Genomic DNA, 144,179 nt, shown 5'->3' with positions numbered 1-144,179 from the left:
CCCTCAACCTGTTCCAGCACTCTGATCATCCGCACTGCCATAGCATCTCGACCTGTTCCAGCACTCTGATCATCTGCACTGCCACACCCCCTCAACCTGTTCCAGCACTCTGATCATCTGCACTGCCACACCTCCTCAACCTGTTCCAGCACTCTGATCATCTGCACTGCCACAGCATCTCAACCTGTTCCAGCACTCTGATCATCTGCACTGCCACAGCATCTCAACCTGTTCCAGCACTCTGATCATCTGCACTGCCACACCCCCTCAACCTGTTCCAGCACTCTGATCATCTGTACTGCCACAGTATCTCGACCTGTTCCAGCACTCTGATCATCTGCACTGCCACAGCATCTCGACCTATTCCAACACTCTGATCATCTGCACTGCCACAGCATCTCGACCTGTTCCAGCACTCTGATCATCTGCACTGCCACAGCATCTCAACCTGTTCCAGCACTCTGATCATCTGTACTGCCACACCCCCTCAACCTGTTCCAACACTCTGATCATCTGCACTGCCACAGCATCTCAACCTGTTCCAGCACTCTGATCATCTGTACTGACACAGCATCTCAACCTGTTCCAGCACTCTGATCATCTGTACTGCCACACCCCCTCAACCTGTTCCAGCACTCTGATCATCTGTACTGACACAGCATCTCAACCTGTTCCAGCACTCTGATCATCTGCACTGACACAGCATCTCAACCTGTTCCAGCACTCTGATCATCTTCACTGCCATAGCATCTCAACCTGTTCCAGCACTCTGATCATCTGCACTGACACAGCATCTCAACCTGTTCCAGCACTCTGATCATCTGCACTGCCATAGCATCTCAACCTGTTCCAGCACTCTGATCATCTGCACTGCCACACCCCCTCAACCTGTTCCAGCACTCTGATCATCTGTACTGCCACACCCCCTCAACCTGTTCCAGCACTCTGATCATCTGTACTGCCACACCCCCTCAACCTGTTCCAGCACTCTGATCATCTGTACTGCCACAGCATCTCAACCTGTTCCAGCACTCTGATCATCTGCACTGACACAGCATCTCAACCTGTTCCAGTACTCTGATCATCTGCACTGCCATAGCATCTCAACCTTTTCCAGCACTCTGATCATCTGCACTGCCACAGCATCTCAACCTGTTCCAGCACTCTGATCATCTGCACTGCCACACCCCCTCAACGTGTTCCAGTATTTTTATTAAGCTTTTAAAGTTACAATTCCCTAACCCAATACATAATTTGTTTATAATTAACTGTTCTGTGAATTCCTCTAATCATGTATTTTTTCTGTTACTCTTTGGCCTCTGTGATAAATAAACTCAACATGATTAGTCACTGAACACTTACAGTATTATAAGATCATTTGATATGCATACAGGCGTGTGAAGGTGAAAGTGTACATTGTACATAAAGTGTGGGGGGAGTCTGACAGCATTACAAATACGTTTAGGCAAAACCCATGCAAATGATCTCGATCACATTCCTAGTGCATCGCTGTGTGTCCTTGACTGTTTTTTTGTTCTTGTTATTATTATTATTTATTTCTTAGCAGACGCCCTTATCCAGGGCGACTTACAATCGTAAGCAAAAACATTTCAAGCGTTACAATACAAGTAATACAATAAGAGCAAGAAATACAATAAAACAAGTAAAGTACAAGTTTGACAAACCACAATTCAATAATACAGCAGGTAATAGTGATAGTTACATCAGGATATGATTAAATAGTGATAGTTACATCAGGATGTGATTAAATACAAAGTACTACAGGTTAAAAACTTGGCAGATTACAGTATTCTGAAGTACAGGATTAAATGCAGTAAAATAGGGGCTGATAAGAGCAAAATAAAGCACATTTACATGAAGGGTGATAGTGTCCCAGGATACAAACAGAGGAGTTCTACAGGTGCTGTTTGAAGAGGTGAGTCTTAAGGAGGCGCCGGAATGTGGTCAGGGACTGGGCAGTCCTGACATCTGTAGGAAGGTCATTCCACCACTGCGGAGCAAGGGTGGAGAAGGAGCGGGCTTTGGAGGCAGGGGAGCGTAGCGGTGGTAGAGCTAGTCTTCTAGTGCAGGCGGAGCGGAGAGGTCGAGTGGGGGTGTAGGGAGAGATGAGGGTCTGGAGGTAGCTGGGTGCAGACTGGTCAAGGCATCTGTAGGCTAGTACAAGAGTCTTGAACTGGATGCGAGCGGTGATCGGGAGCCAGTGGAGCGAGCGGAGTAGTGGAGTAGCGTGGGCGAAGCGAGGCAGAGAGAACACTAGGCGGGCAGCAGAGTTCTGGATGAGCTGGAGCGGACGGGTGGCGGACGCAGGGAGGCCAGCCAGGAGGGAGTTGCAGTAGTCTAGGCGGGAGAGTACCAGGGCCTGGACCAGGAGCTGGGTAGCATAGTTGGTGAGGAAGGGTCGGATTCTTCGGATGTTGCTCAGGAAGAATCGGCAAGTGCGTGCCAGAGTGGAGATGTGCTGGGAATAAGAGAGGCAGGGGTCCAGGGTGACTCCAAGGTTCTTAGCTGAGGAAGAGGGAGAGAGTGTGGTAGATTCCAGAGGAACAGAGATGGAGAGATCAGAGGAGGGGGAGGAGGAGGGAAAGAAAAGGAGGTCAGATTTAGAGAGGTTGAGTTTGAGGTGATGCGAGTGCATCCAGGAGGAAATAGCAGACAGACAGGTAGAGATACGGGAGGAGATGGTGGAGTCAGAGGTGGGGAAGGAGAGGAAAATCTGAGCATCATCAGCATAGAAATGGTATGAGAAACCATAGGATGCGATGAGGGGGCCCAGGGAGCGGGTGTAGAGAGAGAACAGGAGAGGACCCAAGACTGACCCTTGGGGGACTCCAGTTAAGAGAGGGTGAGGTGTGGAGGTTGCTCCACGCCAGGTTACCTGGTAAGTGCGGTTGGAGAGGTAGGAGGAGAACCAGGCCAGAGCAGTGCCAGAGATCCCCAGGTCAGCAAGAGATGATAGTAGAATAGAGTGATCAACAGTGTCAAAGGCAGCAGAGAGGTCGAGGAGAATTAGGACAGAGGAGAGAGAGGCAGCTCGGGCACATTTAAGTGAGTTGGTGACAGACAGGAGGGCGGTTTCAGTAGAGTGAGCAGAGCGGAAGCCAGATTGGAGAGGGTCAAGCAGAGAGTGGTTGGACAGGAAAGGAGAGAGCTGGCGGTGTACAGTCCGCTCGAGGGTTTTGGAGAGGAAGGGTAGGAGGGAGACAGGACGGTAGCTCTGGAGGGAGGTGGGGTCGAGGGTAGGTTTTTTGAGGAGGGGAGTGATCGAGGCTTTTTTGAAGGCAGAGGGGAAGATACCAGAAAGTAGAGAGGTGTTGAGGAGGGAGGAGATGAAGGGGAGTAGAGCAGGAGCAGCAGCTTGAAAGAGGTGAGTGGGTAGGGGGTCCAAGGCACACGTGGTGGGTTTGTGACCCTGGAGCAGGGAGGAGAGGTCAGAGTCTGAGAGGGGCAAGAAGGTGGAGAAGGAGGGTGAGTTAGTAGGGGTTGCAGTGGGTGTAGGAGTTGGAGCGGGAGGGGGTGCGGGGGAGGGAGAGGTGTTAAAGAGTTTGCGGATATCTGAAATTTTAGAAGAGAAGAAGGAGGCAAAGTCATCAGGGGAGATAGAGGAGGGAGGAGGAGGGGGGGGAGGGTTAAGGAGGGAGGAGAAGGTAGAGAATAGTTTACGTGGGTTGTTAGTGGAGGCTTGGATTACAGATTGGAAATAAGCACATTTAGCAGAGGAGAGAGTAGAGGTGAAGGAGGAGAGGAGAGTGCGGTAAAGGTCTAGGGCAGCAGGGAGTTTGGTTCTCTTCCATTTCTTTTCAGCAGATCGCAGTGCGATTCTTGCCGAGCGGAGCGCAGAGGAGAGCCAGGGATGGGGAGGGGAGGGGCGAGCAGGACGGGAGGTGAGGGGACAGAGGGAGTCGAGGGAGGAGGTGAGTGAGGAGAAGAGGGTGGAGGTAGCAGAGTCTACGGAGAGTTGTGAAAAGGAGTCAATAGGAGGGAGGTGAGAGAGAGCAGTGGAGGCAAGGACAGAGGGGGAGAGAGAGCGGAGGTTACGGCGAGAGGTGACAGTGGGGGTGGGAGGAGCAGGGAGAGGGGGGAGAGACAGAGAAAAAGAGATGAAATAGTGATCAGAGAGGTCCAGGGGGGTGACAGAGAGGGTGGAGGGGCAGCAGGCCCTGGAGAAGGTGAGGTCCAGTTGACGGCCAGCTTTGTGGGTAGGAGGGGACGGAGAGAGACAGAAGTCGAAGGAGTGCAGGAGAGGGAGGAATCCAGCAGAGTGGCTGGGGTTGGAGAGATGGATGTTGAAGTCACCCAACAGGACAGTCGGGGTAGACAGGGAGGGGAGGGAGGAGAGTAGATAGTCGAGTTCATCCAGAAAATGAGTGAGAGGCCCAGGGGGGCGGTACAGAACAATGAGCAGGAGTTGACAGGGAGAGGTTAGTTGGACTGCATGAAATTCAAAGGTACTGACAGAGAGTGAGATGAGATCGGAGGGGACAGAAAAGAGTAAGGAGGGAGAGAGGAGAAGACCCGTCCCACCTCCCCGTCCAGTGAGACGCGGGGTATGGGACAGGACGTAGAGAGAGGACAGGGCAGCAGGAGTAACAGTGTTATCAGGGGACAGCCAGGTTTCAGTGAGAGCAAGGAAATCGAGCGAGAGGTGGGAGGCAAAGGCAGAGATGAAATCAGCTTTGTTAGCAGAAGAGTGACAGTTCCAGAGTGCACCAGAGAGTGTGCGGGAGGGGGGGAGAGGCAGAGAAATGAGGTTAGAGGGGTTAGAGGAGCAGTAGCGGAGGGAGGGCAGAGGACGAGGACGGGAGGACAGAACAGGGATGTGAGAGACAGTCATAGCAGGACAAAAGGCACAGTGGAAGCAGTAGGGTGGAGGGTACAGACCTGACTAGTAGAGAGCTTCTTCTAGAGCCCCGTTAGGTTAGGATCTATTGGAGCAGCGTCTCAGTGCAGGCCTCCCCTCGCTGGACTCCCACAGCTAGACTCCCGGCTCTTTTGTTGAGGCTCTTCGGTTGGCTGGCGCGTCTGGCTGGCGCTGGTACTAATCACACACACCAACTCAGCTAATTCAAACACCACCTTACAGAGTTACCAAATGTAGTTAATTAAAGATTACTTGAAGCAGGAGCTAGCCTATCTGCCTCAGTGTGGATGATACAGGTGTTAAAAGCAAATCCGCAATCACCTAAGGAAACTTTATTGTAATAGCTAATATGCCGTTTCTTATACCAAGATTTCAGTTGTATAATTCAAATAAAATCTACAGTAGATGTCAGCTGCCTTATAATGTACATATGCAGATTTCTTGGTAGTAACATTACACTGGGTGCAAATAACTGTATATATCGCCCTTATCCATGGCAACTTACAATTGTCACAAGATATCACATTATTTTTACATACAATTACATTCTTTTTTACACATTATTTTTACATACAATTACCCATTTATACAGTTGGGTTTTTACTGGAGCAATCTAGGTTAAGTACCTTGCTCAAGGGTACAGCAGCAGTGCCCCCCCCCCACCTGGGATTGAACCCACAACCCTTTGGTCAAGAGTCCAGAGCCCTAACCACTACTCCACACTGTAGCAATACAACAAACATTCTGTAAGGTTACAAATGATTAAAATAAGTGAATAAATCTAATTCATAACCACAAGTATAGAAAAGGCTAAAATATTTTCATAAATACAAATATTGAATTAATTATCGAGGTAGTCTGTATGGAATTAACCCTGGTCCTGTACACTCTCTCTGTATCGTCAGCGTCACAGCCGCGGTCTGTTAAATGATGACAATTAACACAGATTTGCTTTTAAATTCCCACGCAACCAAAAGAAATACTCTCCAGAAGCCCTGCTCATTAAGATATTAATATTATTTCGTAAATCAACATAATTTTGGAAATCTCATTTGGACGATTATTTGAAAATCCTGCCCTATGTGTCTACAGATAAATTAAAAAGCAAACCAGCATATTTGAAATGGAGATATTTCATCATCAATTCTTGGAGCTACGATATACAGTACTCCCAGTCAAGCCACGAGATATAATAATGTGGGTTTAAAGAACAGTAATGAAAAACTCTCAGTAAGTGCACATTCTGTTACACTACTAAGACATCAAGCCTTATTAAGAAGGACATTGATTTCAATAACTGGTTGTGTATAAAGTTACCGGTTAATGTACAGAGCATATTAAACGCTGGTATGTTGGGTTTGATTCATATGTCAAATGATGGTTCTGCTCACACTGAAGATGACTTTTATTTCTCTCAAATCTTTCATTTCACTTTTAACATGTGAATGTGAGCCAGGAGGAATCTGCAAGGTTCCTGTGTTTATTTATTGTGTCACTGATGGGCATTTTTTCAAATGCAAAGCAAATCACGTTTTTTAAACAAAATGTGCTTGCATTGTTTATGCTGTATTTTTATTTTACTCCCAGCAAAATGAATCCTAGTTACTGTATGTAGATGCGTTTAAGTAGAAAGCACACTTGCTCAGTGCTGAGATTGAATAGATGAATTAACCTGGATCTCCTGTAAGAGAGAGGCTTAGTGTGCAGACAATAAAGCCAGCAGACCAAATGGTCATGTAATCATATTGATCAATTCTCTTTATGACAAACTAATGGGTACCTGTGATGGGGAGCCCTGCCTCTATGAATATGTGTGCACTGTTTATTATGATTTATTGTATTATGATTTATTGTATTATATATGACGGTGGAAAGCCTGTATTATTTGCGGCGCGGACGAAAAGCCGCCACCATTATTGTTATTGTTTTGTGTTGTGTAACTCTCGTGAGAACACGTGGTTGATCAGCTAACTGATTATTGAATTAGCTGACAACTTCCACTTCCTCTGCTTCCTCCCATGCAGCTGTCCATGGTTCTGATCCTGCTTCCTCTTTCTCCCATGCAGCTGTCTATGGTTCTGATCCTGCTTCCACTTCCTCCCATGCAGCTGTCCATGGTTCTGATCTTGCTACCCGTTCCTCTGCTTCCTCCCGTGCATCTGTCCATATTTCTGATCCCTCTTCCGCTTCCTCCCATGCAGCTGTCCATGGTTCTGATCCTGCTTCCACTTCCTCCCATGCAGCTGTCCATGGTTCTGATCCTGCTTCCACTTCCTCCCATGCAGCTGTCCATGGTTCTGATCCTGCTTCCACTTCCTCCCATGCAGCTGTCCATGGTTCTGATCCTGCTTCCACTTCCTCCCATGCAGCTGTCCATGGTTCTGATCCTGCTACCACTTCCTCCGCTTCCTCCCATGCAGCTGTCCATGGTTCTGAACCTGCCTCCACTTCCTCCGCTTCCTCCCATGCAGCTGTCCATGGTTCTGAACCTGCCTCCACTTCCTCTGCTTCCTCCCATGCAGTTGTAATGGGTTCTAAATTCTCAGCTGTTACAGATTCTAGACTTGCTATCCTGAATCTTCAACTCTCCAGTGACATTTAGCTTTTTTTTTGCTGACTGGCTGTCTGGATTCCCTTCAAGCCCAGCAGCTAGTCTACTCTAGTAGAGCATACATGGATATAAAAAAGCAAATCCATTCTCCTTTTAATTTTCATTCAACATGCAACACTAAAACTATCAGATATTTAGCATTTTCTTATTTGCAAAATGCCTGAATGCCTTTTTGGTTGGAAGATGATAACTGCTAGTAAAATACCTCCCCTCCCCCATCTTTTTACTTATGGTGAATAAAAAAATGTGATTTTATTTTGGTGAATTCCTAACTTGTTTTATTCAGATATAGTCTGTAACTTTACAAAAAGGTCAGTTCTTAACGTTTTTCTGGTATTCTTAAATAACAGACATAGAAAATGTGCACTGAGGAGATAAAGAAGCCAAGAGCCAGAAGCCTAATGCTGCACTGCAACAGTTCCTGCATTCTTACCTGTCAGGGAGGGTAATAGAAACGTGAAATAATAAGAGCCACCTGATAACCCAGTAAGCCACTGACATCAAACATGTAATATTACATCACCTCCCTTTTAGGTATGGTGCTTTATTTTTCATCCAAGAAATCCCAGAGGAAAGAGCATCACAATATATCTGTTTGTTTTACTTGGCTGACTGATTGCTGAAGACGGCAGGCATGTTGTGTTATACAGACAATGTTCTGGTCTAATGATATCCTGACTGCCTTAATGCCAATACTGTAGAAATTAGGCAGCTTCATTGGACTTGGCTGCTGTGAGTTCATGAAGTTATTCGGCTGGTAAATTTCATCAAAGTTACCACAGGCTGGTGTCAGTGCAGTGTACCCTGATATAATGTGTGCACACACACTCTTATTTCAGATCACAGCTGTAAACCTCACTCATAGCCTAAAGCTCTAACTCTGACTCCCGCGCACAGTGGAAAGATGTTCTGCGTTGAGAGATGACATTGTGCTATTCCTGTCTACCCATTCGTCTTTAAGTGTGAAAGTTTTTTTTTTAATTTTATGCGTGATGAGCAGCAGATGAAAATGGCTGCTTTTCTTGTGGATATCTATGGACATATCAGAAGACATTCAGTGGGCAGGCACCTTTCATTTCCCCACTTTGAAGACTGTTATCACACAGTCTTTGGGGGAAGAATACAGCCTTTCTATGGTATTTCTATGTAAGCTTACCATCGGATTCAGTGAGCGCTTTCACGAATTTAGGGCAACTGAAGATATTTTTTTGTTGTTGGGATATTTTTCCCTGGGTAGATAGAGGATGAGTTCAGATGGAGCTGTGTGATCTGGGTGTCAGTGCTCTGACATATTTTGAGTTGACTGCAGTGATCGTGAGAAATTCTCAACCCTGAGGCGACTGGCAGCCCTGCATCCTGGGTGAATAATTCCTGTAAGTAACTGGGTGTTAATCCATTCAGGGCCTTATACATTTAAGGCTAAAATCTTAAAATCAATTCTAAACCACACAGGAAGCTAGTGCAAAGAGGCCAAACAGGGGTACTATGTTCACTTTCTCTGGTTGTAATCAGAATTCTAGTTACAGTGTTCTGAATAAGCTGTAAGCGAGATACACACATGTTTTGGTAAACCAGAGAAAAGTGCATTACAATAATCAATTCTAGATGAAACAAAGGCATGCATTAGTCTTTCAGCATCAGATACAGAAATAATAGGTCTAAGTTTAGCTATATTTCTCAAATGATAAAAGGATACTTTAGTATCTTTCCTAATATGTGTCTTGTGTTACAGATCAAAGATGACACCCACGTTTCTCATTTCTAGTTTTAGTTCTGATGTGAGACTGGTAAAATCTAACTCAAGAAAACCGAAAAATTACAGCTGGTTCTAGAGTCCACTAGCATAACCTCTTTCATCAAAATTCAACATTAAAAAGTTTTGAGACATGCTACACTTGATGTCAGCAGAAGTATTTCCTGGCTTTAAAGCCACAGTGTTGTCGAGGGTATATGCAGGTAAACAGCGTTTACACACTTCTCATATAAGGGATACAGCGTTTACCAACTTCTACTATCCTGTGATATGCAAAACTTGAGTTAAAGACAAGATATTTTAACAGTGAGTGTCTCTCTGTCGCCCTGCTGCGCGCAAGACTGACAGCTGAGCTTTCAGTCAGAACTGTAGCGCGAGCAGGGGGGCGTGGCCACTGGACTGCGTGTTCTGTTTGTGTGTGTGTTCGAGTGTTCTGTGATTGGTTGTTTATGTTCTGTTAATGTTCTGTTTAGGGCTGTCAATTAATCGCAGTTAACTTCTGCGATAATGAGTTCATATTTTTAGATTCATTTTTTGTAATCGCCCTGCCCTCTGTCTTGATCCTCTCAGCATACTGTAATTAATTTCTCGCAGCACTATTTTAATATAATCGTGCATGCCAATGCAATAAGTGCAGTTTGAATAGAGTGACAGAAATGCATGTTAATGGCTTCCATTTTTGCCCGATGTCCTCCAAACACAGAGGTGAAAGTAAGCCGGTATCGTCCGGTACTCCGTACCAGTAAAAACATTTTGTCAAGGTCATTTTATATTTCGAGTTACCAAAGTGATTGTTTAGGCTACATAATTTTTTCTTTGTGTTTTAAGTCTTTTCCCGCCTCCCGGCTTCTTCTTGGTTGTCTAGTTACTACTGATGTTGAAGCAAAAGAACTCAGTCACTCAGGTACTGTTCACGTGACTTAGGATGACAGAGTGGTGATCGCCATGGTAACCGTCGCTCTTGCAGCGAGCAACGCTGACTGCAAAAGGGGGTTCAGCACACCTGTCAACACTGAGTTTACAAAATAAGGGAGCTTTTGTAAGCTGAAATCTTAGTGGCCTGAATTAAAGTGAATACCTTCTAAGACAAAAGCATACAACTATGCCACTATTACTTGGTAGAATGATAGACTGTGATACACTGCTCCTTAATTGCTTTTAAAAAGGAAAAATGTCAGACAGAAAAACAACCATGATGCTTCACAATCGAAACCTATACAAGGTAACCTGACTCGGAAGTAAACATTTTGCACTTAGTTTAGTTCATATTCTGAGGAAACAAGTAGAACAAAAACAGCCTTCATTTTTTGTCCTAGTCAGAAACAGTAAAATTACTAATTACTGCATTGTGTTCTCAGCAAGATAACAGCAGAGTAGGCCTAATTTATTAGGTTGTGTTAGCACCATTCAAAAATAAAATAAACAATCTTATGGATTATTTGTTTAATCATTCTGATTCTGCCTGGCCTCGAGCACCAAACAGGGGAGTATACCCACTTTTTTTTTTACCACTACACCACTGCTTTAAAGATGCTGTAAATTTAAAACAAGGCCCACATTTTCTGTTGGTTTAGTAAATCATTCTATTCAAATGTATTCTGACTAATTGTGGCAACCTTCTCATTACAGTCCCTCAATTCATTGTAATGAATAGGCCAGTTGCAAGATTAGCAGAGTCTGCCTGCCCTCTGTTAGTCAGGTAGGGTGAACTATTATTCAAGGGTATTTGAAAGAGATGGAATTACAACACAGGGCAATAAGGGTTAGATAATTATTTTTAAAGTGATTTGATGGATGGTGGCTAGTGAGGATGCAATAAATTGAAGACAAAAGAGAGGAAATTGTTTTATTTTGTAATTACCGATCGATCAGGCCCGTTTCCGTGGGGACGCTGCAGGGAGACATGGCGCTATGACAGCTTGCAGTAGTGGAATGGGGAAGGAATGATTATTTTTATAATTTAATTTCACTTAATGGAGTGCAGTGTCCTAGATATAATAACAGCATGTTGTTAGCACAGAGGCCTGGAACTAATGATTATGTAGCTTTACTACCTACTGTATTACACTTGAGAAGAATATATTTTACTTATAGTTATATTTTTTAATAATTATGTGTCTATGTAATTCTTTTTAAATTAATAAAACATATTTGGTAACATTACATCGCCAGCGCCTAAACTGGAAAGCTTGATAGTTTAATGCAGTGAAACATTGAAGTCTTTTGCATAAATTTAAAGAGTAGTCACTTAACAACAGTAGTTACGGGAGGGTGGTGTGTGTGTGTGTGTAAATGTATGTTTTCATCTCTCACAGTAGTTACGGGAGGGTGGTGTGTGTGTGTGTGTAAATGTATGTTTTCATCTCTCACAGTAGTTATGGGAGGGTGGTGTGTGTGTGTGTGTAAATGTATGTTTTCCATCTCTCACAGTAGTTATGGGAGGGTGGTGTGTGTGTGTGTGTGTAAATGTATGTTTTTCATCTCTCACAGTAGTTATGGGAGGGTGGTGTGTGTGTGTGTGTGTAAATGTATGTTTTCCATCTCTCACAGTAGTTACGGGAGGGTGGTGTGTGTGTGTGTGTAAATGTATGTTTTTCATCTCTCACAGTAGTTCTGGGAGGGTGGTGTGTGTGTGTGTGTGTAAATGTATGTTTTTCATCTCTCACAGTAGTTACGGAAGGGTGGTGTGTGTGTGTGTGTAAATGTATGTTTTTCATCTCTCACAGTAGTTCTGGGAGGGTGGTGTGTGTGTGTGTGTAAATGTATGTTTTTCATCTCTCACAGTAGTTATGGGAGGGTGGTGTGTGTGTGTGTGTGTGTGTAAATGTATGTTTTTCATCTCTCACAGTAGTTACGGGAGGGTGGTGTGTGTGTGTGTGTAAATGTATGTTTTTCATCTCTCACAGTAGTTACGGGAGGGTGGTGTGTGTGTGTGTGTGTAAATGTATGTTTTTCATCTCTCACAGTAGTTACGGGAGGGTGGTGTGTGTGTGTGTGTGTGTAAATGTATGTTTTCATCTCTCACAGTAGTTATGGGAGGGTGGTGTGTGTGTGTGTGTGTAAATGTATGTTTTCATCTCTCACAGTAGTTCTGGGAGGGTGGTGTGTGTGTGTGTGTAAATGTATGTTTTCCATCTCTCACAGTAGTTACGGGAGGGTGGTGTGTGTGTGTGTGTAAATGTATGTTTTTCATCTCTCACAGTAGTTACGGGAGGGTGGTGTGTGTGTGTGTGTAAATGTATGTTTTCATCTCTCACAGTAGTTATGGGAGGGTGGTGTGTGTGTGTGTGTGTAAATGTATGTTTTCATCTCTCACAGTAGTTCTGGGAGGGTGGTGTGTGTGTGTGTGTAAATGTATGTTTTTCATCTCTCACAGTAGTTATGGGAGGGTGGTGTGTGTGTGTGTGTAAATGTATGTTTTCATCTCTCACAGTAGTTATGGGAGGGTGGTGTGTGTGTGTGTGTAAATGTATGTTTTCCATCTCTCACAGTAGTTATGGGAGGGTGGTGTGTGTGTGTGTGTGTAAATGTATGTTTTTCATCTCTCACAGTAGTTATGGGAGGGTGGTGTGTGTGTGTGTGTGTAAATGTATGTTTTTCATCTCTCACAGTAGTTACGGGAGGGTGGTGTGTGTGTGTGTAAATGTATGTTTTTCATCTCTCACAGTAGTTCTGGGAGGGTGGTGTGTGTGTGTAAATGTATGTTTTTCATCTCTCACATTGTTCCTCACTTTCTTGTAAAGTACTTTGTGATGATTATCCACTATGAAAGACGCTATATAAAATAAATATTGATTGAATATTGATAGTTATGAGAGGGTGGTGTGTGTGTGTATAAATGTATGTTTTTTGCATAGTTAGTATACAATGCAAAAGTCAGAGGATAAAATAGATTGATTAATAGCTTTAGATAATGGAGATAAATGATCACCAGTTTAGCTTGTGGAAGCTAATTTCCTCTACACTTAATTAATCTGTCATAATGCACTGCTAACTAAGTAGTAAACTCATTTAATAGAATCTGACATGTAATTAAGGTATAATTAGGTTTTAGATATGGAGTAACTTGATCAGTTATATTGGTAACACTGCAGGGAAATTATGATCCTTCCGGCTAGCTAGAGAAATTCATTCTTGCCAAGTTTATTAAATGCTGATTCACAAGGTACAAACCTCTGCTCCAGTATCTATGAATATAAAAACAGTAAACTACAGATAATAACAATTGTGCTTTGTAGAACCCTGGTGTATTTCAGGGGCTGAAGCTGGGACTCCCCTGTGTCATCCCGCTAAAATATCTATCAGTCAACCTTTAATTACTTGCCTGTCACCCAATTTAATCCGTAGCCAGATTCCTAATTCTCGTCTTGCTTTTCAGTTTGCGGTTACCATGCAGACCCAATCTTAAAACAAACCTTGTTTTCAATCAGTTTTAAATGACTACTCACCCGAGGCAGCTTTCGTTTTCATTTGACTCAGATGAAGATTTTTTCTTTCCTTCTGGCTGTCTTCCTTCAACAAATAATGCACCGGAAAAACTTTCAAAGAAATCCCCCCGTCCTGCTTCTCTGCCATCTGACAATGCTACTGCTTCAGCCTCTGTTCATCCAGCTGTGCCCACTGCCATTCCTCTTCATCGCTCTAAACGCATCCAACCTCAGGGTGATGCTCCAGCTCAACTTTTTTTTCCAAAGATTGGCCCATCGACAAACTCATGAATGGTCTTTTCAAAAAAGGATTGCCCATTGAAGCAGGGAGCATCGCGCTAATTTATTTGTTTCATATTGCAAATCCATAGCTGCCGAGTCTGTCTTTCCTACTCAAAAGTCTAAGCAGAGATCCAAACTAGTCATTCACGCTCTGCCCCTGCAGTCCAGGCTCCACTCGCTTCTGATCCAGCTACCACAACCCCTCAGTTTTCAATTTCTTCTGATCCTTCCGTCAATTTGCGGTATCAGATTTTTAAAAATATCAAGCAACTCATTCATCCTCTTTACACCTCCATTTCTATAGTATCTGATCACCTTGAAGCGCTTGATAACAGAATCACTCGCTTGGAACCAGAAGCAGCGCTCGCCTCTCCCGCTGCTTCAGCCACGCCCACACCTGTTCTCGAGATGCCAATCTTCACTCTAGCGACTGCCTCTAGTTCAGCATCCTTTTTTGCTTCAGTAGTTCATTGCCACTCTCTCTCGCTCCTCAACTGAGAAGCAATATCATTGAAGGTAAAGATGTTAATTTAGTTTCAATACTTATTGCAATTTCAGAATTTCAGGATCACAGGGTATCTCAGGATCCTCGGTTGTGTAAAAAACTCACTCTTGGAGAATTTGTGCTTGCATGTTCTGTTTTTTGCGATGTCCTTTGTGAAGTTTATGCTCACCGACAACAAGAACTGGACTCATATTTATTTATCATTGTTGATCTCTCGGTCAGATATGGTGGTACCATTTTTTATGAGTATCATAAAGCTTTTTCAGCCAAAGCAGCATCTCGGTTAGCATTGGACAATACACTGATTGACTGGTCTCAACCTGATCCTGATCTCTTTAATAGATTCTTCAGTGGTCTCTGTGCTAACGCTTGTGGAGTTTGTGCTTCCACCGCCCATTCTACCTCTCCTTGTCCAAAACCAGCCTCTTCTTCAGTCTCCTCTTCAGCCTCAGACTATTGTCCCCGGCTCTCAACAACACTCCTTTTCTTTAGGAATCGTGCGTCTGCAGTTTCTCCTGTTCATTCTTCAGCTCCGCCTGCTTCTTCATGGATTCCCATCAGGTATTCCGGCGGCAGTCAGCTGTGCAATAATTTCAATTCCTCATTCTGCATTTCCAAAGGATGCCGTTTTTCACATCTGTGCAGTTTCTGTGGCGATGCTCATTCACATTCCATCTGCCCTCTTTCATCTAAATGACAGCCCCTCAAGCTGAGGCACTCCTAGAAGTCAGCTATTTTGTATTTTAATCAGATGTGTGTTGTTATGTGTCCCACGGCACCCCCACACCCTCCCCCATTTATGACGCTCTTCGGTTACAACACTCATATTGTGTTTCCCCCAAGACCCGCGTTATAGCGAGGGAGCACTGTGTGTGTGTGTGTGTATATATATATATATATATATATATATATATATATATATATATATATATATATATATATATATACACATATTAATAATACGGCTTGGAAAAATAACAACCTCTGATTATACAAAACGAAGGAATTGATGGCTGCCAGGTCCAGCAGAGATAACAACAGGCTTGTATATACAAAAAGAAAATTGAATATTGTAGGTTATATTCAAAATAAAAACATGTATTGTAAAAGGCAGTCAAAATGGCTGCTCTGGCGGTTCTAGGTGGGCAGGATTATAACTTCCTTATTTTCGTAATCCTGCCTTTCATACATGTATTTAGGAAAAGTCATAAACGGACATCTGCATACCTTTCAGACACACAGACACACATAATGACTGCTGTGGCGGTTCTAGTGTTAATATATATATATAAAAAATGGAAAATAAAACTATTCTAAACTTATTTACAAAAATATAGTAAAACAGTATCCAGCTGTACCACACATATAAAATCCAGCTGTACCATACATATAAAATCCAGCTGTACCACACATATAAAATCCAGCTGTACCACACATATAAAATCCAGCTGTACCACACATATAAAATCCAGCTGTACCACACATATAAAATCCAGCTGTACCACACATATAAAATCCAGCTGTACCACACATATAAAATCCAGCTGTACCATACATATAAAATCCAGCTGTACCACACATATAAAATCCAGCTGTACCACACATATAAAATCCAGCTGTACCACACATATAAAATCCAGCTGTACCACACATATAAAATCCAGCTGTACCACACATATAAAATCCAGCTGTACCACACATATAAAATCCAGCTGTACCACACATATAAAATCCAGCTGTACCACACATATAAAATCCAGCTGTACCATACATATAAAATCCAGCTGTACCATACATATAAAATACAGCTGTACCTGTGGCAAAGTGCCCGCCCCTGTGTGTATTTTGTGTGTTATGTGTTGTATGTATGGTGCGTATGTTAATGTTGGTGTATAGATTGGTACACGGGATATAAACGGGTCTGTGTTTCACCTGTATTTAAAAAGTGTAGATTTGTATTTAGGCACGAGGAGGGCACAAATCACTTCACGTGCTGGTTAAATGTAATATGTGAGCACGGGGTTGCACAGAATTAATTCACGTGCTGGGATTCAAGTGAATAATTAATTAGTAATTGAATCCCAGCACAACAGTATAAATAGGCACATTTTTAGTCACTCGTGGTTAGGTGTTCAGAGAGTGGAGAACGGGAGAGAGAGAGGAGAGTTAAAATCAGCGTAATTATAAATATAATAAGTGTATTCTCACCGTGTTTGTTCGTCTCCGTTTCACCTGTGTGTTAGTGTCTAGTCGTTTTGTCTGTCTGTTTATTTTGGCGTCAAGTGCCGTGTCCTGTTTTGTGTACCGTTTAAAACCTTTTTATTTGTTAATAAACGCTGAGTGCCACCATTGCACTCGGCTCATCACAACAACCGTCTGTGTTTGAATTCCTTTCTGGTCTGACGCAACCCACTCTGGCCGTCTTTGTGACATGTGGTGTCATCGTGGGATAGCCGCGCCTCCAAGCGTCAGACCAGGAGGGGTTTTGTTTAAAAAAAAATATATATATATATATATAATGGCAGAAGACGCCACAAAATGGCGGGACTGGTTCCTGGAGAATGCTGGGCTGGAGGCCCAGTCTCTGCCCATAGTTGTCCGGGCCCTGTGGATGATGGACAGTGAGAGATGGGAGGCCTATCAGCAGGAACACACCCCAAACACCTTGGAGGAAGGTGTGGAGTTTCTCCTCAGCTACCTGGAGGCAACGATAAACGGAACAGCAGCCCAGGTAGCAGGACCACCAGCAGAGGAGTACCTGCTGTCCCCATCTCCACCAGCAGAGGGTGAATGCCTGCTGGTTTTGCCTCCACAGCCCAAGCGGGAGGCAGAGACAGATAAAGAGGTGAAGGACAGGGAGGAGGAGTGCCGCCTAAGGGCCAGACATCCACGGCGATGTAACAAGCCATCGCCGGGGTGCCTCCTCTGCGACCAGGATCACCTGTTCGCCCACTGTCCCTTCCGCAGTTATGGGGAGGAGCCTGAGCGTCCACAGCCCAAGCGGGAGGAGCCTGAGCGTCCACAGCCCAAGCGGGAGGAGCCTGAGCGTCCACAGCCCAAGCGGGAGGAGCCTGAGCATCCACAGCCCAAGCGGGAGGAGCCTGAGCGTCCACAGCCCAAGCGAGAGGAGCCTGAGCGTCCACAGCCCGAGCGGGAGGAGCCTGAGCGTCCACAGCCCAAATGGGAGGAGCCTGAGCGTCCACAGCCCAAATGGGAGGAGCCTAAGCGTCCACAGCCCAAATGGGAGGAGCCTGAGCGTCCACAGCCCAAACGGGAGGAGCCTGAGCGTCCACAGCCCAAGCGGAAGGAGCCTGAACGTCCTACGCCTGAGTGGAAGGAGCCCGAACATCCTACGCCTGAGTGGGAGGAGCCCGAACGTCCTACGCCTGAGTGGGAGGAGCCCGAACGTCCTACGCCTGAGTGGGGGGAGCCCGAACGTCCACAGCCCAAGAGGGGGGAGTCGGTGCGTCCACAGCCCAAAAGGGAGGAGTTGGTGCGTCCACAGCCCAAAAGGGAGGAGTCGGTGCGTCCACAGCCCAAAAGGGAGGAGTCGGTGCGTCCACAGCCCAAAGGGAGGCAAGTCGGGGCTTCCACAGCCCTGGGACCCAAGCCACCAGCAGAGGGAAAATGCCTGCTGGTTCAGCCCCAAGAGCCGGAAGGGGAGGAGTTACAGGCTCAACCCCCTGAAAATTTTTTGGGGGGAGAGGGGCAGGAGGCTGGTGTCCCCCAGCAGCCTCTATTCATGCTGCTGAGGGCAGCGCGGCACGCACCAGCCCAACCGCCAGGAGCAGAGGAGCTGGAGCTGCCTCTGCCTCCACCATCGCCAGGAGCAGAGGAGCTGGAGCTGCCTCTGCCTCCACCACCGCCAGGAGCAGAGGAGCTGGAGTTGCCTCTGCCTCCACCACCACCAGGAGCAGAGGAGCTGGAGCTGCCTCTGCTTCCGCCACCGCCCGGAGCAGAGGAGCAGGAGCTGCCTCTGCTGCCCGTACCTCCACAGGGAGTACGGTGGCCGGAGCCCCAGAAAGGGGAGCTGCCGGCCACGAAGAAGGGGGACGAGGTCTGGAGACCACTTTCCCCAGCAGCAGTTTCGCTGCAGGAGTTCTTGTGGCCGGAGCCCCACAGGAGGGAGCTGCCGGCTACGAAGAAGGGGGAGGTCGGGGGACCACCTGCCCCCGCAGCTTTTTCGCTGCAGGACGGGACCAGCATGCTGTCAGCCGTGCCACTACCGGCAGGGGAGCTGACAGCATTTCCAGCCATGGACCCACTGAAGCCTCCCTTCCCAGCCCGAGACTTTGGCCTGGACTGCTGGGTATTTAAGGGGGGAGGTGGCCGTTGAGGCCATGTGTGCTTTGCACAGGGGGGGGGGTATATGTGGCAAAGTGCCCGCCCCTGTGTGTATTTTGTGTGTTATGTGTTGTATGTATGGTGCGTATGTTAATGTTGGTGTATAGATTGGTACACGGGATATAAACGGGTCTGTGTTTCACGTGTATTTAAAAAGTGTAGATTTGTATTTAGGCACAAGGAGGGCACAAATCACTTCACGTGCTGGTTAAATGTAATATGTGAGCACGGGGTTGCACAGAATTAATTCACGTGCTGGGATTCAAGTGAATAATTAATTAGTAATTGAATCCCAGCACAACAGTATAAATAGGCACAGTTTTAGTCACTCGTGGTTAGGTGTTCAGAGAGTGGAGAACGGGAGAGAGAGAGGAGAGTTAAAATCAGCGTAATTATAAATATAATAAGTGTATTCTCACAGTGTTTGTTCATCTCCGTTTCACCTGTGTGTTAGTGTCTAGTCGTTTTGTCTGTCTGTTTATTTTGGCGTCAAGTGCCGTGTCCTGTTTTGTGTACCGTTTAAAACCTTTTTATTTGTTAATAAACGCTGAGTGCCACCATTGCACTCGGCTCATCACAACAACCGTCTGTGTTTGAATTCCTTTCTGGTCTGACGCAACCCCCTCTGGCCGTCTTTGTGACAACCATACATGCAACTGTGGCTCTGGTTGCGCTCGTGCAGCTTCTTTTTTTTAAAGGGTACCCGTAGTGATAGTGAATATAGAATAAATTCAATAGGAAACAAGTGGCTGAAATTTTTGACACTGTTTAAAGCCGCTGCTCGGCCAATTTACGATATCAAAGCATTAAAACAACATTAAGCTTCTAAGCATTGGGTCTCTCATGTGTCACACAGGATATGATGTTGGGTCGTTGATTCTCCTATTTCCGAACACTCGGTGCGTTCTTGTAGCACAGATTTCCGCAGTTCTGCACAGATCTGCACAGTTCTGCTCAGAATCCCGCTCTGGGACGTCACAAAGCTCCACCCTCAAAAATCTGTGCAGATCCAGCATAGCCTAGCGCAGCTTTGAACAGTAGCTGTGGGAGGCTGGCTGCGGCTGTGGACCACGGAAACTATGCAGAGATCACGAATCACCTGTAGAGCATGAAACAAATAACCACTAAAACTGCTGCTGCCCCCATGTCAGCGGAGGCCAATGACATATAACTAGCCATTTATCATTACACAATAAAGCAGGGAACAGCCGTTTAAAACAGGGTATTTCAGAAATCAATCAATAAATGACATGTTAACAATAATAATGTACTACATTCATGCTAATATATTGTAGCGACGGCTGTATGCGCTCAATGAAGAGACTGACATTGACGGGTATTGATGAAAGCAGTGACAACTGCTGTTTTATTTATCAATCGGTTTTCGCGGTTTCATTCAAAGGTAACTTTTTCTCTCTCTCCTTGCCTCGCTCACTTGCTACTCTCGATTGGCGTGAAACAGGCCCTTATATGGACGCCGACTCCGCCCACTCATCATCCATTGGCCAATCAGTATCCTCTCGCACACACACACACACATGCACACACACACACATACACACACACCCACACACACACACACACAAACACTACCACACACACACTTCAAGGTTGCTTACAGAATTCAGTTACACAGAGCTTGCATTCAAAGCAACAAAGCCAGTGAATCAGAAGAGAACTGCTCTATCTATTTTCTCCATTGATTGCACCTTATTCTAGTCAGTGCATTTGGGCTTGCATTCTACCAATTTCTCTGCAGAGCACAGCCAGTTATGCTGCGGAAGCAGTTTTAACCTCCTTACTAAGTGTTCTTGTTTGAGCGATGCCCAATAAGGCAGTAAATGTTTAATTAGTCACTCGTTGCTAGCTCTGGGAGTGGAAAGTCATTTATTAAAGAGATAAATATCTATAGACTCTTTTTTTAACCGCAGCAAATATTAATTGTTAATGGTTTCCTGTTGGGTTTTTATTAATGATGGGTGATGTACTGTCAGGGAGCAAGGAATGTAGAGATTCTCTGCAGAATGTAATTAAAACAGATTGCGCAACACTTAAATGCTTTAATTTACTGCCCTGCCAGAGTGTGGTTGCCAGGGAGTTACTATTGGAATCAGGAGGCTTTCATTCACATTTCTAAGAGCAGAACCTTCTGCTCAAGGGCAGAGACCTGGCCAGAGTCACATGGGTAGAGCAGCTCCTGTTTCTTACCTTGTAGTTTGGGTGCGAGCCAAATTGCTGCAAGTGACTAAGGGGTTGATCCCTGCATAACTGTATCTGTACTTACAATTTACTAGTATAATTACTACATAGTATGAGATATGCTGAGTAACGAGTATGAACGAGTATCCATAACAAATATTGCTTTTTTTTTTTTTTTTTGTCACAAATGTGTTTTTATGACACTTCCAGTTTTAGCCCAGCCGTGTAAAGTACCTACATGAGTAATGGCGTAAAATAATTTGCACCAATTTACTGTTAAGTGAATTTCTATTATAAGAAGTAATTTACAATACAATTACAATTACAATTTGGCTGTGACCATGTTAAAAATACTCAGCATCAGGAATTTGTGTAATCCAAGGGACTTTTCTGCCCCCTCCGATCTCTCCTCACTCTCTGTTAATACCTTTGAATTTCATGCAGTCCAACTAACCTCTCCCAGTCAACTCCTGCTAATTGTACTGTACCGTCCCCCTGGCCTCTCGCTCACTTTCTAGATGAACTCGACTATCTACTCTCCTCCCTCCCCTCTCTGTTTACCCCAACTGTCCTGTTAGGTGACTTCAATATCCATCTCTCCAACTCCAGCCACTCTGCTGGATTGCTCCCTCTCCTTCACTCCTTCGACTTCTGTCTCTCTTCATCCCCTCCTACCCACAAAGCTGGCCGTCAACTGGACCTCACCTTCTCCAGGGCCTGCTGCCCCTCCACCCTCTCTGTCACCCCCTGGACCTCTCTGATCACTATTTCATCTCTTTTTCTCTGTCTCTCCCCTCTCTCCCTGCTCTTCCTACCCCCACTGTCACCTCTCGCCGTAACCTCCGCTCTCTCTCCCCCTCTGTCCTTGCCTCCACTGCTCTCTCTCACCTCCCTCCTATCGGCTCCTTTTCACAACTCTCTGTAGACTCTGCTACCTCCACCCTCTTCTCCTCCCTCACCTCCTCCCTCGACTCCCTCTGTCCCCTCACCTCCCGACCTGCTCGCCCCTCCCCTCCCCAACCCTGGCTCTCCTCTGCGCTCCGCTCAGCAAGAATCACACTGCGATCTGCTGAAAAGAAATGGAAGAGAACCAAACTCCCTGCTGCCTTAGACCTTTACCGCACTCTCCTCTCCTCCTTCTCCTCTACTCTCTCCTCTGCTAAATGTACTTATTTCCAATCTGTAATTAGCCTCCACTAACAACCCACGTAAACTATTCTCTACCTTCTCCTCCCTCCTAAACCCTCCCCCCTCCTCCTCCCTCCTCTATCTCCCCTGATGACTTTGCCTCCTTCTTCTCTTCTAAAATCTCAGATATCCGCAAACTCTTTAACACCTCTCCCTCCCCCGCACCCCCTCCTGCTCCAACCCCTACACCCACTGCATCCCCTACTAACTCACCCTCCTTCTCCACTTCTCGCCCCTCTCAGACTCTGACCTCTCCTCCCTGCTCCAGGATCACAAACCCACCACGTGTGCCCTGGACCCCCTCCCCACTCACCTCTTTCAAGCTGCTGCTCCTGCTCTACTTCCCTTCATCTCCTTCCTTCTCAACACCTCTCTCCTTTCTGGTCTGTTTCCCTCTTCCTTCAAACAAGCCTCTATCACTCCCCTCCTCAAAAAACCTACCCTCGACCCCACCTCCCTCCAGAGCTACAGTCCTGTCTCCCTCCTACCCTTCCTCTCCAAAACCCTTGAGCGTACTGTACACTGCCAGCTCTCTGCTTTCCTGTCCAACCACTCTCTGCTCGACCCTCTCCAATCTGGCTTCCGCTCTGCTCACTCCACTGAAACCGCCCTCCTGTCTGTCACCAACTCACTAAAGTCTGCCCGAGGTGCCTCTCTCCTCTGTCCTAATTCTCCTCGACCTCTCTGCTGCCTTTGACACTGTCGATCACTCTATTCTACTATCATCTCTTGCTGACCTGGGGATCTCTGGCACTGCTCTGGCCTGGTTCTCCTCCTACCTCTCCAACCGCACTTACCGGGTAACCTGGCGTGGAGCAACCTCCACACCTCGCCCTCTCTTAACAGGAGTCCCCCAAGGGTCAGTCTTGGGTCCTCTCCTGTTCTCTCTCTACACCCGCTCCCTGGGCCCCCTCATCGCATCCTATGGTTTCTCATATCATTTCTATGCTGATGATGCTCAGATTTTCTTCTCCTTCCCCACCTCTGACTCCACCATCCCCTCCTGTATCTCTACCTGTCTGTCTGCTATTTCCTCCTGGATGCACTCGCATCACCTCAAACTCAACCTCTCTACATCTGACCTCCTTTTCTTTCCCTCCTCCTCCTCCCCCTCCTCTGATCTCTCTATCTCTGTTCCTCTGGAATCTACCACACTCTCTCCCTCTTCCTCCGCTAAGAACCTCGGAGTCACCCTGGACCCCTGCCTCTCTTATTCCCAGCACATCTCCACTCTGGCACGCACTTGCCGATTCTTCCTGAGCAACATCCGAAGAATCCGCCCCTTCGTCACCAACTACGCCACCCAGCTCCTGGTCCAGGCCTTGGTACTCTCCCGCCTAGACTTGGTACTCTTCCCTCCTGGCTGGCCTCCCTGCGTCCGCCACCCATCCGCTCCAGCTCATCCAGAACTCCGCTGCCCACCTGGTGTTCTCTCTGCCTCACATCTCCCATGCAACTCCACTACTCCGCTCACTCCACTGGCTCCCGATCACCGCTCGCATCCAGTTCAAGACTCTTGTACTAGCCTACAGATGCCTTGACCAGACTGCACCCAGCTACCTCCAGACCCTCATCTCTCCCTACACCCCCACTCGACCTCTCCGCTCGTCCTGCACTAGAAGACTGGCTCTACCTCCTCTACGCTCCCCTGCCTCCAGAGACCGCCCTTTCTCCACCCTCGCTCCACAGTGGTGGAATGACCTTCCTACAGATGTCAGGACTGCCCAGTTCCTGACCACATTCCGGCGCCTCCTTAAGACTCACCTCTTCAGACAGCACCTGTAGAACTCCTCTGTTTTTCCCCTGGGACACTTATCACCCTTCCTTAAATGCGCTTTACTTGCTCTTATCTGCCCCTATTTTACTGCATTTAATCCTGTACTTCCGAATACTGTAATCTGCCAAGTGTTTAATCTGTAGTATTTTGTATTTAATCATATCCTGATGTAACTATCACTGACACTGTTATCTGCTGTATTATTGAATTGTATTTTGTCACACTTGTACTTGCTTGAACCAAAGTCATTGTATTTATCTTGCTCTTAATTGTATTAATACTTGTACTGTGATACTTGAAATGTATTTGCTTACGATTGTAAGTCGCCCTGGATAAGGGCGTCTGCTAAGAAATAAATAATAATAATAATAATAATAATATTCAGTTTTTTCTGATGTTTGTTGGTTTCCCTAAGAGCTTGGAGTGCAGTCACACATCACATTTATAGATTGGTAGGTATATATGCCAATTTTAGTCACATACTCATTCTACACTGTAGAAGATATTCTTGAAGGAGCAGGAATACAAAACAGGCTTCAATGGAAACCAAGCCGTACAATCAGACACCATCTGGTCAGTGCAATGCAATCCAATCCAATCAACTGGAAAACCATCAGAGCGGCACAAAGTGGAGGAGAAGAAGCAACACATTTTCTACAGGCCTCCCCACCTTTCATCTTTTTATTTCTTTTTTTATTTATATTGTGTACCAGCTTTTCTAATTGTCACGCCTTTTCATGGTATTTATCTCTATTTATTTTCTTTGTATAATTAGCACACACCCATGTGACCATTAAGAGACCATTCAAACTTCTATCAATCTGGGTTGGGTCCACCCTCTGAAATAGTATATATAGTGAGATCTCTAATCATTCCAAAATTTGAAGACATTGAAAGAGACTACTAGTTGAATAATGTGCCATTGAACTTTAGTTTTTAGTATTTTTTGATTCAGAACTGTTGGGTGTTTACTAGTTATGGATAATCATAAGCATAGCTAAACAGTGCCTATTGCACATGTATACACACTCAGCTAAAAGGCTGTGAAAGTCGGTTTATGAATAATGGTTGAAGTTTCCTTGAAAGTCCTTTTAGCCAGACGCACTTCACTCCACTTTGTACTTGTGCAACTCTTAGCCTAAAGTTAAAACATTTTTGTGACATTGCCCTTTGATCTTTCAGTTGATTCATTCTGCTAATCGTCTAACTAAAAGTGGCTGTGAGGCTTTATCATTGATTTGTTCTGAATACTTTACACCCTCCCCAGCACATTCCTATTGGAGACTTTAAAACGAGATTACAATCAGGAATGGAGGAAACAGCTCCCGGATAGTTAAGCCGTCTAACAATGACAAATACAATTATTAATAGACAGACAAAACAAAACAAAAAACACTCACAGTTAAATCACAGCTCCTTTTCAGGTCCTATCCTGACCATAACAAAAGAAACAGATTGCTTCACCACATCCCCTGATATACCCCAGTCACGCCCCCTTCGGTAGCGAGTGCAATCCCCAATCTTCCAATCCATGACTGAAACATCACGTACCGCATTAAGGACTTCTGGTATTGTGACTCCATCCCCTTTCTGGATGGCCGACTTCCGACTGACCCTGGAATGAAGCATCCAGTCCGGGGCGCACTGTTCCTGTTACACAGCGCCCTCACAGGTCGGGAGGGAGATTGTTGACTAGAATTCATTCGCTCTCTGTCACACCCCGAAAAAATCTGATTTACATGAAACACAAATAGCTAAAAATAAGCACTGAAAAATGAAATTAATAAAAAACAAAAAACAGAAGCCCTAATTATAGTATTACACATTTCAAATGTAACACTTAGAAAAGGGCTTGCGATTTCAGTTTAACATTTCATATTCTTAAAGAAAAGTAATACAGTTTTCATAATTACAGATTCACTTCCACATAAACACCCCTCAGGAACAACAGCAATTTCATCATCATTTCATCTCCATCAATTACGTGGGTGCTAGATGTAAACTCAGCTTTTGCATTGATTTGTTTTACCATTGCTTAAACAAGCTTACAGCCCACTTACATTTTGCCAGAGTACTTCTCAAAAACTGGCAATTAGCTTCGGCAAAACGATTGATAACTTTACTTTCCGTTCCTGGTTCATATTCCTTTGTTTTTTTAATTTATTTTTTTTCTAATGCCACTTTCATGTTTTACATCTAAAACAAAGTCCTCACTACTATCTTCACTTACAACAGACAATTTTATCTGTGGAAGTGACATCTTAAACCCACACTCCGAGGAACTAATGACAGAATTCCCACAATGTGAGAGAGAAACATTTTAAGTGTTTGAAGCGTAACAAAAGGCAAGAAACAAATCAAATTTCCAAATTAACAAGCAATTGAATCACATTATCTAACAAGTATCAGTGAGGAAGAAGTGCTTCATAAACAAGTATCAATGAGGAAGAAGTGCTTCATAAACAAGTATCAATGAGGAAGAAGTGCTTCATAAACAAGTATCAATGAGGAAGAAGTGCTTCATAAACAAGTATCAATGAGGAAGAAGTGCTTCATAAACAAGTATCAATGAGGAAGAAGTGCTTCATAAACAAGTATCAATGAGGGGGAAGTGCTTCATAAACAAGTATCAGTGAGGAAGAAGTGCTTCATAAACAAGTATCAATGAAGAAGAAGTGCTTCATAAACAAGTATCAATGAGGGGGAAATGCTTCATAAACAAGTAGCAATGAGGGGGAAGTGCTTAATAAACAAGTATCAGTGAGGAAGAAGTGCTTCATAAACAAGTATCAATGAGGAAGAAGTGCTTCATAAACAAGTATCAGTGAGGGGGAAGTGCTTCATAAACAAGTATCAGTGAGGAAGAAGTGCTTCATAAACAAGTATCAATGAGGGCGAAGTGCTTCATAAACAAGTATCAACCAGTGTTGGTACCCTAGTGGCGGCCACCTACTATTGCAACTGCCTTTGTGATCCTTAATAAAACCTGGACGCCTGAGCTGCGTTTTCAATCGCAAATCCTCTGTGTCTCTCATCTCTCAGTGGATACCCACACAGTAACAGAACACCCCTGTTCAACAGCGCATAGTCTTTATATGTCTGCTATAGGCCTGCTGTGGCCAATAACAAGAGGGTTTTGCCATGTACGTCACATCTGTGTGTCTCAGAGTATGAATGAACAGTGAGGGGCAAGGCCAAGTTTCATCCTGATAATGTGTAGGGCTGATATTGAATATGACTGTCAATTTAAATAAAATAAAATCACCCTTGACTTGGCCAACAAGGAGAGAATGCTGTGAAGCAGTGTGTATACTTTCGACCACTTCATATGCAGTTTGTTCTATTGATTTTAATCATATTAAGTTACGTATGTAGTGCAAGCAGTGTTCTTGTCATTATGTGGTGTGCAGAACCTGTGAGATTAAATCTTTGCTGTTAAATGCATATTATCCTATAAAGTAACCTCAGACACTACACAGCTTGAACTTGTAAATAAAATCCCAGGGTATTTCTGGAACTCACAATTCGATTAATATTCTACCCTCGTGCTCTGAGTAAGGAGGACTGTGCAAAGTCTGGGTGATGGGAATTGACAGCACAAGTATTTTGGCAATGGCCAATTTATATCTGCTTTCCTTAGCTTAGTTAATGGGCTGTACAGATCATTTTCATTTTCTGTGTTAATTTGTGCTTTATTCTTCAAGGTTAAGTATTAATGAATGAGATGTGACTTCAGCTTTGATGTTCTTTTAATTTCATTGTCATGGTAATTATGAGTATTTCTTAATGTTTTATTAACCCATATACCGGTACACTATTTCTCTACACCACGGGCCACTGTGTTTAATGAGGCGAATGGGGAGATCCTTCAGAGTATTAATTCAGGAAATCACAAAAGCATGGAAACAGATTTTGGACATTATTTTTACTTTTTCTTTTAAATGAAATAGATTTTCCCTTTGACTCATCATGCATTCAGATTTTCAAACATGTCTTATTTCCACAGATTTATATAAAAAATGTAAGTAGTCACAATATCAGTGAATTTCACAACCCTGTAACTATGCTTATTACTGTACTAGGTGCATGTGCGTGTGTATTGTTACCAGCAAGGCACATGATTCCACTAGGCATGCATCCCTTTGTGGTGCTGTTGCCAGGGTTTGAATGATATTTTAATTGATTTTGTGGTAAGCGAAAACTAAAGAATAAAAACATACCTAACACCTGACCAGCATGTGTGGAAGTGGGGCAGTGTTTGATTATTTTGTCTGCATGGTGTGTTCTTTTGAATTTTTGTATTGCTGCTAATTTTACACTGCTACGTATTATTGCCCAGCTATTACCATTGTTGGTACCCCCGCCCTGTCACAAAATCAACCCTTCTGTGTCCTTCCTGTCTGTCAGTGGATAACCTCCCCGCCCTGTCACAAAATCAACCCTTCTGTGTCCTCCCTGTCTGTCAGTGGATAACACCCCCCCGCCCTGTCACAAAATCAACCCTTCTGTGTCCTCCCTGTCTGTCAGTGGATAACACCCCCCGCCCTGTCACAAAATCAACCCTTCTGTGTCCTCCCTGTCTGTCAGTGGATAACACCCCCGTCCTGTCACAAAATCAACCCTTCTGTGTCCTCCCTGTCTGTCAGTGGATAACCTCCCTGCCCTGTCACAAAATCAACCCTTCTGTGTCCTTCCTGTCTGTCAGTGGATAACCTCCCCGCCCTGTCACAAAATCAACCCTTCTGTGTCCTTCCTGTCTGTCAGTGGATAACCTCCCCGCCCTGTCACAAAATCAACCCTTCTGTGTCCTCCCTGTCTGTCAGTGGATAACACCCCCCCCGCCCTGTCACAAAATCAACCCTTCTGTGTCCTCCCTGTCTGTCAGTGGATAACCCCCCCCCCGCCCTGTCACAAAATCAACCCTTCTGTGTCCTCCCTGTCTGTCAGTGGATAACCCCCCCCCCGCCCTGTCACAAAATCAACCCTTCTCTGTCCTCCCTGTCTGTCAGTGGATAACACCCCCGCCCTGTCACAGCCCTAATAAAAGTTTACCACAGCATTTTTGCTCAACATTTTTGCGCTTTTCCCACACTTTTCCATGGTTATACTACGCATTCACCATAGTTTGCTGTTTTTATATACCTATTCATAACATGGGCTTTACAATGCCTATCTGTGCTTTACCCTTCTTTCATATGCTTTATTAGACTTTGTTATGTTTTTACAATGGTACATATTAACAGTATAAGGGAGGCTAGATCTTCCAAAGTAACAGCATCACCATCTAGTGATTAGCAACACTGGATCAAGTTTCCTTTTGCAGATATGCTGGTAAACATTAACACAGCGCACGTACTGTACTATATTCGTTTGTGTTGTATTGTATTCTCAGTTATGTAACTTACCATCCTACATATCTACCCAGCCATTTACAGCTGGGAACTTGAAGTGCATGACATGACAGACTCCAGGGTTAGATAATAATTGCGCACGACACGACCCCAGGGTTGCTCTTGTCTGCTACAGGATTTGCTCCTTCATTTATGTTTGTCTGCCTTCATTTGTATCTTCTTCTGTCTAGCTACCAGAGGTAATTGAGTCCAGGGCCCTGTAAAGGAGCCTTGCTGCAGCTGTTATGAATAGCAGATGACGATGAGTCCCCACTGTTAACAGGAAACAAGCATTCCTTTATGTTTATAGTGTTGAGGTCATTATGAAACAATGAGTGCAGTGTGGGAGGTAATTGGTTTGAGTAACTCAGTGGTTAGAGAGCTGGACTGCAGTGTGGAAGGCAGTGTGTTTGAGTAACTCAGTGGTTAGAGTGCTGGGCTGCAGTGTAGAAATAGCAGGTTTAAGTAGCTGAGTGGTTAGTGCTGCAGCGTGGAAGAAGCTGGCTGAGCCAGTCTTAGGGGTGCTGGGCTCACTGGAGTATGACCTGTGGCAGTGAGGAAGGTGCTTGTTTCAGGAAGTGATGATGATACAACTGGCTGCAGGATGAAAGTACTTGGTTCGAAGATTAGCTCCGCATTTAGAAGTATTTGCTGCAGTATATGTGCAATTTCCATGGAAAGCCCACAGTTAGAAAGCTCAGGGAATGACACAGCATAGCAATTATAAACCAATGATAAATGTTTGAGTTAAGGATCACCAAACACTTTATTTTCACAGAATGCAACATCTGTTACTTAAAATGAATATCAATGAAGGCAGATGCAAGGGAAATGTTAGATTAGATTACAAGCCATTCTTCATATTGCCAGGAGCTTCTGAACCAATTTAAATTGTTCAAGGCAGGACGGAGCAGTCTGTTAATGCAACTCCCTTTTACAAGACCTCACTGCTGAGCAAGAGCCTGGGGGTTCAGTGACCCATCTCTGTGCTTCACCTCAGGACTACAGGGAGCTGCATCTCAAGGTGAGGGAGTTTCTTAGCTACACAGGGCCATTCGTATTTTAAAAAACAATCCTGACTGGACCTAGGCAGCTAATAACCCCAGTTATCCAAGGCATAGATTATGTGCAAATAACTGTAGTACAACACTAAAGTTTTCATAGTCACAATTATGGAGTAGAAGAGATTATCTGCTTTGGACAGGTAATAACTAAAAGGATTCAGCTGTTTCTGCCATTATGTCATCATAAGTTTCATCGACAGATGGCAGGTGTCTCCTGAAAAACAAGAAAAAAGCACGTTTCTTTCAGAATAACAGCGGGCCTCAGATTTCCTTTCACATTTCTATTCAGGGAGGCTTGCCAACATGTTGTCAGACAAGACAAGAACATCAAGCAAGAAAAAAAAACACACCGAACAAATAAAACAGGTAAGAACATGAATGTATTAAAATAAAAGCCTCTCAAGAAAAATAGAGTTGCTGGAAAACATATTGTCCATGTTGTTTCATGACATCGGTGTTGCCAGTGGCTCCAGTGCTTGTACTAGTCTTGCAGAAGCACTAGATTGAAACAAGATTGAAACAAAAGCGTATCAGCAGGCAACCACAAAGGGCATCAATCACTTTGGAATTTCAACTGGATTTGTACCATTGTGTCAGACAGTGTCAGCAACATAGAATTAGCTTACCCGAACATTACATTTCAATTTTCAATTTATGAAAATAAAATTGAAAATTGTATATATATATATATATATATATATATATATATATATATATATATATATATATATATACTGTATACACACACACACACACACAGTATATAAACAGTATATCTGCAACAAAGAGCATCTGCACTCAGGATTTGTTCACAGAAATATGTGTAACTTTTATTTGTGCAATATCAAAATGCTCTTTTTCTAAAACAAGAAGAATGGCTTCCTAGCATCTGCTCTGGATGGAGCTAATATTTCCCCTTTCTCCTCCATCAAACACATACAACCCAGCCTGTACTACTGGCCAAAGCTTATGGTTTACAAATACAAATGTCTACACTGGTTTTATTTATTTTAAAATATGTGGCAGTGTGGAAGCCCTGCCAGTGCATGGTTATGTGTGTGTGTGTGCGTGTGAGTGTGTGTGTGGGCAGGTATTACTATCAATGTGCGGACAAAATTTGAGAAAATGTCCCCACAAAAAACAATGTTGTGGGGACATCCCCACTTTGTAAAACACCTTTTTAAGAACTAAATATGCCTTAAGAAAAAAAGTGCCAAAATATTTAGTGTGTTGTTGACTTTCACCCTGTGTGGAGTTTTGTTTGACTGGAGTTAGAAATAGTAAATAAAAATATAGTGAGAGTCAATGAGAATTCCCCACAACTATAGGAATTCAAACATTTGTGTGTGTGTGTGTGTGGGAGGGGGTGGGTGGGTGTTGGTTCTGGTGTTAATGCTGGTGCTGGTGTTGGTGCTGGTGTTGGTTCTGGTGTTGGTGCTGGTGTTGGTGTGGGTGCTGATGTTGGTTCTGGTGTTGGTGCTGGTGTTGGTTCTGGTGTTGGTGCTGGTGTTGGTGTTGGTGTTGGTGCTGGTGCAGGTGTTGGTGTCGGTGCTGGTGTTGGTGTCGGTGCTGGTGTCAGTGCTGGTGTCGGTTCTGGTGTTGGTTCTGGTGTTGGTGCTGGTGTTGGTGCTGGTGTTGGTGTTGGTGCTTGTGTTTTGGTCCTGCTGTTGGTGTTGGTGTTGGTATTGGTTCTGGTGTTGGTGCTGCTGTTGGTGTTGGTGTTGGTTCTGGTGTTGGTGGTGTTGGTGCTGGTGTTGGTGCTGCTGTTGGTGTTGGTGCTGGTGTTGGTTCTGGTGTTGGTGGTGCTGGTGTTGGTGCTGGTGCTGGTGTTGGTGTTGGTGCTTGTGTTTTGGTCCTGCTGTTGGTGTTGGTGTTGGTATTGGTTCTGGTGTTGGTGCTGCTGTTGGTGTTGGTGCTGGTGTTGGTTCTGGTGTTGGTGGTGTTGGTGTTGGTGCTGGTGCTGGTGTTGGTTCTGGTGTTGGTGGTGTTGGTGTTGGTGTTGGTGCTGGTGTGTTGGTGTTGGAGTTGTTGTGTTGGTGCTGGTGTTGGTGCTGGTGCTGGTTCTGGTACTGGTGTTGGTGTGTTGGTTGGTGTGTTGGTGTTGGTGTTGGTCCTGGTGTTGGTTCTGGTGTTGGTGTGGTGCTGGTGCTGGTGTTGGTGCTGGTGTTGGTGTTGGTGCTGGTGTTTTGGTCCTGTTGTTGGTGTTGGTTCTGGTGTTGGTGCTGCTGTTGGTGTTTGTGGTGGTGGTGTTGATGCAGGTGTTGGTGCTGGTTCTGGTGCTGGTGTTTTGGTCCTTTTGTTGGTGTTGGTGTTGGTTCTGCTGTTGGTGTTGGTACTGGTGTTGGTTCTGGTGTTGGTGGTGTTGCTGCTGGTGTGGTGGTGGTGTTGGTGCTGGTGTTGGTGTGTTGGTGTTGGAGTTGGTGTGTTGGTGCTGGTGCTGGTGTTGGTGTTGGTGTGTTGGTGTTGGTGCTGGTGTGTTGGTCCTGGTGTTGGTTCTGGTGTTGGTTCTGCTGTTGGTGTTGGCACTGGTGTTGGTTCTGGTGTTGGTGTTGGTGCTGGTGTTAGTGTTGGTGCTGTGTTGGTGCTGGTGTGTTGGTGTTGGTGTTGGTTCTGGTGTTGGTGCTGCTGTTGGTGCTGGTGTTGGTTGGTGTGTTATTGTTGGTGTTGGTGGTGGTGTTGATGCTGGTGTTGGTGCTGGTGTTGGTGTTGCTGCTGGTGCTGGTGTTGGTGTTGGTGTTGGTGCTGGTGCTGGTGTTGGTGTTGGTGTTGGTGCTGGTGTTGGTGCTGGTATCGGTGTTGTTGCTGGTGTTGGTTCTGGTGTTGTGTTGATACTGGTGTGTTGGTGTTGGTGCTGGTTCTGGTGTTGGTGCTGGTGTTGGTTCTGGTGGTGGTGTGTTATTGTTGGTGTTGGTGCTGGTGCTGGTGTGGTGCTGGTGCTGGTGTTGGTGCTGATGTTGGGATTGGTATCAGTGTCAAGGTACATGGTGTGTGTTTTTGTGTTCAGTGCTGTCCCGTCTTGTTTACGTTTTTTGTGAGTGTTTTGTATAGCCTTTTATTTTGGCCCTTGTGCCGTTTTGTTTGTTAATGTGTTTTGTGTAGTGTTTATTTTCTGTTTTATAATTAAAATGCGCATTAGTGCTTGAAGCCTGCAACTTCTGTGTCTGAGTCTCCCTTTCTGGTAAACAACAGCTGTGCCAGTGATGTTGTCCCGTCACAAAATACCAAAAATCTCTTAAATATTAGACTGACTGGTGTATAAGAAGTGTGTCAAAATTGTGCAAATGATCTGTTTTAAAATGTGCTTTGGTCAGATAGAAGGAATCAAATCTATGGGCTTTATTCATAAAGCTTTTTTTAATCTCTTAGGTGCATCTGAAATGTTTAGCTGAGCTTTTAACGTGCAGTTATTCTTAGTGGCATATACATTAAACATGTTTCTCTCTAGATACCTTTAAGTCTGTTCTAAATTGTAGACATTTGATTATTACTGCTTATGTTGGTTTACCATGGCTACTATGCAGGTGCAGCTGAGACGAAAGGGATATTGAGGATATACTTTCCCTATGACTGGCCACTTAGAAGAACTTGAAAACTATTGAGGATTATTCCAGATCTCAAACATGTATTGCAATAAGAAACAATGGGCAGGATTTTCAAAAGTTCATAAATGATAACTCCAGTGGGCAGCAGTGTGGAGTAGTGGTTAGGGCTCTGGACTCTTGACCGGAGGGTTGTGGGTTCAATCCCAGGTGGGGGACAATGCTGCTGTACCCTTGAGCAATGTACTTTACCTAGATTGCTCCAGTAAAAACCCAACTGTATAAATGATTAATTGTATGTTAAAAAAATGAGGTGATATCTTGTAACAAATTTAAGTCGCCCTGGATAAGGGCGTCTGCTAAGAAATAAATAATAATAATAATGAGATGGAACAAGCTATTCGGAGTAGAGATCCACTACCAGCCATTAGGAACTACCAGCCTCTACAAGGTGTTGAATGCTTTCGACACCTTGTAGAGTCCATGCCCCGACGAATTGAGGCTGTTCTGAGGGCAGAAGGGGGTGCAACTCAATATTAGGAAGGTGTTCCTAATGTTTTGTACACTCATACTTTCAATCCAACTTCATAACCGCTACACACATTCAGATCTTAACCCTTTCAACAGACTAGGCTACTATTTACATTTACCTTATCCAAACGGCAATACATTGCCTCAATATAAGTTGAACAATTTTGCTATTCCCATAATGTGTGTGTGTGTGTGTGTGTGTGTGTGTGTGTGTGTGTGTGTGTGTGTGTGTGTGTTATAAGTGAAAAAAGAAGTGATATCTGAAACAAAAATGCCAAGTTATCAAAAGTGCCCAGCTGTTTAAAGTGGAGATATCAAAAACACAAGCCAAGTTTCAAGAAACAATTGGGGCAAACTTGGCCAGCACCAAGCAAATAGGCACAACTTTCAAAGCGGTGGGGGTCGAGGTTACCCCAATTGTTTCTACTAACTTGGCTTGTGTTTTTCAGGCACAATAAAAGCGGATCAAACACACGAAAAACACAAGCCAAGTTAGTACCCTACATAAGGTGACAGCAATTTATTTTGAATAGAAAATAGTAAATACAATTTTGAAAATAGTATTTTTTTTTAAATAATTTAGTCGTTGCCAATTATTTTTTATTATTTTCTCCCCAATTTGAACTGGCCAATTATTTTTAGGCTCAGCTCACCGCTACCACTCCTGCGCTGACGGCGTGTGCCATCAGCCGACCACTTTTTTTCACACTGCGGACTCACCATGCAGCCACCCAAGAGCTACAGCATTGGAGGACAATGCAGCTCTCGGGCAGCTTACAGGCAAGCCCGCACGCGTCCGGCCAGACTACAGGGGTCGCTGGTGCGCAGTGAGCCAAGGACATCCTGGCCGACCTAACCCTCCCTCCCCCCGGGCGAGCGCTGCCCCCTGGGAGCGCCCATCCTCGGTCGGCAAAGGAATATCCTGGACTCGAACTCGCCACGTCCAGACTATAGGGCACATCTTGCACTCCACGTGGAGCGCCTTTACTGGATGCGCCACTCGGGAGCCCCCTGTATTTTTTAAATAGCTGACACCAAAATTTGTTTTTATTTTTCCATAATGATGAACTAAAATGTCTGCAATAAAAATGTAAAGCTATCAGTGTGATGATAGCACAAGAACACATCCTATATATATATATATATATATATATACACACACATTGTATTAACGTTTAGTCATTGTTTCACATTGTAACCCTATTCCAAAGAATTCACAGCTAAAAATATGCTATATTGTTATGTTATCATAAAGCAGGTATCAATGTAAAAGAAGAAAATCGGTTTGCACCATTAGTGCATTGTGGGAAATCAGGCAGCATGTCAGAGGTTTGTGATCCAAACAAATGGGTTATGCTGCCCCTAGTAGAAGAATCAAGCTAAACACACAGAAGATATCTGAGAACAAACCCCATCGTTTTGTATGCAAAAAAAAAAAAAAAACATTAAAATAAAACTGATTTTAAATGTACCTTTATTAAAACAGATTAATTAATTGTAAACCTCCCACCAACAAAAGATTAATTCAAATAATTATTAGATAACCATAATAATCATAAAACAACATAGTATTATAATCGCTTGTGGAAATTTGAAATGGATCTGTATTGAAGTAGAACCTGTACACAGATATACTGACTGACTGTATAACACACAACGAATCTGTTAAAAACACAGCTGCCTTTTGACATCTGACCACCCTTTTTATATGTAGCAAGATTGTGCTGAGCTTTGGGAAACACCAGCATTAAATTAAACATTTGGTCATAAACTATAATGTCCATGGGAGTAGTACCCTGGGATACGGCTTCCACCTCCAGCAGCCAGAAGCAGAGAGCATGTTACTGCATTCATTCTCTGCTGTTGTATGACTGGAAAGAGATACAACTCGGTCAAGTGATGATAGTTATAAGAACAGACCATTCCACACAAAAACAGAATGATACTTCAAGTTTAAAAACAAATCAGTTTTTTTTAACTGATACATAAAAATAAGTTCATCAGAACATTTTTTTTTTATATTTTTCTTCTGTTTTATATTCCAGCTCAACTTTCAGTTTGAACTTTGCAATGTTCCTGAGATAAATCAATAAATCTCAGAGAGACGGTAATCCTGTCTTTCATTGTTCAAACAGTCACTTAGGGAGCTATCCGTGGAGCTGGGCAATGCAAGGGGAGAGGAAGGGTGGGAGGCATGGGGTGGATTGGCTTTTTCAGTTGGACACCGTCTTGAAGATGGTCTTATCGATGCACCAGGGAATGATGAAAGAGAAAGGGCTCTCATACGTGGCCTTTGTCATGAGTCTACTATCTCCCTGGTGGGTGACTGTTCATGGGGCACCCCCGTTGTGTTGGGGAGGGTCTGGTTGTGGTGGATGGAGTTCTGCTGCAGTTCCAGCGCAATTGCATTCTGGGGAAACTCCTTGACCTGCTTCTTGTACTCCAGGAAGGTACAGGCTTTGGTGGTAATGGCCACAATGTTCTTTCCAATGAAGATGGTCGAGACCCTGCTGTCCTGGAACAAGACCATGTTGATAACCCGAATGAAGATAGTGACAATATTTATGGTCACTAAGCTCAGGACTGGGTAGAGCATCATTTTTTGTGGGGAAATGTGTTCTCCCTGCATGCTGATCTCGCTCAGAGACACACAAGGCAGAATCAGCAGGAGAATGTAGCAGTAAAAAAACATGAGCCCCTCAGCCCAGATGGGAAGCCCGGTTTTGTGAGGCTCCCACAAGTTGGCCTGAATGTCTAAGATGTCGAGGAGGTCCAGAGCTACCCAGAAGAGGCGGCCTCTCATGTCTTCCTTCTTCCTGAAAGTTCTTAAATACTCCATGCTGTCAAGAGCTACTAAGATGAGATACAGCCCAGGCACGCAAATAGAAAGCAACAAAGTCAAGGCCTTGCGGGCAACTGTTTCCAAATTCCTATTGTCTGCCTTGTAATTCTGAAAGATAAAATATAGCTTGATCTCCAGGACAAAGATATAAAGAAACCACAAAATCATGGCGTAGCCTCTCTTCGCTGTCTTCACTTCAGCTCCAACCCAAACAGCCACGTACCGTAGCACTATTAAAAAACAGATGTCCCCCACCAGCACAATGATGCACACCCCAATCTTGCGTGGTCCTTGGTTTTGTTCCACAAGGTAGGCATCCATAAAGGCCATACTAGTCATGATGACAATTGTTGTGAGACACACGTGACGTTTGTCAGGAGATGGCAACACCATGGTGATGTCCCCTTAGCAAGCTATGTTTGTTTATTCCTGTGTCAGTGTGTTGGTGCTTTTTAAAATTTATATTTTATTCAGGTTTTAATTCATACAGTAAAAATGACATATGCAATTTTTTCTATGTATAAATATGCAATATTTTCTATGTATAGAAAATAGAAAATTCTTAATCATAAGCTAATCTCCTATCAGCCCATTGAACAGAAACATCTGCTTTTATTGATTTTTGCATTTAAACCATATGTCACCACTTAAATATTAACTATGTCTTAGCTTTCCATTATTGTGGTACCACATTAAATGATGTATGTGTGTGTGTGTTTTTGGAAGTGGAGGGACAAGGTGTAGCTGGATGTGTTTAACTGTAAGCAAGCTTCCCAGAATGGTTCCTGCCGACGTATTGCGAGAACGTCATTCAGCGTAATTCCATGGATCCCTTTGGCTTAAAGAGCTACAGCTTGCTCTTTTACAAACTAAAAATGATGTCTTCAAATGCTTTAGCACTGCCTATACTGTAGCACCTGAAGTTCTGTTGAAGGCACAGATCTAGTCCTACTGGAAAGAAGCTCCTTGGCCTGAGACAGCTGTACAGATTACATTCATGAGCTTGACTTTAGACACTGGATGCAAATTAGACTCAAGTTTCTCTTGTTTAATTCTAATTGCAATAGTAAGCATGAAACAAAATGACTCTTGCTGTCCTGATTTAGTGAATACGCAGATGACTAGTCAGCAAGGGATAATGATAAGCAGAAACGAATACACCATGCTTGTGAAGCTGAGAGAGGAGAGGCACCAGCCATCCATCATGAAGACCCTTGAGGCTCTACAGCAGGGATCTCCATCTTAACAGCCCCCCACTCTGACATGTTATCCATGGCAGACATCTCATCTTTCAGAGCCTCCAGCAACCCTTTAATGCTTCCTCTTCCTCTGTTCCAAATGAGATCTGGGGAAACAAAAGGGGCAGTCAGTGTAAATGAAACTGTAATTCATTGTGACAGCCCCAGGTTATTTTACTGACCACTTTCTCTCTTTGCTAAGGTGATACTCTATTAACTGTGACTCTATTGCACACTGACTCATCCCTGCTTTCCCAAAGCAATGATTCATCTGTCACACAGAGAGGAAAGAAATATAGGTTAGGCTTTTAAAATAGGTGCTTTTCACTTGTCAGCATGTAGATCACAGTTTGGTTTGCATAATGATCACCATTTAAAAAAAAGCTCAGCAGTGACAACAGGGAGATGCCTTCATTATTTATTTAAGATAATATTGCAGGGCAGGTCTTTGTCGTGCCAGCAGTGTGCTCCTGGATGTATGTGTTTCTGCTTCTCTTCAGAGAGGTTTAGCAGGAGTACAAGCTTTGCTTGTGATTACTGGTTGTCTCGCTGAGCCAATTCCTACCCAGACACAAAAAAAGGCTTGGTTTATATAATTAATTTAGATTTGAAATATTTTTTAATAAAATACATGCTTTATAATACCTGTTATGAAGGATCATATAAATCAATATTGCATTATATTTAGGGCTTCTGTTTTTTGGGTTTTATTCATTGTATTTTTCAGTGCTTATTTTTAGCTATTTTCGAGTTTTATGTAAAATCGTTTTTTTCCAGGCTTTTGTTTTTGATATACTGTATGAAATTAGTGTTTTTGGTCACTTTCCAAAAATGCTTGTCTTCCACAGCGAAATCCCGATGGTCATGGGCACATTCTTCTGGGGTTTTTGTGTGTAGGCATTTTTGTACATTTCGCCACAATTCTGTTTTAAATCCTCAGTATCTTAACTGTAATACAGCTTTAAATCCCGCTAACAAGCCTCCATCCTGATTGTAATCTCGTTTTAAATCTCGCAAGCAGAGTCTCCAATAGAAATGTAGGAATGTGCTGCCACTCAGTAGTTGGGGTGGGTTTAAAGTATTCAGAACAAATCAATGATAGATGCAAGTCAGGAAGGAGGGACATTGTCCAGCAATGTATTTATTGTTATTTTTGTAGTAAGTTTTATTTTTTAATGGGAAAAGGGTAAAGTCAACGTGAATCGATTAACCATTTCCACAGTTTTTCTGGTGTTTATTGGCTATCCACCGATTTCATTTTTTTGTATCGGGGATGTTTTATCAGGTTTTATCGGTTAAAACCAAAAATCAGAAGCCCTAATTATATTCTAGAGTATCATAGCAGCACAGGCTTGTCTCTCTCATCATCAGTAGGAGAAGCACATCAGTGATTCACATTCTCAGTACACCTGGGGCTTAAATATACATTTTAAATCTGAATCGCTCTACAATACACAGCTAGGTGGGATATAAAGCTCAGGCCTTATATGCATCAAATGCCTGTGCAATACATTTAAATGGCAAATATTTGAGTGAATATGAAAGTTTAGCAAAGCCATGGCTACACTGAGACCACTGCACCTCACTGATCCGAAAGACCACCCCTGCCAGTCAGTCCTTGGTCTCTCCCAAGAAATTATACATTTCATCAAAATAATGTGACCACATTTGAACCTCAGCCTCCAGTGTTGGAAGCAGAGTGAATTGAACCAGTAGTTCCACAAAGTTATCAATGTATTTTTCAGTCTTAGATAATAACATTTCCTGAGGACTACAGCTATAAAGCACTGTGCTCACTGGTGTCCAACTTTTGACAATGAAATATTAAACCTTGTTTTTTGTTTATGCACAGTTTATTTGGTGTTTGTTGATTTATTAGTGTATCTTTTGGTTATAGTCCCTAATGCCAAACAGCAGTTAAGTTTTAAAACAATACCTTTTAGAATCTGAGCTAAGTACAGTACAGGTGTGTTGAATGAGCTCAGTACAGGTGTGTTGAATGAGCTCAGTACAGTACAGGTGTGTTGAACGAGTTCAGTACAGTACAGGTGTGTTGAACGAGCTCAGTACAGTACAGGTGTGTTGAACGAGCTCAGTGCAGTACAGGTGTGTTGAACGAGTTCTGTACAGTACAGGTGTGTTGAACGAGCTCAGTACAGTACAGGTGTGTTGAACGAGCTCAGTACAGTACAGGTGTGTTGAACGAGCTCAGTGCAGTACAGGTGTGTTGAACAAGTTCTGTACAGTACAGGTGTGTTGAACGAGCTCAGTACAGTACAGGTGTGTTGAACGAGCTCAGTACAGTACAGGTGTGTTGAACGAGCTCAGTACAGTACAGGTGTGTTGAACGAGCTCAGTACAGGTGTGTTGAATGAGCTCAGTACAGTACAGGTGTGTTGAATGAGTTCAGTACAGAACAGGTGTGTTGAATGAGTTCAGTACAGTACAGGTGTGTTGAATGAGTTCAGTACAGTACAGGTGTGTTGAACGAGCTCAGTACAGTACAGGTGTGTTGAACGAGCTCAGTACAGTACAGGTGTGTTGAACGAGCTCAGTACAGGTGTGTTGAATGAGCTCAGTACAGTACAGGTGTGTTGAATGAGCTCAGCACAGTACAGGTGTGTTGAAAGAGCTCAGTACAGTACAGGTGTGTTGAATGAGCTCAGTGCAGTACAGGTGTGTTGAACGAGCTCAGTACAGTACAGGTGTGTTGAACGAGCTCAGCACAGTACAGGTGTGTTGAACGAGCTCAGTACAGTACAGGTGTGTTGAATGAGCTCAGTGCAGTACAGGTGTGTTGAACGAGCTCAGTACAGTACAGGTGTGTTGAATGAGCTCAGTGCAGTACATGTGTAGGCAGAGGCTCTTTTTATGTAAGTAGATGACAATATACAATATACATTAAATGGCAAAACAGTGTGTGATGAAATGAATACACATGTTTATGTAATGTAATGAATTATAATTGAATAATAAAAGTGTTTAAAGTGGGTGTAGCTTACAAAACAATTCCATACATCTAATCTGTCGTGGACTTCCACACGTGCAGTTTATATCAGTGTCTTACCTGTAATCTTTATTATCTGGAGTCTAACAGTATAGCCTTTTAACAGTAAGTATGTTTTATTTATTTAATTTTTTATTTTATTACTTGTAACACTGATGTTGTTTTATTAATGTTATATATTTTACACAAATTATTAATTTAGTAAATATAAATGTTAACCTAACTTTAAAATAATTACTGATCCTAAACAAAAACAAAAAATAATCTTATCACACTATAGAGTTGTTGTTTTTCTCAGCCACCCTATTCCCCTAGTCTCAAGTCACCCTAACGAGTGGATTCCATTACGTAGGTCCACAAAAATGTATGATTGGTCAGTAGCTAAGTCTTTGCCCACCGTTTTCTTTTTGTATAAAGAGAGTAGTGAATGATTGACATTATTTAAAGTATATTGCCAAAACACAGGTTTATCGGTTTGAAAAAATAAAAACTAAATTTTCTAAATACGTCTAAATTCGGTGGTGTTTTTTAGGTTATTATCAGTTAAAACCAAAAACTTCAGGGACTATGTATACTGTACTTACTTTATAGTTTCTTAAAGTAGTCAGTCATCCTTGATTTTGTAATCGATTTCCTCTTAGATAAACCGCTTGAAGAATCAGAGCTTGAAGAAATCAGAAGAATCATGAACCGTCTGTTCACTAGGGGTGCAACAATTACTCAATGCATCGATTATTGATCATCTGTCTTTAAATTTCCCGAGCTTTGGTTACATATTGGTGAATCGATGCATCAAATTAGAACCCAGTTTGAAGTCTCCTGTTGTGTGTGTGAGAGTGCGCTTCTTTTAGTGCTAGTATGGTAGAAACAATTCCATATTCCAGTGAAAGTTGTTTTACAGGACTGTCTTTTTCCAGCTTCTCAACTATGTCAAGTTGTTCTTGAATTGTTAAAACCACGTGTTTACTTGCCGACATGTTTGCAGTCACAGTGGCACCGAGTCGATGCTCTAATAATGGAGCCCGCGCATGCATATAAGAATGCATACTGTACAGCACAGCTGTATTTTTCTTCCTTTTTTGCAAGCATGGTTAATCCACAACCCAGATAATTGAGAGTTGACAGTATCAGGAAATTCGTTTTATCCAAGTTCATTTTAACGAGAATTGTCCAATTGTCGTAAAGTCCAACTTCCACTGCCTCAAAGTTGCAGGAGGGTGACAACGGGTTCTCAAGACGAAGTATAGCGGGGTCGCCTGACTCTGGCAGGTTCAACCATGCTGTGAAAGCTTGAGTAACATACTCAACCAAAGTGGAAGGGGCACTCACCAACCCGCCTGGCCAGCATGGTGAGTTATGGCCAACTCCCCCATGATGAGAGCACAGACAAAAACATGGCCCTCATTCCCCGGAGGCTGGATTGCCGCCGACCAAGGCAGCGGACGGTTAGGCATGAAGGCAGAGGTTGCTAAGAATCACGGGTTACGATTTTAGGCTGCCACAGAACACTGACCCTGGCCACATACCACTACAGATCTCTTTCAGGTGAATCAAGACTTCAAGAGTTGGAAGAAGAACTTGGAAGAATCAAGTGGGACATCATAGGACTAAGCAAAATATGGCAAAAAGACGAAGGACTACTATAACTCAAGAGTGGACATCTTCTCTTCTACAGATGGACGAACAGGAGGTGTTCGATTCATTGTCCACGAGAGAATCAAGAATAATGTAGTAGAGATTAACCCTTTGCGGTTCTATGTTGGACCAGGTCCGACATTACAATTATTCCTTTCCAGTCCGATATCGGACCTTGTCCGACATCAAAAGATGTCAAGCACAGGTATCTAGTCGTTTTTTCTCTGGAAAACGCAGAAAAAACCTTTCAATGGCAGAGTGAGAGCGATAGGAGCCAAGAGAAGTCGAAAAAAAGGGGCGGATCTGACAATACACATAGACCTTGCACCACAGAGATAACACGGACATAAACAAACAAGATAGCTGCTTCTGCATCCAGTGCTCAAAGAATATCACAGACATTTGCAGAGCTTTTTGAGATGTTATAGTAATAAAATAATGACTTGGATCGCATTATTGAGGAGTTTGGTGATAAAACAAGTGATCAGGAGATGATTTTTCAGTATGCACGACTATGAAGAGGTATGTGAAAAATAAAGCAAATAAGGGGTGGGGTGGGGCTGGAGATGCAGTACTGAGTGTCCTGTTGATATGCAGTGCCTTTTAAACCTGCTTTACTGTGAACAAATACTTTTGAACAGTGTGTGTAAAATAAACAACGCGTGTGAAAATAAATTGGACCTGACATGCATGAGATGCGCTGAATAAATGGACCGCTAAGGGTTAACAGCGCATCAGAGAGGTCCGCAAGACTGGTAATGAAAGTTTCAAGGAAGTATGAATTTCAGGTCATCCAAGTATATGCACCAACAACAAGCTATTCGGATGAAGAAGTTGAAGACTTTTACGAAGACGTACAAGAACTGCACGAAAATGGGAAGAGCCACTATAAGTTCATCATCAGTGACTTCAATACCAAAATAGGAGCCCTGCAAGAATTCAGTCGGCAAATTTGGACATGGTGACAGTAACGGGAGAGCCGACAGACTAGTCGAATTTGCATTGAACAAGAACTTATTCATCATGAACACCTTCTTCCAGAAGAAACCCATCAGGAAATGGACATGGAGAGGACCCAACGGAGTGAAGAATGAAATTGACTACATACTCACCAACAAGAAGCACATCGTACAAGATGTCAGTACTAAACAATTTTAACACAGAAGGTGACCACAGACTTGTAAGATGCATAATACACCTAAACACAGCACTGGAGAGTGAAACTCGTGATGACGAAATCCAACACAATCAACATAGAAATGCTCCAAGACAGTAAGAAAGCACATTACTGAGGATATACGGCCGTTTAACTGTAGGTTGGTAGAGAAAACTATTGAAAACAACCGAAGCATTAAGAAAGCAAAACAAAGACGAATCGTCTGGAAAGAACTGATTTTAGCATCAAACAAGAGGACAGGACTGTCTTCAAGAACCGCAAATTGATTTTGAAGAGAGTCGAAGACTTTTACAGAAAATTATATAATTATATCAAGATGGAAAGAGCAACGTAGCAGATGACGAAGACGAGACGGAAAAAATGCAACCCAAGGAAGAAGTTCCAGATGTTCTAACGGAAGAAGTGAAACATGCTGTCAAACATATGAAGACAGGAAAGGCACCCGGAGAAGACGGCATAACAAGTGACATCGTGAAAGAAGGAGGTGAAGAACTGACAAAAATACTGTCATGTATTTTACAAGATTCTATTTAGCAAAAGAAAATGCCAAATGACTGGAACAACACATCAGTAATACTTTTACATAAGAAAGAAGACCTCAAGAACTACAGACCTGTTAGCTTACTTCCTATAGTCTACAACATTCTTACCAAGATACTCACCAACAGACAACAGATAAATTTGACTCCATCAAATGAGCAAGTAGGATTCAGGAGTGGATTTAGCACAATGGATACGAACTACCACTTTGCTTGGGATTCAGAGACTATGAAAAAGCCTTTGACTCTGTTTTTTTTTTTTTTTTTTTACATATATTCTCATCTCTATCACATATAGTATGCCTGCAACTTACATAATATGAAAGGACATTTTGTGGCCTTTCATTTGATATGTTACATGCATGCAGTACTGTGACAGAGATCGAATGACTCTTGGTGTTAGATCTCCCTCTCGACCTGTGAGGGCACGGTGCAAGAGGAACAGAGTACCCTTAATTAAATGGCACGACAATTTATTGCGTAGGGTAGGTGGAAGTCGGTCATTTAGGAAGGGGGCAGAGCTACGGCACCCAAGCTCATTGACCCGGACGGTAAGCGCCGTGGCATCCGAGGACTGGAGGAGCGGATGCGCTCGTTAACCTCGGGGTCAGGGGCGAGGGTATAAATAGGGGGCATGGCTTGAGTGATCTGTTCCTTTGTAGATGGTTAAATTACATAGCCGAGAAGGAGCCTGTATTGTGGAAACTAACCGTGAGTGTGTCTTGTCTGTGATTTAACACTGTGTGTCTTTTGTGTTATTTTCTCACTAAAAGAATACTGAGCACGATCCGGAGCTGCAGCCGCAGGGCAGCGAAAACCCGGACCTCAGCACTCACTTTTCCACTGCAGGAACTGTCTTTGTTTGCACCACTAACACCAAAATCACGCACTGTCTAAATTGTGTCTGTGTTTTTGTGTTTTATGTGGGTGACGAAACGGGACTTTTGGGTTACGGGTCAAACCCGTTGGATTATAAAACGGAGTGATACACGCCGCTGTACCACTTCCTACAGTGTTATTTTCAGGTTTGCCTTAAGGCTCTGGACATTTTCTGAATAAAATAAACACCCTTGCACCTGTACCAAACGTTGTTTGTGTAATTACTCTGCACTGCACTCACCTGCACGTATTCACCACTCTGCCACAAGTACAAACTATCCAGTAGTTAAACATACATAAATGAAAACCGTGAAAAACAGGTGGAAATAGGGGTGAGTGTAAAGAGTTAAAAAAAGAAATGGAGCGCTGGTTAAAAAGAAAAGCACCTTTTTCTTCTGCTGCAGCAAAAACAGCTGTTAGGTATTGAAAGCAGCTTATTTTAAAGCAACGCCAGTGTGAATGATGAGGCAGTCAAATATATAGTTTTTTTTATATGCAAAAGTGCTTTTTCTTTTGCCATTCCCCTCTAAAATTTTGGAATCCCCCCCATTGGCTGCAGCATAGGGGGGAAATCTCCCCAGCACACAAAAATGAAATTCAAGCCCTGTATATATATATATATATATATATATATATATATATATATATATATATATATATATATTAAAACAAAAAGAAAGTCTGTTTGGACTTACGCTCACTTCTCAAATCGATCCACCAACCTTGATTTATAGACTCAAGTCCAAAAGACCAATTGGTCGCACACTCAAAATCAGAACAAGATTTACTGTAGTCTTTTAAAAAAGATTTTCTTCATTTTATTAGTTAAAAAATATTTTTTACTAAACCGAGCAAACAAACAAAAAGATCGCAGAACTACGCGTTTCGACACAACAGGTCTTCGTCAGGTTCACAGTAATGTCAATTACAGCTGTAGTCACTTATATACACACACTAATTCAATTAGATAATTCAATTATAATCAAGTCATTTAGTAATTTACAGACATGTCTACATTGTGCAATTTCCATTAGTTCTTAACAACTGAGACTTTCAGCTGTAATCACTTATATACATACATGATCAATTGAATAATTTATTATTATTATTATTATTATTTATTTCTTAGCAGACGCCTTAATCCAGGGCGACTTACAATTGTTACAAGATATCACATTATTTTTTTACATACAATTACCCATTTATACAGTTGGGTTTTTACTGGAGCAATCTAGGTAAAGTACCTTGCTCAAGGGTACAGCAGCAGTGTCCCCACCAGGGATTGAACCCACGACCCTCCGGTCAAGAGTCCACAGCCCTAACCACTACTCCACACTGCTGCAATTTAACTGTAAAATTGAGTTATTTGGCACTACATAATTATTCACATTGTATAATTGACATAAAAACAACACTATGGTTAATCTACTTCTAATTAAAAATGCAAAACGAATTCAAATTTCTACTTCAGCAAATAGGGTACAATTGGCTTTTTCAGAGATATTGGCTCAAATCCAATGTTTCATTTAGTTTTTTTGTGTAAAAATCCAATCCATTCTCTTCTTAACAATTGTTTAATTACATTACCACCTCTAATAGGAGCTGAAACTTTTTCAATCGCTACAAACTTTAAACTTGAAGCAGAGCCATGATTCATGGCTTTGTAATGTTCTCGCTACGGCATCATCCATATTGTTATTTCTAATTGCAGCTTTATTTTCTGCTATCCGTATTTTAAAATGTATTTTTGTTTGTCCTATATATGCTAGCCCACAATGATTTTTAAGCATATATATGACATGAGTTGAATTACAATTAATGAAGTCACGAATCTCATACTTTTGACCCCAATGTGGATGGTTAAAGAATTTTGTATGTATGTATTGGAGCAATGAATGCATCTCCCACAGCGATAATTCCCATGTAATTCTCTCGTTAGCCAATTTTCATTTGGTGCTGATGATTTGTACATTGAAGAGACTACTTTGATATTTTTACCTCGTTTAAAACAAAACCTAGGTGGAGTAATACACGTAATACACGTTTGTAATTGTGGGTCACATTCCAATATTTTCCAATGCTTCAAAATTGTTCTCTTAACCTCATCAGACATATGGTGATGTTCAGTAACAAAAGTGATTCTGTCGTCACTAGATTCATTCATCTCTGTGGTTTCTAAAAGTGCATTGCGATGTTATGTTTTTGTTTTTTGGTAAGCCATTTCAATTGTGTTTCTTTTGTAACCTCTGGATCGAAAACGGTTCTGCATGTCTTTAGCTTGAATTTCATAATCAGACTCATTGCTACATATTCTTTTTAGACGTACAAACTGGCCATATGGAATGTTTTTAATCATATGTTCAGGATGGTCACTATTGCATGCAGAATCGTGTTTCTATCCGTGGGTTTATGAAAGATCGTAGTGTCAAATTTACCATTAACATTTTTAGAAATTGACAAATCAAGAAAATGTATCTCAGTTATTCCATGGTGAATTTTAAAGTAGAATATGTATAATTTATATAATCTCTGAACAAAAACAAACCAGTCTCAGAAAGAACCAGTCCATATTATAAAAATGTCATCAATGTACCTTTTCCACAATAAGATATCCTGCAGGAGTGGCTGGGGGGCAGTGTCTTTAATGTATTCTTTTCCCCCATGTATAAGTTTGCATAATTAGGGCAAAAAGACGAGCCCATTGCTGTACCTTGGATTTGCAGATAGTATTTATTGTTAAACAAGAAATAATTTGATTTTAAAATAAATGTAGTTAATTCTAATTAAACAATTCATGGGTAAATCATTTTGTCTGTTTTCAAACAACAGTGTCTTCAATTACCCCTCAGGCAGTATATTGGTATATAGACTTTCCACATCAAGAGAAACTAGAAAAGAGTTAGGAGGAACTATGTGTTGGGAAAGCACTCTGATCACATCTCGGCTAAATAAGAAGGTCTATCTCTACAATATCCTTAATAAAATAATATACAAACTGGCTTAGCGGTTCAGAAATTGAACCGTTACCTAACTATAGCTCGTCCTGGAGGTTGTAAAGGATTCTTATGTATTTTTGGTAATGTGTAAAATACCGGTGTTATAGGGAATTCAACCTTTAAAAATTCTAATTGGTTTAATCGTGAACCCGGATCTCCTGTTAAGGGTTCATAAAAACTTAGTGCCGGACTAAATCAAAGTTAGCGCTTAGCAAACAAGGACGCGAAAGCATTCGCAAGAAACACAAGAAAAATTCCAAGCGAAATCTCGCTGAACCAAAACAAGCCCTTTTCACCCTTCAAAAAGCAGCTATCATTTGTTGACTACAAGTGGGTTGAGAAGAGGGAGTGGTTTGCTATTGCCCAACCAAATCTACACAATTCCAGCTATAAATCACATTGTGAGACTTTCACAGGACCGGATTTTATAGTCAACTTCGAACTCGTCGAAAGCTATCGCGTATTAAACAAATAGTAAAAGAAAATAACACGAAACATCCTGATATTTGAAAAAAAAAAAAAAAAAAACACAGTACATGCCTCAAGACACTCCACTGACCTCATATATTGAACACTGGCACACAACACTGAATAATTGAAAATGAATCATTTACAGTATCAAATATTAGTATATGTATTATTCCTATTATTATCATAATATATGTGGTGTTTGTTGCACCCTTAAACGAAACAAGCAGAAGACACCACAGTTCGAGTTAAATGTTTAATAAAGCAAATATATATTTATTTAATACGTACAAACAATAAACTCTTTTCTACTCATGGAGAGGTTTGCTTGAAGCAGTGTCTCTTTCAGTGATGGTAAAGCTTTTTAGATATTTTCTTTTATTTCTTATCTTTGTAGTAAGCTACAACTACGGACGGTACACTTTTTTAAAATCCATGGACATATTTACATGTCATCTGTGACGTCACATACCTCTGTTCAAATTATTCAAGATGCTGGCATTGCATGGTGCTGACACAAGCCAGGTCACGGTATGGATTTTTACAAAAATCATGAAAACAATGTGGCACGCTTTCATAACAGTGACAGAACAATGCAGCACAATGCTACAGATGTCGTGGAAACGATTGCCAAGTGTGTGTGTGTGTGTGTGTGTGTGTGTGTGTGCGTGTGTGTGTGTGTGTGTGTGTTCTTTCAAACTCACGTCCGTATTTTTCAGCAAGGAGCAAGGACCCGACCCCAGCACGTGAAATCAAGACCCCCAATATGAAAGGCAGACAGCAAGAGATTGATCAAGACCCCCAATATGAAAGGCAGACAACAAGAGATTGATCACACTACATGGAAGAAGGGGTGATTTCTTGCTGCCTCTAATGCAGGGAGGAGCAAGGAGCAATCCATGCAGAGCAATCCTTACCCCGAGTAAGCGACTGGAGATGAGGTTTGACGTAATCTTGCATTTGGGAAGTGGAGTCGATGCACTGAACTTATCACATGTTGAGAGACAGCTAATTTGGGAATTTAGGGCAAATTATAATACAAAAATAGAACAGAGATTTCCTTTAACCTTTTCAGTGCCAATGAGGAGAGGTCTTGCTATAAATATATTGTTAACAATGTACAGTACAAACATAAGGGTTTGACAGTGCTGTTTCTGAGCTAACAACACAACTCCGCTACAGATTTGTGACTTCCTGTCTGAATCTGTATGTTATCACTGCACCAGTGTTTTCACTTAAATGAAACAATGTAAACGTGGCATGGCACTCTAACAGTTAAAAAGAGGAAATCGAGAAGTTTCCCTGTGCAAATTACACATTCTAAGATATTTTATTGAATTAAAAATCAAATTTGTATCAGAGGTAGTCACTGCAATTTAGTAGATAGTATGAACATTGCACATCTCTAAGTGTTATGATACCAGGAGTTGATATGCTGGTTTTAGCAGCATATCAGCAACATAAACCTGCACACACACACACAATTTCTACCATAAACATCTGGGTCCACCAGTGAAAGGGATTCCTTCAGCCCACACCTGCACCCTGTCAAATGTCTCCAGTAGAGCTACATCCCAAGACTGGAAAGCCTTCATGACTGCAAATCAATGTAGCTATAAATTACAGGGAGCTCTTTTTTACTGCAGTGAAGTTCATGAAATAGTTAATATGTCAGTATGTGAGCTGGGAATGCGCAGTAAAACATGATGTTAACGATTGTCTCTGGGAGCTGTGTGAGAGGAAAGGAGGGTATAGACACCACACAGCAAGCGGGATTCCTACTGCATTAAATCCCAGCACTCAATGGATCAAGGACGTGCCCTCTTGAAACCCTTATGCATGTTTTATTCTTCAGAACACTAGGGAATAAAAATCAATTTCATATTCGTTATCAGCAAATAAAATGTTAGGTTACGTAACGTAACCCTGGTTCCCTGAAAGAGAAGACGACCTCCAACTAGCGAGGTCGCATCGGTCGCCCTCACGGGTTCGATGTAAAAAGAGAACATGGCTTCCGTGGGCTGTCTGTTTAATCCCTCGGTAGGCAGGATCGAGGACGTCACCCCAGGAAGGGGCCTATCGGCAGCTCTGATATAAAGAGCTCAGTGAATACCTGCCAATAGGAGGCATATCCCATAAATAATATCTTGGTGGTCGTCTTCGAATTGAAAGGGAACTAACTGCAGAAGGATTCACACATTAACCTTCATTAAAGATTCACACTATAAAATCTTCCATTTCATAACATTATCATCCTATAAACAAATTCCACACTTAATTAAAAATGGATTAATATAAAGAACAAGAAACAATCTATAAATAGTCTTTTGATCAATAAAGTGCAATTATGTATGTCATCCCCAATCAGTAACCCTTGAACATATTCAGATGTGTGATTACTTAACATATGCAGGCAGATCATTATAATTGCGAGGTGCATTCTAGTCTAGATGAATGCTTGTATTACTCTGTCAAACCTCACACAGAGGGATAACATATTATAGTGGGCAGTCAGCTGATTGACTAATTGTTGTACATTTCCATGTTGCGTTCAGCGTGTTACCCTTATGTTCTAGTTATAAAGATGTGTTCATTTATTGTTTGTAATTTATTACCTGTTGTGCGATGCCTGTCTGTTGGGGTTGTGAAGTACGTGCTGTGTGTGAGTGAGTGAGTGTGTGGGTGGTGCTAGCTGTTAGCTGCCAATAAAATCGCATTGTACCTGAAAGAGCTTTGGTGTGTGCGTCAATTACTCACGGGCTCGCTACAATTTAGAAACAGCTGCCACACATTTCTGTACAAAACTCATGTACAGTAGTATGATATTCAACAGGTAAGAACATGTAGTCCGTGGCAAGGGTGCTTAAATGTGGTTCTCGATGTCCTCTGGGTTTTATAGGGAGCTGTGACAGGGTGGACGAGTGGTGACATCAGGCCAGAAGCAGGAACCAAAAAACACCAGGTAGTACTGCAGTTCAAAAAGAGACGCTGCGCGCCGTTTATTTAAATACAACAAAAATAAAATAAATATTTAAACAAAAAGACTGTGCTTGCAGAGCAAAATAAAAAGGTTAAGCAAAAATAATCACGGACACAAAATAATATATAAATGATCCAGGTCAGGCTGGGCAAATCACTTTCACTGTTCCTAGATTATTTTTTAGTTTAGTTTTGCTTCTGTCCTCTCCTCTCCTCTCCTCTCCTCTCCTCTCCTCTCCTCTCATCTCCTCCGAACACCCACCCTGAGTGCAGAGAGCTGCAGGCTTTTATGCAGGTGACCATCTCCCGATTAGCAACAAATGAATCACTTAATTAATTCTGGAGATGGCCACCTTCTGCACAAGGTTTTTTTACAATTCCTGTGGATGGGACTACCAATCCACACTACTAAACAAAATAACAAAACACACGGCTATGCCGTCATATTTAAATACAAATAAATAAATCATAATACAAAACAATAAATTGCACAGGGGCGGAGGGGGAGACCCCGTTCTAAAAATAAACAAACAAACAAACAAACAAACACACATGTACAGGGCTCCTCGTCCTGTTACAGGAGCATTAAATAAGGAACTGGTTAAGAACTAAAGGAGGTCATTTAGAGTCTAGGTGGAACAAGGACCAGGTGGAATCCAGACCTCAATGACCAGATCTCTGCACTCCTGGTATAAAGCATTCATTCAGTTTGTAATGTTAATGTCATCCCTGACTTGTACAGCACTCTGCAATGACAGAGCTCATAGCAGACCTGAGTTCATTATGTTTCACATGGAACTGTCTGAATCTTCATGACTCAGTGGGGCATTCTGGAAAGATGACTTCACTATATATTTCCACCCCCAACAGCTCTGAAGGTGACAGTCACATCACATATTATTCCATAAAAATACTGAAGTAGCTAGCACGCTTGTCATTGCCAGCATTCTAGTATGGCAAGTTATTTTTTGTCAAACCTTTTGCAAATTAAATCTAGTCTTACAATCACAAGCTTTTAGTTTCTCTGAAGCTGCTGGGTGTCACGATTTTAACACCTACACAAAAGCTGATATCCGTTACATTTTACCGCCTTTGTATTAAGAATAAAATCAATCATCATTATATATATGTAACAAATTAATGCACTGTTCCGACTCAGTCACTGGTTTTCTGATACAAAGCCCGTCTCTTCAATGTTACAACTACATTTTATGCAGTTCTGTGCATGGGTAACATTTTGATTTCATTTTGCTGTTGGGTCATTGTCACAAAGACGGCCGGAGTGGGTGGCGTCAGACCAGATGCAGGAAATAAACAGACAGAGATTTGGGGTTTTGGTTAAGATGAGTGCGTGACCGCGCTCAGCATTTATAACAGAACAGAAAATAAAAGGTTTGAAACAACAAAAACACAGGACACGGCACTATACGCCAAAATAAAAGGACAAACAAAACGGACAGACACTAACAAACAGGGACGAACAAACACGGTGAGAAACACTTCTTCTTCTTCTTCTTCTTCTTCTTCTTCTTCTTCTTATTATTATTATTTTTATCTCCTCTCTCTCCCGTTCTTTCGCCCTGAACACCCAACCCCTGAATGAAAATGTGCATCTATATATACTGTTGTGCTGGGATTCAATTACTAATTAATTATTCACTTGAATCCCAGCACGTGAATTAATTCTGTGCAACCCCGTGCTCACATATTACATTTAATCAGCACGTGAAGTGATTTGTGCTCTCCTCGTGCCTAAATACAAATCTACACTTTTTAAATACACGTGAAACACAGACCCGTTTATATCCCGTGTACCAATCTATACACCAACATTAACACACGCACGCAACATACAACACATAACACACAAATGCACACAGGGGCGGGGCACATTGCCACAGTCATTAATGGGGAATTTTACATATTGCTACAATACGCACCGGATTTAAAAGTATGTACTGTATGACATTCCATGTGTCCACAGTCGTCTCTTTTGGCAAATGATATTTTCAGAATCATATTGTTCAGAATTAAAATACTTCTTCTGTTGAAAATATAGTACTGTACCAAAAAAAACAACTAGAGTACATCTAAATGGAAGCCTACTTATTTTAAAACACAGTCCTTTCAGCTATGTATTTTTGATATTGTATCTTTTTTGTGTTTCCAGTAAAACGGACAAGGGTTGGAACGGACCAAAATGAAATAATCAGATATGCGTCACACGCTTTAACCGTCACTGAAGTCTAAATTTCCTAGGGTCGGATAAGTGAGTGTTGACTGTACTAGTGTAGAACATGTTTTTAATTCTAGGCAAACGATATTATCAGACTGTAAAGTGTTGGTATGCAATGACATTCTGTTTATGAGCAAGAGGAAGCAATCCTGCCCATGGCTTTATACCTGCTTTATTCAGACTGTTTAACACCGCAGGAGCTTAACACTGGGGGATTCTTCCACCACAACAGAACTGCAAACAGCTCACTGTTGTTATTAGTGCATCAGCACTCTCCCAATTCTACATTTATAACAATGGGGTTTACTGCAGCATCAGTCACTGTTCATAAAAGTGATCAATCAAAACTTAAAAATCAAATTCCAAAGGAAAAATCTTCAGTGTAAATGTTCTAGATGGCATGTTTATTTATTAAAAGTTATATACATGGGAAAACTTGTGTGGCTTTCAGGGATCCATTTTCAGCCAGCTTTAACTGTTTGCATGTCATCACTTGTTTTGTGTTAAATAACATGCATTTGTTACTTTAAGAAATACTTAAGGAAACACGTTCTGCTCTATCCTCTGTTTAAATACTGCAATCACTTCTGTGTAAGATACCAACCTCATGATACATTGCAACAACATAAAACCTCAAGGAAGTGTTTGTCCACCTACAAGTTAATATCAGTTAGGGGGTATGGTCACATACTTAAATGGAATTTTACAACTTACCCAACTTTTATTGGAAACTTGCAGTTTAAATGAAGTTTGGAAAATCAGACCCTTTGGTACAATCTTTTAATGCACACTTTGCAGAAATGGAAATTACAAAACATTAATATCCAGACCTTTATCGTAATGTTTACTGAAATAAGCCATGAGGACCATTCGATCCTCCATTCAATAATAAACTCAATATGAAATGAAAACAGTAAAAAGAAAGTAATTAATACATAAGCACAGCACCATCTTGTTTATTACACTCCCCACAGGTGTCTTTGTTCACCTTCCTCGAGGGAGACGTTAGAGGTTTATGGCAGGGTGTTATTACAGCCTCTGGGACTCGTCTTGTAAGCGGAGCTGCTATAGCACTCGATTCAGAAGCCAGGGTGTTATTACAGCCTCTGGGACTCGTCTTGTGAGTGGAGCTCCTATAACACTTGATTCAGAAGCTGACTGGGACCTCAGCATACTAGGTTAGGATAAAGAATTGTTGTTGGGAGGCAACCTTCACATTTCTACTCCAATGTCAATTGTTTCACAATCAGACAAACAAATGCTATTTAAATTAAAGCCCTTTCTAGCACAATTGGTGGTTTATATTCCATTTTGTAAATTGAAAGGGTGATTTTTTACTTTTTGTTTTTAATATATCTACAATCATTTACTACAAAGAAAGATAGCATTGATCCCTTTGCCAAGTCCAGCCATGTTTCAGGATGTTTGAAGCTTGCAATGTTTCCTTGCATAATAAGTTCACAAGCTCTCAACTTCAAATTTAATGAGTACTCTTTATTTTGTACAGTTCTCTTATCCCAGACTGCTCTGTCACTGTTCTCTCTATTCGTGTGCTCCTGCACTCTGTGTCCCCTCTTCACAGGAGAACACTAGCACAAGCAATAGGTTCCGCACATATTGCTACACAGGAGGCCATGTTGAGATGTATATAAAGAATCACATTCTCAAAGGTGTTGTATCATCAGTGAAAGCACTGTGCATGCATGGCATTGTAAACCCATTCAAATCGAATCACATTCTCAAAGGTGTTGTATCATCAGTGAAAGCACTGTGCACGCATGGCATCATAAACCAATTCAAATCGAATCACATTCTCAAAGGGTTTGTATCATCAGTGAAAGCACTGCATGCATGGCATTGTAAACCCATTCAATTCGAATCACATTCTCAAAGGGTTTGTATCATCAGTGAAAGCACTGTGCACGCATTGCATTGTAAACCCATTCAAATCGAATCAGATTCTCAAAGGTTTTGCCATTATTCAATTGCAACGCTCTTCTGGTCACAATCCTTGGGAAGAAGCCAGCAATGATAAATCAGGTACAATCTGCAGAGCATACACACTGTGCGATCCTGTGATCATCAGACTTTGAAAAGCTCACACGGGTGTTTGTGAAAGAGAGTGGTTCTATGCCAGCTGAATGGTGAAGGTGAAATACATTAAAACAGTCAGTTTACTTAAAAATAATCTAAAGCATAATCAAAATCAAATGAGCAATGAAAAGGGTTAAGCAAGGCTGCACCACTGAGTATGAAGGGTACACGGAGCATCTCAACAGCAGAGCATCTGCTTAAATGGACTTAAATACTGAACAGAAGCGTATTCCATGGAAATGCAAACATTAACTACATTAATAAGAAGGAGCAAGTGTGTAGTAGACAAATACATGTCTCAGTGAACTGGCCACATACACACAGTTCTTGAGAAGAACAGTATATAGTTGCAATTTTTGAAAACATATTTATCTGAAAAATAATTCTGATGTCAAAAGCCAAGTAAACAAAGTTATACCAGACGTTAACTGAATATTTGGATAACCATATAGAAACTCAGGACAAACCTTACAACAAATTCAGGGTTGGACCCAAAGTATACTTTGTGTACATTTACTAAAATTGAGAAACAGGAGCTTACGAAAGTCATCTGCAAGCTTTTTTGTAGTGAACGAAGAAGAAAATATATGATCAATTTTGCTTTATGATAATGTTTTATATTTCTGAAATATGCTAACATAAATAAATTAAGATTAAAATTAAAACAGGAAGGGGCCCAGCATTGTTATAATAAAAGTTGGCCCAAAATAGCTTTTTACTTTTATTTGATCTTTATTTTCATGTATGATTAAAAGTAATTGCAAACTGAAATACCCAAAAGACAAGAGTTCAGTAATAATAATATATATATTTTCTCCTTCGGGCAGCAATTAAAATAATGAACTTTGCAGTTTAAGCTTTCTTTTTATGGATATAAGAAATGTTCTGAATGAATTTAAGGGCTACATTCAGCATCGGATAAATCAGATATAGGAGGATTCAGTCACGAAAAACCGTGGTTTTTACAACATTATGCAAAATATTATTATTATTCCACCTGCACACAAGACATTTATACACACAAAGTACAAAATGTAACGACTCTGTACATGACATTTATGAGAGTTGCACATTAAATAAACTGATGTGACCTGGGTCTGAAGGGTAGTAGTTTATTTCTTAATACATTATGTTTGTACTTTTAGGCCCCTTTGTTGCTATTATTATTATTATTATTATTATTATTATTATTATTATTATTATTATTATTATTATTAAAGAGAAAGAAGCTTGGTTTAAACTGTTATTTGTGAACTTCCTGCTATATTCATAACATAACACAGCAGCATCAATACGAATCATCTTTACTGCCAAGGGATGTTGCCTGGAGGCATTCTTGACATAAAAAGATATAATAAGCAAGTGCATTTAACCTGCGGTAAATGTGTATAAATGACAGCAGAGCAGGGCACTATAGCTGTGGTGCATCTGGACTACAATTAAACTGCAGTCTAACTACAATGCGAACAAGCATGTTGTATCAGCTTAATGTATCATCTTAAAGTGCTGCCCTCACATACTGTACATACACACACATCATAACTCGTCTTAAAACGTATGACGTCTACATCACAATTAGGTACAATTTAAACATATCAAGTGATGCAAGAGATTGCAATGTATGAAACATTATTGGGATGGACATGTTAGAGGAGTTATCTTTCAGAGCAGTTGTGCGCTGAAAGCAGTACCTGAGGAGAACCTGTTGACAGTTCAGCAGGTCTCTCTCTGATTTAGTAATCACTCACATTCCTCCTCCTCCTTCACTTTCTTCTATTACTGTGAGTCAGTGAAGTGTGTGCGTGTGTGTGCGTGTGCGTGTGTGGGGGAGTTCAAAGGCTGTGAAAATAAAGATGTAGTGTATCATGTTCAATCTGTCTTTCAGTATTCTCTGAATCTCCCTGTATCACTGATTCATCCCCTTTCTATCTGATCCTGCAGGTCAGCGAGTTCAGGTTTTAATGACAGGAGTCCCTCTGTGGTCAGCACAGGTGGCTTGGAAATGGCAGGGTGCAGCCTCAACAGAGGATTGTGGTTGAATGCGCTTGCATGCAAGGAGTACTCAGTGGGAGGCTGGTTTCTCCTGTGGATAGTCATTTAAATAGGTTAGTAAAAAATAAAGATCAAGCATCCCACACAGCAGTCCTCCGGCCTAAAACAAGAGTGACACTGACAGCATGCAAGACACTAATGGCTACTTAGTTTCAGTAGTACTTTGTTTATGGTACAGGCTGCTTTTAAAATTGCTGTTTAGAAAGTCAACCTGAAAAACCTCAATCCAAGGGTGATTATGATGAGGTTGTATAGCGCACTGCATTACAACAGAGTCTTAATGGATTAATATAGCGTGGCAGTACAAAGACACACCGCTGTTTACATAATTAAAATAGACACAATATGTTTATGTTCCAACATCAATCTACCCACGACTAACACAGAAACAAATCTTCCTTATCATCATAATAAATAGAAGGAAGGTCTTACAGGAGCTGTATCAAAAAGGGTACTACGATCTTAGCACTGCAATCAGAGAAACAAAAAACTCAATACTTAGAGCCTGTAAATTAAATACCAACTTAATCCACTTTCGCCTCCAGCAGTGTTTTATTGAGCTTGTCTGACTGTTTTGTGTCCCTCGTGGGAGCCATCAACTCCAACCCCCAAACCATACAACCCATGAGCACCCCCTCAACCAAACCAATATTACTGTTACTATTACTAAATATACAGCATGTATGAGGTCATGTGTGTAAATGCAATCCTGAACCACCAACACTACCTTGAAAAAAATATTAACAGTAAGTTAACAGTAAAAGAACAGAGTCTGAAAAAAAAGTATTTCAGTCTGAATTAAATTGGGTCACAGCTGGCTGGGGGATACAACCACGCAGACACACAGAAATAACTGTCTGTGATATATATATATATATATATATATATATATATATATATATATATATATATATATATATATATATATACAGTACTGTGCAAAAGTTTTAGGCAGGTGTGAAAAAATGCTGTAAAGTAAGAATGCTATCAAAAATAGACATGTTAATAGTTTATATTTATCAATTAACTAAATGCAAAGTGAGTGAACAGAAGAAAAATCTACATCAAATCAATATTTGGTGTGACCACCCTTTGACTTCAAAACAGCATCAATTCTTCTAGGTACACTTGCACACAGTTTTTGAAGGAACTCGGCAGGTAGGTTGGCCAAACATCTTGGAGAACTAACCACAGTTCTTCTGTGGATTTAGGCAGCCTCAGTTGCTTCTCTCTCTTCATGTAATCCCAGACAGACTCGATGATGTTGAGATCAGGGCTCTGTGGGGGCCATACCATCACTTCCAGGACTCCTTGTTCTTCTTTACGCTGAAGATAGTTCTTAATGACTTTCGCTGTATGTTTGGGGTCGTTGTCATGCTGCAGAATAAATTTGGGGCCAATCAGATGCCTCCCTGATGGTATTGCATGATGGATAAGTATCTGCCTGTACTTCTCAGCATTGAGGAGACCATTAATTCTGACCAAATCCCCAACTCCATTTGTAGAAATGCAGCCCCAAACTTGCAAGGAACCTCCACCATGCTTCACTGTTGCCTGCAGACACTCATTTGTGTACCGCTCTCCAGCCCTTCGGCGAACAAACTGCCTTCTGCTACAGCCAAATATTTCAAATTTTGACTCATCAGTCCAGAGCACCTGCTGCCATTTTTCTGCACCCCAGTTCCTGTGTTTTCGTGCATAGTTGAGTCGCTTGGCCTTGTTTCCACGTCGGAGGTATGGCTTTTTGGCCGCAAGTCTTCCATGAAGGCCACTTCTGACCAGACTTCTCCGGACAGTAGATGGGTGTACCAGGGTCCCACTGTTTTCTGCCAATTCTGAGCTGATGGCACTGCTGGACATCTTCCAATTGCGAAGGGAAGTAAGTATGATGTGTCTTTCATCTGCTGCAGTAAGTTTCCTTGGCCGACCACTGCGTCTACGGTCCTCAAAGTTGCCCGTTTCTTTGTGCTTCTTCAAAAGAGCTTGGACAGCACATCTGGAAACCTCTGTCTGCCTTGAAATTTCTGCCTGGGAGAGACCTTGCTGATGCAGTATAACTACCTTGTGTCTTGTTGCTGTGCTCAGTCTTGCCATGGTGTATGACTTTTGACAGTAAACTGTCTTCAGCAACCTCACCTTGTTAGCTGAGTTTGGCTGTTCCTCACCCAGTTTTATTCTTCCTACACAGCTGTTTCTGTTTCAGTTAATGATTGTGTTTCAACCTACATATTGAATTGATGATCATTAGCACCTGTTTGGTATAACTGTTTAATCATACACCTGACTATATGCCTACAAAATCCCTGACTTTGTGCAAGTGTACCTAGAAGAATTGATGCTGTTTTGAAGGCAAAGGGTGGTCACACTTGATTTTCAGCACATTATTGCACACTTTTAATGGTACAAAATAAATCAAAACCCAAAATAAACACCTAGCTCTTCCGAGCACTTACTACACATGAAAAGGTCCCTGGCTGACTCACAGGACGGCTGAGCCGTTTACCTGACAGCAAAACAAAACACTCACAACAAAAAGAGGGTCACAAAGTACCTTTTTGCAATACAAATGACACAGTCGGGCTCTCCACACAGCAGCACCCTTTAGCAGACTGACTGCTCTCCTTAAATATTGTCAGTTGGCTCTATTTTACAACAATGAGCCAAGTGCCAAAGCAATAAAACAATTAGCAAATTATAATACAAGTAAACAATACAATTAAACCAAAACAGTTAGATTGGCAGGAAGGCTTTTCACTCTGTCCCTGCTACAAAACAAACATTTTTATACTAGCAGGGCCCCTGCTACAATATATAACTAGTATAAAATACTGTGCTTTACCATTATTTGACAAATCAGGAGCTGCTTCTACCACCGTTCATGTTAAGAGTCACTACTTGAAACTTCTCCATATTAAAGAGTTGAATAAAAACCAGACACAAGCAGAGAAGAAAAAAACCTATGAAACCCTGTGCAGCCATTTAAAAAACGATTTTGTTTTTTTTCTTCTCCTCATTAATCCATTTTGTCCTTTCGGAGACCAGTTTCTTTAGCCTATATCTTTGTTTCTGATCAATCTCATTGAATGTGGCTTTCCTCATCGCTATTTTAGCGGAATAAATAAACAACTGATCATTAGGAAAATATTCCTTCTGTACAACACCCCTAACTCCTTTCATTTTATTCAAGAAAGAAACGATCTGCTCGACACTGTAAACTTTACTCCTTCCCTGAGGGTCTGTTAAAGTCTCATCCATCATCATCGAGGACGAGTCTGACAACTCCTCTTCCTCAACATCTTCCCACATTACCGACCCCTCTTCAGCGTCCTCTTTCCCAGCTGCCGCTACCTTATCAGGCATTGAGTCCACTACCTTGATTGCTGCCTCATCCCCAGGGGTAGCCCCAGTACTAACACAAGCTTTCCTTTCCGACTGACTAGAAACTGCAGCTCTCGGGAGAGACTTCGCCTCCGTCCCTTGAATCTGAGCTGTCACAGCATCGCTATGCACCCCAGGTCCAGAGCACGGCTTTTCTGCATCACTAGTTTGAGACTCCGAGCTGCTATCCAAAGGGAGCATCTCAGAGTCCCGAGCCGACTCCCTAACCAACTCTCCCCCCCTCACCTGTTACGCCTGAACTCATTGATCCCTTTACTTTAGATTTGTTTTTTTGAAACAATACTCCATTTTGAGTTTTCACTACCAGTGTTATCTTCAGCAGCAGCAGATGTACTTGACTCGCTGCCTCCAAAACCTGCAGTATCATACACTCTCTTCAGACGCGATGCCGGTATAGGTCCCGCTTTCTTCAGCTGTATTGGCTTTTCTGCTCCCTGTGGCCACAACTCCGCTAGGCTCTCCGTTATCACCCCCTTCTCTGTCTCCTGTTTTATCCAGACAAAACTTCCTGAGGTGCACTTGTTTTCCACACTGAAAGCACCTCATTAACTCATTGCTAGCAAAGACAGTGTAATTAACACCGTCGATATTAAAACTCCACAAGACATCAATAGCAGAATTTGGATCGTTTAAGAGAACAAAAGTCTGCCTCCTAAATGACAAAACATGCTTTACTTCAGGATGCTTACACCCGAGTAGAATGGGTTTAATTGGGGATATAAGCTTCCGAAACCGAGCAAGTTCTCTGGCTAACTTCTCATTTTCTTTTTTTTATTTTTTTTTTAAATTTAGTCGTCGCCAATTTTTTTACCCCGGTTTTCTTCCCAATTTAGTATGCCCAATTATTATCTGTATCCTCGACTCACCGCTCGCAACCCCCCCGCCGACTTGGGAAACGGCGGCTGGAACACGTGTCCTCCGAAACATGCTCCTGCCAAGCCGTCATTTTTCGCACTGCAGATCCACAGCAATGCCACCACACCTATAGTGTCTGAGGACAACACAGATCAGGCGGCTCCACTGCAGAACCACAGGCGCCCTACCGGCTGATGCGTGGTGAGCCATGGATTCCCCTGCCGACCTAAGCCCTCCCTGCCAGGGCAGCGCTCAGCCAATTGTGCGCCGCCCCCTAGGAACTCCCGGTCACGGTCGGCTGTGACATAGCCTGGATTCGAACCTGCGATCTCCAGGCTATAGGGCACATCCTGCACTCCACGCGGAGCGCCTTTACTGGATGCGCCACTCGGGAAAACTTCTCATTTTCAATGAATGGCTGCACATTCGAAAGAATAACCTTAGTGACGGGGGAAGACAGCTGACAAACTTCTCTTTTATAGTTAGCCCCTCAACTACAACACGGTGTACTAGCTGCTCATCATTAAGAAACACCACAATCGCCTTATTCATTCGGGAAGCCGATTTGATATTATTGTATCCAATGTTTTCACCAACTGCTAACAGAATGTCCTCTATGGAAACATTATCATCGGGGATGCATTTAAAACCATGCCTGCGGGACAGCCCACTCCCCATAACAGAAGCTGCATCCCAACTTCTCTGAAAAATGGAATTCCAAAGGAATAGGTCTTCAATGGAAGGCCTGGCATGGCATGGCTCCAGCTGACTTTTTGATGCCTATATCTGCTCATATATCCACAAATATTAAAATATTGTTTTGCTTGCAGATTAGCAGGAAGCAGCCATGCCTGAACAACCTCAGCTCTCCCAGGTGATCATAGTTGGTGATAATGTGCATAATTTGTTTTTGCCTTGGCGTAGCTTTAATAAAATGAATCAGATAAAGTTTAAATGAAGTGTGTGAGCTTGCTGAGGACCACGTGACCCAATAAGAAGCTAATTTGTCACAGGTCACATATGTCGCTTCCTTTAGCAATGACTGCATTCCAGAGGTCGTTAATCAAAGAGTTCTGCGCTGCTGTTAATTTACAGTTGCCAACATGAATAATGTCCAGGCGGGAACAATTGTTTTACTGTTCCATATACATGAATTGAGTAATTTGGTACTTATATACATTAAGCAATGCATTAAATATCGTACACAGGGCTTTAAACAAACATCGACACACTTCCCTTTCCTTTCGACCCTCCTCGTTTTATAAGTTACAGGAAATCTCCTTCTTAAAAACAAATAAATCCATATCTTTGCTCTTCCCTCCTCATGGCATTGCGAGTCTGACACTGCGGGGTTAGAGATCTGCAACTCAGTATTGAATAAAAATGTTAATAGAACTGAGTCAGTCTGCTAACAGCTACCTCCCAATTCAAATGGTTTGTATCTTTGCCACTCTGTTAAATAAACAAATTAATAAATAAATACTGTCTGCAGTTACAGTGACACTGCACAAGCCAAGTCCTAAACATTTAAAAGATATACAGTATGATTGTCCTTTGAGGAATACAATGAACAAACACATTTTGTATCTAAATTATGTAATTTAATTTTAAACCAAAATCTTTAAGAGAAAAAAATCGTTGCTGCAACTTTAGGTTTGTATTTGACTGTAGCTTAATTTGTTAAATAGTGTCACGGGTAGCTTGTGTGGTGATGTCACACCCGGAGAGATACAGTTTGGTGAGTGAATGCACTTTTGTGCCGGTTTATTATAAATAAAAGATTTAAACACAAAACAAAACACTGGAACAAACAAAATGGCACGGTGGCCAAAACAAATAGACAAACAAATAATAACTAAAACAAGTATTGTGCTGGTGTTGAACCAGCACACGTAGCAATTGTTTCTTTATATTTTTTATTTTACCTCCTCTCTCTCTCTCGCTCTCTCTTTCTCTCTCTCTTCTGAGCTTGAGAGACACGTTGTATTGTCACACAGCAGCAAGAACCCAATAACCTGCGTTTTCCCTATGGCTGCCTGTCAGGAGGCATGTTGCTGCCTAATCCAGCCCCTCCAACCTCATACCAAAGACACACTGCTGCCTAATCCAGCCCTTCCAACCTCATCCCAAAGACACACTGCTGCCTAATCCAGCCCCTCCAACTGATAGAACTCATCCCAAAAACATGCTGCTGTCTAATCCAGCCTCTCCAACCTCATCCCAAAGACACGCTGCTGCCTAATACAGCCCCTCCAACCTCATACCAAAGACACACTGCTGCCTAATCCAGCCCTTCCAACCTCATCCCAAAGACACACTGCTGCCTAATCGAGTCCCCTCCAACCTCATCCCAAAGACACACTGCTGCCTAATCCAGCCCCTCCAACTGATAGAACTCATCCCAAAAACATGCTGCTGTCTAATCCAGCCTCTCCAACCTCATCCCAAAGACACGCTGCTGCCTAATACAGCCCCTCCAACCTCATCCCAAAGACACACTGCTGCCTAATCCAGCCCCTCCAACTGATAGAACTCATCCCAAAAACATGCTGCTGTCTAATCCAGCCTCTCCAACCTCATCCCAAAGACACGCTGCTGCCTAATACAGCCCCTCCAACCTCATCACAAAGACACACTGCTGCCTAATCCAGCCTCTCCAACCTCATCCCAAAGACACGCTGCTGCCTAATACAGCCCCTCCAACCTCATCCCAAAGACACGCTGCTGCCTAATCCAGCCTCTCCAACCTCATCCCAAAGACACGCTGCTGCCTAATCCAGCCCCCTCCAACCTCATCACAAAGACACGCTGCTGCCTAATCCAGCCTCTCCAACAACATTGTCAGCTTCAAAGCGGCTTTTAAGCGGCTCTCATGATACAGTATATGCTAAAATGCAAGTGTGATATACAGATATAATGAACATCATTTTGAAAAACAGCACTATCACAATTTATACTGAACTACTGAATGCAAGCATGTGATACAGTTCTTACATGTCCGAGTTATGTTAAGGGACACAATTTGTTTTTCGCCAAATACTCAAAGTCTAAATTTATAAACTGATAGAGAGTCATCATTTTGACTCATCATATCATTCAGATTGTAGAGAACTTTGGAGAATGAAGGGATCTGCACAATGAGACACTGGCTCAACTAGAACCTAGTCCTTACAGCCATCAAGATGATATATCAAACACGTGCACCTGTCTAAATGAATTACATGAAACCTTCTTTCCAACTTTATTAAGCCTTTCTATGTAGTGAACGTCCTGCTCCAGCAGTCACTGCCTCCCTGTCCACACTGCTCTGTTGTCTGCAATACACCAGGGGAGATCCTAAGAACACCATGGTCCTTCAGATAATATAATATGGGGTTCAATACAGAATTTTGCAGTTACTAAACTTTGATCAAATTTACATTGTGTGTTAAAATCAATGAACAAATAGTCATGGCAGGAGATATAGAACTAGATTGCACACTCCATTAAATTCCACTGAGGACTTCAGGGCCATCGGTGGGTTTTCCGATAGCTCAGTAATATTTCTCTGTAGGGTTTCCTATCATCACATTTAAAAATAACTCAACATTTTCTTTTCATTACATTTCAAAATGTTGGCCCTGGCAACAGCTTGAAAAACAGATTGATAATGAAAAGCATGAGCAGATATTTGGCAATGGACTATTTGACAGTTTTTCATTATTTTCACACTGTAACCTTATGAAAAAAGCACATAACTTGAGTTAAAATGAGCAGCTGTTCATAACTAAGGTATTATTGTATATAGAGTAATAGAAGGGATGCAGTGAATTACAAGGTTATAATTGCATCGAGGGGTTCTGGTGACACTATAAACCACAAGAGTGAAGCTCGAGTGCTTCATGATGAATTCACCAGAACCCTTCGATGCAAGTATAAGTTTTCTTTGCTGTGTTTTTGTTTTCTTGGTTCCCGATGAATGAATATCTAGCTTCAGTGCTTGCAATATTTTACATAAAACAACAGTCACCAGTTTAAAAGAGTAAAACCCAATTTCAAGAAAAGTAGTTGGGTGTGGCAGGATGACAGAGGTTTGAGGCTCAGAGACAGTGGAAGGGGCAAAATAATGGTCTTTATTCAACAAAAAAATAATCAAATAAACAGGCACAAGGGCCAACAAAAAGGTTCAAACAAAATACAGAAATGTAGGCTGGGCATTAGCCTTCACTACAGTGTCTTTCTCCAGCACAGCACAGCACAGCACAGCACAGCACAGCACAGCACAGCACAGCAACAAACAAACTCACCCAAAACTCCTCTCTCACAAAGGGTTTCACCTGCCCTTTTATAGTCTGTGGCTGGAGCCCAATTAACTAATAATTAACAATTAAACACTTAAGGCTCCAGCCACATTCTCACATGTATTTTACAGGGAGGAATCTAACCTCCTCCCTGCCAATCCAAAATAAAACAAGAATCACAAAAACATAATGAAAACAGTAAAAATAACAACAATAACAAAACACAAATTATAGTAGCGAGCTGGCACCCCATCACATTTCCCCCCCCCCTTGTGCGCAACACACTTGGCCCCAACGGCCACCTCCCCCCTTTGTCCCAAAGTCCCGGACGAGGGGAAGCAAGTGGCCCATGGGGGCGGCCATGGTGGGAGGTCTTCCTTCTCCCATTGCTGAGGGAGGGTCAGTCCATAGCCCGGCGCCCTCTTGGCGGGACCGAGACCTGGTGAAAGGGGACCCAGGTGCATTGGATGGGGCGTCGGGAGCACAGGCAGGCGACCAGTCGGCTGCAGCCCCAGGCAGAGGTGCGAGCCCAGGCGACAGTGCAGCGACGTCTGGGCAACCAGGGGGAGCGAAGCAGGAGACCAGGCGACCTCCTGTGCCTGGTGGTGCTGCGACCTGGGAGTCAGGCCCAGCGACCAAAGGTCCAGACATGGAGCCTGGTTGTCCGGGAGCCCAGGCCGAGGGATCCAACCCCCAGGCGCCGGGCTGTGGCACAGGGGTAGTGGTCGGGGCTGTGGTGGAGGTGGTCTCCTCACCTCCCCCCCCTTCTTCGTGGCCGGCAGCTCCCCTTTGTGAGGCTCCAGCCACAGTACTTCCTGCTGCCATTCAGGACTGGCAGCGACTCCAGGCGAAGCAGGACCCTCGGCGACCCCAGGCGAAGCAGGACCTTCGGCGACCCCAGGCGAAGCAGGACCTTCGGCGACCCTAGGAGGAACAAAAGCAGAACAGCAGGCAACCCCAGGAGATGCGAGGCAGGCATCCTTGGGCGTGGCCAACATTGCAGGAACCTCCGGCCAGGGTGGCAGTGGCCAGAGTTCCTCTTCTCTGTTGGCAGCAGGAGGTAGAGCCCGCTCCAGCTCCTCTGGTGGCGGACGCGGGAACAGCTGCTCGTCTCCCTCTGATGGCGGAGGCGGGAACAGCAGCTCGTCTCCCTCTGATGGCGGAGGCGAAAACAGCAGCTCGTCTCCCTCTGGTGGCGGAGGCGAGAACAGCAGCTCGTCTCCCTCTGGTGGCGGAGGCGGGAACGGCGATACTGGTCCTTCCGGCAACGCTGGACCCTCTGGACCCCCTGGTGACGCGGGACCCCCTGGCCCCTCTGGCGACGCTGGACCCTCTGGCCCCTCTGGCGCTCGGGACAGTAGCTCCACCCCAGGCGACGGCGGACCAGCAGCGACCCCAGGCGACGGCGGACCAGCATCCCTAGGAGAAAGCACACTGAGAGTTTCTCTAGACGATGCGGGCAGGCAGGCAACCCCAGGCGATGCGGACAGGCAGGCAACCCCAGGCGATGCGGACAGGCAGGCAACCCCAGGCGATGCGGACAGGCAGGCAACTCCAGGCGATGTGGACAGGCAGGCATCCTTGGGCGGTGCTGTGCCTCTTAGCCGCCGGGCAGTTTGTCCCCGCGCTCCCTTCAGCAGCCGGTACAGAGGCTGGGAGGGACCTCCAGCATCTTCTGCTGGCGGTGGAGGGAGAGACAGCGCCCGCTGTTCCCCCTCTGCTGGCGGTGGAGGGAGAGACAGCTCTGGCTGTTCCCCCTCTGCTGGCAGTGGAGGGAGAGACAGCTCCGGCTGTTCCCACTCTGCTGGCGGTGGAGGGAGAGACAGCTCCGGCTCCTCCCGCTCGGGCCGTGGACGCACCGACTCCTCCCGCTCGGGCCGTGGACGCACCGACTCCTCCCGCTCGGGCCGTGGACGCACCGACTCCTCCCGCTCGGGCTCCTCCCCCTCGGGCTGTGGACGTTTTGGCTCCTCCCTCTCGGGCTGTGGACATTCGGGCTCCTCCCTCTCGGGCTGTGGACGTTCGGGATCCTCCCTCTCGGGCTGCGGCAGCGGCTCCCCCTCTCGGGGCGACGGCAGCGGCTCCCCCACTCTGGGCGACGGCAGCGGCTCCACCCCCTTTTCTTCAAGGGGATCTCCCCCATGTCCATCGCCAGGTATGCCAGGACCATGACGGCTATCTCCTGGAGGGACCCCGGGTGGTGTTCTCTCTCCCACTCCTCCCACCTCTCCCCATCTTGATGCCACAGCATGCTGAGGGCTGTGGGGAGGTCGTGGAAGAGGTCCACTTCGGGTTGCAGCAACCACTCCCAGATTTCCCGTGATGGTGGTGAAGGCGGTGTTGGTGGGGTGGCTGCCGAGGACGGGGTTGGTAGCTGCTGCTGCTTTCTTCGCTGCCTTTGTTTTTTCCCCATTCTGTGCACCGCCAAAAAAACCTCCAAAAATCCAAAAATTCAAAAAAATTCAAAATTAAAAAAAAATAAAAAATACTGCTCTGAGCCTCTAGGTGGCGCTATCCCACTTCTAACACCACGTGTGGCAGGATGACAGAGGTTTGAGGCTCAGAGACAGTGGAAGGGGCAAAATAATGATCTCTATTCAACAAAAAAATAATCAAATAAACAGGCCCAAGGGCCAACAAAAAGGTTCAAACAAAATACAGAAATGTAGGCTGGACATTAGCCTTCACTACAGTGTCTTTCTCCAAAACAGCACAGCACAGCACAGCACAGCAACAAACAAACTCACCCAAAACTCCTCTCTCACAAAGGGTTTCACCTGCCCTTTTATAGTCTGTGGCTATATAAATACATTCTCACATGTATTTTACAGGGAGAAATTTAACCCCCTCCCTGCCAATCCAAAATAAAACAAGAATCACAAAAACATAATGAAAACAGTAAAAATAACAACAATAACAAAACACAAATTATAGTAGCGAGCTGGCACCCCATCACATTGGGAAAGTCATAAACAGACAGAGATGATGATGTAATGCTGATTCATTATTACTTGTTTTCGTATGGGCTGAGATGCAATTATAATACTTATCCATATATTACAAGGCAGAGAACGAGCTCTTTTTATTTATCAAAGACGTTTTGTGCCACAGCCTCTTTCCTTGTTATACAGTCCTTCATGAGCAGGTCATCTGAGCTGAAATGTTTTAATAATACGTTTCACTGCCCAGACACTCCATGAGATGGCATAAAAATAAATGTTTACTTCAATAACGCAATTGTAAATCAAGGTCTTAAAGAGTCAGTTTACAATTGCGTTATTGAAATACTGATAGTGTAAGGATTATTGCCCACATTGTCAAACAGGTAACACAGAAATAATGATCCATGATGTGGACCGGAAACAGAAAAGCCAGAGCACTTGTTGTTATGTTTTTTTTTTTATCACTCTTCCTGCAGTCAGGGTCCTGGGGCCATATTACAAAAGCATCCTAAGAGACATTCTTATCTTATCTTCAGAGACAGAATGTCCTAACTACAGGTTTAGCAGAGTTGATATGACAGAAAATGCTTATTTTCCTATCTTAAATAGCATATTACAGAATGTTCCTAACTTGGTCATTTCCTCAGTTTCTTTCCTCACATTTAGGACTCGGGGGAACCTTTCCTATCTGTCGGTTAGAAAAAGAAGTTTGTAGGATCTGAACAAACCATGCAAAAAAAAAAAAAAAAAAAATGATGCGCAAGGGCTCCCGAGTGGCGCATCCAGTAAAAGCACTCGTATAGAGTCTGGAGCGCGCTCTATAGTCTGGACGTCGCAAGTTCGAGTCCAGGCTATTCCTTTGCCGACCAAGGATGGGAGCTCCCAGGGGGCGGCGCTCAATTGGATGAGCGCCGCCCGGGGGGAGGGAGGGTTAGGTCAGCCAGGGTGTCCTCGGCTCACCGCGCACCCCGAGAGCTGCGTTGTCCTCCGACGCTGTAGCTCTTGGGTGGCTGCATGGTGAGTCCGCAGTGTGAAAAAAAGCGATCGGCTGACGGCACATGCTTCAGAGGACAGCGTGTGTTCGTCTTCACCCTCCTGAATCAACGCAGTGGTGGTAGCGGTGAGCTGAGCTGGCCATTCCAAATTGGGAGAAAATAATAAAAATAATTGGCAACGACTAAATAAAAAAATAAAAAATGATGCAGATTTATTATTGTTGTTGTTGTGCTTTAGATTTTAAGTTTTGTATTGCACAAATATTTCTGGGCATTTAGGTCTTATTATATACAACTTGTTCTATAGTGAACCATTCGTATATTCATATATATTCATATATTTGGGCTATGTGTAACGTTGAGATCTAGTCCCACCTCCCGAGGTGGTGGTTCATGTTATGGAGTTTGACGCACTCACCTGAGCTGAATTGAATTGGTGATTACAATTACTGATATTTGAAACTTTACTGAGTAATAAGATATGAAGTATTCTGTGTTGATTCTGTCATGTTATTATATTACACAGTGAGACGCTCCATTGAGATATAACCAGCGGCTCATATATGTAATGTAACTCGAAAAATACAAGTTTGGACTCTTTAATGTTAGGATACGAGGAGACACTTAGGAAATTGTAGGCACTGCTGACTTAGGAAATGCTTCTGTAATACCAAGTTAGGAAAAATCCTGTCCGAGCCATGAAAGATAAGATAGGAAAGCAAGTTAGGAAATTGTTCTGTAATACGGCCCCTGATCTCAAACCCCAGTGCACTAGAGCGGACATTTTGAAAAGAGCTTTGAAACAGACTTTAAAATTTTACGTGCAAAAAGTTGTTAGGATGTTAACAATGAAAAGAAAAATTACAGGTACATTATTTAAACAGTTGTAGCAATACATGGGGACATGTAACGCTAGATTTTTCAGAACCCTGCTACACATTCTTGCTGTAATTGCTACTAATGTCCAAACCTGGTTAACGTACTGTAGGTGTGAAATATTGTGTTCAAATCATATTATTACTTTTAGTACAGTGCTGTAAATTGAGGGCAAAAGACATTTAGCAGGGAATTAAGCAGTCTGAATGACCCCAGTGTCACCTGAGCTGAATTGCCCTGATTACCGTAGTGATGAGGAGAATTTGTGTAAACTTTTGCAGGAGCTGCAGGGAAGGAAGCTGTTTCACAGGGACAGAGGGTTAGTAAATTCTGTGAGGTTTTGTGAGAAAAACTGCCTTTCATATTAAACAGTTCTTTACAAAACAAATGCATTTTTCAAGTAAAGAACAGGTGTTTAAAATGTTAGTTGTATCACTTTCCAAACTGCTTATTGTGTTTGTGCCGCCTGTGCTTCTTTTTAAACTGCTTATTGTGTGTGTGCCACCTGTCTTCTTTTTAAAAGTATACAAACAACAAAACCTGCCTCCTTATCCTGTCAGTTCTGGTACTTCCAGCAGCAGCCATTTTCAGCTTCCATCTCTCTCTCTTTCTGTCTCTCTCACTCACTCTTCTTGCTGTATGCCCTTTGCACTGACTCATCCAGCATTGCTTGCTTGTTGATTGTACAGTAATATACTAAACAGATTCAGACAGTGCAGAACTACCTTGCTTCTTACATGCACTTTGCAGAAGGATGTCTCTCGTTTCCCTTGAATTGTATTGCTTGCATTACTTGCATTGTTGTTTACACACCTGCCAGCCCTGTGATATTATATACAGGATGCACTGCAATTTACAGCCCAAGAGCCCATGTACAAATATCAGACCATGGACACATTTATTTGACAAGTGAAATTGGAATACAGATTGTTTCCATACACATCTTTCAAATAACTCTTGCATATGACAATATGTGTCAAGATTTAGCAAATTGCTGGTAAATGACAAAACATGTAATACCTAACACAAGCTTATACTGGTACTCAGTATATTGCAGAGAAATGAACAAGGTTCAAAATCAGACTATCAGAGAATAGTATTAGTCATTTTTATATATGCCATAGACTGATAAGGCACATCATCAACTTTATTATTATTATTATTATTATTTATTTCTTAGCAGACGCCCTTATCCAGGGCGACTTACAATCGTAGGCAAAAACATTTCAAGCGTTACAATACAAGTAATACAATTTCTTTATGTATTTCAGCAACACAAGGCCTTGAGCGAGCAAGCAAGGGATTGAGATTCAGAATGTGACCTTTATAATGAAACCTAGCCTGTGTAATTAATAACACAAGGCAGCTGTAGTGGGTATGCAAAGCAGATGCAAATGAAGGGAGCTCTGCAGTTCAAGAGCAGATCACAATGCTCTTCTGTCCTCATTAGAAAGCTCTGTCTTCTTGCAGATCACAATGCTCTTCTGTCATTAGAAAGCTCTGTCTTCTTGCAGATCATAATGCTCTTCTGTCCTCATTAGAAATCCCTGTCTTCTTGCAGATCACAATGCTCTTCTGTCATTAGAAAGCTCTGTCTTCTTGCAGATCATAATGCTCTTCTGTCCTCATCCTTTTTCCATCATAATCCCCCAAATCAGTGAACTCTCGTCACAGGTGGATTTTTATCTCACTCCCACAACAAGACTGCTGTATTTGCTGTGGCGCTCATAATTATTGATACACTGTGGCTTCAGATACCTAGTTATTTAGCTGTCCTGTTGCTGCTACTGTTGCTAGTCATGTTACTAGTTACGTAAATAATTAATTAATTGAAATACATATAACTTTCAATGATTAAACTCTTTCTTATCATATATATTGCTAACCACCCCAATGTACCATGTTGTGTATCACAGTTCGTGTGGGAGAAAGACAACAAGCAATGGAAGGGTTGAAGAGCATAGACAGCAGCGCTTTATCAGGCAAACTAAAACTCTGGTGCTTTCAATTTGGTCTACTGTCGAGGCTGCTGTGGCCACTGACTGTGTACGAGGTTTCTTTGACAACAGTAGAGAAGCTGGAAGCTTTAATCAGTTCATACATCAGGAAATGGTTGGGAGTTCCACGCTGCCTCAGCAGAGTGGGACTTTATGGTAAAGGAATACTGCAGCTACCAGTCTCCGCTCTAACCGAGGAGTTTAAGTGTGCCAAGGTCCAACTGGAAATGACATTAGTAGAGTCACGCAACAAATGCGTAAGGGAGGCAGCACCTGTGCTGAAAACTGGAAGAAAGTGGGTGGCAAAGAAAGCTGTGGAACATGCAAAGGCTGCCCTTTGAATTGGTGATATCATGGGGCAAGTTCAGCATGGAAGAGGGGGTCTTTGTCTCAGTTCAGCTCCTCCTACATGGCACAAGGCAGCCCCAGCTCAATGGAGGAAGCTGGTAGTCAACAAGGTGCAAAAGCAGGAGGAGAGGATGAGGTGCATAAAGGCCGTTTCCCAGGCCAAGCAGGGAGAATGGATGAGATGGGAGAGTGTGGAACAACGCAAGATTGGCTGGCAAGACCTATGGTCAATGGAACAGAGCAGGATCAGTTTCCTCATCAGGTCAACATATGATGTTATCCCATCACCACAGAACCTAAACCTCTGGGTAGGAAAGGATCCCTCATGTCGTTTGTGTTCAACACCTGCAACATTAAGGCACATTTTGAGAGGATGTAAGGTGGCTCTTAGCCAAGGATGGTTTACTTAGCGCCATGACCAGGTGCTGCGATGTTTGGCCTTAGCATTGGAAGACAAGCGTAACATGACCAATAAGTTGCCATCATTTCCATCAAAACGTTACACACAAAAGACAACATTCCTCCGCTCAGGAGAGCAACCACCAAGAAAAGGTATTAAAACCAAGCCTTGCCCAGGACAACTGGATGCTGCCAGAGACTGGAAAATGCTGGCAGATGTTGGTCAACGGCTTATTTTTCCACCGGAGATTGCCACCACTAACCTTCGACCAGATATTGTCTTGTGGTCTGGATCAGCATGCTGTTCACCTGGTAGAGTTAACAGTGCCATGGGAGGATGCTGTAGATGAGGCATATGAGAGGAAGAAACTGCTGTATGCTCAACTAGCCTCTGAAGCTGAACAGCGAGGATGGAGAGTCCGGGTTTACCCAGTGGAGGTGGGTTGTCGAGAATTTGTGGCACACTCTACAACCCGGTTTCTCAGAGATGTCGGATTCAGTGGCCAAGAGTTGCGTCGCACAGTGAAGAACTTATCTGAAGCAGCAGAGAGGAGCAGCAACTGGCTGTGGTTGAGATGGCAAGATTCCGGTTGGGGATCTCAAGCACAATAGAAAGAAAGAAACGTTGATGTACGGGTAAGTAAGCTGGGCTGAGTTGAGTGGGGGACGGAGGGGGGTGATGCTGGGACGCCAGAATCACCGTCGAGCCCTCTTGAGGTGTCGTGGGCTAGTCGACGAAACACCGAAGATGGAAGGTGCCCACTTGAAGACCCCAGAGATGTACCCTACTTAGCTCAATACAGACGGCTGTCATGCTGATGCGCTGGGGAGACCGCACTATGGTTGATCCCTGGAGCCAGCATTGCAGCCGTTGTGTGTGCTGATGTGCTAGGGAGGCAAATTAGCTGATCCCTGGAGCCAGCATTACACTTCAGCCATCAACACCAGGCAGAAGGATATCTACATCATCATATGGAAGGAAACACAAATGGATGGAGACACAGATGGATCACATTAGTTTACTGTGAAACTACGTCTTAGTTAGTGCTTAGTTAGTGCTTAGTTAGTTTTAACATCTACTCTCATGCAATGGAAATCATGTATAGCTATGGCCAAAAGTTTTGCATCACCTAATTTTAGGATTAGACATCATTAAAAAAAAAAAAAAAAAAAAAAAAAAAAACTATATGAACACAATTTAGATATTTTATTTAACATCATGTTGTAGTAGAAATTCGTAGTTGTAATTGAATGTATTTTCTAAAATGACTTTTCAAATCTTGAAAACTAGGTCTGTGAAACAATGACACTAAAGATGCTGTTTGGTTAATTAAGTTTGTCACTCAATCTTCTCCCAGAGCATTCCTGTGGATCTATTTCAAAGGATTAGATATTGTAACAGAGGGCCGTAAAGATTTCAATTGGTGAATAGCTGAGATTACCTGTTGTGCTGATCTTTACAGCCTTGTCTAAAACAAACAGAGGATTCTTATCTGTTAATTAAGAATGTCTGTCTTAAAGACAATATACAACTTTCTTCCTATAAAGGGTGAAGAAGTGCAACACCTGGTGCATGCAAGTTTAAGAGTTGTTTAAGTATGTTTCCCCAATAAAATGGAAATATTTATTGTGTTGAAGTTTAAAGTGAAAATAATTCTTAAATGATTTTATTTAAATTATTGTATAATGTGTTTAACATGCTTGTAATAGTAATTTAATTAGGACGATGAAAGTGAAATCTGTATTCTTCTATGATCAATATAACTAAAGTTAGAACAAAATTAAGTTTTATTTTACTAATGTTACTGCTTTCCTGTTATCACTCTCCATGGAGGAGGGGACTCTATCTGTGTTAATGACACACATTGCTTGTGTGAAAGGAAGAGCCATTCAAATTCTGTAATCCAATGAAAGGACTGATTTCGGTCAGGATTAGCTTCCTGTTTGACACAGAAGTAATTGGATCACCAAAGTAAACAGCTCTTTGGGCGTCTGTGGCAATGTGTCCCGCCCCTGTGTGCATTTCTGTGTTATATGTTGCGTGTGGTGTGTTAATGTTGGTGTATTGTAGTTGGTACACAGGATATAATGTGGGTAATGAGCATGAGTATTTAAAATGTATAATTGTATTTAGGCACGGGATTGCACTTCACGTGCATTTAAAGTATTTAATATGTGAGCACGAGGTTGCACATAATTAATTCACGTGCTGGGATTCAAGTGAATAATTAATTAGTAATTGAATCCTGGCACAACAGTATATATAGATGCACGTTTTACTCACTCTGGGTTGTGTGTTCGGTGAGTGGAGAAGGGAGTGAGGAAGGAGAAAAAGGAAAGTGAAAGAAAAGGAAAGTTTCTGTCACTCACCGTGTTTGTTTGTCTGTTCGTGTCTGTTTACTGTTTTATCGTTTTGTTCGTCTATTTATTTTGGCTTAAAGTGCCGTGTTCTGTTTTGGTCAACCTTTTATTTATTTGTTTATTAAAACACTGAGCGCTGCCGCGACTCAGTTTGATCACCACCGTCTGTCTGTGTACTCCTTTCTGGTCTGAAGTCCTCCCTGCAGCTAGCCTGTCACAGCGCCACATTTAAATCTATATTTAAAGCAAAACAAGCATGAACTTGTGCTCTTGGATCTGGACTCTCATGTCGCCATGAAGTAACCACTGAGCCTTCACTTGGATTGGGCATCCATTCAAGCATCGTAGTTATCTTCGTCCTGAAGATGACTTCTCACCTCTACATCCTGCAACTCTACCTGTTAGGAGAAGACCAACTGCATGCCAACTTTGTTTTTGAACAACGACCACATCTCCAAAATATTACGTTTCGGAGACTTTAAGATTCAAGTAAAATACTACTTGTTTGTAGATGAAATATCTACATGCAAACCAGAAATAAAAATGTTTAATACAGCATAACACTTTGCTAAGATTAAAAATACAAACAACTCTACTTTGATGAACAATTGAAACAAGATAAGACTTCAACTAAACTGATGATATTGTGTGCATTTGAAAACAACAACAGCGAACATCATAACCATTGAAACATTGATTGAGTTTATCTACAAGTTTAAAGTAACTCTAGATTACAACTTCATACTAAATGCAATTGAAACTGCTTCTGAACTGAACTTGTTGAAACAAAAATGCAGTTTTCATTCCAACAAAACAGCAGGAGGGACTGCTTCTCCTCACCAAGCAACCCCTACTGGCCAGGAGCCCTGTGAGCTCAATGCAGAGACAGGCAGGACTGGCCTCTGTCCTCCAGAGGCTAGCAGCATGCTAAAATCAATAGGGGAATTGGCTTGGTCGAGGGATGGGAGGACTCACACAGACCTTTAGTTCGTCTGAATTGGGACTACCTTTTTTTTTTTATATTGTGGGGCCCAATGAGTAGGGCCCTACCAAATTCACGGTACATTTTTGTAAATTTCACGGTCATAACATTTTAAAAATCTTAAATTTCACGGTTTCAGCTATTTAAATTTTAAATTTCACGGAGCTGTAACAAAGTATAAACATGTAGTTAAAAACGGCAAAATATAAACATTTAAAGCCTTGAAGTTAACAAAAGCATGTGACTAACAAAGTAGAAACGCTAAAAGAAAATGAAACTGAAATCCAGAGGATCACTCTATGATTGTGGTTTCTGGTATTTTTATTATTACAAAAAACTGTTCTGGTTTTAAATGTCATTGTGTACAACAGTAAACTATTCTGAAATGCTGTTTTTCTTCATTCCCTGTCTCTGCGGTGTAAATACCTGTCTGTATTTAGACACAGTTCTCTCTGCATCCACAGAGTTTGTTGGAATTGACAGACAGCGCCGAGCTCTGTAGCTGGACAATATATCCTAAAAATATAAACGTGAAGTCTCTGAAATTACTGACATATTTATTTTATTTATTTTTTTGTCCTGCAGGGCTTTTATACTTGGTACATATTTGGCTTCTAAATTCTTTTACATGATCCGCTGCAGTAATGAGTTAAGCACTTTTTCATTTATTTTGGACACTCATTTTAAAATTTAGGTCTAATTTGACTCACCTGGCGGTACTACCAGTTGAGATCCGTAGGTCATACTAAACCCGCCCCGGATGCCTGTGTCTACCAATCAGTGAGTAGAGCCCAGTTATTGGCTGTTGTCAAGTGTCAATCAATACATCCTGTCCAGTCCAGTTTCTTTTTTAAATTGAAACAAGCTAATTGTCGCATCAGGAACCCGTAACAGTACATATAACTTCATTGGATTTTAGTACAGGGTAAAAGTACACAAAACAGACCAGATTTCACAGTGCAAAATGAATTTCATGGTCCGTGTCACGTTTCTCACAGCCGTGAAATGGGTAGGGCCTTAACAATGAGTCTTCCTGTCTGTGGCTCAAAAGCCATTGACTTCTAGAATTACTTTACAGTAGAAACAATGAAACAAGACACTTATTCAGGTGCATTATTGATCCCAGCAGTATTATCTGTGGAATCTTTATAACTACCTGCTTTTTAACATGCTTTCTGCTTCCTTACAATCTTAGAAGCAGTGATTTGAATAGAGGGAACTCATTACTGGGGCACAGTGCAGAAACAAAGGTGGGAACCAATTACTGTTCCCATCAGGTCAACGTTACAGTGAAGAATCCAATTTAAGGTATTTGACCAATTGCATATTGCAAGAAATATAACAAATGTACTGAAGGAAGCATGATTCACAGCAGCTGGGCATTGATGCTAAGCTCAAAGTATCATACACAGACACATACAAAACAATGAATCAAATACTGATACTCAAATGTCATTTGGGGCTATTTACTTTAAGGACACTGTCATTATCAGAGTGGATCTATCTTGATATGTCTAGCTCCTCTTCCCGTCTCTGTGCACAATAAAAATGTTGATGTACAGGCATACAGATAACACCTACAAGACAAGAAGCACATGCACTGATATCTGATTAACTGAGAGACATTTATAATTCACTTTTCTATTTTAGAAGTTGTATCCTAGAAGGGAAAATGTTTCACAACAGCAAACCTTAAGGCACATTTGAATCCCGTTGTGACGGGGGACTGCCCCGTCTTTATGATCATGGTTGGGACTGGCAGGGAGGGGGTTAAAATTCCTCCCTGCCAGAAAAACATGTGAGAATGTGGCTGGAGCCCTAATTGACTAATCAGCAATTATTGAATAATTGGGCTCCAGCCACAGGGGATAAAAGCCAGTGAAGGCAACGCCCAGCCTGGAAACTTTATTTTGTAAGTTTTTGTTTTGTGTTTGTATTTTGTGTTTGGCACCTTTTTGTTTGGCCCTCGTGCTGGTTTATTTTGTATTTTTGTTTATTAAAAAACTTTATTTTGAACTTTAAAACTGTCTCTGAGTCTCAAACCTCGGTCAATCCTGTCACACCCGTATTCTTCAATTTCAGTCACTAGATATTAAAAGCTGCAGACTGCATTTTCTGCATATTTGCATGTGTATGAATGGTCAATTGAGGATTACCAATGTCTGGAAGCATACTGCCTGAGTTGTATTCTTGTATTCAGTGACACAATGAGATGGACCAGGTAAAGGAGCAAGTAGAAATGTCATGAAATACAGAAAATCAGTTTGGTGCAGGTGCTGGATATCATTATTATACAATGTGCAATGCTAGGTATCATTATTATACAATGTGCAATGCTGGGTATCATTAATATACAATGTGCAATGCTGGGTATCATTAATATACAATGTGCAATGCTGGGTATCATTATTATACAATGTGCAATGCTAGGTATCATTAATATACAATGTGCAATGCTGGGTATCATTATTATACAATGTGCAATGCTGGGTATCATTAATATACAATGTGCAATGCTGGGTATCATTAATATACAATGTGCAATGCTGGATATCATTATTATACAATGTGCAATGCTAGGTATCATTAATATACAATGTGCAATGCTGGGTATCATTATTATACAATGTGCAATGCTGGGTATCATTAATATACAATGTGCAATGCTGGGTATCATTAATATACAATGTGCAATGCTGGATATCATTATTATACAATGTGCAATGCTAGGTATCATTAATATACAATGTGCAATGCTGGGTATCATTATTATACAATGTGCAATGCTAGGTATCATCATTATACAACATGCAATGCTTGGTATCATTATTATACAACGTGCAATGCTTGGTATCATTGTGCAATGCTGGGTATCATTATTATACAATGTGCAATACTGGGTAGAATGTACAGCTCATTGCTGAACTGGAAAACAATCCATTTGGAGGCACGGAGATTCTTTAACAGATATAACAATGCAAAGAAACACCAAGAGGATAAACGAGTAGTTTAAAGTAAACATTTTCAGGCATTTTGCAGATGTATCGTATTTATCAGGCCTTTTCCTTTTTTTAACTGGTACCCAAAAGTAATAGGACAGCAGGATCAGGCCATGGGACTAAGTTATTCAGTTCACATCTAAAGATTAGTAGCTGTACCGCAAAGTACTCGACAGTAGCATTTAATAAATCATCCATACATTCAATTATTTAGTAATCCGTGAATGCCTCTTTTTGAAATCTGTCTCCCAGCTGGGAGATTCCCATGTTAAATGTGTGTGTCCATTTCCATCACATTCTCATTTGCTTCTTGGCAGTGAGACTGCAGTGTCTGTTTGCTCGTGACTTCACATTCAAGGTACACAGCCTTGTTTTGTACTGATCAAGGTCAAATTTGAGTTTCAAATGTATTGAGTGACCAGACAGTGCTAGCAGAAGAAAATTGTTCATTGTCATAGTGAAGCTTGTATGAACTGGTAATGAAAAGCACTGCAAATCCGTGGCTACTTAAGACACTGCTGTGAAAAAGTCTTAGACATGTTGCATTTGTCTACTCTGATGCATTATGAGCATCAACAATTTACTCCAAGCCTCCGCTAGTGTTTTCTACTATTATAACAACCTTGACTTGCATAAAGAAGGAAAAACATTGAGTGAAATAGTAAAAGGTGTGGTATCTGAAACATAATCAACAAAAAGTACAGATAAACATCATCTGTAATTGACAAACCCAGAGCTGGAAGACCCAAAAAGCTGTCTAACAAAGATGAGCAATACTTGAAGATAATATCCGTAAGGAATAGAAAGACAAGTGTTGAATTGACAACAGAACTGGCAGAAGGCACAGGTGTCATTGTCCATCCATCAACAGTCCAAAGCACCTTTGACCATTGTTCCATAGTCCAATTCCTGTGTTTTTGTGCATATTTTAGCCTTTCAGTCTTGTTCCCCTTTCTTAACAGAGGTATTCTTACTGCAACACATCCTTTAAGGCCTTCTGCCTCTTCTGTTGGATGGGAAAAATGTCCACAACAAATTAGTTTTAAGGCTGTATTTAGATTTGGACCTGTAGTGAGGCAATCGCCCTCAATCAGATACTGTACCAGTGTACTGTACTGTAACATTGTGCAACACAATATAAAGCATACTGTAGTACAGTCAGTATGCAGTTTTCTTTCACTGTATCCGACAGCTTCTGTGATTATAATACAATGACAGTACATGGTATATTAATAGTTAGTCTGAGAATTATAATTATTGGTAGTAGTAGTAGTAGTAATGCTTTGAAATTTTGGCAAGAGACTTTAAAACAATATTCTAGGCTATTGAATAGGCTATTTTACTCATCAGATACTCCTTATTGAGGTTCCCTGTGTTTAATTAACTTCCATTTTAAATAGCTCCTGTTATTGAGTTATAACATAATGGCTCACCTCCATAGAAAACAATGGGAGAGTCGTGTCCTGTTATATAATACAGTGTAATGTAGAACCTCATGACTGACTCCAGCAGAATAAACTCTGACTGTGTGGTACAGTATGTGTTATTAACCATCTCCCCTCTCTCTCTGGGACAATACATGCTCTGCTCGTTTCTTCTTATTACAGCTACTCTTAATGATAAGTACTGTATAACCCACCCTTCTGAAGCCACAACACAGATTACCATAAAACATGTGCTTCATACACAGAGTACAGTACACGGCCTTCTACATCGTGACCTCAGAGCTATCAAATTCAATACAGAGAATGGAATGCTCTTATCTTGGAGCCAGCTGATTGAATTTAGAAAGCCAGTAGTCCTCTCATTGGATCAGAAGATTCAATGATAGTGATTGGGATTGTAGAGCCAGCCAGTTCAATAAAAAACATGTGGTAGTGGGAATTGAAAAAGGTTCTTTACTTTTTTCTTTTTTATAAATTAATGGAATAAAACAAATAATTACTGAGAGTATGTGTACTGACCTATGTTCCTTTTACCTAGCCAGTAAGTGCGTTGTAATGCTGTGTATAAATCAGTTTTACTGTTTCAGGAATAGCTCGTATAAAAACATAATATTAAAAAAGAGCCTTAGTCAAATGCAATTATTATGTGTTGAGTGAAAGTATTTTGCAATAGCATTAGTATTAGTTTGTTATAAGAATGTATATATGTGACAGAAATAGAATGATTCTTGGTGGCAAATCTCCCTCCCGACCTGTGATGGTGCTAAGTAATGAGAACAGAGTACCCTGGACTGGTTGGCCTGACAATTCATTCCCAGGGTTAAAAGGATGTCGGTCATCTAGAAAGGGGGCGGAACTCCGGTGCACTAACTCATCGACCCGGAAGGGAAACAATGTGGCAGCCACGGATTGGAGGAGCGGCTGCAGTCGTTTACCAAGGGGTCATGTGTGACGGTACAAATAGGGGACGGAGAGACGTGATCTGTTCCTTCGTCTTGGTTAACGCTTTGAACCCGGAAGGGCCCGTGTTATTGTATCGTGAGTGTTTGTTTGTTTTGTCTAATTGTTACTTGTTGTTATTAGATAGCTAACCCGTTCCGGAGCTGTCGCCAGAGGCCAGCCCTTACCCGGAACATCACTACACTGGAGCACGATAAATTGTATATTCACCATGAGCACTACTGCACTCACTGAGGACTGGTGATTGTGTCTGTGTATTGTGTATGTGTGTCTTTTGAATACCGTGTACTTTATTTGGGACTGCCCTGTGCATTAATTATACAGAGCAGTACACATTGTTGTGTATTGCCTGTGTTTCATTTATAATTTCTGTTGGTCAGTTTCGACCCTTGGATTACAATTAAAAATCCATCACTTCATCAGGACTGTGTCGTTTGTTGCTGTTTGGAGCACTGCATCACCTTTACACCTGCGCCCTGCAACCCACTTTGTCACAACAGATAGTTCAGTTTTGAGAGCATTGCTCTGTCAATAAGACCTACGATACAAAATGCCCAATCAGTGTTGTTGTTGTTACACTAATACATGATTCTTTTTCTCCTCACTCAGACCCCTTCCTTACTCAGTACCCTGGTATCTCTGAATAGATAATCATCTCCTCTTTAAAAATATGTTAAATATTTTAATGAGCAAGACATCTCACAAGTAGAATAGTCCCCTGAAATGTTCTTCTTTTTCTAGGAAAGCAGTACAGATGGGGATGAGGAGTTTGTTGCCAGATCACTCAGACTACTCACTCGCTAAATGTCTTGGCATTCCTGAAAACAAAATAGTCTCCTCTTTAAAAATATTCAATATATTTTAATGAACAGTCTCTCCCACAAGTGCTGTGGTACCCCAAATATGATCCACTTACTATCAATGCAGAATTACATTTTCTCTTTATTTTACCATCAACAATAGGTTTCTGGCTGACTGCCAAGGACAATAGAGAACAAATGCTCCACCCAGTCATTCAGCATTGTAAATAAATTGATCATCTTTAAGGTACCATTAAACTTGTGAGACGGATTGCTCATTAAAATATTTAACATACAAGTAAGGGGTCTGTGTGCGGAAAAATGGACAATACAATCCCCACCCCTAGTCTTGCTGTAAATCATTTGTTATTTCCATATATATACACACACTGTGGTAGCGTGGCCAGTGCAGACAGGTTGGAGTCTTTAGTACAGATCCAAACGGACAGTGATTTTTATAATTTACACAGTGAACTAGAACAAGAACAAAACAAACAAACAAAACCTAACTTCATTTTGAAGTACTAACTAACACAGAAAACTTCCCTAACTAATACAGGACAACTAAGCCATTCACCTGCAACAAAATACAACCAGTGATAAGTTTTTCACTTACATCTATCATTATTCCAAAACCACACAGTTTTACACTACAACCACCTCCGTAGCACCCCACACAGTCTTTCAACAAAGGACAGCTTTTATTTGTGATCCAAACATTCCAACCAATCAACACACCATTAACAATCAGTGAACATTTAAAACAAGGGTACATAGCTGTTCTTCATTTGTAGGCTAAATTTGGTTTTTAAAAAGGATTTTCATCTGCCTGAATGCCCCTGCTGGTCCTGTCCTCTCTGAAACTGATTTTCCATTTACTAACTCAACATCAGAGGTCATTTCTAAAAATCACATTGCTTGAGAAATTAATCTTTTAGGAGTCTTTTGAGAAGAGAATGTGCATACTAGGGTATTAAGTACATAAAAATACAATATTAAGAAAATGTAGAAGGCATAAAGTATTATGGGGTCACTATTCACAATACTGTGTACTGTAAGCAACACAGATACACTATACAAGTATGTGCTAGTACTGAATGAGTTCTTGAATACAAACCTCCATTTCCATCTCTGAATACAAACCTCCAGTTCCATCTCTGTTCCTCAAATCTCCAGTAGTTTCATTAATAGGGTCTGTCAAATTGAAAATATACAGTATTTATTTTAAAAAGCCTTTTTAACCTCATGTGCCTTGAGGGGATCTACAATCAAACACAAACCAAACAGCTTTCAAAGAGTAGCTTTTTGGATTTACTAAAAAGTATGGCCAGTGCCACTTATGTTGTTAAACATATTGTCAAGAAGACAAGTGTGTTAGTGAATGTGCAATCCTACTGTACAACACAGCCGTCCGTTCAAATATTACAGCTTGGACTACATGGGCGCTTTACCTGCTCTTATCTGCTCCCTATTTTACTGCATTTAATCCTGTATTTAAGAGTACTGTAATCTGTCACAAGTGTTATTTAACCTGTAGTATTTTGTATTTAATTATATCCTGATGTAACTATCACTGACACTGTTATCTGCTCCGTTATTGAATCGTATTTTGTCATATACTTGTACTTGCTAGAACCAAAGTCATTGTATTTTGTCTTGCTCTTAATTGTATTAATACTTGTACTGTGATTCTTGAAATGTATTTTTGTTTACGACTGTAAGTCGCCCTGGATAAGGGCGTCTGCTAAGAAATAAATAATAATAATAATGGGCTGTTAAAATTTTTATTTGCACCAATAATCCCCCAACTCTCTAACCCTCAGAATGCCCCTTGCATTTTCAGATTTCCTCAGATACATTTTTAACGATGATAAAGGTGATAAAACATTTCCAATATCATCCCATCTCTAGTCTTAGGATATCTTCATATTATTATTATTATTATTATTTATTTCTTAGCAGACGCCCTTATCCAGGGCGACTTAGAATTGTTACAAGATATCACATTATACATTATTTCACATTATACAGACATCATTATTTCACATTATACAGACACATATGATGTGTCCCCTGAAGTTGTAGTAATACCTGTTCTTTAATGATAGGGAGCACTTTGTAAAGCAAATTATATTACCCTTCGTGGACTTTGTGAATGCTGATTCAGTCTAGAGGTTTGCCAGTGATCCATTATTATCTAAGATTGTTAAATCATGAAATACATTTGCAATAGCTTTAAATAACACACAGCATTGTGATATACTCTATAGAAACTACATTGGCTTTAGCTAATGTTAAGGGGGCCCCTCACTCATGAGCCAACGCTTTGACAGCAATCAATGGGAGGTCATCTAAAGATGGCCAGGACGGCCGTATGACAAACAATGCCCACCAGCTCCAACGATGAGTGGATGAGACTCCAAGCATGTTTATAATACATGTGACAGGGTAGCGTCACGGCCCAGGCTGTTACCAGCAGGGAAGACACCCAGAGACAGAAAGCTGCAGTTTAAGTGCTGGTCGCACGTTTCTTAACAAAACAAACACAAAAATAGGGCTAAAACAAAAGGTTAAACAAAGCAATTCAGCAGTCAGACTGGGCATTCGCCTTTAATGACCAAGTTCTCCAAAACGTGACAAAAATCACAGCGCAAGCACTCATCCCGACACACTCGTCACACAAACACTCATCCACAAGCACTCATCACACAAACACTCATCCACAAACACTCATCCACAAACACTCATCACACAAACACTCATCACACAAATACTCATCCACAAACACTCATCACACAAACACTAATCACACAAACAATCAAAACCAGACAAAGGATTTCTTATATACATTTCTTACAGTTTTTCTTGATTGCTGAATCAATGTGAATGAAACTGTGGTCAAAGACACCAAAACAATAGCATCCTTTGCAAAACCATTAGTGTTTTTATACTTGTTTTCACAAAGATTGCAAAACTAAAACTCGCTTTTGCAAAACACTTAACACTAATCTCTACATTTAGCACAAAATTCATGTGAGAGTTTCTTCTTTTCTCATTGAATCCATATGTTTGCAACTGAAAACAATCATTTACATTACACTGCACTGTTTACATCCCCACACACACACTATTTACATCCCCACACACACACTATTTATATCCCCCCCACACACACTATTTACATCCCCACACACACACTATTTACATCCCCACACACACACTATTTATATCCCCCCCCCCCCACACACACTATTTACATCCCCACACACACACTATTTATATCCCCCCCCACACACACTATTTACATCCCCACACACACACTATTTACATCCCCACACACACACTATTTACACATCATCCCACAGTAAGAAGCCCTGCTGAATTCCTGTGCTGCCTTTCTCTATCAGTGAGCTACCCTTTCTTTCCTTTTCAGCATGTTTGATAGATTCACCACTATCCTGACTATATGACTAACTAAAGGTATTATCTGAGTTACTTAGTCAAATGTGTGGTATAATTAAGAATGATGGTACAACAGGGTGTTGTAATATGCTGAAATATCACAACAGCTGTGGGTGTTATAAGGCACTATGCCGTAGGCGGAGAGTCTCTAACCCGACACCCTTATGATATTTCAGCATATCACGAACCTTGGAGTACCATAATTGGATTATATAATGGCATTTATCATCGTCCTGACTAACATGCTAATTAGGCACTTACACTCTTGACAATGATTTTCATTGGCGTGTCTTTCGGTTGTTTTATACAAGAATGCGCAGGAGAGCACCACGGTGTGAGGGTGAGGTAGTATAGTCATTATTTTCAGTAATTAAGGAGTTAGCCTCTGCTGTTTTCTGCTCTGGGTCATTTCCAGTGTGAATTTGAATGGTTATTTGCCACTGCCAGGAAGGGTAGGGACCATGCATTTCTTTGTTCATGGCTTGCTTGCCAGTAGCTTCTGATGGATGCCTTATTTTCTGTGAAATTATTTACCATGTTTGAAGTCCAGCTGAGAATAAATGGAATGAATACCATGTGCTCCAGTGAGGAGGTGATGTGACTGAACCAATGGAAAGAATACCATGTGCTGCAGTGAGGAGGTGATGTGACTGAACCAATGGAATGAATACCATGTGCTCCAGTGAGGAGTTGATGTGACTGAACCAATGGAATGAATACCATGTGCTCCAGTGAGGAGGTGATGTGACTGAACCAATGGAATGAATACCATGTGCTCCAGTGAGGAGGTGATGTGACTGAACCAATGGAATGAATACCATGTGCTGCAGTGAGGAGGTGATGTGACTGAACCAATGGAATGAATACCATGTGCTCCAGTGAGGAGGTGATGTGACTGAACCAATGGAATGAATACCATGTGCTCCAGTGAGGAGTTGATGTGACTGAACCAATGGAATGAATACCATGTGCTCCAGTGAGGAGGTGATGTGACTGAACCAATGGAATGAATACCATGTGCTCCAGTGAGGAGGTGATGTGACTGAACCAATGGAATGAATACCATGTGCTCCAGTGAGGAGGTGATGTGACTGAACCAATGGAATGAATACCATGTGCTCCAGTGAGGAGGTGATGTGACTGAACCAATGGAATGAATACCATGTGCTCCAGTGAGGAGGTGATGTGACTGAACCAATGGAATGAATACCATGTGCTCCAGTGAGGAGGTGATGTGACTGAACCAATGGAATGAATACCATGTGCTCCAGTGAGGAGGTGATGTGACTGAACCAATGGAATGAATACCATGTGCTCCAGTGAGGAGGTGATGTGACTGAACCAATGGAACGAATACCCATGTGCTCCAGTGAAGGGACGTGAGAGACACCAAGGGTGTAAATAAAAAGCAGGTAGGTTTTCAGGCCTTTTCAAGATGTATTTTTAGCATAGCACATCTTTTTATTAACTTGTCTGTTTTTATTGAAAACAGTACAGTAGTCTCCGGCTAAGAGAACACCCCTCAAAGTGTTCTCTTAGTCGAAGTGTTCTTTAAGACGGAGTTGACCAGCAGACATAATATGAATCAATAAATAAACAAATATTTATTACTTCTCATGACACACGTGCATCAACATATGAAATTAATAGAATACGTACGAGAAAAGCAATAGGCAAGTTAATAAACTATAATAATAAAGTAACAGCACCCCTACACACATTAAAGCAGCAGCTTTAGATTTTTATATGAATACCTGTACAGGAGTGTGACAGAAAGACAATGATCCTTGGTGGTAAATTTCCCTCCCGACCTGTGAGGGCACTAAGTAATGAGAACAGAGTACCCTGGACTACTTGGCCTGACACTTCATTCCTAGGGTTAAAAGGAAGTCGGTCATTTAGAAAAGGGGCGGAGCTTTGGTACATTAACTCATCGACCCAAAAGGGAAATGATGTGGCAGCCGTGGATTGGAGGAGCGGCTGCAATCATTTACCAAGGGGTCATGAGTGACGGTATAAGTAGGGGTCGAAGCGACGTAATCCGTTCCTTCGTTTTGGTTAATGAAAAAGTACCCGGAAGGATCTGTGTTTTGTATATCCGTATCGTGAGTGTTTGTTTGTTTTGTCTAATTGTTACCTGTTATTATTAGACAGCTAAGACGTTCCAGAGCTGTCGCCAGAGGCCAGCACAAACCCAGAACAGCACTGCAATTTTAACTGTATTTTCACCATGAGCACTAATTCACACACTAACGGACTTGTCTATGTGTTTTGTGTTTCGTGTGGGTGTACAATAAACGGGACTATTATTTTGGGACAAACCCGGGGACTACAAAGTAAGTAATACTTACCATCATTATCGTTTACTCTTTGTTTTGCTGTCAGGCACTGGACATACAAACCCATTAAACAACTTTGCACCTGGATTATAATTGTCTGTCTGTTCATTGATCACTTGCACCTGCACACTGTTAACCACTTTGCCACACGTGGTGTCAGAACACGAGATCATGGACCGCAACGCACTGGCAGAGCTGCTGGAGGTGCTGGATAGCAGACCGGAGGCAGAGGAGAGTAGGATAGAGGAGCGATACATTGCACTCCTTGAGAAAGTAGGGATGGCACTAATACCATACCCTACAGCAGCACCCACAATGATGGCCCCGAAAGCTTAGGCGTACCTGTTCGCTTTTGAGTGGCCACTCACAACTATGTCATGGCCGCGGGAGTTCTGGGCGAGCCAGCTGGGACCCTGCCTGATCGGTACTGCATACCAGGCAGTGTCAATTACGACCTGGTGAAGCTGGCCAGTCTCCGTCGTCTCAACATCACTGCTGAGACTCACCGCGTACGGTTCAGGGAGTACCGAAGGTCCCCGGATACACACCTGTGGCGGGGTGAAGGTGTAGCGATGACGTAAGCCCCTGCTGATGGACCCGGAAGACAGACACACAGGCAGGGGAATGCATTTAAGCGCTATAGCGCATATTTAATAAACACACAAAAGAAAAGGCAGCAAACAAAACAAACAGGAACAGAAAACAAAAGGGTTTGATGGCCAAAACAAAGGTACAGATATATATATATATATATATATATATATATATATATATATATATATATATATATATATATATATATATATATATATATATATATTTATTTACTCTGGGTCTGGATCTCGATCTCGATCCCCGTTCTCCTTTTTCTCTCCGTCTCTCTCACTAACTCCTATCTCTCTTCCCCCTACTGAGCGGAGCTGGTCACGTTTTTAAGCGGCCGAGTTTAAATTGATTCTCATTATTCAATTGAAAATCGACGGCATATGCACGAGAAAAAATTAACAAAATAAAAACAATAAATCAAATAACAATAATAGGCTGGTGCGCTGCGTCTGCAAGCCCAGCACTGTCACAACGCCCCAGGGTGGTTGCGGAAAGGTTGTGTGACCACATGGTACACTGGCTGACCCCTGCCAAGAAGACCAATCTGCAAATGGGGGAGGCAGTGGTAGTGGCATGTGGTAGTTTTGCCATGTGGTCGGCGCCGAAACCCAAGCCTGGATATGGCGACACAACCCCAACACCTTAGAAAAAGCTGTGAAACTGGCCGAGGACTTTGAAGACTCCCTGGTTTCCTCCCGGACAGGGATACTCACAGCTCCCGATCACCAGAGCAGCCGAGCACCTCCTCCTCTCTCTCCTCCACCACCACCAACATCAGCCCCAGGATCCAGACCTCCGAGACAGCCGACCCCAACGGGCCACCTTGCCTCCCCTTCATGGAGACCAAGGTTGGCCCCCAGCTGGGGTAGAGGTGCTGCCCCTGCCCCATTGCCATACCAGCATGTAATTGGGCACCTGAAATAGGTAAGCAAGGGGAAAATAGTCGGGAAGTGGTGTGTCATGCAAGCCAGGCTATTTCCTATATCCATGGAGACACAATGACATCCCAACATAAAAGCATATTTATCGGTAGAACCGATAAAACGTCTCCTCGTAGTGGGGGTGGCGGAAAGGCTACCACACCAAGTTATTCTGGGCCAAGACTGGCCAAACTATAAAGAATTGGTTAAATTAATGACAGTCTCGACCGCACACGTAATCGTGGCAGAAAAGAAAGAAAGGGAAGTAATTAGTGATGTTTTTCCCTTTCAAACTGAAATGTTTCCCCCCTTTTTCATCCTAGAAAAATGAATAAAGACAGACAGATATGAAAATGGAAGGGAGTATTACTGAGACAAGGCACCACAACACCCTTGCACCTGTAAATCATTGTCTGTCTGTTTTGTATCCGCTCTGCACCGCACTCACCTGCAATCACTCACCACTTTGCCACAGAAAGACAGGAGGGAGTGCAAACCCACATCAGACCAAACTGACATACATGTATCTAGACTAAAGAGAACATGTAAAAACCATACAAAAAATAAACTGCACTTGCTTTATGCTTTCATTACAATGACCACGTGAGGCACAGTCAATTACAATCATCATGGATGAAAACTAAATAAACAAATCCTCCCCTCCAGGAGGAACACATGGAGGAGGTGTGGGTTAAACCAGCCTGTCGCTGACATGCTTTGTTAAGAAGCATGCGCTAAGACAAGGGGATCCAAGCACAGATCACTACAGTATTCCACTCAGCACATGGTCCCAACTATAAATTACTCTGCTTCCTGAACACAAAGCCTGGAAGGAATGCTTGAGGGAGACCTTTATTGCTATTGACATACTGTAAACTCTGGTTTAATTTTTCAATTTTTTTCTAGTACGACCTGAATCAAAGTTAACAAGAGGATCTCTTTCTGTAGTTTATGAATATGAATAAGTGGTGTTGTGGAGGTCTACCTTTATATATTTTCTCAATATAACAGTAAATAAACATCCTAGTTCTAGGCACAGAGAAAACATTAGAGCTAAAAATATTACCTTACTGGCAGATTCTCCATTCGGCTTTCAAACCAAAGACAAAGGTGTACCCCCATACAATACTTTTAAAATAGCTTTCGGATACCATTATAATACCAGCCTCGTACCCTGAGGAAACCCTGGCAGACAGCAGCATCGCCAGGAGCGGTGCAGCACTCGTACCCTGAGGAAACCCTGGCAGACAGCAGCGTCGCCAGGAGCGCTGCAGCAGCACGCTGACATAATATGCTAATGATACTGCAATGACTTCCCAGTGTATACATGTTTATACAGCCCTGTTATCAGAATGTAGGGTTAAAGGACAGTGAATGTCCGTGAAGTGAACAACAGTAACTGAAACTAACCCTGAGTTCACATATCCAATGCACAGGCATCCACCATATGTGCTGCATTACTGATAATACAGAAGTTACAAAACTTGCAGAATTTCTAGTGAAAAGGTTGATGAAGGGAAGTGGCTGTGGCTAGTGGACCAATTTGATGTCACTGTTCTGAACTGCCTTGAAGGGAATTCCTAGAGAATGGTTTTACAAGCAGCTGCTGTCAACCGTACCAATACTGAGAATACAGTTCAGTATCTGAATGGGGTTTGTTTAGGATGTGTCCTTGTTTCTTTTTTCAGGTCAAAGAAGTCCCCTGGGTTGACATTGTCTATACCTTTTAGGATTTTGAATGTTTGAATCAGATCGCCGCGTAGTCTTCTTTGTTCAAGACTGAATAGATTCAATTCTTTTAGCCTGTCTGCATATGACATGCCTTTTAAACCCGGGATAATTCTGGTTGCTCTTCTTTGCACTCTTTCTAGAGCAGCAATGTCCTTTTTGTAACGAGGTGACCAGAACTGAACACGATATTCTAGGTGAGGTCTTACTAATGATGACATACAGCACATTCAGCCAGTACTCTGATTAGCTCCTCACCAGTGTACAGTACGGTGTTATGTAGAACATGTTACCTATTTTACCAGTGTCTCATACCACTGTATCTGTCACTGTGCTGCTGTTGCTCTGAAACGTTGTTGTTCATTGTGCACAGCATTGCCATTGAATACAATCTGATAATAGGTGCTGCAGGCTACTTACTGAGAGATAAAACTATGGGAGATCAAATGTATCTATTGGCCCAAACTAACTTAATTTTCATGGTTCTAAACTATTAGCAATACTAATAAAATTGCTTCAAGTCTATCTAAGTTGTTTCTTACAAGTTGTTTGTACCATTGAAAATGTGTTTTTCCTTTTTGAGAAAAATATGTGAATTTTGCTCCACAGAAAAAGATGAATAAATCTGAAATAATGTCACTTTTCATCCTAATAGGTTTAAAACAAAGGAGCTGATGTGTAAGCTGGTCATTACCTCACAGCAGCTGCCCTAACACCCATCTGATCTCTAAAGCAGGGTCATTTGGCCTGGATTTCAGACTACCTTCTGAACCTGTATTAGAAATGAGAAATTTAGGTGTGATCTTCAACCTTACTCTTTTATTTGAGAAACATATCAAAAAGATTACCAAATCGTCTTTTTATCATTTGAGAAATATTGCAAAACTTAGACCTATAATCTCTGCATTTGATGCTGAAAGACTAGTACATGCCTTTGAATCCTCCAGAACTGATTATTGTAATGCGTTATTGTCTGGCATCCCAAAATGTTTATTGTCTCGTTTGCAACTGGTTCAAAATGCTGCTGCTCGAATCAGGACTAAAACCAGAAAAAGGGAACATCTCACCCCAGTGCTGGCTTCTTTGCATTGACTTCCTGTACATTTTAGATCTGATTTTAAAATATTGTTATCAACTTATAAAGCCCTAAATAACTTGGCACCAACCTATTTAGGAGAACTGCTTACCCCATCTATCCCCAATCGTAACCTTAGATCCCTGAATATGTGTATATATATATATATATATATATATATATATATATATATATATATATATATATATATATATATATATTGTAAGGCAGCAGGTTGAGTGAGACAGCAGGGAGGGGGTTAAAACCTCCCGAAGAGTAAAATGGGAAAAAATGCACCTTTTTGGTAATTGTTTTATTGTTTTGTGTAATTGTTTTATTATTAATGATCATCCACACCTGGGCGTTATTGGAAATTAGACCCAGGTGCGGGCAGTTTAAAAGGAGAGCAGTCAGTCTGCTCAAGGCTGCTGAGGAGAAGGAGGCAGACGAGGTGCTCTGTTTCCCGAGAGAGAGAGAGAGAGAGAGAGAGAGAGAGAGAGAGAGAGAGAGAGAGAGAGAGAGAGAGAGAGAGAGAGAGAGAGAGAGAGAGAGAGAGAGAGAGAGAGAGAGAGAGAGAGAGAGAGAGAGAAAAAAAAAAACCACAGTAAGTGCGGGACTAAACTGTTGTTTTGTGAGGACAGGGAAACGGCTTAGCCGTCCTGCGTTAGTTAGGTTCCTGCGTGTGTAGTTAGTGCTCGATAAGAGCTAGGTGTTTATTTTGTGTGTGTTTGTTTTATTTTTGTGTTCATTAAAAATATAGCGCGTCAGCGCTTCAAAACGCCCTGGGTCGTATTCTTAAAGGGGCAACGAACCCGAGAAGGTGAAATCGTTTACAATATATATATATATATATATATATATATATATATATATATATATATATATAGTTACTGGTGTTTACATTACATATTTCTTATATATTCAACTTTTTTCATCGGACATGTTTGTTTGTTGTTTCGTTTTTATAAATTTGACTATTTTTGTCCATGTAAAGTGCTTTGAGACACACCTGTATGAAGGGCGCTACATAAATACACTTTGATTTAATTTGATTTGATTTGATTTATGTGTCAAAATATCACATTCCTATTCTATTCAGATTTTAGAAACACAGTTCTTAAAAAAATTGTGATTAAAATACTGGCAAGGGTTTGCATATTTTACCACAACATTTAAAATATGTATTCAGTATTTTTAAGAACACAGTCACAGCAAAGCACTGTACAATGAAAAAGCAATAAAAACAGAATAACCCACAGCATGAAACAGGCAAAACAGAAAAGCTTTCAATTTTAACATTGAGCATCTAATGGAACTAAATTTCACAGCTGTGAAGAAACATCTGTAGGCCCCATAGCCCTGGGTTACCCAGCAAACCTTATATCCTGCAACAAAGAGGCCTGAGCCCAGGATAACAAAAGCAGATGTTACTACTAATCTATGCACAACCTGGGGTACTGTATGTGATACTGCCTCTTTTGTGTTAAATCCAGGCTGAAAATCACAATTGCACAAGCCTACCCAAATGAACCTGGGTTTATAATTGTAGCACTTTGGGATGCTTGACCACTCCATGTATTCCATGTATTGCAGGGGTAGTAGTACCACCGCTTGAATACCAACAATGCTGCTGTTGTCAGCAGATCTCCCCAAGACAACTCCCCAGGGTACTTACCTCTATAAGTATGGCAAGGAATACTTCATTCAAAGGTTTAAAAGCCAAACAGGTTGCTAATTTTTAAAAGATGTAGGTGAAGCTTTGCCATTGTAAATTCCTGTTTAAAAACATTGACAAATAACATGTAAAAAAGGTCTTGCCGGTTAGTACGACAGCATTGAGTAACAGACCTGGAGATAGCAGGTTTACCGGTTTAATCAAACAGTTTGAACCAGTTACAGACGTCTTTGCCATCATGCAGCTCCTTCTGGTAGTGCAGTTTCTTACAGATATTGAAAGGAGGGCTAACTAGTGCTTTACAATTCATTTTCAACCTGTTTGAAGAATAGCGCTGGTCCCCCTTTTCGTGTGTTGAAGATCTTTTGTTTTTTCGTGTTTTTGTTTTATATTAAGGCTATACTAGAGGATGCTTGTTTCAATTTCCCCTCCTTAATGTTTAAACTTTAGGATTGAACAGATTTGAAAGTTTAAACATTAACATATTGACAAAAAAACATTAAAGGAAGTCATCAATCCCAGTTTATAAATGACTGCACCATGCAGCTGTGTATAAAGTGTATATGTACCGCACTGCATTGTATATGGAAATGCTGAATAATGAATGAATTGACTATTACAGCACATTTACTATCATGCAAACAGCAAGGCTAACACCTACATAAGGCCTGTGCATTTTTAATAACTTTGACCTAAACGTTCAACACTTGGCTAAAGTTAAGCATTTAGGGGTAGATGTACTAAGATGGGCCAGTCACACCGCAATTTCCATTTTCGCTATGACAATTCGCAAAGTGCACATTTTGTCGTATGTACTAAGAAAAAATATATTAATGAAGACAGCCGCAATATACTAATTTAAATATTATTTGCGTCATCTTAGCGAGAGCTCTACCGAGAGTTGGGCGACAATTTTTCAAATAGCGGGAGTAGAGATGTGGTTAGTGCAGCAGAGAGTGCCCGAAGGATAACGTCTACATGCAAGGGTGCAAGAATCAAAATAACATTAGTTTTGTTAAATGTAAACATCATCTGTGCAATGCATTCTGTTCTGTCTTCATTTACCTATTTTAATACTGTTATGTATATAAAAATGAAAGGTAGTTTACTCCCATCAGATTCCATAGTGGGGCCCCAACCTTCACCCCCAAAAAACTTTTCATAATCATACAGTAGCCCCTCGCTAAACCGGACAAGTCTGTCCGACATAAGGAGGTGTCAGGTTTAAAAACAATACAATAAAATCGCACACACATACATTTACAATTCTCGATGTACTTTAAATATAAATCATTGCGCTGAAATAACACTAATATGTTTTGGGTAGGCTACACATTACATTATGTAAAACTAGAAATCTGTACAGTAGGCCTATACAGTATACAGGACAGTAGTAAAATCAGATGAATACCTAGCGCACTTTCTTTTTACTTTATATCAATAAATCATGCCGCTGCACTGTATACATTGGTGTACAATACGAATAAAAGATTATTTTAAATTGAAACTAAATGAGTTTAGGGTTTTTTTATTTTATTTTAATTATTACTTAGTAGCCTAAACAATTGACACACAATAGATCCTGGTCCTACACAGATGCTCAGAATGAGCTGGAGGGGTTAGTGGCACATCCATGCAGTCTATTGCTCCCAGTATGCTGGGAAAACCAGAAATGTCATAGAAATGTGTTTTTAAGACTTGTAAGTACACCCTGACATTAGTGAAAATTAGGTACTTTGGTGTTCGTCTCAAAAATACATTGAGTACAACTGGCAACTCACGAGAAAAAGCGGACTGGGAAATGGCAGCAACAATTGCGACTGTTTAAAACATGCTTTCAAAAGTTCTTAACAAATTGATGCAATTATAAGTGTTGCAATTGCGGGGAGCTTTAGTACATCTCATTACAATATTTTTGATCCCTCATTTGCACTCTCCACCCTGTTTTTGTGAATTTCTGCAGGAACGCCCAGAATTACATATTCATTTAAGGCTAAAGCGCAAATAAGAACTTCGGCTGCACGTCCGACTGGTTTGCATGTGGTTTGCAACGATTGGGACAGATGCAGCACTTTAGTACATCATGTACTTAAACTCTAAACTAATACAGAATTATCAAGTACAACATTGTGAACAAAAACACAAAAATCAAATTGTGCGTTCCTGCTCTCTAATAACTTTCTGCGCATCAGTGGGGCAGCAGTGTGGAGTAGTGGTTAGGGCTCTGGACTCTTGATTGGAGGGTTGTGGGTTCAATCCCTGGTGGGTGACACTGCTGCTCTACCCTTGAGCAAGGTACTTTACCTAGATTGCTCCAGTAAAAACCCAACTGTAGAAATGGGTAATTGTATGTAAAAATAATGTGTAAAAAACAAAAATGTAATTGTATGTAAAAATAATGTGATACCTTATAACAATTGTAAGTTGCCCTGGATAAGGGTGTCTGCTAAGAAACAAATAATAATTTGCACCCCTGTATAATCTATTGTGTGTTTTAAAGTAACTGTAAAAAAGGGCATGAGATAATTACAGAAAAATAAATATTGAGAATTTAAATAGACAGCAAGAGAAATGGAGAAGTGACAGCTAAACAGGCATGGAGGTGGATAGAGTTTGATAAATGGACGATGAATTGACAGATAGAGCTGCTGCACAAACCGTTTGGGCAGATTTTCAGTATTTATGTGTAACCGGTGATGTCAGCATTGCGAGTTCAACAGATTGCCTGGATTATTTTTACAGGGGGTCTGGGGTTCCAGGGCTGTCTGAGAATATTGCTGCAGTATTTATCCTGTCAGAATATTGCTGCAATATTTGTCTACATTTTGGAAGCAGGTTGTAAAATTGTTGTGGGCACAAGCCCAATGCAAGTGCAAACAGATTAAACCTAAGGGAGAATGGTAAGGTGCAGAACCTCCCAAAAGCAAGTATTATAGTTTGATCAAACGTGTAGAGGATGTCAATAGTTCAGTCAAATCATACAGTAGTAAAATAAAGACTGTCAGACAGCATTTCAAAAGTAATGCCATTTTTTAAACTGACCCCTTAATAACTGGTTTGATTTAATTGATAGTGCGGTTGGGCCTTTGCATTGTGTATCCCGCCTGATGAAAATGTGCTGATGTGGGTTAGGGTTGTGCTGGTGTGGATCTTAAACTGGGGTTCTGTGCATACTAGTGCTAAAAGAAAACTCAAATGACAAGTTCCTTACAAAAAGACATTCAGACTCAAAACCGAATTGCCACTGGTTCCCTATATATATATATATATATATATATATATATATATATATATATATATATATATATATATATATAATATATATATATATATGAACTCAAACTTGCAACTACCACGGAAACGAATCCCTGGCTTCAGAAACACGAATCGCAAATATTTTTTAAATGCACGGCTTCCAGGTTAATCATTCATTTTCTTGATTACAATTTGCATTGCATCGGACTTAGGAAACCCGCTGTATAGTGTTCTGTGTTATCAGTGCAAGTTTGCCGGAATCAGTTCTGGAATCAGTTCTTTCACAAGGGATTACACACACACCGGCTAACCCACGCTTCTTTTCCAAACCACCGCCGGTTTTTAAAACACACACGCCTACCTGTCAACGGGTAGCTGTCCAAGGTACAGGAATCCAGTTCCCTCTATCGGTATAGATTATTAGGAACCTGCATTCTTTTAATCCAGTCTTTGAATGCGTTGCTGGAGGAGCAATCCAGTGCTGGCACGAGGCGTAAATTGTCATACAACCGCATAAGCTATCCAGCACAAAATTAAAACCAGAACAGGAAGTAAATGTGCAAATCCAGACCACGTTTTACAATCGTAGACCCCACAAATTGGCGTTGTATCCCTTCTTGGGGCAGGAGATAAGACTAGCTCCCGGTTTCCCAGCTCTGTTTAACGGCAGCTCTGTGATACTGAGAGAGTCAGTCAGTCTCTCTCTCTCTCTCTCTCTCTCTCTCTCTCTCTCTCTCTCTCTCTCTCTCTCTCTCTCTCTCTCTCTCTCTCTCTCTCTCTCTCTCTCTCTCTCTCTCTGCTCTCCCACGCTTTGCTCTCCCTCGCTCGTTTTCTCCTACCCCCCTCTCCAAGAAAGCATAATTTATTGGCAACTTGCTTATGTAGAGAGACTCATACTCTCTCTCCACAGCTGTAAACCGCTTCAGAAGCAGCCAATTCAACTGCTCTGCACTCAGATAGTGGGTTATAGGAAAAGACCGTCAGTAGAGAGAAGGTAACCGAGGGCAGAGGTCAATCTATAGAGCCGAGACGTTCAATATTGCATTACAGATGAAAGGCTAAGGGGGTTAAATAGTTCTGGGCGGATATGTACACTCGGAACCTCCTGTCAGTCGCAACAAGGTTTCACAGGGGTCGCAAAATTAACACAGCAAGCTTTAGACTTAGAGAAATAACACGCATTTATTAATACATGAGAGGACATTATTTAAACCAGGTATTCCTGGATAAAAGTAAAAAAAATGGAATTAAAAAGAAAGATTACCTGGAACTGATATTCCCTGAAAGAAGTCTAATCTATTTGTGTTTGTTTCATGAAGAAGTGTTTTTCATCTAAAATTACTGACTGATCAATAAAGCAGAGAGTTTCCTAGTGGCAGAGTAAAGCAGTTAGAAAGGGCCCCATATACAGCTTAGTCATGCAAGATAATAAGAATCAAAGAAAGGGAGCCTTTCTGAATGCTGTACCAAAAAATGCTCTTTATTGAGCAGTCAACGGATGTTACAGTTTTAAAGTATGAAGCACAAATATGGTTTAATGAGAAGATTTACAATGATCGGACCCATTGTTTGCATCACAACTTATTAAACGAAAGTTTAAATTGAAAAAAAAACAACTCTACTTTGTGTTTAATTACTCTGGAATAAAATGCATTGCTTTAAGTAGGCGAGCAACAGAGTAATCATTAACAGTGCAGGGGGTAGTATATCAGAACTTTCAAAAGGTCTTTGACACGTGCTGCACGTATGGATAAATAAAACATAGTGTTTATTCAAAGCATTTCCAACACATGGACTTTACCCACCTGCCATTCTGGAGCCTTGTTTAATCAGCGACTTCCAAGTCTCTACAAATAAGCTGAGACAATGAACTGTGGCTTGAGAAAGCAGACAGTAGCATTCCAATGGTGACGAATCTGTTGGGGGCTTTACACATCACACCATATAGAAATGCATTTCTTATGCCATTGATTGACTGATCTCCCTGAGTCTAATCTGCACATACTGTATTGTGTAACCCCCAGGGTAAGTGATAGCAGATCTTTGTCGTGAGAATGAAATGACAGGTACAGTAAGTCCTATTTACAGCTTTACTATCTGATATGTCTTCTATTTAACCTGTGCCTATACTGTAACTCTTATCTGTCATAAATACAATGCTGTAAACCAGGCTTGTTCTTTCATCTGCTTTTTGGGAGGGTTGAAAATGGTGTGTAAAAATTATATAAAAGGCATGGTTAAGCATACATTATGGTAAAGGATAAATAACATTTCAATAACAAAATTTCACAAGCAAATTTAAAACTGCATGATGCATTGCTCTAGTAATAAGACTTTAAAGAAGAGGAAGAATCGATCCTGAAATGGCTTTTTTTCACTTCAAAATAAGTGCACTTATGATATCTGTGCAAAACCGAAGACAGGTGGGACAAGTTATTACACAATAAATGTCTATTGTCGTATTAGCATCATTAACAATGTAATATAAGTATACTAGTTAAAAGTCTACTGTCACAATAATACTTTCAGTGTACCTTGCAGGGATTCTTTTCAGCACATAGCTGATTGTTTCTTATGGAAACCACTGAATTCTGTTTCTTGTGTTCTAGACATTAGATTTCGGGTTGTATTCAAAGGGGCTCTTTCTTAGTTTAGCATTGCATGGTTTGGAAGGAGGAGCAATGACTCTTCCTCCAGTAGAAATCAGTAAGATCTTCAGTTTAAGCCTGTGACAAGTTGCTCTTCCCACCTCTTCCCTCTGGAGCCAGCTGTGATTCTGGACACCCTGCAGCTGGGCCTCTTCCCTTTGAACCCCTGGGCCAAAAATCAGAATTCTGATTAAAAACTCCTGCCTCTCAAATTGAAATGCAAATTATTTTCCAGCATCAAATGCTTTTGCATTCATTGTGCATAGTTATGGCAAACAGTTTTGAATTAAATTGGATTATATCAATCAATCAATCAATCTTTATTTTATATAGCGCCTTTCATAGTGGACCAGCATCACAAAGCACTTTACAAGATGCAGTAAAAAGAAAATCCATAATACTTGAAATGCAGAGAAATGCATAATACATGCTATACAGTAAAAAAATATATATCTGCATTATTATTCAGTTACAACACAGAAAAATACAACAGATAGCTCAATTGCATACAGTATGTAGTTTAATCTGTTTGTAATCCAGTTGGAATATTAAAGTAATCTTCATATTTCACATTTAAAAGAAATCAAAGCAAGCATGCAAAAATGAAACGTATCGTTGACCTGTTCATGAAAGTGCATGTACAGTACAGTACAGCACAACAATGATGATATGACTATACTTGTATCACTCTTGTTGCTAAAATATTATCTACTGTAGTAAAATAAAATATAGTTCAGTAGTTCGGGACAAAACACCAATCACAAAATGTTTTAGTACAAATATTTATTGTAGAGAATGCGGAGTATGCGATTTAACAGAAAAGTATGCTGTATATACACATTCATTTGGCATCAAACCTAACTTGGTTTGAGGGTCCGCTGCCTGGCCGACTGGACGAGGCTGAGACCCCCATTGATAAAACATAAAAACTGTTATTAAGAAAGGTGGAGATGGGGAGGTGGTGGGTTACGATGAAATCAAAACGCAACTGAGAAATAAGTGAAGAGGGTATTTATAGTGCTAACAATTTAATTAGCTAATGTGTAAATTGAATGATTCAATTTGGTGACGTGGAGATTGGTGTCTGACCCTCCTCCCGAACTTTAATTATAAATTTCATTAAAAACACTAACTAGCTCAACATGAGAACTGAGTTAATGTTATTCATTTTTCAGATTACTCTAAAAGGAAAACTAGCAGTGGATGTAATAGCCTGGAATCAGCTACCCTATACATACATTATACAAGTGTTAACAATGTGCTTTGTACTGGGGCTAAAGACGCTCCACAGTCCAACCAGGCAGAGTGTCACTCCTGGAGGATAAAGCAGGCCGTTGTACTGACACACTTCAGAATATAAATGCATCTTAAGCTGTATAATTATCTCTGAAATCTTTTAATAAACTCACTATTGGAGATCTTATCAAAAGTAATATGTCCCCACTGTGCTCCAAATAGGGAGGCTGAATGCAGCTTTTATAAATACATTATATTTTAAACTTTTAAACTAAACACAGTCTACCAGGTATTGGAAGTACATTTCTATTCTACACACAATTGTGATGTCTATATTAAGGAGAGGCATGGAATGATATGAACACAATCAAAGGGGTTTTCATTGTTTTTAATAGCATTGAAATTGAGTTTTGACAAAGGGTAGGGATGTAAGATCAGAAAAGGAGATCAACTGTATTGATTAATTCTTTAAGGAACCAGACTGGACTGAGTGCCTTGACATTCTGCATTGAACGATGTTATTCTGTGAAGCTTGGTCAGGACATTCTTTAGCACAAGTGTTTGACAGAATTCAGGGATATCTGGAGGGACCTGTCCAACTGTCCGTCCATTTGTCACACTGACATTGGTAAATTCATGATTGAAAGTCATGGGGATCTACTTTTGGTTTACAGTAACACATTGACTCAATCTAGAGTGAATGGCTTTTCTAAGGTATTCCTGGATTGTGGATTGACAGACGGAACACTGATATATTCAAAGAGTCTATTAGAGAAGCGGTTTAGATTCCTTTGCAATGTTCTGTATTGCTGTGACTCACACTGCCAACGTGAGGTACACTGTTCTGGCAGAAACGTATCCTCAGACAGCCCTTGTTGCACTTGAATGATGAAGAAAAGCATTCTCGTCACATACTCTTCTTTGTCATTATTACTGGCTTCCAACCATGTTTCCCATTTCTAACCATCCAAGGTCATTGTAGTTGGCTAGGCTTTGACATGTGAGCTGACTTTGAGATGCTGGTGCTAGCTGCTGACACGTTGGTGGCAAACACTTCAGTAGGTGGAATACTCCTGATGATTTATCAGACAGCAGCAGCATTCATTTAGAGACTTGGTCTGCAATAGCAAGACTATCAAGAGAAGCTTCTCCAGGGTTCAGGTACCTAACTAGCAAATTAGGAAATCCTGCTCCCTGACTCTCAATCCAGTACTTGTATTTATTGGAATCTTCCTCGATTCTAAAGGTTTTTCCTTTAGGATAGCCCTCCTCATTCGGTACACCAATAACCCCATTCAGGGCCCCGGAGTTTAAGCACTAGCTCTGTATAAGGGATGATCCTTTTCAATGCTAATCACCCATTCTGTTTGAGAGCTGTACCCAATAAACATGTCTTCTTAAGAAACACCATGTGGAACACTATGCTAATTGAATACTTGTTAACTGAGTAATTATTAATATCTGCTAGTGGAGTTCATTTACTCATCTGTTAAAAATGTAAAGCTTTGATTAAACTAGGCTCCCTCTGTTTTCATTTGTTTTGGCTGTTACTGTACACAGGGAATCTTAGCTTTTAAATCAAACTCAAATATTTTTTTAAAAGCCTGTAACTGCAAAGGAATATATTTCTAAAAAGGGAACATGCATACATTATAGATGTAAAATACTGTACATACATTTATTAAAGTTTACCACTGTATTTTTGCAGTTTTCCCATGCTTTTCCCATGGTTATACTATGAATTTACCATTGTTTATCCTGATTTGCCATGTTTATTAATATGCTTTACCATACCTCGTTATTCTTTACAATGCTTAGCTATGCTTTACAATGCATTTACTATAGTAAACTTTTATAAGGGTATATACATGTTTCTGGGATCAAGTTGCCATGCAACTAGGTTTAAGATCTATAGTGACCCATAGTAATCCCCCATGGTGGCTGAACCCTGCTCTACACTGCAAGATATCACAGGCAAATTGTTTATAAAAGATCTTGTTCTTCTTGCTTCTGAAAGGGTTAGTCATGTCTGTTTTATAATTGAAATTGTAGTGCTGTCTGGATTACTATTCCTGTCCCGTTCGTTCTATTATTGTACTGTCGCATTAGCTGCAGCCGCAGGCAGAAAGTCCTTGTGTGTACAGTAGAATGCATTCATTATGTTTTCCCAACATACAGTATAGAAACACTGCTGCCTCTGTATACCTAGCCAAAGAGGAAGCAAGGGAAGGCTATTGATTCTGCAAGGAATGTGCAGGACACTGTTCAAAACAGAGCTGCAGCTAGAGTATTCACTGACAATACAAATGAAGGCTTGAGTCGTGGCTCTCAATGGCTGAGAAAGGAAAGCAAAGATGTGGTGCCACTCTCACAGAACTGGCTCACTCCAGGGCTTTGTGGTTCAGTACAGTGGTCAGCATAAAGACTGAGCTGGACTGTCACAGCTGACATAGAGTATAGTCTGGAGTGGGGGGCTGCTTTAATATATAGCTTCCATGTGTGCTGTTGTCTACTGATATGGGCTCATCCTCCTGCCGCTCATTGACAGCACTCCTGAATTAACCCTATCCACCACTAGCATGAGCTTTGCTCCATAGGGAATAGTGCCACTGTGTGCACATAAAGAGTGGACTTTGTGTGTATATATTGTACATAGTATTGGGTGTACATTTATTGTAATTAGTTAATGAAGTACCTGATGCGTGATTACCAGCTGTGGAATCGAATCAGCAGGTCGGTGTGTTCCAGCGGGGCGTCGGGTATGAAAAGGTCCCGTTTATACACCTCAGGGCTGCTGCAACACCACAAGCCAGCGGGCTGAAGATCGTCATCCAGACACCCAGACGTATCACCCTTAACCTCCATCTCGATGCCCTGCCTGTCACTCAGCAGTGAATGCACGCACCCACACAGCACTCACCTGTCACAGCCACCTGCCATTGTCTGCTGTTCCTGTTTATCTTTGAAGGTCACCCATTATAATCATGCCTCGGCAGAAGCTTCTTTACCTTCTGAAAGCTGAAATGATCAAGTTGGCATTACTGCAGAGTACATTTACAAATGTTTGGTAAGACTTGATGCAGTATGTGTCTTTTAATTACATATACTGTTCTGGAGTTGTAACATTTAAATATTTTTTTGGTAATTAGACTTTATGTACAGCTATGGCCAAACATTTTTCATCATCTATAATTTTAGGATTGAGACATAATTAAAAATATATAGAGAATAATAGATGGGTTTCAGTGAGTTACTGGAAAATAATTCCATCTCGGGTTTATGTGACATCATAAACTACGAGTCCGTTAGGCACAGTTTATAAACTGTCACAGAAACCCGAGAGGGAGTTATTTTCCAGTAACTCACTGAAGAAGCCCATCTATTATTTTTTATAATACATGGATATTAGTATCTGTAATAAAAAAGACAATAAATGGGTGATAAAAGGGTCAAATTGCAAGTGAATTTAATGAATAATAAATTAAGTTAATATTAAAGAATTTTAAATATAAATTTTTGATAATTCAGGAATGGTGAATTAAACTGGATAGATAATGAACTGCAAAAAACCCCCGCATTTTTAAGGAAAAGGTGTTTCAATGGGGTATGCTGTTTTTTTTCTTAGTTGCTGTCAGAGTTGAAGATTATTTGTCTCACACACTTGTTTGGTGCTTCCGTTGGTGGAGGATGATTGTAAATCTTCACAGAGGCAGATTTGTTAAAAGTGCCTAAAAACCACAAATTGTGGGTGTTGTCGAGTGATTGAAAACGATAGTGACAGAAATTGCCTTATTTAGGGTTCGTGCCCCTATAAAAACGTGACCCAGAAACTAAAATTTGAATTTTTACACAACCTAGCTCTTCTGCGCACTTATTAAACATTTATGATGCAGGTCCCTGACTAACGCACAGGACAGCTAACATACAAAACATACAAACAGTTTTAAACAAACACACATAAACATAGGTTTTTACGTTTATATAGCACCTTTTTCAAGAATACCATATGCAGTCATGCTCTTCACTCAGCAGCCCTAATAGGCAGGTATAGGCAGCTGGCTCTAATTTACAATAATGAGGCCAACAGCCAAAACAATTAAACAATTACCAAATAATTAAACTATTAACTAATAATACATTTAAACAATAATATAATGTAGGGAGCTTTTAACCCTGTCCCTGTCACAAAACACACACACACACATATTATATATATATATATATATATATATATATATATATATATATATATATATATATATTGTAAGGCAGCATGTTGTGTGTGACAGCAGGGAGGGGGTTAAAACCTCCCTGAAGAGAAAATGCACCTTTTGTTTAATTGTCTTGCCTTTTAGTTAAATATTTGTTAATTGTTTTATTATTCAATTATCCCCTGCACCAGGTGCAGGGTATTTAAGAGGAGCGGTTAGACTGCTAAGGGCTGCTGAGTAGAAGGAGGCAGAAGGAAGGTGCTCTGCTTCCGAGCAGTCCTAATAGTAAGTGCTGTGTTTGTGTTTGTGTTGGCAGGTAAACGGCTTAGCCGTCCTGCAAGTTAGTGAGGGAAAAACTTGTGTAGTAAGCGCTCCAAACGGAGTTAGGTTTTGTTTCGTGTTTTTGTTTGTTTTTGTGTTTCATTAAAATATAGCGTAACCGCGCTTAAAATCAAGTTCCTGTGTCCTGGGTCGTGTTTTTAAATGGGCAACGAACCCAAGTGGGTGAGTTTGTTTTACTATATATATATATATATATATATATATATATATAAACACAGTGGCTGGAAGGGTATGCTGGAATCAGAATAAAAGTACTTGGAGGCTGAAAGTGGTCTTCAAAAACAGGACTTGCAGTTTATTATTTACAGGATTGGAATAAACAACAAAAAAAACACGGCACCTCACAGGCCACAAAAGAAAAGGCCTAGCTCTGAGCACTAACTAAACACATGCTTTCCTAAACTACGGCTGGAACGGATAAGTCGCTTATCCAACAAACAAAAACAATTACCAAACCGTAACCAAACACAGGGTTATTTTCCAGTGATGGGTACAAAGCCTCACCCGCGTCGCCTCGTCTCGGACCATTAGAAGCAAACAGTGTTGTGAATCAAAGGTTCAATTGGTTCGCATGAAGCGATACATCACGTGACACAAACGCCAGCAGTTCTACGGATCCTCTGAAGCTGCAGACGCTCGGGTATTCAGTCACGCACGCTCACGGAGTAAAATCTTGCTGACGGTGTCGTAGGTGCGCTATCGAAACGTTTTGATGGTATATTTACAAAAGAAGACACAAACCACCAATACAACGCTTTACTTCGAATCAATAATGCTTCGTTGACGTAGGTTAGAACTGGAAGGAAGAATATACTGTTTGTCAAATTACATTGACTAGAATGCCTATGAGTTTTGGAGAGGGGCTTCAACTGATTCAACTACGTTAGTGCAGAGCTTCAAATCATTCACGAGGTTCATTGCTTCATTGGGGCTTCAAATCATACACTGGGTTAATTGCCTCATGAGGCTTCAAATCGCTCACAGGAGCTCATTGAAGCCGGATCAGTCACTTCATTCAGTGATTCGCTACTTCAGGTGATTCAAATGACCACTGCTTCATGTGAAGCAAACAAATAACGTAACCTGCCTCAAACCGCATGAAGCAACACATCACGTGATCTGACTGAACCAGAATCAATACAATGCTTTGTTGAAATATAGCCTAGATTACTCCTGGAAGGAAGCATCTATTATTTCTTTCTCTTTTTTTCAATTTTAGTTTTGCATTTTAGAAAATGTAATTTTTTTTTTTTTTAAATCTAAAACAAGTTTTCTACATGCACATTTCCTCACAGGAGCAGGGATTCGATCCTGCGCTTGATAAACATTTCTAATTACACAACTTACTAACTTGTTGCACCACCGTGAAACTGGCTACCAAATAAAATATCAAATATCTTACTTGTTTCAACACTAATTTCCCAGCCGAGTACAGGTCAGATATGCCTACCTTTCTAAAGCAACATTATCGTGTTTTCGATTGTACAACAATTTTACATTTCAAGTAGGAGGCTGTGTGGTCCAGTGGTTAAAGAAAAGGGCTTGTAACCAGGAGGTCCTTGGTTCAAATCCCATCTCAGCTCCTGACTCATTGTGTGACCCTGAGCAAATCACTTAACCTCCTTGTGCGCCGTCTTTCGGGTGAGACGTAATTGTAAGTGACTGTGCAGCTGATGCATCGTTCACACACCCTAGTCTCAGTAAGTCACCTTGGATAAAGGCGTCTGCTAAATGAACAAATAATAATAATAAAGTATGATAATGCGTATGCGTGACTGGCTTTTTTGTTGGTGTGGTTGATATATAACCAGATAACAGAGAAATTATAAAATGTAACTTCATTTTGTAAGTCACAAATGACACTGACATAGCCTGTAAAAACCGTGCTTTACGGTGTCTTTCGTGTACATTAGGCTACAGATCATTATTTCTAAATCCCAAGTTCCAGACAATAGCAGCCTGTGTGTAACTCGTATGTTCAAGTTCAAATATGTTCAATGACGCGGCTCTACCAATAGATGTCACTATGGAGCACGAAGCACTTCAAGTGATTCGGCTCAGTGAATCTTTTATGAGGCAAATGGTTCAGAGGGTTCAGTGGTTCAAGAGGCTTCACTTTTCCCACCACTATTATTTTCTTTAGTAAGGGATTATTTTCCTTTTCACAGACCATGTAAATTCAACTTGCTTTTAGTCTTCCACACTCTCTCACTCGCGATTCCCAAGCACTGACAGAGACAGCTTATATATCTGCCTGATTTAGCTTAATTGGAGACAGCTTGACTTCAGCTGCTCCTACTAATCAGCTAGTTAAGCATTTGAGAGAGAACTGGCTCCTGACCTAGTGGACATTCTGAACATTATATATATATATATTATATATAGCATTGCAGTGGTGTGATAGTGTTGTTTCCAGCATTGCAGTGCTGTGATAGTGTTGTTTCCAGCATTGCAGTGGTGTGATAGTGTTGTTTCCAGCATTGCAGTGGTGTGATAGTGTTGTTTCCAGCATTGCAGTGGTGTGATAGTGTTGTTTCCAGCATTGCAGTGGTGTGATAGTGTTGTTTCCAGTATTGCAGTGGTGTGATAGTGTTGTTTCCAGCATTGCAGTGGTGTGATAGTGTTGTTTCCAGCGCTGCAGTGGTGTGATAGTGTTGTTTCCAGCACTGCAGTGGTGTGATAGTGTTGTTTCCAGCATTGCAGTGCTGTGATAGTGTTGTTTCCAGCATTGCAGTGCTGTGATAGTATTGTTTCCAGGCCAGCATTGCAGTGCTGTGATAGTGTTGTTTCCAGCATTGCAGTGCTGTGATAGTGTTGTTTCCAGGCCAGCATTGTAGTGGTGTAATAAAAAAAAAAAAATATTCAGCAAAAAAAGGCACTTTACAGAGCGTTTAAAAGGGACAAAAACAAAGTACACAGAAAGAGTACTTGGAACTGCAAACACAAGTCAAAAAGGAAGTTAGAAAGGCCAAGAGAGAGATAGAAATCAATATTGCTAAGGGGGCTAAAACCAATTCCAAAATGTTTTTCCAATTTTATTACAGCAAGAGAACATTCAAAGAGGAGGTTAAATGTCTAAGAGACACAGATGGCAAAATCATAGATGAAGAAAAAAAAATAGCAAATATATTAAATGATTACTTTTCACAGGTTTTTACAAAGGAGGACACGGACAACATGCCCCACATGTCGACCTGTTCCTATCCAATTTTAAATAACTTTAGCATAAAAGAGGCAGAAGTGTTAAAGGGACTGGGAGCTCTTAAAATAAACAAATCCCCTGGGCTGGATGAGATCCTCCCAATAGTACTCAAAGAAATGAAAGAAGTTATTTACAAACCGCTAACTAAGATCATGCAACAGTCTCTTGACGCAGGGGTTGTACTGACAGACTGGAAAATAGCAAACGTAATACCAGCATTGCAGTGGTGTGATAGTGTTGTTTCCAGGCCAGCATTGCAGTGCTGTGATAGTGTTGTTTCCAGCATTGCAGTGGTGTGATAGTGTTGTTTCCAGGCCAGCATTGCAGTGGTGTGATAGTGTTGTTTCCAGGCCAGCATTGCAGTGGTGTGATAGTGTTGTTTCCAGCATTGCAGTGGTGTGATAGTGTTGTTTCCAGGCCAGCATTGCAGTGGTGTGATAGTGTTGTTTCCAGGCCAGCATTGCAGTGGTGTGATAGTGTTGTTTCCAGCATTGCAGTGCTGTGATAGTGTTGTTTCCAGCATTGCAGTGGTGTGATAGTGTTGTTTCCAGCATTGCAGTGCTGTGATAGTGTTGTTTCCAGCATTGCAGTGGTGTGATAGTGTTGCTTCCAGGCCAGCATTGCAGTGGTGTGATAGTGTTGTTTCCAGGCCAGCATTGCAGTGCTGTGATAGTGTTGCTTCCAGGCCAGCATTGCAGTGGTGTGATAGTGTTGCTTCCAGGCCAGCATTGCAGTGGTGTGATAGTGTTGCTTCCAGGCCAGCATTGCAGTGGTGTGATGCTGTCATCTTCTAACCATTTCTTCACTTGTTTGACTCGATTAAGGGGCTCTATCATGATGGAAATAGAAATCACCATTGGGAAAATGGTTCTGAGCCACAGGGAGAAAAGGGTCTCTCTCTCTGCAAATACCATCTGGGCTGGACGCTACTACGCAACACACATATTTTTTCTTTAGAACAAAAAGTTTAAATTGGTCATCCTGTATCATAACAAGGTACGATCTTACTGCCAATTTTGGAATATTAGTGATGTAATTTGTACCATACCTCTATCCCTTATAGAATTTGTCATTGTGACATGTATGGACTGTTCAATTGTCTTATTTGAGTAGTAGACGACTTAAAAACTGCTACATTGGGATGCTCTACAAGAGGGTTTGAAATGAACCAATTTAGTTTCTGCTAACACTTTTAGTCACAACTTGGCTTAGATTGCGATTGATCTTCCTTAGTATTTTTTTAATTTTGTTGTGTGTGGATATAGCTTATACTGGAAGTTATCAAGAATTATATATTTTTTATACCACATTTCTATTTTTCAGGGTAATTATGATTATTTTTTCTTTTTGGTCTAGCACATAACCTTGCAATTTAATTGCTGCATGCAAAGATCAAAAAAGTTGGAATTTTAGGTACCCTGACGATGAAGATCTTTTCAGAAATACTTGTAATTTAGAGACATCTGTTGTGTGTATAAAACAATAACGCGATGATGGTCAGCCCCCCTGAAGCTTGTCTCATTTGCCTTAGTGGAGTGGCCCACAGATGAAGGGGGAGGACCACAGGCCCTTTGGTGTGATCGTTTTGAAACTTGACACAGCATTTCCTGACAGGATCCTGCTTTTCATGCAGCTGCTAATAAGGATAAGTGGGTATCATCTAATAGAAACCAGTATCCCCAGTGTATCCTTTCAAACTCCCTTTTATCCATGCCTCACACAGCATGTTTTAAAAAAAGATCTTCATATCAAGAAACATAAAACATATCAAAGAACTCTGTTCACTAGAGCATGTTGATGCCAATGTGGAGAGGATGCCTCAGACAGGTTAGTGCTCAGAGAACACAACACCCAGGTGCCTCTACAGACTGATCTGAAAGAGAAGCTCCACCAAGGTTTCTCATAAACCACCACTACTGAATTCATGACAGCCCATTAACTATGTATATCTGGAATGAAAGGGAATATTGAAATAATGGCAAACTATACAATGGGGAGTATTTTAATCCTCTAAAAGAAAAATTTATTGTAGTTATTAGCAAGGAATTGAAAACGTTCTTTAATGTTCCTTTTTCCTTCGTGCATCCGTGAGTAGAAAATGATTGTGATTCCAAACTCTGTTGTAGATTTCAAAAAAGATATGTTATTAGATACAGTAAAGCAACTGGGTATTCTATTTTCCTTAAGCACAAGAATCAACAAGACAATACAATGTTCAGATTAATATAGCTTCTCTTATGAAGAAACAATTACACACTGATGCAAGTTTTACAATCCTCCTATCAACCAATAATATCATTGACTGCGTGGGTCGACTTTCTTCTATCTCAAAGAGAACACCACTTCAAAACATCCTTAGGTGTTTCACTCACAAGGCAATAAAACTATAGTTGAAAGGGGATGTAAAGAGAAGAAAGATTGAATAAGCCTTTTGCCTGTTTTCTTTGAAGTGTAAACTGTGAGGAAAGATGTTTAGACAGAGGTGCCGTTTCCCTTAAACCACAGATAGAGTGGAATCCCTTTCAAGCTGTCATAACATTTAAGCATGGAGGGGGTGTGTGACAGGGATGACGAGTGGTCTGACGTCAGGCAGAAGCAGGAACAAAAATACTGACACTGGGGAAGTACTGCAGTTCAAAAGGCTTGTGCCGTTTTAATTAACATTTGCTCACAGAGCGAAAATAAAAGGTTTAAACAAAAACAAATCACGGACACAAAATAAATCAAACACAGGTCAGGCTGGGCAGATTGCCTTCACTGTTCCTATGTTATTTTCTTTTAGTTTCGTTTTTCGTTTTCAATCTCCGTCTTGCTCTCACCGCACCTACAACACCCACCCGAGCTAGAGAGCTGCAGGCTTTTTATAACAGGTGACCTGTTAAACAGGTGATTTAAAAACTCGTGAAGAAGATGGCCATCTCCCGAATTAAGTGATTTAATTTGTTGCTAATCGGGAGATGGCCATCTTCTGCACGAGTTTTTAAATACTGCGTGGATGGGGCTTCCCATCCACGCTACTAAATAATAACACACATTCGGCTACGCCGTCCTAAATACATAAATAATAAATCCCGTGGCGCTCGCCGACATACATTTAAATACAATAAAAATAAATAAACAATACAAAACAATCTACACAGGGGCGGAGGGGGAGACCCCGATCTAAAAATAAATAAACAATATACAGGGCTGCTCGCCCTGTTACATATCCCCCTCCTTCTGCGAAGCACACATGGCCCCAACGGCCACCTCCCCCCTCAGTCTCAATGTCCTGGAAGAGGGGGAAGCAAGTTGCTTCTGGGGGGTGGCCATGGTGGAATTTCTGGCACCCCCCAATTCTTCGTGGCCGGCAGCTCCCTCTTCCGGGGCTCCCTCCACACTCTATCCTGCCGCGAAAGTGCGGCTGGGGGAGCTGGTCTCCTGACCTTCCCACTCCTCTTCATGGCCGTCCGTTCCCCTCCGTGGGGCTCCGGCCATAGTGTAGTGACCCCAGGCGAAGCAGGATCCCTGGCGACCCCAGGCGACGGCAGCGGACCCTCGGGAGGAGACGGCAGCGGCGGACCCTCGGGAGGCGACGGCAGCGGACCCTCGGGAGGCGGCAGCGGACCCTCGGGAGGCGACGGCAGCGGACCCTCGGGAGGCGGCGGCAGCGGACCCTCGGGAGGCGATGGCAGCGGACCCTCGGGAGGCGACGGCAGCGGACCCTCGGGAGGCGACACAGGACCGGCAGCAACCCTAGGAGACGCAAAGGAGACACAGGTGACCCCAGGCGATTCCGACGGCAGGAGGGGAGCCCCTGGCCATGAAGGCGGCAGCAGGAGCTCCTCCCCTTCTGGCGGCAGGGGCTCCTCCCCTTCTGGCGGCAGGGGCTCCTCCCCTTCTGGCGGCAGCGGGAAACCCAGCAGGCATGCTCCCTCTGCTAGTGGTGGTGGGAGCGACACGTCGTCCTCCCACGGCGGTGGAGGTGGCACCAGCATGTATTCTCCCTCTGCTGGCGGTGGTGGGAGCGACACCCAGTCCTCCCACAGAGGTGGAGGTGTAACCAGCAGGAACTCTCCCTCTGCTGGCAGGTACCTGGGCTGTGGACGCACCGACTCCTCCCTCTTGGGCTGTGGACGCACCGACTCCTCCCTCTTGGGCTGTGGACGCACCGTCTCCCCCCTCTCGGGCTGTGGACGCACCGGCTCCTCCCACTCGGGCGCAGGACGCACCGGCTCCTCCCACTCGGGCGCAGGACGCACCGGCTCCTCCCACTCGGGCGCAGGACGCACCGGCTCCTCCCACTCGGGCGCAGGACGCACCGGCTCCTCCCACTCGGGCGCAGGACGCACCGGCTCTTCCCACTCGGGCGCAGGACGCACCGGCTCCTCCCACTCGGGCGCAGGACGCACCGGCTCCTCCCACTCGGGCGCAGGACGCACCGGCTCCTCCCACTCGGGCGCAGGACGTTCGGGCTCCTCCCACTCGGGCGCAGGACGTTCGGGCTCCTCCCACTCGGGCGCAGGACGTTCGGGCTCCTCCCACTCGGGCGCAGGACGTTCGGGCTCCTCCCACTCGGGCGCAGGACGTTCGGGCTCCTCCCACTCGGGCGCAGGACGTTCGGGCTCCTCCCACTCGGGCGCAGGACGTTCGGGCTCCTCCCACTCGGGCGCAGGACATTCGGGCTCCTCCCACTCGGGCGCAGGACGTTCGGGCTCCTCCCACTCGGGCGCAGGACGTTCGGGCTCCTCCCACTCGGGCGCAGGACGTTCGGGCTCCTCCCACTCGGGCGCAGGACGTTCGGGCTCCTCCCACTCAGGCGCAGGACGTTCGGGCTCCTCCCTCTTGTCTCCCCTCCAGCAGCTGTAATCCCAGTCTTCAGGGAGGGGGCAATTAACTGGGAAATGCCGCCGCTCCCCACAGATGCAGCAACAACACAGCTGGCTTATGCTATGGAGGAGGGCTTCCCAGCTCATCTCCGCCTGTGCCTGCTGTTGCTGCAGCAGCTGCTGCTGTCTCCTCATCCTCCTTCCTCCCATCTTCCTTCCTCCTCTTCACTCCACAAACTAAAAAAAAACAAAAAAAAACGAAAAACAAAAAACTGCAGTACCCACTTCTGCCTGCGTCCTGGAGGCGCTACGATCCCACGCAGGACACCACGTGTGACAGGGATGAGGAGTGGTCTGACGTCAGGCAGAAGCAGGAACAAAAATACTGACACCGGGGAAGTACTGCAGTTCAAAAGGCTTGCGCTGTTTTAATTAAAAAATAAATAAAATATTTATACACAAACACTTGCTCACAGAGCGAAAATAAAAGGTTTAAACAAAAACAAATCACGGACACAAAATAAATCAAACACAGGTCAGGCTGGGCAGATTGCCTTCACTGTTCCTATGTTATTTTCTTTTAGTTTCGTTTTTCGTTTCGTTTTTCGTTTTCAATCTCCGTCTCGCTCTCGCCGCACCTACAACACCCACCCGAGCTAGAGAGCTGCAGGCTTTTTATAACAGGTGACCATCTCCCGATTAGCAACAAATTAAATCACTTAATTAATTCGTGAGATGGCCACCTTCTGCACGAATTTTTAAATACTAAATAATAACACACATTCGGCTACGCCGTCCTAAATACATAAATAATAAATCCCGCGGCGCTCGCCGACATACATTTAAATACAATAAAAATAAATAAACAATACAAAACAATCTGCACAGGGGTGGAGGGGGAGACCCCGATCTAAAAATAAATAAACAATATACAGGGCTGCTCGCCCTGTTACAGGGTGTAACAAGATCTGTTGGGACAGGGACATCATGCAGCAGTGCTGCTTGTAACAATTTGTAACAATCTTTATCAGTCAAAGTATTTGATTATAAGGAGCGAACCTTGTCAACTAATGATATAGGATACCCCACACTGTCCCATTTTGGCAGTTGCTGCTGGAAAATGTTTAATTCAGATAAAGACAAGTCACACACTATCGGCTGATCGGCATAATTGTATGTGGTTAGACCATGCCGGTCTACAGTACTTTTGTCCTTACTCTTCTTATAACTATGGAGCGGTTTTTGTATTATTTTTGTCGGTTTATTCCTCTTAGGGGAACCAGAAAACAATTGCTGACCATGTCATTTTTACACTTTTGGCTATATTACTAAAAGGACTTTTAAACTCTCCTGCATACAACTCCTGATCAGTATCTCTAGCTGTTCATCTTCCTCTTCTGAATCATTATTATTTTATTTCTTAGCAGACACCCTTATCCAGGACAACTTACAATTGTTACAAGATATCACATTATTTTTACATACAATTACCTATTTATACAGTTGGGTTTTTACTGGAGCAATCTAGGTAAAGTACCTTCCTCAAGGGTACAGCAGCAGTGTCCCCCACATGGGATTGAACCTACAACCCTCCGGTCAAGAGTCCAGAGCCCTAACCACTACTCCACACCACTGCCATCACTGGCTGTTGCTGTAAAGCGCCTGTTTCGGTCTGTTCCTGTACCCCCAGTGTAGCTCTTCTGTGTCACTATCTGTGTCTAACAATTCCTCTGACTCACTCTGCTCAGAAAGCTGTGATAAACCCAGAGCTGCAACTCTTCTCTCCATTACCTCATCTTTTGTCTGCCTCAATTCTTGCGCAACAATTCTCTCTTTGTTTTCTCCTGAAACATTCCATAGTTCCTGATATGCATTCCGAATATCATTCAATCATTTCTAAAAAGGCCAAATTTAATCTATCTTGCAGCTCGCTATTTTCTCCTCTCAATTCTAATTGTGTAGTGGCATGAACTAACCTTTCTGCTGTAGACTCTGCCAGTTCTCATTTATTCGTTATTGATTCACTTTCCAAATTTTCAATTTGACATTTTAATTCAAGTATTTGATCTACTTTGTCCTTTAAATATTTAATAGTTTGAATCCTTGCCATCACACAATTTGCTTACCTTGTTTTCTTCTGTTTTTCTAATTGGTTATGTGCTTCACACACGTCTAAAATACATTCATACACATCTTCATCCCCTGAGAGAATGTAGAGACCCTCTTTACAATGCTGTGCCACACGGTCTGCAGCACAAAGCCTCCAGCTCCTGGCCTCCTCAATGCTTCAATTACACTCGAATGATCAGTTTGATCTGTAATTAGGATTATTTTATCACCCTTTACAATGGCCAAAACACTTTTTAAAACAGATATCGTGCTTATTTTTGACCAAGGTCTGTGAACTTACACAGTGGCTATTTTGAAATGTTATCCCTAAGAATTCCCTAAATACCTCTGTCACATTAAAGCGCTGCACATTTTTTTTTTACCAGCTGTTATACTATATTATATCAACAATAATGAATACTCACAAATATCCATGGTCCATTCCGCTTGGTCTGTTCCAGATTTGCCTTTTTGTCGGGTGCTTGTTGTTGCTAAAGTAGTCTCCTGTATAATTCAGCTTTAATCTTGTCCGGTTTTGGGCAGTTGCATTTCGTTCAGTCCAGTTTGCTTTAAACAAACTCCTCGATGTTAAAGAAATATAAGAGTATAAAATGATTGTGATTCCAAACTCTGTTGTAGATTTTAACAAAGATATGTCATTAGACACAGTAAAGCAACTGGGTACTCTATTTTCCTTAAGCACGAGTTATAATAGAATCAACAAGACAATACAATGTTCGGATTATTGAAGCTTCTCTTATGACATCCTTAACCTGCCTGTGCTGCGGGACAGGTGCAGAGAGCAGTCTTGCCCTGCCTGTGCAGCGGGACAGGTGCAGAGAGCAGTCTTGTCCTGCCTGTGCAGCGGGACAGGTGCAGAGAGCAGTCTTGCCCTGCCTGTGCAGCGGGACAGGTGCAGAGAGCAGTCTTGCCCTGCCTGTGCAGCGGGACAGGTGCAGAGAGCAGTCTTGTCCTGCCTGTGCAGCTGGACAGGTGCAGAGAGCAGTCTTGCCCTGCCTGTGCAGCGGGACAGGTGCAGAGAGCAGTCTTGCCCTGCCTGTGCAGCAGGACAGGTGTTTTAATCACCCATATTAAGAAGCACAGGAAGGGAGAGAGGAAGCAATTCAGGCTCTGAAAGAAAGGCATTATTCCTTCTCTCTCTTTGGAGATTGGTATGTATTTATATATTATCCAGGGAGCTGACACTGCCTGATCTCTACCAGCAATGTGTGGGAGTGTGCAGTGAGAAACAGTAATTGTTTAATAACTTGACAGCCAAAGTGTTTGCCTAACGTGGGTAGTTAAAAGGGGAGGGCTGTATTTGAGTGCTAGGCTGTAGGGATGTGCAAAAGAACAAACAGATATTGTCCTACGCTAAGATTTGTTTTACCCTTGTGTGATTTGTATTGAACACAGAGCATTTGTATCTATGCCTACGCTTTTTAGAAAGACTTTTTGCTAGCAGTTAACTTGTTTATGTGCAGAAGGTGAAGAACGCACTCCAGTTAACCTTACTGCCTGGATTACACTCCATTAACTTTCTGCTAAATATAGAAAACTAAGGATGCAGATACAAGGAAACACAAACAGTCGCATCAATAAATGAAAGGTTTAATTAACAGAAAAAAATAAAAGGAGTAGAATCTACAAAAAATGATGTAATATTGATCTGGTTTGAAGATGTTCTTCCATGAGTTCTAAGGGGTTTTAAGTGGTACTGCACTATTACTGTTAGTTACTGCAGTCTCACCCATATCCACTGTACAGATAAAGTATGTAACAGCCTGCACAGGCTGAATTCATCCCTGTGCTGTACCTCGCTGTGAATTTACACACAGACACACCGCTTCAGTTTTCAATGCAATCAGTACCTGTGCAGCTCCTTCCCAGTTTAATTGTGTAGGTCTGATCCATGAGGCAGAAAGCATGAGACGACAATGGCGATGATACGGGGTCATGCTTATAAACGTTTATTCAGTGTCACCTCCCAGTGAGGACATAAACTCACAGCGATGGAACAAAACTTCTGTGCAGACGGGACTATAGTATGGTTACAGCAGCCAGCATTTCTGTGACAGAGAGAGTAGGGCTTCTGTCAGTTGACTGGTGGTGAGCCGGGCACAATACCCAAGTGAAGGTCACGGGGAGGTCGTGCTGGGATATTCAATTAGTTTGCAAACACTGAGCAGCTGATGCTGCTGTTGAGGCACACACGTGGTAATTGGATTTGCTGGTTAAATGGGAGGACTGCTGGCTTCACTGTTACATCTCATTAGCTCATCCAAAATAAAAAGGGCTGCTGTTGATTTGGGAAAAAATCACTCTTCGTTGACAAAGTGGTTCAGACACTGGGGATGTGTGGGGGAGGGTGGGTTGGAGGAGGATAGATTTATTCTACAGCCGTATGTGCATATCATTTCTATACTTGCATTGACCCATATGGTGTGTGTCTGCTTGTCAATTTTTGTTTTGTATTATATGTATGTATGGATGTATATCAAAATATTAGACAGCTACCATAACAATGTTAATAGAAAGTATAATGACATGACAAGGTGTTTTCATTTCTCAGCGATTCCTTCAACAACTCACTTGCAACAAGTAGCTTTACTATAAATATTAAAGAACACAAGTGAGGGATTCCAGTGCTGGATGCTGTGTGTATGACTGCGTGTCTGTGTGTATGACTGTGTGTCTGTGTGTATGATTGTGTGTCTGTGTGTATGATTGTGTGTCTGTGTGTATGTGTGTATGACTGTGTGTCTGTGTGTATGATTGTGTGTCTGTGTGTATGACTGTGTGTCTGTGTGTATGATTGTGTGTCTGTGTGTATGTGTGTATGACTGTGTGTCTGTGTGTATGATTGTGTGTCTGTGTGTATGTGTGTATGACTGTGTCTGTGTGTATGACTGTGTGTCTGTGTGTATGATTGTGTGTCTGTGTGTATGATTGTGTGTCTATGTGTATGATTGTGTGTCTGTGTGTATGATTGTGTGTATGACTGTGTGTCTGTGTGTATGACTGTGTGTCTGTGTGTATGACTGTGTGTCTGTGTGTATGATTGTGTGTCTGTGTGTATGACTGTGTGTCTGTGTGTATGACTGCGTGTCTGTGTGTATGATTGTGTGTCTGTGTGTATGACTGTGTGTCTGTGTGTATGACTGTGTGTCTGTGTGTATGATTGTGTGTCTGTGTGTATGATTGTGTGTCTGTGTGTATGACTGTGTGTCTGTGTGTATGACTGCGTGTCTGTGTGTATGATTGTGTGTCTGTGTGTATGACTGTGTGTCTGTGTGTATGACTGTGTGTCTGTGTGTATGATTGTGTGTCTGTGTGTATGATTGTGTGTCTGTGTGTATGACTGCGTGTCTGTGTGTATGATTGTGTGTCTGTGTGTATGACTGTGTGTCTGTGTGTATGATTGTGTGTCTGTGTGTATGTGTGTATGACTGTGTGTCTGTGTGTATGATTGTGTGTCTGTGTGTATGTGTGTATGACTGTGTGTCTGTGTGTCTGTGTGTATGATTGTGTGTCTGTGTGTATGTGTGTATGACTGTGTGTCTGTGTGTATGATTGTGTGTCTGTGTGTATGTGTGTATGACTGTGTCTGTGTGTATGACTGTGTGTATGACTGTGTGTCTGTGTGTATGACTGTGTGTCTGTGTGTATGATTGTGTGTCTGTGTGTCTGTGTGTATGACTGTGTGTCTGTGTGTATGATTGTGTGTCTGTGTGTATGTGTGTATGACTGTGTGCCTGTGTGTATGATTGTGTGTCTGTGTGTATGACTGTGTGTATGACTGTGTGTCTGTGTGTATGACTGTGTGTCTGTGTGTATGATTGTGTGTCTGTGTGTCTGTGTGTATGACTGTGTGTCTGTGTGTATGATTGTGTGTCTGTGTGTATGTGTGTATGACTGTGTGTCTGTGTGTATGATTGTGTGTCTGTGTGTATGACTGTGTGTATGACTGTGTGTCTGTGTGTATGATTGTGTGTATGACTGCGTGTCTGTGTGTATGACTGCGTGTCTGTGTGTATGATTGTGTGTCTGTGTGTATGACTGTGTGTCTGTGTGTATGACTGTGTGTCTGTGTGTATGATTGTGTGTCTGGTTTAACATTATAGGCTTGTTCTCCTTTTCTGTTTGCTTGTGTGTCAGCCTGTGATACTGTGCTTCTTTCTGTCTTGCCATCTATTAAAAATACACGACAACACAACAAACACAGGCCTGCAAGCAAGACGGCAGACAGAAATAAAAACTCTCCACATGAGAACATCATTACCTCGGAGCATCAGGGAGCGTTGCATGTGGACATTCTAAAGTGGGGACAGAACCAGAGGTAATAAGAAGAATATCATAATAACATACATTGTGTTTGGCTAGTTAGAAGATCCTTAGTGTTGACAATTGAACAATGATCAGTTCATAATAAATTAATGACATTTATCTAGGCACGTTTTTATTTTGGCTAAATGCTTAATATACATGATTTGTTATGGTTATAAACATGAATTGGTATTGGTCTTTCAACATTTGCTGCTATGCATTAAAAACATACAGCTCTCACAGATGTATATCTACACCCAGAGTTCTGCCATTTAATATCAAGCTACAGTATAGCCAGTCTATAAATTATAGTGTTTGTTTTAGCTCAATATACTCTACATTGCAATATTTTTCCACTGTATTCAGTACTGTATGCTGTATTACTACAACAAACTGGCCCGCTGTATATTCACGGGAAAGGAGAAAGGGCTGCGTGGAGGAAGAACCTTGGGAATTGAGAATTGGAGACAAGTGCTTTGTGACTTAAGAAAGATTCCATGGTGCTCCCCTTGACTCGCAGAGAGTCGTCCTCACGGAGGTGACTGTGAACCGATCAGTCTCCAGGGCTGTGAAGCAGCCGTTACTTCCCCCAAGGGGAACCTAGAGGGAATGGGAAACTGGGAGAGAGTTAGGATGGATTTGTCCAGGGGGTCCCCTCTGGCTCGCGGAGAATCTTCCTGGTGGAGGATGAGGCCAGCACGACTGGCCCTTTAAGGTTTGGAAGTGAGCTTCACTTGACCCCAGAGGGAGACCATTGCAGAGGTGAAGCAGCATAGTGGAGGAGCAAGGTGTAGAGGGAGGATGGTGGAAAAACGCAAGACAGAAAACAAGGGGATGATTTTGGGTTTAAATAGCGAGGTTGGCAGTTATGTATGTGCGTGCACTGCTTTTAAAATAGAGTCCAAGTTCATCTTTGACAGTAACTCAATTCTTTACCCATTCACCAGGCCCAGACCCTGTAATTACTTTACAATAATCTCCCCAACACACTTTTGATCTCTCCACACAATTCAAGTTGTCTTTCCCTCAGCCATCCAATCAAACCCTTTGTCTACCCCTCACACAGACCTTTACTCAGCAGGCTGCTGGAGACTCTTCAGCATAAATGAATACAGAGTGAACAAGGTTTAGACAGGGGTCAAAAGATTACTTTCTTCCTGTTTCAACAATAAAGTTTTGGTCATCTGATCCGCCTTCCCTCAGACCCACATTTATAATGTCCAATGAGCTCTGCAAGGGTTTTATCTTTTATAGAAATTACAATATATTTACAAATATAAAACATTTCACAGAATAATATAAATACAACAACAGATGGTTTGTAAATAAACTGTCAAAAATGTTAAAATCAAAGCCCAATTAATGCTTACACTTATAATAATTGTAAATCATGTTTAAGAAATCAGCCATTAAGATCTTGTCAAAATTGCAGTACATCTTATCCGGTTGTGGCAAAATGGTTAACAGTGTGCAGGTGCAGGAATGCAGCAGTGATCAATGAACAGACAGACAATGATAATCCAGGTGCAATGATATTTTATTTGTAAATCCAATGGTCTGATGACACAAATACAGCAAACAATAACAATGCTAACAGGCAATACAGCGGCATGTATTGCTCTGTTTTAATCCACGGGTTGGTCCTGAAACAGTCCTGTTCCTAAACACCCACACGTAACACAAAACACAAACACAAGTCCACAGTGAGTGCTATTGTGCTAGTGGTCTAAATACAGTTATTCGTGAACAAGGTGCAGTGTTGTCCAGGTTTAGTGCTGGCCCTTAGCGACAGCTCCGGATCGTGTTATCCGTCTAATAACAACAAACAAACAAACAAAACACTTACGATGACAATACAGGTCTCCTTCCGGTTTAGCGTTTAGCCATAACAAGGAACAGATCACTTTGCTACGCCCCCTTTTGTACCGTCAATCATGACCCCCTGGTTAACTCGTGCAACCGCTCCTCCAATCCACGGCTGCCATGTCGTTTCCCTTCCGGGTCAATGATTTAGTGTATCGTAGCTCCGCCCCCTTTCTAGATGACCGACTTCCGTCTAACCCTGGGAACACAGCGCCCTCGCAAGTTGGAGGGAGATTTATCACCAATAATCATTCTGTCTCTGTTACACCAGTGTACAGATGTTATCCTGTGCATAGAACATACTGTACTGCATAGTTCTTGCGTTAAAACAACAAGGATTCAATCTGTTTTAAATGTTAATAGTAGTTACTGACTACAATCTTAATTTTTCTGATTTATAATAAGTTAATTGGTCGCTTGTAGGGTTTCCCTTAATATAAACCAAACCATTGGGCACACTTAAACAGCTTTGTTTCATAATTTTCTCATGCCCTGTCACAAAGATGGCTTGTGGAACAGAGACACAGTTATGTGAGGTATGAAGCGCTGCTGTGCGTGTTTATTGCAAAATAAATAGTTTTAACAAAACAAAACACTTCAAAACAAAAAGGCATGATGGCCAAAACAGACAAACAAGCAACCAACCTGATACAAAACACTGATCAAAACCAAGTAACGTGCTGGTTTATAGCCAGCAGGAGTAGCAATTGATTGTTATGTTTAATCACATCTCTGCACTTACTCCCTGAACACTCAACCCAGACAGAGAGATTTTCACCTTTTTATGCAGCTGTGCCTGGGCTCCATTGCGGGTTAATCATTCAATCAGGCCCAGGCACAGTCTGCACGTGAACTACTTTGGCAGGGAAACCAATCAATCCTCCCCATGCACCAATACATGCATACATTTCAAATAACAATAACACAAATACAAAACACGCACAGGGGCAGTGTGTACCCCGTGTACCCCCCAATATTTTTGTTTACGACTGTAAGTCGCCCTGGACAAGGGCGTCTGCTAAGAAATAAATAATAAATAGTACCCACACTGCATGAGATGACATTGTCTCTATTGCAATAAGAAACACACAATGTATTAATTTGCAAGTGTCCAATCCCACTACAAAAGTCTTGTTTTATAGCTGTATTGAATCTTTTACTGTAAGACAGCATGCTTGGCTGTTTCCCACAGTCCTGTCACAAACCCTCACATTCCTGACCACAGCGTTCCCCACTGAGAATCAGCAGCTGCCATCAAATTACAAGTCTAGGCCTGTCTCACAGAGGGATGAATCAGTTGATTTATATTTTTCAAATTCTATCACCGACTAAAGAAAATACAACTGACTTCCAGCTTTAACTAAGTCACCAACACTGATGGTCACTGTAATGCATAAAGGGTTAAAGCTGAAAGCTATTTCTTTGAAAAGTACCTTGTTAAGCACTGAGGCCCAGATTTATAAAAGGATTGCGCATGTTTTTTACGACTGTAAAACGGGCGCTGAGGGTTCTGAATTCTTGGATGGTATTTATAAAACACACGCAATGGCATAAACACGCAATTGATACATGATTTGCGGGGGCAGTGTCTTTAGTCCTTGATGCATATGTAATTCTGGGTTGTTTCTGAATGAAACCGCTAAAATTGGGAGGGGATTTTGCAAATGAGGTTGTAACAGGCTGGCTGCAGGGAGGAACTCAGACCAGAGGGAGAAACACACAGACAGACGGTGGTGATGAGTAATGCTGAGTGCAATGGTGGCACTCGGCGTTTATTAAACGAAATAAAAGGTTTAAACAGACAGAACACAAAACAGGACACGGCACTTACGCCAAAATAAATATATAAACAAAACGGACTAAACAGTAAACAGACAAACGAACAAACACGGTGAGTGAAAACAACTATCAATTTAATTTACTTTATTTTACTTTACTTTCTCCTTCTCTCTCTCCCGTTCTCCACCCAACCCCGAGTGAGTGAAAACGTGCTGCTTTTATGCAGCTGTACTGAGACTCGATTGCTAATCAATCAATTGGAGTCTCGGTACAACTGCACGTGAATTAATATAGTGTACTCCCGTGACACACATTATACACATTTTATCTGCACGTGAAGTGATTTGTGCCATCCTCGTGCCTAAATACAAATCTACATTTTTAAATACACGTGAAACACAGACCCGTTTATATCCTGTGTACCGATGACTATACACCAACATTAACACACGCAACATACAACATATAACACACAAATGCACACAGGGGCGGGGCACATTGCCACAGAGGTCTATTAAATATTCCGTCTAATTTATTAAAGCTGCTGGTAATTGTGGGCCTCGTATTTGCGTGATTGTGTGAACTCTGAAAAGCAGACGTTAATTTGCCGCAGTCAGACAGTAGGCTATAAAGGCAAGGTGATGTGGGAGACTTGTCTGCAGCAAGAAGGAGACACCGTTTTCAAGGACAAAGAAACATTTAATAACATTTTGCAAAGAGCTCATTTTTTAACCCTTCTGATCAAGTCAGTTTGTAAATTACGGTTTATAATGCCGGTACCATATTGTTTTGCAAACTCCAGTTTTCAATACATATTTTATAGCTTACATGACAAAACAGGAAGTCTGCAAATAGATAATATAGAATCCATGTAAAAAAGGTTCTTAGAAGCACCTAAAAAGGTCTCCCCACAGTGGCAAAGCAAGGTTCTAACGAGAGCCTTTTGTAACACATTTGATGGGCAGGGCAAGTTTATGTCACATATACAGTTGATTTGGATGTTTACTTGAATGGCATTCTGCTGTGAGTTTCTTCCCAATGCTTAAAACTATGACACAAAGCACAGTACCACCACTGTTCAATTATCCAACTTTAATTTCTGAAACAGATAACAATAATATGTGTTTTACAGGCAGTCTCACTCTTATTCACTCAGCTACACTGCCCTATCAGGTCTAATGTACTAACCCAACCTCCAGTGTACCTGCTGTTGCTCCCTAGTGGCTGGAGGCCGTCATAACTACCTTATATTATTAGATAAGCGTTTCAGGTTACTTTCCTCCACAGGACTACTCACTATAATAACCCAAGCAAAAATACTTTATGGGGGGTGTCTATTCTAAGGTCCCTACACTTTACTTCTTAGTGTAGGCATTATTAAAAGAACGGTGGAGGAGATTAAGAAAAGATGGAATGATATTCCGAGGTGCACAAAAGAAAAAGTCTCATATACAATGAGGGATCATCCTTCAACGTTATTTTAGTAATGCCTACAAAATTTATTTTTTGTAATATGGCATTCTGGTATTTAACAATACTGGCTCAGGCAGTATTGTTAAATTTGAGTTGGAAAGAAAACGGTAAAAAAAAAAGGACAGAGGGACAGATGACGCAGTTAGTCTGTAGCTAGAGCAAGTACATTTTTCGACCATATATACCATAGAGATATGCTTTAAAATCATACATAGAGTAAGAAATACAGACAAGCATAAGAAATAGGAGAGTTGTAACTGCATAGGACATTAAGAAAATATAAGTCGTAGTTAAACTGAAGACTGTTCGTATGCAGCTGTATTGTTGCTGAACATATTGCTGTACAACAATGGAAGGATTATCCACCCGTTTAACTGCCATGGATGTAAGTAAATAAAACGTATTGTTTATGAAGTATGAAGAGTCTATATGCCTGGAATTATTCTATACAAAATAAGAAGTTGAACTAATATGCGAAGCACAGTAACTGGAAGATGCATCGTAATGTATAAGCAACCTAGATTACAAACTCTGAAGTGGTACATTTGTTTATTAAGAAGCCACCACACATTCCATATTTTCTTCATTTGTCCTGGTGTATTTCGAGCTTGTAACACATCTTTATGTGTTACAAGTACCGCTTGTACCAAAATCTCCACTTCCATATTGGTAAATTTCAGTTTTCGCTTCCGAGCATCCTCATCACCACGGCTAGTACCAGGCTGAGGTGTTTGTGTGCCATTCATTTTCTTTTGGAATGTGTATCCTGCACACGCAGGGTTGACCCAAACCCGCTATTTATTGTGAGAGGTGTGTAATTCTCCACTGCTAATTGCGGTGAGGGGTATTTAAATTATTTGATTGCGGAATCGCCTGCTTCACCTCATTAGTCTTATAAAATAGGTCGTTATTTTGACGATGAGTGAAGCCATACTTTTTGCGGTCGGTTTTTCCCCTTTATAAATTTGGGCCTGAGTCTACTATTGGGTGTTCACCTAATTTGGGTGATACGTATATTGATTCTGTTGGCAGTTTATGTAATAGAATGATACATTTTAGAACAGTTATGTTAATTAAGCTGTAGAAGTTTCTGGAACAGCAGCATAGTAAAATGGAAGCTGTGTACAAGACATGCTGTGGAAGTTTCTGGAAACAGCAGTGTAGTAAAATGGAAGCTGTGTAGAAGATATGCTACACTCCTGCCTTTGCCTTAAGTCCTCAAAACAAAAAGAAGTTTTTTCTTTTATTTCAATATGTTCAATACATAACAGTCACCAAGTAGTGACTAGACCCAGCTAAGACCCAGCTAATATTTCTTAGAAGACACCCTTATCCAAGGACTTACAATTGTTACAAAATATTACAGTACAAAGTATCACATTAGAAAATATCACATTGTAAAGTATCACATATCAGAAAAACAGAAAATCACAATACAGATAAGAACAGTTATGAAGAACAATACAATCAGTGGCAAAAGATCAAATTCAAATAAGAGAGCAAGGTAATAGAGAAACAGTAAATAATTACATGCAGAGTGGGTTCGACTAAGAGCAGTTCACTTATATTAAAAATACTTGTTTATATAAGTAAAGTCCAGTATGAGCACATAGTAAGTATGATGAACGGATGAGAATGATTTCAATAAGAGCAATTACAAAAAACATGAATGCGGATACCGATAAGAGTAAATTAAAATACAAGATACAGGAAGTAGTTATAATTAAGAGCAGTGGTAGAATACGGCAAGGTATGGAGCAGTTTAATGCAATTACAAGATGATGCAAGTACTGGTACAGTTGGGTGTCATTGTGAGGTTTACAGATGGTCTCTGAACAGGTGTGTCTTGAGGAGGCGCCGGAAGATGGTCAGGGACTGAGCAGTCCTGATATCCATGGGTAGGTCGTTCAGAGAATGTGTTGACAGGAAAGCAGAGAGCTGGCTATGTACCACTCACTCAAAGGTTTTAGAGAGGAACAGGAGAAGGGAGACAGGACGGTATTTCTGCATGGATGAGGGATCCAGGAAGGTTTTTTTTAAGATGGGGGTTATGCAGGCTTGTTTGAAGGCAGAGGGGAAACAGCCAAACAGCAGAGAGGTGTTGAGAAGAGAGATGAAAGGGAGTAGAGCAGGAGCAGCAACCTGGAAGAGGTGAGTGGGGAGGGGGTCCAGAGCACACGTGGTAGGTTTATGGCTCTGGAGCAGGCAGCAGAGATTGGAGTCCGAGACGGGAGAAAAGGAGGAGAAGGAGGGTATAATAGTAGTGGTTGCAGAGGGTGATGGGGAGTGAGTGAACAGAGGAAAGGGGGTGGGTGGGGATGGAGGCAAGATAGTGAAGAGTTTGCGTATGTCTGTGATTTTGGTGTAGAAGGAGTCAAAGTCATCAGCCAAGATGGAGGAGGGTGGAAGAGGGGGAGGGCTAAGGAGGCAGGAGAAGGTAGAGAAAAGTTTACAGGGATTGTTACTGGAAGACTGAATGATAGAGTGGAAGTAGGAGCACTTGGCAGAGGTGAGTGTAGAAGAGAAGTAAGTGTGTGATAGAGATCCAGGGCAGGAGGGAGATTTTTTTTTCTTCCATTTCTTTTCAGCAATGCGTAGTTCGGTATGAGCCGAGCGGAGCACAGAGGAGAGGCGGGTAGGTTGAGGGGTGAGAGGGCAAAGGGAGTCAAGGCAGGAGGTGAGGGATGAGAAAAGGGTGGAGGTAGCCGAGTCAACAGAGAGTTGGGAAAGGAGACGATGGAGGGGAGGTGCGAGAGAGCAGCAGAGGAGAGGACTGAGGATGAGAGGAAATGGAGGTTTTGATGGAAGGTGACAAAGGGGGTCGGCAGAGCAGGAAGGGATGGAAGTGACAGAGAGAAGGAGATAAAGTAGTAGTCAAAGATCAAGAGGAGGGACAGAGGGCAGGGGGCAAACAAAACGTTATACAAATGAAACACTGAAATACAACAAATACTTGTTCAAGCACAGTTACTGAATTACAGATTCTCTTCTGGCAAAGTATCCACATGTCCTATGAAAAGCAAAATAGAAAAAGTCTGGGAAGGTATCCAAAAACAAAATAACTGCCATGGCGTGATTAAATATGAACAAACACCATCTGTAATAGTACTGGGTCACTGGTTTACACCACCACCAAGCAAACATCTGTCACGAGTGACTATATAATTAGTTGGGATTGTGCACATCATGTTTTGTTTTTGTATTTAGTGTATTAGTATTTTTGGTTTTTCACATTGTTACTTTCCACATTATGTTTTTGTTTATTACCTGAAGCTTATTTTGTATTGTTGTGTTAAGTTATTTTGATTAAGTGTGTGTGTTTATTCTCCAAATTCAGCCATGTGTTTCCATTTACAGTAAAGATAGTCCCTTGTAAAGAGGAACTGAAAGCACAGGAAGGGGAGCGTGTGGTTCCAGGGGGAATCGAACGGAGGGCACAAGAAGTCAGCCTTCTTGACAGACAGCCCTGGACGGTAACAACAAAGATTATTTGAAGCTTGAAAAGGAATACAGAAAGACATAACAGCCTGATGGAAGGAAGGACCGGACAGAAACTGATAGCAATGCGAAGTATTCATTCTTGAAGTGCGTTATTAAAGTGGTGCTATTTTGACTAAAAGGAGACTATTAATATTATTATGCAGAGGACCGTGTGGTGTGTGATAAATGATTCAGAAGTAAAGACACTTGGCAGAAATATTTATATTTACTGATATGAATTGTGGTTTATGACAAGGTGTTGTACTGCTTCCCTTCAATGCACCTCCCTCAAAGTAGGGAGGGCCGAGATCGGGGTGTATGTAGTGAATGACCAGGGACACAGAGGGAGTGTGGAGATCAAGTGCTGTTTGTTCTTCCGTTGCAGGATCCTGTGTCGTGGTGCTGGAGAGGGGGATCGAGCCTGAAGGGAGCTAAATACAAGCCTTACACCGGGACAAACAAATGGATTAGGAGGTTCTTGGGTTGGTCACCTTCAACTAATACTTTCCCTTATCTGCGTTTCTACTGGGACAATGATTGGCTACATGGATTAAGTACAGGATCCACTGAATTAGATTTCTAGGCCTTTCTTAGGACCAGGTGAATATATTGGAACTATCGTTTCACCAAATTGCTGCTTATATTGTTCAGGACTGTGGTGTTGTAACATAACGTGTTGAGTTGAAGAATCGTATTAAGTAGCCTGCTAATGATGTTTTAAGGAAGGTTTTAGTGGTTTTACTTAGTGCACAGTAGAGCCCTGTGCGGGACTATTTTTTTAATCCCGCTCCCGTCCCGCCCCGCAATACCCACTCCCACTCGCTCCTGCATTGTTTCTTCCATTTTTATCCCGCTCACACCCACAAAAACCATAGATCCTGCAAAAAGAAAGACAGATTCCCCCATGCTACAAAAAAAGGTTGGTTAATATATTATATACAAAGAATAAAACAAATCTTGCCACCCTATACACTTGTTATATATTGCACTGGGCCCGCCGACGGGCCCAACCTTGAGTGAATATCTCAGGCACCTTAATAGCCAGCTTCCTGGTTCAGCCTAAAACTACAGATTTAGAGCTTTCCAATGATGTATCGCATGTCCGTATCAGACGTTCCAAAGTGAAACTACAGAAAACCAAAACTTATGCTTGAGTCGTGTGACATGTGTCAGATCCCTAGGTTTCGTTTCTTGCCTATTACTCGGTCGCTTCAAAAGATGGGCTTGATCCAGTGCCAGCGATGCATGTTTTTAGTATGATACAATTATTTGTCACACCTGTTCTAATCAATAACGCTCTTTTGTGTCATAGTTAACTGCAGTAAATTACATTAGCCAATGACTTTGCCAGCTTCAAAATGGCTGAGCAAAAACATATTTTAGTTAACCAGTGAAAAACAAGCAGAATGCTACTGCAGGAACCCTGATCTCTACTGCAGCAACCCTGAGCTCTACTACAGCAGCCCTGAGCTCTACTGCAGCAACCCTGAGTTCTACTACAGCAGCCCTGAGCTCTACTACAACAACCCTGGGCTCTACTACAGCAACCCTGAGCTCTACTGCAGCAACCCTGAGCTCTATTACAGCAGCTCTGAGCTCTACTACAGCAACCCTGAGCTCTACTACAACAATCCTGAGCTCTACTACAGCAGCCCTGTGCTCTACTACAACAACCCTGGGCTCTACTAGAGCAACCCTGAGCTCTATTACAGCAGCCCTGAGCTCTACTACAATAACCCTGAGCTCTACTACAGCAACCCTGGGCTCTACTACTTGTGCATTGTGATGATTTTGTTAAGACAGAAAGTTCCAAGCAGCAGTTATATCATATGTAATAAACTATAACATTAATATTATGGTCAAATATATAAAACATCTCACTATACAGACAGTACAGACCATCGTAAATCGAGGCTACATTTACTGTATTTTGCCAATTTACCTGTATAATACAGTGAATTAGCAGCACAGCTATGGCCAGACGTTTTTTTAAACAATTTTGCTTCATAATCGAACAAAGCCTGCGGAATAATGTTACATTAACATATTGAATTACATACAGCTTGGTAGTTTTCCCATACTTAACAAAAAATGGACAACAATTAAAAAATGTGACATTCTGAAATCCAACATGAAATACTGTACTCCTATTATGCTGTCTTCCGGTACTTTTGTGATATTGTTCTATAGTTTCTTTGATTACATGATAAATAAAACATCTAAATGATGTTAATCTTGTTTATTTTTTAATTGTCTCAATTCAACAAAAAGAAAATGTAAGTGATGCAAAACTTCAGCCATTGGCTGTACTTGCGGGGCTTCACCATGTTCCACCGAACAACATGTTCCACGGCAGGAAGTGGGAACGGTTTCACCAAAGCAGGTTGTTCAGTTCTGTTCAGTCTCACGAAATTACACCTTTAGGATCACATCTCCCAACACAGCAATCACATGACTTCACAGTCACATAGCAGCAAGGCATTTCCAGGTGCATTTTATATACAAGATAATTAAGCCTTGATTGCTGTCAATTATGACCATCACCTGTACCCTGTTATCCCCACCTGTTACAATAGCATATTCAAAAACTCTGATTTGTTGAACTTGCTGATTTATTGGAAGGATAATCTGAAAATATTTCTGAAAAGAAAATAAATTGATAGCAGCACTCAGACAGTAGACAATCAGGCAGATTTGTTTGCTAGTGCACTAACAACCTGCTTTGGTCTTCTGTCATGCTGAGTTATAACAAACAAATTGTGGACCCCTTCTGAGATTAACAGGTTGTAATGGAAGAGAGGCAAGGGCCTGCTTGTGTGAGGCGGGTGCATTGGTATTCACGGTGAAAGCTGGCTGTCCAGACTGGAGCAGAGGCTAACTGGTATTGTTTGAACTCATTTCCACAGCTGGAGGCCCCTGTATTCACCAGGCTGCACACGTCGACTCCAGAGAGCTGCTGCTGCTGCTTCAGCTGGCTGGGCTTCCACTCAACCCTGAATAGCACTCCACATGAAGAGCAAGGCACTGCTGTGCTGCTGTAAGGAGCATGTTTGGATATGGAGGGGAAGACAGATAAACAGACAGACAAGCAGACGAGCATTAGATCACACTGAGTGATGACAGACATGCTATTCTAGATCACAGCCAGATCTTCCCGGGGTCTACTCCTGTCATACCTGTAAAGGTTAATGGCTCTAAGGCACATGCTTTCCCCACAGGTAGTGTAAGGTTTATACTTAGATAGATAGAATTGCTTAACATTGTGTGATCAAATAACATCGAGAAAAGGATAGGATCTTCTCTGATAAACAGTTTAGTGGCTTCTAACATGCCCTCTGAACATGGTGTCATTGAAAAAGGCTGATTGATCGTGCAGTACAAGCTCGGCCAGGTAGACAGGAACCAAGCTAAAAGAAGTGAATCAATAGCAACTAGAACAGCGGCTCCCGAGTGGCTCATCCAGTGCTGGAGATCGCAGGTTCAAATCCAGGCCGACTCTGACCGGGGGTTCGTAGGGGGCGACGCACAATTGGCTGAGCGCTGCCCAGGTAGGGAGGGATTAGGTCGGCAGGGGAATCCACGGTTCACCGTACACCAGTGACCCCTGTGACTGATAGGGCGCCTGCGGATCTGCAGTGGAGCCATTCAGATCTGTGTTGTCCTCTATAGGTCTGGTGGCTTTGCTGTGGATCCGCAGTGCGAGAAATGACGGATTGGCAGGAACACGTTTCGGAGGACGCGTGTTTCAGCCTCCGTTTCCCGAGTCGCCAGGGGGTTGCAGCCGTGTACCGGGATAAACACATTAATTGGGCATTCCAAATTGGGAAGAAACCCGGGGTAAAAACCATTGGCAATGACTAAATTTATATATATACTGTATATAAAAAAACTAGAACAGTTTTCTAATTGGGCTTAATGCTGGTTACTAGGTAAATAAAAGGACGGGTTCATGGAGAGTGAGAAAAAGATAACAAGCCACACTGACTCAACTAGCTTCCTGTTGATTTAGATTTCTTTCCTGCTCCCTATCAGCTGGGTGCTGTAATTCCTGATTACCCCCCTGAAGCGGCAATCACAATCCCATTCTGCAAGATCTGTGTGCTGAGGGGAACGTGCTGTGAAGTGGTGACAATTACAAGAGGAACTGTGCCTTAATGATACCACCCAGTGCACAATTAAACATTCATTTCCAAAAGAAAAATGTCCTTCAGTAACAGAACTCATTAAATGTAACTATTTTTGAAGTCTACAGAAATGCGCTGATGTGTAGCCTTCAAGTAACTGAAGGATTGTGCCATGTCTTTAAGAAGCCTTTTGTAAATAGTATTTTGTCCACTAATTTGGTGGCAATAAAAATTATATATTGTACTAAATTGTAACTCTTGAGAATAAACAGTGGAGCAGAGATAAAGGCAAATGCCTAACTTTAGAGGGGAGTAAAACCTTTGGTATGTTTTAAATCTAGCACAAACTGAAACGTAAATGTTTGGCTTTATAACTTAGGCCCAAATTTACAAAGGGGGAAAAACCGACTGCAAAAAGCCATGTAATGTGCGTGTTCAGTACGGCCGCACTCAGCGTCAAAATAACCACCTGTTTTATAAGACTAATTAGGTAAAGCTGGCGATTCCGCAATCAAAGAATTTAAATACCCCTCACTGCAATTAGCGGTGGAGAATTACACACCTCTCACAATAAATAGCGGGTTTGGGTCAACCCTGCGTGTGTAGCCTACACATCCAAAAGAAAATGAATGGCACACAAACACCTCAGCCTGGTACTAGCCATGGTGATGAGGATGCTCAGAAGCGAAAACTGAAAACTACCAATATGGAAGTGGAGATTTTGGTACAAGCAGTAACACTTTAAGGTGTATGCTACGATTATCGCCCTTTACTAAATACGGTATGACTAGAGCCCATGATTCAGAGCAGGGTGCCTGATTTAAAGACATTACCGTACAAATCACATATTCATTCTGATTAGCATAGTGTGGCACAATAAAATCAGTGTGTGCCATAATATACCCACTATGTCACGTGATAATCAATACAATAGTAAATGCGGTAATCATGCACGGGCACACTAATTGCAGTTATGGTGCACCATGATGTTTAGTGCCCTTTCGTAAATGCGGCCCAAAGTCTGCTTTCCACAGGAATGCTTGCAGTGGGCTTCAGTGGGTATTACCAGTGACAGGGTATTACTGTATTGATTGTTCACTGTCTGTTTCATGCAAAGCTTTAAACATGAGAAGAGGGGACCCTTCTAGACTGCTGCACCCTGACATGCTAGTACTTTTGAATGAAACAAAGATTACTAAATTTGACTTCATGTTGGGCAGAATCAATTTGTATTCATTTCTTAATCTCCTTAACTGTAAATCCTTTAGGCTCGGGCACTGAGGTATTGTACTCAGGAGATGATAGTGCTGAATCGGGCCGTTTTGCTTGCTATTGCAGTAGTAATACACTTTGGTCTTCAGCCCTGCTCAGCCAAGTGGAACTGTGGACCCATTCAGAAAGGAAGAGGCTGTAATGGAGGAGAGACTGTGCGAGAGATGCTTTGAGGTTTCTTGTTTATTGACCAGATATCATGTTGAATGTCTGACAGTTTGTTTTTTCCCTATCTCCATAGCCTGCAGCAATGAATTCAGTGGCTTCTTAAATCCCTATATGAATAGCGACCTCAGGGTTAACCAGGTTGAGGAGTGTGGGACCTGTTGGCAGTTTCTTGATGGCCATTGCTTTACAGGTACACCACTGTATCACAACCAGAGAGAAAATGAGCAGCTAAACTGTGTCAGGAAAATTAGTAGTTGCATCGTTATCTCTTGAACTGGTGTTTTTCATTTCCAGATCAAGCACTGGGTTCATCAGACATGATGGGCATGTCATTTGCTCTTACTGGCTGCCATGCTGGAAGATGAACACGTCCTCCTGCTCGGGTCTCATCTCAAGGTCTCTACAGTAGTGTGTGTCAGCAGGGAATTTATTTAAAGGAATTTTCATTTCCAGTTAATTGAATTGGGCCCTTGGAGGTCTTTGTTGCTTATATCCACTTGTGAAAAACAGACCCAAGTTATTCAGTGTTCTGGATTTGCTTCTAAGCTGATAAAAGTATATATTTTGTATCTACAGCTAAATCAATCAAAGCAGAAATACATGAGAAGGAACACTTTATATAAAAAAGTGTAAGTTTCATAAATAAGTCAATGGCTCCTGCGATGATTAAAATCAATGAAAAGGGTATAAAACCACTAGGAAACTATTAGGTTGTTTAACTGCTCCCTCTTGCAACTATGTTGCTTCTTGCCAGTTTTAATCTCAAAATGTTTTATTTTGTATCTACATTGCTGTACCTGAAGGATCTGTATTCCAAACAAAACAAGAAAGGAACCAAGCGATCTTGAACAGAATAAAAACAGGACCAACGATGATGCTGCAAGGTAAGAGAATTAATTCTAAACCATTGGTTAACGTTCTGTTAATGATGCTCTCAAAAGAGGCTATGGCAGGGATGCTGTGTTGTATAGTCTCCTTTATGAGTCACTCATCTGAGTGCTTTGGAGTCGGGGTTGTTAATATTTATAGATGCTTGGTTTCTCTGGCAGCTTCTTGATAAGAGTATCACATTTAGACAAGCTTTGCAGCTCATTTTTACCACCTGATGAAAACAAGAGATTATGGCTTCTGAAAATATCACAAAGTGGAGGGGTTGTCATGTATCTGATTGACAGAAGGGATGATTAACACAAAAAGTAATGACCATTTCAAACAGATTAGTAGGCTTTTTAGATGTTTTTAAAATGGGAGAAAATCTAACATCACTTTAGCCATTATAGTGATGTATGTGCATTAATTCTAATACTGAACAATTGTATCCTACCTGAAAAAGCTTTTGTGCTGTGTTTTTGTATTCACTTGTTTTTCCATCTTTGAGAGACTTGGATTCTGCGATTTCAAACGGAAATAAAAATATTAACATAAAAGTACATCTTGTAAACAGGGCAACTTGTTTTCTGGGAAGATTGCTGTAGTTTAAAAATAGCTGCAAAAGCTTACCTGCAGGCAGTCCTGCAGCTTTCAAAAGTACATGCGAAATACAATGATTAGGATTTACCTGCTGATCTGAACACCAGTAACACAAATACTGCCCCCTTATCAGTTGAGGAGAACGGCACTCATGTTTGCTATTTCCAATAACAAATAGTGACAAAATAATTGAATAGCATCATGTTAGTTCTAAACAGAGGCAATGTATTCATTATGTGGTGAAAGTCTTAGCTACCCAGTTTCTCACATGTATTGGAAGTTACACTGACTGCAGCAGATCAAAGGCACGGTTTATAAAGGAATGCTTCTGTTAGTGGTGTGCAAAAGAGCCCTTTCTTATATTTGTATTTATACTCTGAGCATTAATACTTGTAAGGGTACTGGGAGCATAAGTGGGAGAGAGAAAATCAGCCATGCTTTAAAAACACATCTCTGATCAGTCAACGCTTTAATATGTGCAGTTCTAACGTGCATCTTTAACACTGGAAGTGGCCAGGGTATTGATCACACTAGGAGTGTATTGATGTCCTCAGGAGTGTATTGATCACAGCAGGAATATATTGATCACATCAGGAGGGTATTAATGTCCTCAGGAGTGTATTGATCACATCAGGAGTGTATTGATCATATCAGGAGTGTATTGATCACATCAGGAGTGTATTGATCACATCAGGAGGATATTGATCACATCAGGAGTGTATTGATCATAGCAGGAATTATTTGTATTTTCTGCTCCAATGGTAAGTAACATAAATAAGTACATTATTTACTTATACTGGGTTTATTCCATACTGAACATGCTATAAAAGAAAATCCTTTGTTGCATTGTGTTCAGTATACTGGACAATCAATTAACTCTTATTGTATGTTTCACTCTTTAAAAAGTTTCACTTTTTATACAGAAAATATCTAGAAAGGATTATTTGGGGTTTGGCCAATTTTCTATTACATTTGTTTTGTTTTTTGAAGTATGCATCACAAGATCTAGGTCTAGAAAAATCGATTAAAGGGGAAGGGATCTTGGGACAAAATCGTGATCCCACACAGAATCAGCACTCCTGCAGCAAGATAATATCAAAAATATAAAAATCGTGATCCCACACAGAATCAGCACTCCTACAACAAGATAACATCAAAAATATAAAAATCGTGATCCCACACAGAATCAGCACTCCTACAACAAGATAACATCAAAAATATAAAAATCGTGACCCACACAGAATCAGCACTCCTGCAACAAGATAACATCAAAAATATAAAAATCGTGACCCACACAGAATCAGCACTCCTGCAACAAGATAACATCAAAAATATAAAAATCGTGATCCCACACAGAATCAGCACTCCTGCAACAAGATAATATCAAAAATATAAAAATCGTGACCCCACACAGAATCAGCACTCCTGCAACAAGATAACATCAAAAATATAAAAATCGTGATCCCACACAGAATCAGCACTCCTACAACAAGATAACATCAAAAATATAAAAATCGTGATCCCACACAGAATCAGCACTCCTACAACAAGATAACATCAAAAATATAAAAATCGTGATCCCACACAGAATCAGCACTCCTACAACAAGATAACATCAAAAATATAAAAATCGTGACCCACACAGAATCAGCACTCCTACAACAAGATAACATCAAAAATATAAAAATCGTGACCCACACAGAATCAGCACTCCTGCAACAAGATAACATCAAAAATATAAAAATCGTGACCCACACAGAATCAGCACTCCTACAACAAGATAATATCAAAAATATAAAAATCGTGATCCCACACAGAATCAGCACTCCTGCAACAAGATAACATCAAAAATATAAAAATCGTGACCCACACAGAATCAGCACTCCTACAACAAGATAACATCAAAAATATAAAAATCGTGATCCCACACAGAATCAGCACTCCTGCAACAAGATAACATCAAAAATATAAAAATCGTGACCCACACAGAATCAGCACTCCTGCAACAAGATAACATCAAAAATATAAAAATCGTGACCCACACAGAATCAGCACTCCTACAACAAGATAACATCAAAAATATAAAAATCGTGACCCACACAGAATCAGCACTCCTACAACAAGATAACATCAAAAATATAAAAATCGTGATCCCACACAGAATCAGCACTCCTACAACAAGATAACATCAAAAATATAAAAATCGTGACCCACACAGAATCAGCACTCCTACAACAAGATAACATCAAAAATATAAAAATCGTGACCCACACAGAATCAGCACTCCTGCAACAAGATAACATCAAAATAGCAAAACAGATTTAAATAATAACAATATACAACAAGAACAATGATATCTAATTTTGCCATTGTAAGTTGTTTTTTTACAGTGTAAGCAATTATCAATTTATGAACAACTTGGGACTTTGTGCTGCCCTCAATCATTGGTTATTTTTTAATTTCCCACTTAGAACCGCTGTGCATTCTCTCTTTAATAATGCTCATATTCAAGAATTCTTTTTTTGTATATGGCATCTAAAAGGCAAACAGTTTAACTGACGTACAACATCAAAGCAGAGGTCTGAATAATGGGCAACTGCAGATCTTAGAATGCGAAAATTGTCTGTTATCAGGTGGTTAGATTTGCATTGTGTGTTTATTTATTTATACAGACGTGCTCAAATTTGTTGGTACCCTTACAGCTCATTGAAATAATGCTTCATTCCTCCTGAAAAGTGATGAAATTAAAAGCTATTTTATCATGTATACTTGCATGCCTTTGGTATGTCATAGAATAAAGCAAAGAAGCTGTGAAAAGAGATGAATTATTGCTTATTCTACAAAGATATTCTAAAATGGCCTGGACACATTTGTTGGTACCCCTTAGAAAAGATAATAAATAATTGGATTATAGTGATATTTCAAACTAATTAGTTTCTTTAATTAGTATCACACATGTCTCCAATCTTGTAATCAGTCATTCAGCCTATTTAAATGGAGAAAAGTAGTCACTGTGCTGTTTGGTATCATTGTGTGCACCACACTGAACATGGACCAGAGAAAGCAAAGGAGAGAGTTGTCTGAGGAGATCAGAAAGAAAATAATAGACAAGCATGGTAAAGGTAAAGGCTACAAGACCATCTCCAAGCAGCTTGATGTTCCTGTGACAACAGTTGCAAATATTATTAAGAAGTTTAAGGTCCATGGAACTGTAGCCAACCTCCCTGGGCGAGGCCGCAAGAGGAAAATCGACCCCAGAGTGAACAGAAGGATAGTGCGAATGGTAGAAAAAGAACCAAGGATAACTGCCAAAGAGATACAAGCTGAACTCCAAGGTGAAGGTACGTCAGTTTCTGATCGCACCATCCGTCGCTTTTTGAGCGAAAGTGGGCTCCATGGAAGAAGACCCAGGAGGACTCCACTTTTGAAAGAAAAACATAAAAAAGCCAGACTGGAATTTGCTAAAATGCATATTGACAAGCCACAATCCTTCTGGGAGAATGTGCTTTGGACAGATGAGTCAAAACTGGAGCTTTTTGGCAAGTCACATCAGCTCTATGTTCACAGATGAAAAAATGAAGCTTTCAAAGAAAAGAACACCATACCTACAGTGAAACATGGAGGAGGCTCGGTTATGTTTTGGGGCTGCTTTGCTGCGCCTGGCACAGGGTGCCTTGAATCTGTGCAGGGCACAATGAAATCTCAAGACTATCAAGGCATTCTGGAGCGAAATGTACTGCCCAGTGTCAGAAAGCTCTGTCTCAGTCGCAGATCATGGGTCCTCCAACAGGATAATGACCCAAAACACACAGCTAAAAGCACCCAAGAATGGATAAGAACAAAACATTAGACTATTCTGAAGTGGCCTTCTATGAGTCCTGACCTGAATCCTATCGAACATCTATGGAAAGAGCTGAAACTTGCAGTCTGGAGAAGGCACCCATCAAACCTGAGACAGCTGGAGCAGTTTGCTCAGGAAGAGTGGGCCAAACTACCTGTTAACAGGTGCAGAAGTCTCATTGAGAGCTACAGAAAACGTTTGATTGCAGTGATTGCCTCTAAAGGTTGTGCAACAAAATATTAGGTTAGCGGTCCCATCATTTTTGTCCATGCCATTTTCATTTATTTTCTTATTTACAATATTATGTTCTGCCAAGTTTTTAACCTGTAGTACTTTGTATTTAATCACATCCTGATGTAACTATCACTATTTAATCATATCCTGATGTAACTATCACTATTACCTGCTGTATTATTGAATTGTGGTTTGTCAAACTTGTACTTTACTTGTTTTATTGTATTTCTTGCTCTTATTGTATTACTTGTATTGTAACGCTTGAAATGTTTTTGCTTACGATTGTAAGTCGCCCTGGATAAGGGCGTCTGCTAAGAAATAAATAATAAATAATAATAATGTTGAATAAAAATCAAAAGCAAAGTCTGATTTCTATTAAATATGGAATAAACAATTGTGGATGCCAATTACTTTTGTCAGTTTCAAGTTATTTCAGAGAAAATTGTGCATTCTTCGTTTTTTGTGGAGGGGTACCAACAAATTTGAGCACGTCTGTATATGTGTGTTAATGCTGAATTGTACCTGCAGAATGACTTGAATAAGAAAGATTCTTAGTCAGTTTGTACTCTGTGTGTGTGTGTGTGTGGCCGGGAGACAGACAGAAAGAAATAGTCTGTGTCCGCATGTGGCAAAGTGCCCCGCCCCTGTGTGCATTTGTGTGTTCTGTGTTGTATATATGCGTGCGTATGTTAATGTTGGTGTATAGTCATTGGTACACAGGATATAAACGGGTCTGTGTTTCACGTGTATTTAAATTGTATATTTGTATTTAGGCACGGGATTGCACATCACGCACGTGAATTCATTACGTGAAACCCCGTGTTCACATATTATATTTTAAATGCACGTGCGTGATTTGTGCCCTCCTCGTGCCTACATACAAATCTACACTTTTTAAATATACGTGAAACACAGACCCGTTTATATCCTGTGTACCAATGACTATACACCAACATTAACATACGCACGCATATATACAACACAGAACACACAAATGCACACAGGGGCGGGGCACTTTGCCACACCGCAGTATAACTGGAAGCCAGTATGAGGTTTACAAGGCACTGTAGGTGTATCCTGAATGCTGTGCTGTGTGACTGCTCTCAGCACCCTGCATTTACAAGGCACTGTAGGTGTATCCTGAATGCTGTGCTGTGTGACTGCTCTCAGCACCCTGCATTTACAAGGCACTGTAGGTGTATCCTGAATGCTGTGCTGTGTGATTGCTCTCAGCACCCTGCATTTGAGCACCACTCCACACTGTTCTCAGCAAGCTAATTAAAACTAGAGCTATTTCAGTCTGTTTGTCTAATTGGATGAAATAAAACCCATACAGAACATACAGAATATGGCAAATTAAGACTCACAGTAATTCCCAATTACAACCCATCTACAGACACATCTGTTTTGTGTTGATTAGCCATATTAGCATTTAGGTTAAAGAGAATGTGTGGCAGATGACAAGGGATAGATACTGTATATTGAATGATTTGTCAGGGTCATACATACAATAGAAGGGGGAAACGCGGATCCCATGGTTATAATCAATCGTATTAAACTGATATCCTGGAATCATGCTTTTTGCCTTTTCATTTCGTTCTATTCAGCTCTGTCTGTGTGGGGATTTCAGAGGGGGCTCTTGCTTAATTCATGGGCATGTAATGCGACAGGTCAGACCTGTCAGATCTCAAGCATAACTCATAAAAGGGTTTGATAAAAATGTTCTGGAGAGGTACTTAACTATTCTTCAGTGAGTTCCACCCTGTGAATTGCATACAGCCTGTGCATTGTGTGCATTACTAAGCGGTTCCATATAACATCCCTTGTATAATATGTATCCCTTTTATAACACACATGCCTTGTGTAATGCTCATCCTTTGCAGAGCACCCTCCCCTGGTATTCTAAAAGCAGAGGGGTAAAGCAAAGAATAATACTTAGTAGGATTAATAATACTTTAAACTGAGTTTATATATAATATAGTATCAATGTATCAATTAGGGGTGCAACAATTAATCCATGCATCGATTATTGATCATCTGTCTTTAAATTTCCTGAGCTTTGATTACATATTGGTGAATTGATGCATCAAATTAGAACCCAGTCTGAAGTCTCCTGTTGCCGGTTAGCATTAAAACCTTGAGTGTGTGAGAGTGCTCTTCTTTTAGTGCTAGTAGGTTAGATTTGCGCGTTGCTAGGATACACACTATAGGCCTCTACATTCACGTTGGACAAGCCAAATCAGAAGTAGGCCTATTGTATTCAT

General features: G+C 41.7%; 1 protein-coding gene across 2 annotated transcripts; it reads right to left on the bottom strand.

Moving 5' to 3' along the window:
• Positions 1–35,954: 35,954 nt before the first annotated feature.
• LOC117422391 (transmembrane protein 121-like) lies at positions 35,955–100,018 on the bottom strand. Of its 2 annotated transcripts, XM_058987229.1 has the most exons (3): positions 99,691–100,018; positions 85,387–85,463; positions 35,955–38,676 (listed from the first exon to the last, which is right to left on the bottom strand). In XM_058987229.1, exon 3 carries the CDS (start codon positions 37,722–37,724, stop codon positions 36,786–36,788), a length of 939 nt encoding a protein of 312 aa, XP_058843212.1. In that variant the 5' UTR covers positions 37,725–38,676; positions 85,387–85,463; positions 99,691–100,018; the 3' UTR covers positions 35,955–36,785. The 2 variants fall into 2 exon arrangements, with proteins under 2 accessions (XP_058843212.1, XP_034783651.1); XM_034927760.2 differs by lacking the exon at positions 85,387–85,463.
• Positions 100,019–144,179: the final 44,161 nt, after the last annotated feature.

Source organism: Acipenser ruthenus, chromosome 15 (genome assembly GCF_902713425.1).
Source record: "Acipenser ruthenus chromosome 15, fAciRut3.2 maternal haplotype, whole genome shotgun sequence".
In the NCBI taxonomy this organism is placed as follows: Eukaryota; Metazoa; Chordata; class Actinopteri; order Acipenseriformes; family Acipenseridae; genus Acipenser; species Acipenser ruthenus.
This window is presented reverse-complemented; position numbering and strand designations above follow the sequence as displayed.

Excerpts from the sequence above, each read along its gene's own strand:
- LOC117422391 (XM_058987229.1), bottom strand. The coding sequence starts at position 37,724 with ATGGTGTTGCCATCTCCTGACAAACGTCACGTGTGTCTCACAACAATT.